Below are 141,513 nucleotides of genomic sequence, written 5' to 3'. Positions count from 1 at the left end.
CAGCGGGCGGCAGCTCCGGTGACTGTTCCGGCAGCTCCGGCAGCGAGCGGCGTCTCCGGCAGCGCTCAGCAGCGGCGCCAAGCAGCAGCAGCGGCTGAGCCAACAGGCGGCCGCGGAGGCACGCCCCCCCCCCGGCCCCCCCTTTGCACATTGTTCGTCCATGGAGATGTCTGCAAGCACGACCATTGTTGAGAAGGCACGTGCATCCATGGCTGAGCACTGAGCAGGCACGTGCGACCCCTTTGCACATTGTTCATCCATACATATCAATATAATTTACCTTATTGATTAGTGTGAGTCTTGCAAAATCTTAAACTCAGAAATACCACAAGGCAGGCTGCCTGGGTGAGTTGCTAATATGAACATAATGAACATTATACATTAGTGCAGTACCTATAAGTATCCATGCTGTGTGAAGGACTTGGCCCTCGCGTTCATTCGTTTGGTGATTGCACATGGTGGCAAGTGTACCAATTGTTCTCTGTAACCCTTCTTACAACTTTGACTAGCAAGTAGAAGCTGGCAAAATGCAAGGAGCTTACAAAGCATGCTTATATGTAGATAACTGAGGATGATTCTCTCAATTGAAGCATGATCCACACTCATCAGCTTCTTCTGTTCTGTTCCACAAACTAAAACTGAAATGACTCAATTTTCCTCAAAATATATTCATTTATCACTCATAAACAACAAAAATATACATTAAGTAGGTACCAGGGCAATAAAAAAACATACAAGTTACATATTTTTTCATGTACAGTCCCTTCACAGCAACAATATGTAGAAACGCACCAAGACGTTCACGGAGAGCCCACCCATAACAAACTATAGTTGAAGCCGGGGCTCTGCTGCAGCAGCAGGGGTGACGTACAGGGCACAGAGGTCATGTCACATCATGTTGTACAACCTGTTGTTCGAAAAAAACAGATCAACATTGATTTTGAAAAACTGCAGCGCTTTCTTCAGTCACTTAGGTCACTTTTAGTCACTTAGTCACTTTCTTTAGGCACTTTCTCGCAAGACGTTACATTAGATTCACCACTCTTGACAAAATAATCAGATTGAAACTTAGCTCTTGTGCCTGATGCACTTACATTTCAATTTATTGAAATAAAACACTCAAATTTACCCTTGAATATTGTTGACATTTAAATGATATTAACATCAAGATTTTGATGATCAGCAAACAAGCTATTCAAATCACACCCATATAATAACTTTGGCAATGTTGATAACTCTTGCTGTCTTATTGAAAAGCAAATCTTCAATTTGTTCATATCCAAATCCAATGCCAAGCACTGAAATCTTGTTGCAAGGCCCTAAAAACAACAGACAAAAACAAGACAGTCTTGTGGAAATCGCCAGTGCGGTGCGGCGGCCCGGTATATAGGGCCTTGCGGCGGCCTTGGCGAAATTTCCCAAGGCTGCTCTTTGTTTACATTTTAGCGATGGGCCAACTTGGCCGCCCAAGTACTTGTTTTGCGTGAGTAAGTACAATTTTGTCAATTTTGAAACGGCTATATCTCGCAAATTTTGGTACCGATTTACATTTTATGCATATCTTTAGAATCGGCAGAGTCTGGGGAGTTCATTGATTGGGAATTTATGCCGATTCCTTTCAATTTTTAAACCCTGATAATCCCTTTAATGTTCTAGCCTTACAGGTGATTGTTTGAACGCGGAAGATGCTGAATCTTGGTTAACCCCATACTTATCGTATGATAAAGAACGTCAGTGTTAGAAAGTTAATTAACAATTTTATTTAGGATAGTTTAATTCAAGTGGGTATAATCCGACTTGACAGTTTACTAGGAGGGTTTTGCAGCGCTATTAGTTCGGCATTTAATTATAAATCATTGCTAATTTCGATCCGGATATCGTTATTCAATGCTGGCCTTTGCGTCCTCAGAAAGCTGTTTATAGTCATGAAGGCTTATTTAACCATTAGCTATTGTATGTTTTTGTGTCCGATATCTTGTTGGTAACATTGATGGCAAATATACAAGGATTTCGGTTATGAAGGCTTGCATTGACCCATACTTTCCATTTTCAGCACTATCATTCGCCGTAGTTGACCAGGTGTTTTCTTCAGCTCTCCCCTGAATCCTTTGGCTTAGACCTGGCGTATCACCCGTGCATCGCAAGACGCACCTACCACACACAAGTTCATGATCCCCACGAACCCACATCAGCGTCCGTTCGCTTGGTGTGTGACCCCTTGACCTTTGGCCGCGACAACTGCCAGCCCACCGGAGCACCCCTCCCTACACGCGCTGCCCCGCCCGCTCCCCTCCCTCCCCCCCCCCCCGGGGTCGTGTCACGAAGGTTCGGGCTTACGCTACTACCGGCCGCTGCGCAGCTGTCACCTAGCGCCTGGGAATGTGTGGTCTGGTGCGGATTCAGCCAACTACCGGCTCGCGACACCAGCGCCACGTAGTGGCGACGGTACATTCTTTTTAGACACACTGTACGGTACTAGGCAACCCTAGGATAGACGTCGCCAGGTGACTGGAACATCTTCGTCAGTGGCGATGGAGATGTGGACACTTAAAAACCGAGGTCGCTGAGTCCGCGGCGTCACGGCTGACAGCCGCGCGTGCGGTCTGGCCGCCGTCCGCCCACTGACGTTCATGGGGAGAAGGAGACAGTCCGGCCCGCCTGGTGACTCCGCTGCCGCCGCCGCCGCCACTGTCCCCTCCTGCCTCGGGTGAGGCGCCGCTGGGAGGGCGCTGGCTGCCATCGTTGCCGGGGGCGGCTGGGTGGCCGTCCGCTGCCAGTAGCTGATCCGCATGTCAGGACCACACAGCGCCGCCGATGTCCACTTCGTAGGACACAGGCCCGGGCCGTGCCACCACCGTGCCCCGGATCCACTTTTGTCGGCCGCCTTATGCGCGGGCCCACACGGCCGCAGGTGTTCTGTCCTCCGCTCGCTCGGGCATTCACGTTAGCGCCGCTCGTCGGAGGCCCCACGTGATAGTCCAGGCGCAACGGTGACGGGTGTATTCGTCCTCGGCACTGTAACTGCACGCGCACAATTCCCGTCCCGGCGCCGGCGCGCGACTGCCCGCCGCAGCCCCGGCCGCCGATCACCGCGCCCCTGGCGGTGCTCACATAAACTCCAGGTGGTCAGCCTAGCCCACCGATGGCGCGACACCACAAGCAGTTCGCTGCACACCTTTCTTTGAGAACAATAGTGATAGAGGAGGGTCCCAGGTGCTTGTTATGAAGCTGGACCAGGTAGTTCTCAGCTGCCTGTTGGAGTGGTCTTTGCTTTCCTTGTTCCTCGAGGCGATGTGAACTTGTAGCGCTTTTCGCACCTGGGCAAGGAACAGCTCCTCCACAGCCTGAAAAGGAAACAAATTCACGTCATGTATAGACATTGTTGCAGAGTTTGGCTTGGTTCGGTCTCGAGTTCGGATTCGCGTTCGGTAATCAGGTTTCAATACTCGCGGTTGTCGGCTATAGCTATATTCGCTGGTGCCGGGGAGAGGATTTCAGTGTGGACACTCTCCCTGGCGACACTCGAGTGACAACCAAAACAGGGTCGGAAGCAGCGCCGGCGCACCACGGCCAGGGCCACACATGGGCCCCGCGTGGGCTGGGCCGCCGCGCCCGGCCGCACCATTCGTCCTCGACCTTGTCCGAAGAATGGGCCATGGCCGTCACAAACATGGGAGGGGGAGCCGGAGACGTACCTGCATGGAGCTTTTTGATCTCCTCCATCATGGCCTCACTTGAGGCCTTCACTGCCACTGATATGACAGATATCAGTATAGGTTGAAGGGCCGTCAGCACCTTTGTTACGATTTCTGCAGCGTCCAGCAGGCTCGCCGCGTTTGCCGCACCCTGGCTTCTTGCCATCTTGCGAGATTTGGCGAGATCGTTAAGCCTTTTTGGCATTCAGCCAGTGCATTTGCCACTGCACTTTCAATTTTTTCGCCGATGTTCTCCATCTTGAACCTTCTGGATTAATTAGATACTCAAAAAATACCTCGCAAAAATGTCGCACACGCTACCACGTGCAAGCTACTCTCCGACGCGTCCACATTTTCCGCAGGGGGAGGTAGTTTGCCGGTCGCCATGTTGCTTCGGACCGGCCACGTGGTCGCCCCGACGGCCATCTTGGCGGGTGCCGCGCCGGTTTCCGACCGGGACACGGCAGGCGGCCACGTCCGTGCCGACGCCCGACGATGTCGCATACGTCCCGTGACGCCGCCCCCTCAGCCTGACACACACGAATGGCCTCGGTGAGGCTCGGATCGGGCACCGCACACAGTTTTTTATGGTCTCGGGGTCGCGCAGCCCGACGACGACGCGGTCACGGATCAGTGACTCGCGGCACTCGTCACAAAACTGGCACGCACGGCTCAGCTCCCTGAGGTCGGTCACAAAGTCATCAAAGTTCTCATCTTCCCTCTGGCATCGGAGGTGGAACGCACGACGCTGCAGCACTAAATTCACCTACCCCACCGCATAGGCCTCGAGCCGACTCAGAATCACCGTGGCGCGCGTGCGGTCGGTCTCGGGCAGATCAAAGTTCGCGATGATCTTGATCGCGTCATCGGACAAACATGACCGCAGTACGGCCATCTGAACGGCAGATGGCTGCGTTGAAAGTCCCGACAGGAGGGCGAAATCATCCCAGCGCGTTTTCCATGCGCGGAATGCATCACCGCGGTCGGTCGTAAGGTCCAGTTTTGGGGGCGGTATCTTCGGCAGCATGGCCAGCGCTGGGGTGGGCGCCACGCTGGGTTCAGCAACTGCCGGCTGCGCCATGTTCGGGGATCCTTCGGTCCCGAACCGTCGCCGCGCACAGCGCACGTCCGCACACGCTTGCGTTCAAGGGCGAACTGCATTAGCTGGCGGCGGAACGTAAACAATCAGACGGCCGCGCCATCTACAAAAGAGCTGCCACTATGTTAAGTGGCAGACCCCGCACAATGATTGATAACTGAAAATTGATCATCTGAAAATCCACTAGCCGACAAAGTTAAACTGTTATTATTTAATTACACATTACGAAAGCTAAACCTGAGGCCTCTTGCACCAAAAATACCCACCTGGGTAAAATAATATTTTACCCAAACTGAAAGTTTACCCGTACCTATGGCTATTTTCTCTTGCACCAAACGTCCACGCCACTTGGGTAAAACCATGGATTACCTACTACCATGGTTCTACTTCATCCATGGTAAAACTGCAAATTGCCACTACCTACTCAATAAGTGATAGATAGTATCAAATACGCTCATATTTTTACTTTACAGATATTAATCATGAGGTACCAGTTAACGTCGAATAAACAGCATTATACAGCTTTATATCACAGTGTTCTTGTTTTAGTAAAGTTATCAGTAGATTATTAGAAACGAGTACCTACCTTGTAGCATGATAAAATTAAATATTTACCGTACATTGCGTCGTTGTTATGGTAACCAAATGGTCCTGTCTTATTCAAAAGAAAATAATTATTACAAACTTCATATATTTATTTACCAATCCTTAGAACATTGAAAAGAAATATGCTTCCGGCGGTAAAACACGCCATTCACCTTCTGGCCCAAGGCCATATAAGTTTTCTGGCCCGCTTCCAGTGGCTGGAGAGAGTGGGTGCCTCGGTTGTAGTATCTCGCCTGTTTAGCCTTTCGATGCAGCAATTCGCGCGACACATCTGGGGAGTTGGGTGCCGCGAAATTTGAGGGCACCTGAGGTACGAAAGTTCGAGCAGGGCGACCAAACATGAGCTGTGCCGGAGAGACACCTACCTACACCTTCCGTCGGTACGTTCCGCCAAGCGAGAAGAGCCCACTTTGGGTTCTCGCCCGACTCGAGTGCCTTTTTGAACAAGCGCTTTACCGTGCGAACAGCGTTCTCGGCTTTCCCGTTTGACTGGGGATAGCTCGGGCTCGAAGTGCAGTGAACAATGTCTAAACGGCCTGTATATGCTTTGAACTCTGCACTGGCGTAGCACGGGCCATTATCACTGACAATGATTTCTGGGATCCCATACCGCGTGAACTGTATGTATGTATTACATCAACAGACACTCCACACATGGTTGTGGCTATTCTGTGCCTTAAGTAAGAAAGATAAAACAAAGTGTCAATGAGGTGGGAGGGATGTCACGCAACATGTACACAGCATACATACACGCACACACCGCTCATGCACACACGGTCGTAAAAGCTACTGCAGTACCAGCGACTTGGCAGCGTGCTTAAAAGCAGACGGGCCCAGAGCTCGGGTCTCGATTGGTAGGCGGTTGAGAAGCGTCACAGCTCGGTAACTAAAAGATCGCTGTCCGGTCACAGTTCGTAAAGCCGGCGGCCGAAGACGCCCGTGCTGTCTAGTTGGCCGGTCACAATTGCGCGCGTCGGAAAAGCACTGGAAGAGTGAGGCCAGTTCGGACGGCTCTCCACTGACAAGTATCTTGTGAGCTGCAGTCAAGGTATACAAATCATGCATTTGCCGCGGCACCATAAAACACAACTGATTTCGCGCTCGAGAGATGTGATCAGATTTCCTAAGACCGGTCACTACACGCGCTGCAAAATTGACAACCTTGAGCATCCGAGCATCGTTCGCCGCGGATCCGTTCCCGTAAACTGTGATGCAGTAAGATACTCGCGAAAGCACCAAACTCTGAACTATTGAGAGCAGAGCCCTCTGCGGGAGGAAATGTCTCAGGTGACGGAGACCGATCAGGATGCCGATGCACTTGTGAACGATATCGGTCACGTGTGCTTGCCAAGTCAGATGTTTGTCAAAAATAACGCCGAGATTGTTAGCAGTGCGGCTCTCCTGAACGGTCTCCCCACCGATCCGTACGCTGACAGGAGGGAGGTGCCGGGTGTTCTGTCTGGTACCAAGGAGAAGGAGTTCAGTTTTGGAAGCGTTGAGTTTCAGACCATGAGCATGGAACCATTAAGACAGGGATGCAAGGATGGTCTCCATGCGTTGGATGAGGGATGGGAAATTGGATTTGACGTCGGATATTAGGATTTGGGTATTGTCAGCGTACTGGATCACATGGGCGTCCGGCGCGTGCAGACTGAGGTCATTAGCGAAGATGGTGAACAGGAGAGGACCGAGGACGGATCCCTGGAACACTCCCATGGTGTTAGGAAGGAGCTTTGAAACCACTCTACGACCGGAAGGACTGGAGATAGAGACTGACTGAGAATGACCGGAAAGGTAAGCGGAAAACCAAGTGGGATCTATGTTGTACAGTTCTAGCTTGGAAAGGAGTAGATGATGTGGGATGACATCAAAACATTTGCTAAGGTCCAGGAGACATAGGAGTGAGATATGACCATGATCCATGTTGGAAAGGATACGGTTTGTGACAGATAGTAGAGCGGTTTCAGTGGAGTGACGAGGACGGAAGCCGTGCTGGGATGAGGATAGGAGGTGATTGTGAGACATGTAGGCAAGCAGCTGGCTCTGCACCACACGCTCAACAATCTTGGCCATGACAGGTACAATGGAAATAGGACGGTAATTGGAGGTCATGGCAGGATCACCGGATTTGAAAATAGGGAACACCAGGGAGTGTTTCCAGGTTTGGGGGAAGTCACAGGAGATAAGGCATGTGTTGATAATGTGGAGAAGGATGGGACTTATGGCGTCAAAACAGAGGAGTAGGATGCGGATGCAGATGCCATCAGACCCACACGCACCGGAGCGCCTCATTGAGAACATAACCTCCCGCAAGCCGGCAAGGGTGGGCAGATATGGCTGAGCAGATATGAGCAGATATGGCTCTTATGACATTGATAGTTGACATTGAAGTCAACCGATCAACTTCGACAAAATTACTGAACCCCTCCCTTGAATCAACCCCTTTTAAGCAACCTTGTTAACCCGTCCAGGTTGTCGATGTTACACAGTTACAAACAATCAGACGTTGAACCATGTGAGTGGCAAGTTGAGGTTTCCTTTGCGCTAACATTGCAGGCATACACTTGCCTGTCTGAGTCTATTCGTAGACTGGTGGTTTGTGTTGATTCCGGTGCCAGGGTCAGCCGAGAGTCTGGCCGATGGTGCAGCAGGGACAGGCGTTCCGCTCCAGGTCGTACACCCAGCTTGAAATTACATTGGTGAAGCTGTCGATGAAGGCGAAGAAGGCGTTTGTCAGTAACCAGCGATCGATTGCGACGAAGGCGTATGATATGAAGCCGTATTTACTGTCTACGCATGATACGCCAGGTCGTTCACCAGGTGGGGCGACGTCGGGTAGATGTAGAAGCAGCGAAGCAGGATCATCCACTTCATCCAAGCGCACGCACAGGTCTGTCATGATCGCCGCCGTCACCAGCAGATCGTCTTGAAAGGCCACACGCCCGTCTATGCCATCCAGGATGTGATCGATTGCAGCCTGAAACACCGAACTGCACGCCGAGATGCCGAACGGTAGGGATTTCATTCGATACCGTCCTCGGTGCGTGATGACTGTTGTCATATCCCGCGATTCCTCCGCGAGCTCCAGCTGCAGGAAGGCGTCTTTCAGGTCCAATTTGCAGAACCGCCGTCCTCGGACGCTCGCAAAGATGTCCTAGGCGGATGGCGTAGGATGCGTCGCCATTTGCAGCTGCGGGTTTTTCGCCAGTCGATAATCACCGCACAGACGCACACCGCCATCAGCCCGTGGCACCGTCACCAGTGGTGTTCCCCAGCCGGGCCCGGGCGCGTCGTTTGGACCGACTTTTTCCGCGATCCCGGCCTGCACCCAGCGGTCGAGCTCCTGCTCGACGGCCGGTTTCAGTGCATATGGAGGCGAGCGCACCGGCCGTGACACCGGCCGTGCATCCGGTTTCAGTGTCAGGTGCGCCTTTACTCCACTGATGCGCCCCGGTGTGCCGTCAAACACAGACTCGTGCTTGTTACAGGCCGCCTCCAGGTCCGCCGTCCCTCGGTCCGGCGTGATGTCCATCACCGCCGTCGCTCCGCCGCCCGCACTTATGTCCCAGAGCCCGCAGCCAATTGCGGCCTAGCAGACGGCGATCGCCAGGCAGGTTCACCACGACCAGTCGCAGTCGATAGTCCCGACCGCGAAACCTTACCGAGACGTCTGCCTCACCCCGGAGAGGGATCCAGTGACCAGTGAATGACGACAGCTGCAGCTGAGTAGGTTTCAATCGCAGCCGCGGGATGACCGTGTCCTGCCCCACAGCAGTGACAGGGCTGCTGGTGTCCACCACCATTTTGATGGCCACCCCGTTCACCGGCAGAGTCATTTTTATCGTCTCCGTTAGGTTAACGGCGTTTATCTGCCCCAGCCCCCACATGTCCGCCGTGGCAGTCTGCTGTCGGCATTGACTGCGTAGATGTCCGATCTGCTTGCAGCGGTAGCACCGCCGCGTCTCCGGTGCCAGTCTGACCCACGAGGGTCAGATTCCCGGCGCCCCGGCCCCGTCGGCCGCCGTGGCGCTGGTGCCGCACGTGCTGACTCATCCGCGCGCCGTCGGCTCTCCTGACAGTCCCGCTGAAAATGTCCCGCCGCACCGCAGCGGTAGCAGCGGACCGTGCGCCGCTGGCGGCTCCGGTTACCGTCAGCCGTGCGCTGTGGCCGGACAGCGTTCAGCTGATCCGGTTCCGAGGTCACCACATCGACCTCTGGCCAAGGCCTCGTCTAACATGTTAACTGGGGGGGCCAAACCCCCGCAGTCATCGACCTGGCCCCCCCAGTCAGGGCAAAAAGTCCCTACTGGGGGGGGCCGGCAATAGTCAAAAGGCAAACGAATTTATATTTCGCGGCGTCAGTGCACATAAAAACAAATGCGTAAACGAAACGATGCAATGTGACCACATTGAAATACCCCATTACCTAGGGCTGTTATGTGTTTATTTTGTTTACCTGAACTTTTTTTTTTCGCTCAGCAATACGTTACATTTCATCTTTTCAGGCGACCAACTCCGTGTCCCGGATATTCTTTTTTCATTAATTTAGTCCGAACCTTTTGAATGGAAGGATTCACAAGTACAGAGCCCCCGCCAAGCAGAGCTTTGCGTTGGCCCTGCCCTCTACCCTCCGATCGCGCAATTCGTGATCTATGACAGAATTTAGAGCCCAAAGTTTAACGTATGCACATAGCCGCGCACGGCCGGTCCCCTCACTGACTTCGAATGGCTACGGCCTGCCACCAACCGTAACCATACTCGCCAGGAGGCTCATAAAGATCGTGCGATGTCGCGCTTCGAACCTGGACTGTTATAACCGGGACGCGTGCCCTCACCACGCGGAGTCCAAGGCTCTACCGGCAAAAATTTATCCTTTAGGTATCAATCTGTTGTTTCTGTCCTCGCCCCTCGGGGCGTCAATCTCTTGTTTTTGCCTATCGTCGTCCTCGCTAGCGGCGTCCAACTTCTGGCTGGACGGTCACCGGTGTGCAGCTAGAGTAGCTCCTAATCGTAATGAAGCAGGCTCCCGTTCTGAGTGGTCAAACGTAGGCGCAGATGCCAGATTGGTGGTCTGTCTGTGGGGACGGGAACTCTGACAGCTGGATTATCTTAAGAAGTCGGCATGGAGTCCTGGAGGGCAAATGCCAGCCACTTCGGGTCCCAACTCCCAACTGGCCTCAAAGCACTACTATCTTCATTTTTGTTTAGTTTATAGCCTCTGACGAGTGACGACCTTAAGGTTGTTTCGAAGATCCACGGCGATTACGGAGAATCCACCTGAGAAGACATCAGTCTCCATGTTGATACACAGGCATTACACTGGTCTGAGGGGGCCCTAGTGGGAAAATACGGTCTCCACTCAGATTGACCCTTAAAGCCTGGTATGGATCATACAAAACCAGTGTGGGCTACCATAGAGGCCGACGCACAGGGTGGGGCAGCATAATCGGGAATGCTTTTTGGGCTCTAATCATGAGTAGGCATGACATTATTTTGATAAATTATAGCATGGCAATGAAACGCCCAAAAGTTGTGCATCATCTAACATGACTACATCCATGAGCATGCAACCTCCTGGAAAAGAGCAGCAAAATAGTTCGACGGTGCTCCAAGTGCTTTGCGCGCGCCCATAGACACTAATGTTAAACGAGTAAAACAAGAACATTTTGTTGAAACCCCTGCAATTCCACGTAAAGGTTGCTGGACAGGTCAACGTGTTATCACGGACAATAAGGATTGTGTGGGAATACTTAGGACAAAAGGTTAACGAAATCGTCGTAAAATAACTCTTAGCAGAGGACATACAGATGACTCACTTGAATATAAGGAAGACGCTCTTGAGCATATTAAAAAGAAACAATGCTCAAAACTTCAGCGACCAAAAATCTCACCACCGACTGGAATACGACAAAAAAGAATGGCAAGCCATATAGGGGATTGTATCGAGAATATTCCAGCGGTCATGCAAAGTAAACATCCTGTTGGGGTGATGGACCTATGGGTGGTCTTCAAGGGAGGTGCACGTGGTGCACCCTACTTCATCGAGCCCAGATAAAATGAGCACCTCTGGTAAATACATCCGCACTGTGGCAGACTCATGTGGAGCCGTCGGAACAGAGGATCACTGACGGTCCAGATCACGTCTTACGAGGACTCTGTCTGTGCTGGTACTGCAGTGAGGACGACATGTTATTGTGTAGGGCACCTCCACCTGAGATGAACCAAAAACTTCTGGTCCTTCAACTCCGCCGATTTAAATCCGACCAAATTCTTTACATGGAGCGTTTTTTGGTAGAAGGTTAATGAACAACTTATCATCAGTAAAGACGGTCTTCAGTGCAAGGTACGATGCTGATGGGCGATCATGGACAAGCAGGAGGTTGCACGTGCATGCGCGTGCTTTTGGACCCGCCTTGAGAAGGTCATCGACGCCGAGGGCGGTCACATAGGATGAGAGATAGGTAAAAGGTGACCAATTGATGGGATGTTGCTAAAATAGTGCTTGGAGCTGTATTTTTAAATTCATGACCAAATAATCCCGTTTGATATTTATTCCCGATTATGCTGCCCCACCCTGTAGGTCCAGAAGCTGGCATTAGCCCTCAGAGATCGGCATCGAGCGCTCAGAGGGACCCATCAGAAACCGATGTGGTTCTAAAAAAATGCGTATGGGCCCTCGACATAAGGCTCGGCATGCAAATTCCTTAGACACGGCTGACGGCACTGCCACTCAAACACACGCTCAACAACGAGAAGTGTGATTATTATTGTCTGATGAGGCAATGTGAGGAGGCTATAAACTAATATACAAGCATGGGTCGAATGGCCTACTATTTTTTTTTTTTAGCTTTCAAAAAAAATATTCATGGTGTCAGGGCTGTGATGAAAAATAAGTGGTCTAAATCCGGTGAGAAAACAGGATTTGGGGGTACCCTAGGTTTGGCTCCTTCAGTCTCTGGCCCCCCCAGTGAAAATTCCTTAGACGAGGCCCTGCCTCTGGCCGCTCGTCCAATGCGGTGGTTGACCGTCCGACGCCGTCCCACACCGCCCAGCCACCGCCCGCAAACGAGCCAAGTACGTGTCGAATGACTCGCCGGCGTACATGCTCGTGCGGTAAAAAGTTACACGTTCCGCCATAAGGTTAGACGTCGGCTGCAGATACTGGCGCAGTTTAGCCACAGCCGTGTCGTATTGTGACGTTGTGTAGCGGGGCTCGGACCGGTCCTGTTGGCCTGTCGCAGCCTCCCCTCTGATTGTATTACTACTACTCTACTTGATGTCAGTGTTAGGCCACAGATTAACACAGATTGGAACCCGAGCGTCGGCGCCTTTGATGTCGGCGACCCCGCGCGCCAACGCCATCTATCGGCGGGGAAATCTTCACGTAGGAGATTCACGCACGCGGGCCGGCTCGCCCGTCACGTTAACCCGCGCCCTGCTGGGGGGGGGGGGGGTGTTTGAACACCCCCCCCCTTGTGGTTTTTTGCGAATATCTCAAAAACGGCGGCGCGGAGCGCCGCCGTTTTTGGTACACCTTATCATACATCAATTCTACACATGTTGTGAAAATTTCAGACCAAGGTCATTCAAGGTCAGGTCACCAGGTCACTTGAAGTGACCTCACCTCATAAAAACTTTCAATGTCTGTCATAGCTACACCGAGTGACCGATCGCTTTGAAACTTTCAGCGATTGCTGAGAGCAATAGCATGTACAAAATGTATATCTCAGAATTTGGATATCGATGACCTAAGGTCAGGTCAATTTTGCGACCTCCCCATTATAAGTCAATGGGAGAAAATTGAAATGCGCCTCTTTTGGATGAAAGACATTATAAACACTCCCAAACACCGAATTACAAGTGGTTTAGACACACTGAACTTGAAAATGGTGTCCGTGACCCTTGTTTATGCCCTGAGGTCATCTTAGGTCACGAATGGTATCTAACAGTTTTTCGCCAATAACTTTTGATAGAGGCATGCTAGAGCGATGAAAACGCCTTAGATGTGTTCAGCTCGACGATACGGATCGACTGATATGCAACATGACCCTTTCCGGTCAGGTCATGACCTTGACCTGAGGTCAAATTTTCAAGTTGACCTTTCAAGGTCAAGTCATAGTTCATTCGATGCGTCTTGACGAGAGGAACACGATGCCGGTAAAAGTAAGCTCGTACAAGGCTTGGGTCAAAAGTTATTGCAGAAAAACTGTTTTCGAAAAAATCGGCTATTTTTGCAGTTTTTGCCCCCTGCAGGCAAAACCGTTGACGTTAGGTCAAATCTGAGAGAATTACTCAGAAAGGGCGTTAATAGGGCTATCGAATGCGCTTTTCCGCGGCGCTGTAGCTCTATTGGTTCCCGAGTTATGCGTTGGCTTCTTGGAAATTTTCGACATTCGACCTGGAAATCGGCGAAATTTTGCCTTCAATGACCTCTGGTGACCTGACCTTTGACCTGACCAAAAAATTGACCGAAGTGATTTCGTCATTATTTTTGACGCTCTTTCGAACGCCGCCTTCCGCGTATCGCTACGTGGCCCAGGAGCCGAGTTACAAGGGGGGGGGGGGTGTTCAAACACCCCCCCCCCCAGCAGGGCGTGGAAATCCAGGACCCCCAGCAGGGCGCGGGTTAACACGGGCGAGCATGATGTCGCGGGTGACAAACGATTATTTTACGACGATGATGGCTAATGCACTTTTACAACTACACTCCGGTCACTGTATTATTATTTCCTCGCATACCTAGCCTTAAAGAGAGATGATTCTCGGCCCAATGGTAAGCTATACCTACGGGTGCACCCAATCCTCCAGCGTGAATAACGCAAACACTCGACTCGAGTTCCGTGGCCAACAGGCCGTGTATGTATTTGGACCCGGCGAGCAGCACCATCTCTCGAGCACATCACACACGCACGTATGTACAGTAGGTCTATTAAAAAAGTCCCCAGCACCAGTGGGCGCTGCCTTCGCTGAGCCGAACCCCCGTCTGCCTGTCCCATATCGCGCCGGGCTCAGGTCAGGTAGGGTCAGCGGGACCGCTCGGTCCGGCCCGCGGGCGGTGGACGGGCGGCCGGTAACGCTTTCCGCCAGCCGGGGCATTCCACGATAGATCGTACCACTTTTTTCCAATTTGACACCCTCATCTCTCGGAATTTGACGAGAATTGGTCTCAGGGGTAATCAGGAGCTCTGAATCCACCTGTAACAATTTCAGGCTTATCAGATAAGTATTTTTTTAGTTATGGTGTATAACATTTTTTGGATCTTGCTTTGCAGCGCTAAGTTTGGCGGGCTGTTACTCTAAGACGGATTATTCAAATGCCAAATGTTATATAACATTGAACTTGCAATGAAACAGAGATTAATATGTATTTTTGAAATTTCAAAAAATACGCTTTTTTTGATATATGACATATTGAGTTTTCTTTCATTTGTATTTTTTGGACTTTGGGACCAAATTTTTTTGAATTTTTATTTCTTTGAAAAAATATTTGGCTCATTGTTAAGAGATATGCAAAAAATTAGGAAGGTGTTCTTTCTATAAATGTATTTATTTTACGTCACGATAACGGTTTCGAATAGTGATTTCGGGAGGGGAGCTTACAAATGGCGTGGTAAAGCTGCCTAGTGACATCACGGGTTACTGAAATTTCAATTCAAGTCTGAGTCATCTGAAAAAAGTGAAAAGAGGGTTCATTCAACCCTCTTTCCTATAAGCGCGATGGTGAAAAAGGCTGTTTGGTTCTGACATTGTTTTGGACGCCAATGACCATAGCTGTCCGAGATGGAAGTTACAGGACGCATACATGGTGTCCTCCAGAGGTCTCACAACTTGTATATCTGGGAATTTTTCAGGGTTACATGAGGTCAGGTCGGTCACGTGACATCACTGTTATAAATCAATGGGGAAATATAAAAACTGTTATTTTGGCGCCGAGAATGATCTAAAACTATCCCACGTACATGGTATCGTGATTTCATGCACTCCTTGCAAAGTCCAATGATTTACTTTTGCATTGTTAACCTTGCGTGACGTCATTTATGACGTCACTAGGGTCGTACGAGTTTTTCGTCAATAACTCCCGATCAAATGGAGCTAGAGAGTCGGGAAAGCCACCAATGGACTCGGGAAGACCTTCCGAATCGAATGATATGCCATATGATACCCTTTGCCCAGCTTCGTGACCTGAGGGGCTCTGACCTGACCTTGACCCGAGGTCAACTACTTAAGTTGACCTCACCCTAGCAAAAAGTATACCATTCGATGCACCTGAGCTAGGCGAACACAATGATGCCAAAATCGCGGCTCTGCGGCCATTTTTTGCGAAGTTATTTACTAAAAACCGAACCCGTAACTTCAGTCACGTGACCTGACCTCAGACGCTACCGGTTAACCTGAGACCTTAAAATCGGGTACCAATCGCTGCGACTTGTAACGGCACACACGCTCGTCTTTTCCGCGAGGCTCTAGCTCTATTAGAAGCGAAACGGCGTGCTGGGGTCGTATCAACCCCTCCGAAACCCATTTTGTTTGCGGGAAAATGAGGAACTTATAGAAAGAACACCTTTCTAATTTTTTGCATGTCGATTTGCAATGACATGAAGATTATTTTGAAAAAATAAAAATGTGAAAAATTTTGGTCCCAAAAGTCATTAGAGGCAAATGAAAAAAGATTAAGGTTTTTGCTCAACAATGAAATTTTTTCTTTGGAATTTTTAAATAGTAATATTAATTTTTGATTCATCGCAAGCTTAGTGTTGTTTACTTTTTGTTGGTTGCTTAACCCGTTCTTGAGTTATAGGCCATCAAACTCATCGTTACATACCGAAGTTAAAAAAATGTAATGCAATATAACTCAAAAAGTTTTGATCTGAGAAGTCTGATATTTTGCCAGGCGTCTTTGGGGCCTATGATTACCCCTAAGACCGATTTTCATTAAAATCTGAGAGATGAGGGTGACGGGCCTGGTACGATCTATCGTGGAATGCCCCAGCCAGCTGTAGGATCCAACAAACGAGACGGCCACCGCTCAGCGCAGCGAAACCGTTGTTAAAGAATGACAGTAGATGTTCATGGCCACAATGATTAATAGTCATTGTTAGCCCGTGCCCCACAGGAATGCCTAGACTCTCACGCCCTGTTGGAGGGGAAATGGGGATTGAGCATCATTCTTATAACTCAGCTTTGGGCACTTAGTTTTTCTCACAGACAATGACAATACAAAAACAATGTAATAAGACCAGACGTTTCGACAACAAAGTGCCTTCGTCAGTGGAAAACAAGATATAGGCTTTACATCGATAAAAAATATATATTTTTTATATTTTTTTTATCTTCTATATCTTTTATCGATGTAAAGCCTATATCTTGTTTTCCACTGACGAAGGCACTTTGTTGTCGAAACGTCTGGTCTTATTACATTGTTTTTGTATTGTCATTGTCTGTGAGAAAAACTAAGTGCCCAAAGCTGAGTTATAAGAATGATGCTCAATCCCCATTTCCCCTCCAACAGGGCGTGAGAGTCTAGGCATTCCTGTGGGGCACGGGCTAACAATGACTATTAATCATTGTGGCCATGAACATCTACTGTCATTCTTTAACAACGGTTTCGCTGCGCTGAGCGGTGGCCGTCTCGTTTGTTGGATCCTACAGCTGGCTGGGGCATTCCACGATAGATCGTACCAGGCCCGTCACCCTCATCTCTCAGATTTTAATGAAAATCGGTCTTAGGGGTAATCATAGGCCCCAAAGACGCCTGGCAAAATATCAGACTTCTCAGATCAAAACTTTTTGAGTTATATTGCATTACATTTTTTTAACTTCGGTATGTAACGATGAGTTTGATGGCCTATAACTCAAGAACGGGTTAAGCAACCAACAAAAAGTAAACAACACTAAGCTTGCGATGAATCAAAAATTAATATTACTATTTAAAAATTCCAAAGAAAAAATTTCATTGTTGAGCAAAAACCTTAATCTTTTTTCATTTGCCTCTAATGACTTTTGGGACCAAAATTTTTCACATTTTTATTTTTTCAAAATAATCTTCATGTCATTGCAAATCGACATGCAAAAAATTAGAAAGGTGTTCTTTCTATAAGTTCCTCATTTTCCCGCAAACAAAATGGGTTTCGGAGGGGTTGATACGACCCCAGCACGCCGTTTCGCTTCTAATAGAGCTAGAGCCTCGCGGAAAAGACGAGCGTGTGTGCCGTTACAAGTCGCAGCGATTGGTACCCGATTTTAAGGTCTCAGGTTAACCGGTAGCGTCTGAGGTCAGGTCACGTGACTGAAGTTACGGGTTCGGTTTTTAGTAAATAACTTCGCAAAAAATGGCCGCAGAGCCGCGATTTTGGCATCATTGTGTTCGCCTAGCTCAGGTGCATCGAATGGTATACTTTTTGCTAGGGTGAGGTCAACTTAAGTAGTTGACCTCGGGTCAAGGTCAGGTCAGAGCCCCTCAGGTCACGAAGCTGGGCAAAGGGTATCATATGGCATATCATTCGATTCGGAAGGTCTTCCCGAGTCCATTGGTGGCTTTCCCGACTCTCTAGCTCCATTTGATCGGGAGTTATTGACGAAAAACTCGTACGACCCTAGTGACGTCATAAATGACGTCACGCAAGGTTAACAATGCAAAAGTAAATCATTGGACTTTGCAAGGAGTGCATGAAATCACGATACCATGTACGTGGGATAGTTTTAGATCATTCTCGGCGCCAAAATAACAGTTTTTATATTTCCCCATTGATTTATAACAGTGATGTCACGTGACCGACCTGACCTCATGTAACCCTGAAAAATTCCCAGATATACAAGTTGTGAGACCTCTGGAGGACACCATGTATGCGTCCTGTAACTTCCATCTCGGACAGCTATGGTCATTGGCGTCCAAAACAATGTCAGAACCAAACAGCCTTTTTCACCATCGCGCTTATAGGAAAGAGGGTTGAATGAACCCTCTTTTCACTTTTTTCAGATGACTCAGACTTGAATTGAAATTTCAGTAACCCGTGATGTCACTAGGCAGCTTTACCACGCCATTTGTAAGCTCCCCTCCCGAAATCACTATTCGAAACCGTTATCGTGACGTAAAATAAATACATTTATAGAAAGAACACCTTCCTAATTTTTTGCATATCTCTTAACAATGAGCCAAATATTTTTTCAAAGAAATAAAAATTCAAAAAAATTTGGTCCCAAAGTCCAAAAAATACAAATGAAAGAAAACTCAATATGTCATATATCAAAAATAGCGTATTTTTTGAAATTTCAAAAATACATATTAATCTCTGTTTCATTGCAAGTTCAATGTTATATAACATTTGGCATTTGAATAATCCGTCTTAGAGTAACAGCCCGCCAAACTTAGCGCTGCAAAGCAAGATCCAAAAAATGTTATACACCATAACTAAAAAAATACTTATCTGATAAGCCTGAAATTGTTACAGGTGGATTCAGAGCTCCTGATTACCCCTGAGACCAATTCTCGTCAAATTCCGAGAGATGAGGGTGTCAAATTGGAAAAAAGTGGTACGATCTATCGTGGAATGCCCCGGCTGGCGGAAAGCGTTACCGGCCGCCCGTCCACCGCCCGCGGGCCGGACCGAGCGGTCCCGCTGACCCTACCTGACCTGAGCCCGGCGCGATATGGGACAGGCAGACGGGGGTTCGGCTCAGCGAAGGCAGCGCCCACTGGTGCTGGGGACTTTTTTAATAGACCTACTGTACATACGTGCGTGTGTGATGTGCTCGAGAGATGGTGCTGCTCGCCGGGTCCAAATACATACACGGCCTGTTGGCCACGGAACTCGAGTCGAGTGTTTGCGTTATTCACGCTGGAGGATTGGGTGCACCCGTAGGTATAGCTTACCATTGGGCCGAGAATCATCTCTCTTTAAGGCTAGGTATGCGAGGAAATAATAATACAGTGACCGGAGTGTAGTTGTAAAAGTGCATTAGCCATCATCGTCGTAAAATAATCGTTTGTCACCCGCGACATCATGCTCGCCCGTGTTAACCCGCGCCCTGCTGGGGGTCCTGGATTTCCACGCCCTACTGGGGGGGGGGTGTTTGAACACCCCCCCCCCCTTGTAACTCGGCTCCTGGGCCACGTAGCGATACGCGGAAGGCGGCGTTCGAAAGAGCGTCAAAAATAATGACGAAATCACTTCGGTCAATTTTTTGGTCAGGTCAAAGGTCAGGTCACCAGAGGTCATTGAAGGCAAAATTTCGCCGATTTCCAGGTCGAATGTCGAAAATTTCCAAGAAGCCAACGCATAACTCGGGAACCAATAGAGCTACAGCGCCGCGGAAAAGCGCATTCGATAGCCCTATTAACGCCCTTTCTGAGTAATTCTCTCAGATTTGACCTAACGTCAACGGTTTTGCCTGCAGGGGGCAAAAACTGCAAAAATAGCCGATTTTTTCGAAAACAGTTTTTCTGCAATAACTTTTGACCCAAGCCTTGTACGAGCTTACTTTTACCGGCATCGTGTTCCTCTCGTCAAGACGCATCGAATGAACTATGACTTGACCTTGAAAGGTCAACTTGAAAATTTGACCTCAGGTCAAGGTCATGACCTGACCGGAAAGGGTCATGTTGCATATCAGTCGATCCGTATCGTCGAGCTGAACACATCTAAGGCGTTTTCATCGCTCTAGCATGCCTCTATCAAAAGTTATTGGCGAAAAACTGTTAGATACCATTCGTGACCTAAGATGACCTCAGGGCATAAACAAGGGTCACGGACACCATTTTCAAGTTCAGTGTGTCTAAACCACTTGTAATTCGGTGTTTGGGAGTGTTTATAATGTCTTTCATCCAAAAGAGGCGCATTTCAATTTTCTCCCATTGACTTATAATGGGGAGGTCGCAAAATTGACCTGACCTTAGGTCATCGATATCCAAATTCTGAGATATACATTTTGTACATGCTATTGCTCTCAGCAATCGCTGAAAGTTTCAAAGCGATCGGTCACTCGGTGTAGCTATGACAGACATTGAAAGTTTTTATGAGGTGAGGTCACTTCAAGTGACCTGGTGACCTGACCTTGAATGACCTTGGTCTGAAATTTTCACAACATGTGTAGAATTGATGTATGATAAGGTGTACCAAAAACGGCGGCGCTCCGCGCCGCCGTTTTTGAGATATTCGCAAAAAACCACAAGGGGGGGGGGTGTTCAAACACCCCCCCCCCCCAGCAGGGCGCGGGTTAACGTGACGGGCGAGCCGGCCCGCGTGCGTGAATCTCCTACGTGAAGATTTCCCCGCCGATAGATGGCGTTGGCGCGCGGGGTCGCCGACATCAAAGGCGCCGACGCTCGGGTTCCAATCTGTGTTAATCTGTGGCCTAACACTGACATCAAGTAGAGTAGTAGTAATACAATCAGAGGGGAGGCTGCGACAGGCCAACAGGACCGGTCCGAGCCCCGCTACACAACGTCACAATACGACACGGCTGTGGCTAAACTGCGCCAGTATCTGCAGCCGACGTCTAACCTTATGGCGGAACGTGTAACTTTTTACCGCACGAGCATGTACGCCGGCGAGTCATTCGACACGTACTTGGCTCGTTTGCGGGCGGTGGCTGGGCGGTGTGGGACGGCGTCGGACGGTCAACCACCGCATTGGACGAGCGGCCAGAGGCAGGGCCTCGTCTAAGGAATTTTCACTGGGGGGGCCAGAGACTGAAGGAGCCAAACCTAGGGTACCCCCAAATCCTGTTTTCTCACCGGATTTAGACCACTTATTTTTCATCACAGCCCTGACACCATGAATATTTTTTTTGAAAGCTAAAAAAAAAAAAATAGTAGGCCATTCGACCCATGCTTGTATATTAGTTTATAGCCTCCTCACATTGCCTCATCAGACAATAATAATCACACTTCTCGTTGTTGAGCGTGTGTTTGAGTGGCAGTGCCGTCAGCCGTGTCTAAGGAATTTGCATGCCGAGCCTTATGTCGAGGGCCCATACGCATTTTTTTAGAACCACATCGGTTTCTGATGGGTCCCTCTGAGCGCTCGATGCCGATCTCTGAGGGCTAATGCCAGCTTCTGGACCTACAGGGTGGGGCAGCATAATCGGGAATAAATATCAAACGGGATTATTTGGTCATGAATTTAAAAATACAGCTCCAAGCACTATTTTAGCAACATCCCATCAATTGGTCACCTTTTACCTATCTCTCATCCTATGTGACCGCCCTCGGCGTCGATGACCTTCTCAAGGCGGGTCCAAAAGCACGCGCATGCACGTGCAACCTCCTGCTTGTCCATGATCGCCCATCAGCATCGTACCTTGCACTGAAGACCGTCTTTACTGATGATAAGTTGTTCATTAACCTTCTACCAAAAAACGCTCCATGTAAAGAATTTGGTCGGATTTAAATCGGCGGAGTTGAAGGACCAGAAGTTTTTGGTTCATCTCAGGTGGAGGTGCCCTACACAATAACATGTCGTCCTCACTGCAGTACCAGCACAGACAGAGTCCTCGTAAGACGTGATCTGGACCGTCAGTGATCCTCTGTTCCGACGGCTCCACATGAGTCTGCCACAGTGCGGATGTATTTACCAGAGGTGCTCATTTTATCTGGGCTCGATGAAGTAGGGTGCACCACGTGCACCTCCCTTGAAGACCACCCATAGGTCCATCACCCCAACAGGATGTTTACTTTGCATGACCGCTGGAATATTCTCGATACAATCCCCTATATGGCTTGCCATTCTTTTTTGTCGTATTCCAGTCGGTGGTGAGATTTTTGGTCGCTGAAGTTTTGAGCATTGTTTCTTTTTAATATGCTCAAGAGCGTCTTCCTTATATTCAAGTGAGTCATCTGTATGTCCTCTGCTAAGAGTTATTTTACGACGATTTCGTTAACCTTTTGTCCTAAGTATTCCCACACAATCCTTATTGTCCGTGATAACACGTTGACCTGTCCAGCAACCTTTACGTGGAATTGCAGGGGTTTCAACAAAATGTTCTTGTTTTACTCGTTTAACATTAGTGTCTATGGGCGCGCGCAAAGCACTTGGAGCACCGTCGAACTATTTTGCTGCTCTTTTCCAGGAGGTTGCATGCTCATGGATGTAGTCATGTTAGATGATGCACAACTTTTGGGCGTTTCATTGCCATGCTATAATTTATCAAAATAATGTCATGCCTACTCATGATTAGAGCCCAAAAAGCATTCCCGATTATGCTGCCCCACCCTGTGCGTCGGCCTCTATGGTAGCCCACACTGGTTTTGTATGATCCATACCAGGCTTTAAGGGTCAATCTGAGTGGAGACCGTATTTTCCCACTAGGGCCCCCTCAGACCAGTGTAATGCCTGTGTATCAACATGGAGACTGATGTCTTCTCAGGTGGATTCTCCGTAATCGCCGTGGATCTTCGAAACAACCTTAAGGTCGTCACTCGTCAGAGGCTATAAACTAAACAAAAATGAAGATAGTAGTGCTTTGAGGCCAGTTGGGAGTTGGGACCCGAAGTGGCTGGCATTTGCCCTCCAGGACTCCATGCCGACTTCTTAAGATAATCCAGCTGTCAGAGTTCCCGTCCCCACAGACAGACCACCAATCTGGCATCTGCGCCTACGTTTGACCACTCAGAACGGGAGCCTGCTTCATTACGATTAGGAGCTACTCTAGCTGCACACCGGTGACCGTCCAGCCAGAAGTTGGACGCCGCTAGCGAGGACGACGATAGGCAAAAACAAGAGATTGACGCCCCGAGGGGCGAGGACAGAAACAACAGATTGATACCTAAAGGATAAATTTTTGCCGGTAGAGCCTTGGACTCCGCGTGGTGAGGGCACGCGTCCCGGTTATAACAGTCCAGGTTCGAAGCGCGACATCGCACGATCTTTATGAGCCTCCTGGCGAGTATGGTTACGGTTGGTGGCAGGCCGTAGCCATTCGAAGTCAGTGAGGGGACCGGCCGTGCGCGGCTATGTGCATACGTTAAACTTTGGGCTCTAAATTCTGTCATAGATCACGAATTGCGCGATCGGAGGGTAGAGGGCAGGGCCAACGCAAAGCTCTGCTTGGCGGGGGCTCTGTACTTGTGAATCCTTCCATTCAAAAGGTTCGGACTAAATTAATGAAAAAAGAATATCCGGGACACGGAGTTGGTCGCCTGAAAAGATGAAATGTAACGTATTGCTGAGCGAAAAAAAAAAGTTCAGGTAAACAAAATAAACACATAACAGCCCTAGGTAATGGGGTATTTCAATGTGGTCACATTGCATCGTTTCGTTTACGCATTTGTTTTTATGTGCACTGACGCCGCGAAATATAAATTCGTTTGCCTTTTGACTATTGCCGGCCCCCCCCAGTAGGGACTTTTTGCCCTGACTGGGGGGGCCAGGTCGATGACTGCGGGGGTTTGGCCCCCCCAGTTAACATGTTAGACGAGGCCTTGGCCAGAGGTCGATGTGGTGACCTCGGAACCGGATCAGCTGAACGCTGTCCGGCCACAGCGCACGGCTGACGGTAACCGGAGCCGCCAGCGGCGCACGGTCCGCTGCTACCGCTGCGGTGCGGCGGGACATTTTCAGCGGGACTGTCAGGAGAGCCGACGGCGCGCGGATGAGTCAGCACGTGCGGCACCAGCGCCACGGCGGCCGACGGGGCCGGGGCGCCGGGAATCTGACCCTCGTGGGTCAGACTGGCACCGGAGACGCGGCGGTGCTACCGCTGCAAGCAGATCGGACATCTACGCAGTCAATGCCGACAGCAGACTGCCACGGCGGACATGTGGGGGCTGGGGCAGATAAACGCCGTTAACCTAACGGAGACGATAAAAATGACTCTGCCGGTGAACGGGGTGGCCATCAAAATGGTGGTGGACACCAGCAGCCCTGTCACTGCTGTGGGGCAGGACACGGTCATCCCGCGGCTGCGATTGAAACCTACTCAGCTGCAGCTGTCGTCATTCACTGGTCACTGGATCCCTCTCCGGGGTGAGGCAGACGTCTCGGTAAGGTTTCGCGGTCGGGACTATCGACTGCGACTGGTCGTGGTGAACCTGCCTGGCGATCGCCGTCTGCTAGGCCGCAATTGGCTGCGGGCTCTGGGACATAAGTGCGGGCGGCGGAGCGACGGCGGTGATGGACATCACGCCGGACCGAGGGACGGCGGACCTGGAGGCGGCCTGTAACAAGCACGAGTCTGTGTTTGACGGCACACCGGGGCGCATCAGTGGAGTAAAGGCGCACCTGACACTGAAACCGGATGCACGGCCGGTGTCACGGCCGGTGCGCTCGCCTCCATATGCACTGAAACCGGCCGTCGAGCAGGAGCTCGACCGCTGGGTGCAGGCCGGGATCGCGGAAAAAGTCGGTCCAAACGACGCGCCCGGGCCCGGCTGGGGAACACCACTGGTGACGGTGCCACGGGCTGATGGCGGTGTGCGTCTGTGCGGTGATTATCGACTGGCGAAAAACCCGCAGCTGCAAATGGCGACGCATCCTACGCCATCCGCCTAGGACATCTTTGCGAGCGTCCGAGGACGGCGGTTCTGCAAATTGGACCTGAAAGACGCCTTCCTGCAGCTGGAGCTCGCGGAGGAATCGCGGGATATGACAACAGTCATCACGCACCGAGGACGGTATCGAATGAAATCCCTACCGTTCGGCATCTCGGCGTGCAGTTCGGTGTTTCAGGCTGCAATCGATCACATCCTGGATGGCATAGACGGGCGTGTGGCCTTTCAAGACGATCTGCTGGTGACGGCGGCGATCATGACAGACCTGTGCGTGCGCTTGGATGAAGTGGATGATCCTGCTTCGCTGCTTCTACATCTACCCGACGTCGCCCCACCTGGTGAACGACCTGGCGTATCATGCGTAGACAGTAAATACGGCTTCATATCATACGCCTTCGTCGCAATCGATCGCTGGTTACTGACAAACGCCTTCTTCGCCTTCATCGACAGCTTCACCAATGTAATTTCAAGCTGGGTGTACGACCTGGAGCGGAACGCCTGTCCCTGCTGCACCATCGGCCAGACTCTCGGCTGACCCTGGCACCGGAATCAACACAAACCACCAGTCTACGAATAGACTCAGACAGGCAAGTGTATGCCTGCAATGTTAGCGCAAAGGAAACCTCAACTTGCCACTCACATGGTTCAACGTCTGATTGTTTGTAACTGTGTAACATCGACAACCTGGACGGGTTAACAAGGTTGCTTAAAAGGGGTTGATTCAAGGGAGGGGTTCAGTAATTTTGTCGAAGTTGATCGGTTGACTTCAATGTCAACTATCAATGTCATAAGAGCCATATCTGCTCATATCTGCTCAGCCATATCTGCCCACCCTTGCCGGCTTGCGGGAGGTTATGTTCTCAATGAGGCGCTCCGGTGCGTGTGGGTCTGATGGCATCTGCATCCGCATCCTACTCCTCTGTTTTGACGCCATAAGTCCCATCCTTCTCCACATTATCAACACATGCCTTATCTCCTGTGACTTCCCCCAAACCTGGAAACACTCCCTGGTGTTCCCTATTTTCAAATCCGGTGATCCTGCCATGACCTCCAATTACCGTCCTATTTCCATTGTACCTGTCATGGCCAAGATTGTTGAGCGTGTGGTGCAGAGCCAGCTGCTTGCCTACATGTCTCACAATCACCTCCTATCCTCATCCCAGCACGGCTTCCGTCCTCGTCACTCCACTGAAACCGCTCTACTATCTGTCACAAACCGTATCCTTTCCAACATGGATCATGGTCATATCTCACTCCTATGTCTCCTGGACCTTAGCAAATGTTTTGATGTCATCCCACATCATCTACTCCTTTCCAAGCTAGAACTGTACAACATAGATCCCACTTGGTTTTCCGCTTACCTTTCCGGTCATTCTCAGTCAGTCTCTATCTCCAGTCCTTCCGGTCGTAGAGTGGTTTCAAAGCTCCTTCCTAACACCATGGGAGTGTTCCAGGGATCCGTCCTCGGTCCTCTCCTGTTCACCATCTTCGCTAATGACCTCAGTCTGCACGCGCCGGACGCCCATGTGATCCAGTACGCTGACAATACCCAAATCCTAATATCCGACGTCAAATCCAATTTCCCATCCCTCATCCAACGCATGGAGACCATCCTTGCATCCCTGTCTTAATGGTTCCATGCTCATGGTCTGAAACTCAACGCTTCCAAAACTGAACTCCTTCTCCTTGGTACCAGACAGAACACCCGGCACCTCCCTCCTGTCAGCGTACGGATCGGTGGGGAGACCGTTCAGGAGAGCCGCACTGCTAACAATCTCGGCGTTATTTTTGACAAACATCTGACTTGGCAAGCACACGTGACCGATATCGTTCACAAGTGCATCGGCATCCTGATCGGTCTCCGTCACCTGAGACATTTCCTCCCGCAGAGGGCTCTGCTCTCAATAGTTCAGAGTTTGGTGCTTTCGCGAGTATCTTACTGCATCACAGTTTACGGGAACGGATCCGCGGCGAACGATGCTCGGATGCTCAAGGTTGTCAATTTTGCAGCGCGTGTAGTGACCGGTCTTAGGAAATCTGATCACATCTCTCGAGCGCGAAATCAGTTGTGTTTTATGGTGCCGCGGCAAATGCATGATTTGTATACCTTGACTGCAGCTCACAAGATACTTGTCAGTGGAGAGCCGTCCGAACTGGCCTCACTCTTCCAGTGCTTTTCCGACGCGCGCAATTGTGACCGGCCAACTAGACAGCACGGGCGTCTTCGGCCGCCGGCTTTACGAACTGTGACCGGACAGCGATCTTTTAGTTACCGAGCTGTGACGCTTCTCAACCGCCTACCAATCGAGACCCGAGCTCTGGGCCCGTCTGCTTTTAAGCACGCTGCCAAGTCGCTGGTACTGCAGTAGCTTTTACGACCGTGTGTGCATGAGCGGTGTGTGCGTGTATGTATGCTGTGTACATGTTGCGTGACATCCCTCCCACCTCATTGACACTTTGTTTTATCTTTCTTACTTAAGGCACAGAATAGCCACAACCATGTGTGGAGTGTCTGTTGATGTAATACATACATACAGTTCACGCGGTATGGGATCCCAGAAATCATTGTCAGTGATAATGGCCCGTGCTACGCCAGTGCAGAGTTCAAAGCATATACAGGCCGTTTAGACATTGTTCACTGCACTTCGAGCCCGAGCTATCCCCAGTCAAACGGGAAAGCCGAGAACGCTGTTCGCACGGTAAAGCGCTTGTTCAAAAAGGCACTCGAGTCGGGCGAGAACCCAAAGTGGGCTCTTCTCGCTTGGCGGAACGTACCGACGGAAGGTGTAGGTAGGTGTCTCTCCGGCACAGCTCATGTTTGGTCGCCCTGCTCGAACTTTCGTACCTCAGGTGCCCTCAAATTTCGCGGCACCCAACTCCCCAGATGTGTCGCGCGAATTGCTGCATCGAAAGGCTAAACAGGCGAGATACTACAACCGAGGCACCCACTCTCTCCAGCCACTGGAAGCGGGCCAGAAAACTTATATGGCCTTGGGCCAGAAGGTGAATGGCGTGTTTTACCGCCGGAAGCATATTTCTTTTCAATGTTCTAAGGATTGGTAAATAAATATATGAAGTTTGTAATAATTATTTTCTTTTGAATAAGACAGGACCATTTGGTTACCATAACAACGACGCAATGTACGGTAAATATTTAATTTTATCATGCTACAAGGTAGGTACTCGTTTCTAATAATCTACTGATAACTTTACTAAAACAAGAACACTGTGATATAAAGCTGTATAATGCTGTTTATTCGACGTTAACTGGTACCTCATGATTAATATCTGTAAAGTAAAAATATGAGCGTATTTGATACTATCTATCACTTATTGAGTAGGTAGTGGCAATTTGCAGTTTTACCATGGATGAAGTAGAACCATGGTAGTAGGTAATCCATGGTTTTACCCAAGTGGCGTGGACGTTTGGTGCAAGAGAAAATAGCCATAGGTACGGGTAAACTTTCAGTTTGGGTAAAATATTATTTTACCCAGGTGGGTATTTTTGGTGCAAGAGGCCTCAGGTTTAGCTTTCGTAATGTGTAATTAAATAATAACAGTTTAACTTTGTCGGCTAGTGGATTTTCAGATGATCAATTTTCAGTTATCAATCATTGTGCGGGGTCTGCCACTTAACATAGTGGCAGCTCTTTTGTAGATGGCGCGGCCGTCTGATTGTTTACGTTCCGCCGCCAGCTAATGCAGTTCGCCCTTGAACGCAAGCGTGTGCGGACGTGCGCTGTGCGCGGCGACGGTTCGGGACCGAAGGATCCCCGAACGTAAATCGAGGTCCCGAATTCCCTATTCCCCAACACAGGCGGCGGCCGCTTCCTGGTCTGCGCAACATGGCGGCACCGTTGGACACCATCTGGCGGCCGATGCGCATTCCACATTATAGAGTTCAGTGATTTTAACATTTACGAAGTAGTTTTTACGAAGTAGTTTCGTAACATGTTACGAAGCTGTCAGAGGCGGATGACAGGTATTACGAATACCAGTCGTGACCCCTACCGGTTGACCTGACCTGACCTGACCCGACCTGGTCTAAATGCTTTAAGACATCATCTCTGATCAAAACTAACACGATATTCGTGATCAGCACCTCGGAAAACCCCATAGCAGCCACACTTTACGACTTTCTAACAGGTCCCCATTTTCCCGATTTTCGGGTCATTGACCTGACCTGGAAGGTCACCCGATGACCTAGGACCTTAAAATTGGATATCATCGGCTTCCTCTCGTGACGGGCAACACGCTCGCTCGTTTTTTCCGCGAAGCTCTAGCTCAATCAGGGGCCAAGCGCGAGGGGGGTCGTGCCACCCCCCTTGTGCCGTCGAAGGATGCAAAATAGCCTGTGCCGGCGAGGGTTAAAGATCAACTTTTGATTCATTCGAAGCGTTTTGATAAGAGGAACACGAGGCTGGTAAAATTAATTTCATGCAAGTTTAGCTTAAAACTTTTAGTGTTTGTGGAAAAGCAATTGGTTTTCTCATAATACCGATGGTGGCAGTTGCTGTTATTTACGTGCTAAGTCGTTGACCTTAATTAAATCTGACAATACCTATTATTCAGACATAGCGGTAAACTAGCTGCTTGTTGTGTTAGGTTAGGCTCTTTCGGTCGATTTCAGAGTGGGAAGGATGACAGGAATTAGGGGGAGACAGGGGGCCTGGGCGGGAGTCCTGAGCCTCATGCTCCGCTGGGGCCGAGCCCATCACGTGGGTTGGATTGCCCTGACACATGGATAGCCCTGGGCGGTGTTTCATGGTCCCGCGCTGCAGCACGCTGCGCTGCGCTGCCATGCATTGTAGCGGCGGTTGATATGAATTCGGCTCCACGCTAGCGTTACGAGCTTCCGAGTCTGTTTGATGTTTCCATGGAAATCGGAAACCCAATGCATCGGTGCGCACAACGCACCCTGTCACCAGAGGTCATCGATGGTAAAATTTTGCTTGGACAGGGTGCGTTGTGCGCACCGATGCATTGGGTTTCCGATTTCCATGGAAACATCAAACAGACTCGGAAGCTCGTAACGCTAGCGTGGAGCCGAATTCATATCAACCGCCGCTACAATGCATGGCAGCGCAGCGCAGCGTGCTGCAGCGCGGGACCATGAAACACCGCCCAGGGCTATCCATGTGTCAGGGCAATCCAACCCACGTGATGGGCTCGGCCCCAGCGGAGCATGAGGCTCAGGACTCCCGCCCAGGCCCCCTGTCTCCCCCTAATTCCTGTCATCCTTCCCACTCTGAAATCGACCGAAAGAGCCTAACCTAACACAACAAGCAGCTCGTTTACCGCTATGTCTGAATAATATTGTCAGATTTAATTAAGGTCAACGACTTAGCACGTAAATAACAGCAACTGCCACCATCGGTATTATGAGAAAACCAATTGCTTTTCCACAAACACTAAAAGTTTTAAGCTAAACTTGCATGAAATTAATTTTACCAGCCTCGTGTTCCTCTTATCAAAACGCTTCGAATGAATCAAAAGTTGATCTTTAACCCTCGCCGGCACAGGCTATTTTGCATCCTTCGACGGCACAAGGGGCTATCCAGGGCTATCCAAGCACGACCCCCCTCGCGCTTGGCCCCTGATTGAGCTAGAGCTTCGCGGAAAAAACGAGCGAGCGTGTTGCCCGTCACGAGAGGAAGCCGATGATATCCAATTTTAAGGTCCTAGGTCATCGGGTGACCTTCCAGGTCAGGTCAATGACCCGAAAATCGGGAAAATGGGGACCTGTTAGAAAGTCGTAAAGTGTGGCTGCTATGGGGTTTTCCGAGGTGCTGATCACGAATATCGTGTTAGTTTTGATCAGAGATGATGTCTTAAAGCATTTAGACCAGGTCGGGTCAGGTCAGGTCAGGTCAACCGGTAGGGGTCACGACTGGTATTCGTAATACCTGTCATCCGCCTCTGACAGCTTCGTAACATGTTACGAAACTACTTCGTAAAAACTACTTCGTAAATGTTAAAATCACTGAACTCTATAATGTGGAATGCGCATCGGCCGCCAGATGGTGTCCAACGGTGCCGCCATGTTGCGCAGACCAGGAAGCGGCCGCCGCCTGTGTTGGGGAATAGGGAATTCGGGACCTCGATTTACGTTTGCGGTCGCTGCATCCGTTACGTTCAAGCTATGTGGACACGGAACCCGGCATCTTACGCAGAATTGAGTGGAGAATAAGATCAAATCCTAAAAAATTCTCAGATAAAAGAAACAAATACGTTAAGCCCTTTATAAGTCAATGGGGAAATATGAAAATTGCTATTTTGGCGTCGAGAATGATCTGAAACTATCTCAAGCATATAAAATCATGATTTCATGCACTCCTTGCAAGGTTTTATGCTTCACATTTGCATTGTTGCCCTTGCGTGACGTCATTTGTGACGTCACAAGGGTCACAGTTTTTCTTCAATAACTCCCGATCAAATTGAGCTAGCGAGTCGGGAAAGCCACCAATGGACTCAGGAAGACCTGCCGAATCGAATGATATGCGACATGACCTCTTTCGACCAACTTCGTGACCCGGGGGTGCTGACCTGACCTTGACCTGAGGTCAACACCCTAAGTTGACCTGACCCGAACAAAAAGTATATCACTCGATGCGCCTGAGCTAGCTGAACACGATGATGCCAAAATCGCGTCTCTACGGCCATTTTTGGCGAAGTTATTTACCAAAAACCGAACCCGTGCCTTAGATCACTTGACCTGACCTCAGAGGTCACCGGTTGACCCGGGACCTTTACAGTGGGTTCCTACCAGTCACTCCGCATTATCCTTTGTCGCAAACGACCAATTTACCGCTTAATTCTAGTTTAATTAGCGGCGCATTAGCGAGGTGGGTTCAATCAACCCCCTCGGCCGGGGCAAATGTAGGTCCGGTGAGTGAATTTGAGGAATTCTGAAGATACGATCGTGTTCCCCACTCAATTCTGCGTAAGATGCCGGGTTCCGTATCTACGTAACTTGAACGTAACGGGTGCGGCGGCCGCAAACGTAAATCGAGGTCCCGAATTCTCTATTCCTCAACACAGGCGGCAGCCGTTTCTTGGTCTGCGCAATATGGCCGCCACCGTTAGACACTACGGCCAATAGGGTTGAAGCGGCATTGCTCCCCTGTGGTTAAAATGGTTGCTAAATTCGAATTCAGCTCCAAAAACTAGCGTAGAAACATGTAAAACTCGAAAAAGTGAACCGAGGTCACCAAAGGCGAATGACTTGACCTGACCTTCAGGTGATTCAGATGGTCAAAGGTCATTTGGGTCAGGGTCATGAAATTTTCAGGGTAGGTGTAAAATTTATCAATGCGAGGGTACTGAAAGTTTCGTCGCGATAGGCCGCTTTTTACGCGAGTTATTCGCGAAAAACCTTAGGGGGGGGGGGTGCATCAACCCTCCCTCCCTTTGCCGGCGAGGGAGGTCATTTGAAGAATTTGGCCTATGTTCAAAGACATGACCTGACCAGAAATGGTCATGATGGATAACAGGATATTAGATCCGTATCGTGAAACTTTACAAAGGCACTTTAGATGATTTCATAACTTAAGCATGTCTATCAAAAATATGTTGTATTACATGGCTCATGTGTAAGCTGGGTGTGTGATCATGCTTAGGAGTATGTTGAACGCAACTGATAATGTTCTGTTGGCCACAATTTCTATATTTAATTTATCCTCCCGGATTTGATATTTTTATTAATGACACCTTGACGATGTCGAGAAAAAAAGCTTAGGAGATTTAACAGCCTGAGATACATTCAGTATAAGGAAGGGTCAAGGGTGCTATAGATTCCTTCTGTCCTCGCTATCCTCAGGAAAAACCAATCCGCATCGCCCCTAGTCTTCATGCTTCCCTCTCTGGACTGGAGGTCACCCCACCAGCCAACCTGTAGTTGATGTCGGTTCCATTCCAAGACACATAACCCTCTTCGGGTGACCGTTGGGGAGACGGCTGGACCGCCCGACAGGGCAATCGTCCCACGGGAACAGTCTTGCTTCCGCAGATCACTGTCGCTGGCTCGCACAACCAAATTTTAATTACTACACCAGAGCATAGTTATGTGAATGTCATAGCTCTGCAAGGGCCTTCTCAGACCCAAAAAGATGGCTCCCAACAAAACAAACAATTTTCTCATTCAGTATTGTATCTCATCAGGCACCGCATGTTTTAGAGTGTTTATTATGCGTTCCGTCAAAAAAGGCGCAGTTCAACTTTCTCACATTGACTTTAGCGATCTCAAAATTGACCCGACCTTTCTGTCAGCAATGTCAAACTTGCAAAGAAAACGTTTCAAATAATATACTGTTGCCCATTGAAATCGCTGAAGGTTCTAAAGCGATCGGTTAGTCGATGTATTTAGATATGATGAGCACAGGAACTTTCCTTGAAGTAAGGTCACTTGACTTGACCTGGTGTGATGACCTTGAATTGAAAGACTTGGGCGGGAAAAATGGATCATTTGAAATCTTAAAATGTTATGTTTTAACAATAATTGCAAACACTATCCCGGCCAAATAGTGAGTGAGAAGGGAGCGATTCCCCAACCCCATGTTTAGCTCATACAATTGAGCTAATTGCTAGAGCCTCGCGGAAAAAAACGAGCGCTTGCGTCGTTACGTGACGCAGCGACTGTCACCCCATTTTAAAATATCAGTGACCTCTTAGGGCAGGTCAAGGGCCCCAAGGCATTGGATCGGTTTTTGGTGAATAACTTCGCAAAAAAGGTCGCATTATCGTCATTTCGATATAATCTTGTTTTCTGTTCTCAGACGCGTCGATTTATATGCTTTTTTGCTTAGGTGAAGCAATTTAGGATGTTTAGGTCAATGGCATGTTAGGGCAACGCAGGTCACGATGCTGTTGAAAGGAGGACATGCTGCATAACATTTGATTCGACCAGTCTTGCAGAGTCCATTGATGGCTGTCCCGACTGGCTAGCTCATTTTGATCGGGAGTTATTGACGAGCACTCCTATTGACGAGCACTCCGTCACGCAAGGTGAACAATGCAAAAGTGAAGCATTAAATCTTGCCAAGAATGTATGAAGTCACGATTTCATGTGCGTGAGGTATAGTTTTAGCTCATTTCCGACGCCATATTAACAGTTTTCATATTTTCCCATTATGCTTATATGACACTAAGTGCATTACGGATTTGCATCATTTTATAACCGACAACCTTGCAGTCTGCAGAGGTTTACTTAAGACGTCATAGTTAAGTGACCTGACATGAAAACGTGGTTGATTTCAAATGATCCGGCTTGAATCAAATGTAAGGCATATGAAATGTCAGCCTTCTATCATCAGTGTGCTTTGAGCTATCGCAAAAAAAAAAATACATGGTGGCGGCACCCACCCCTTTTTCTCGGCCGGCGAGGGTTAAACCTCGCTTCGAATTATTGCAGATAATGATGCGACCGAAAACAAAGCATTTATCTGTGTCTAGAACGGCCCAGTAGCGGCGGAACACCTTCAATTAAGGGGGGCACTGACGACTTTTGGTCCCATTCTTTCCATGCAACGCCCATAGGGCTAATGTTAAAATGCCAAAATCAAAGGGGGGCACGGTGCCCCGGTGCCCTCCCCGTTCCGCCGCCTATGGAACGGCCGCTGACTTGTTGGACAAGATCCCCAATCTTAATTTGCTAGATGGGAATAAAATACTCGGCATATGATACATATACCCCTCGGTTTGCCCTCGCGCAAAGTCAATTCTAATCATCACTGTCGCTTTTTTATCCGAGATGATGTCGCCACTAAACGGGTTGTTTTGTTTACTTGCTTGCGTTGAATGGTCATTACGGATTATTGAAGGATTATGATATAATAGGAATGGGGCAAAGGAGGATATGCACTGCAGTGCAGGTGTTTAATTTAGATCACAAAGGCATCGTTTCCGGCATCGTTTCCGGCATAGTGCAGAGTCACTATCTTCCCCTCCTCTGCACTGCGGCATCTCTGCGCCCCACACACGGCGTCCTCACCCCACGGCCGGCCGCCGCCAACTGACCCACTCGCCGGGCGCCGCGACCTGACCCGTGTCACTGCCGCGGCCTGCGCAATAGAGTCGGGGCTGGAATCCGGGGGTTCGGCCGGCTGGCCGCCTCTGGAGCGGGAACTTTTTTAGTAGACCTACTGTACGTACTTACACGCACACATAAGTACATACTCATCTACATACAAGCACACACGTAAGCATACACGCACACGGGCGCGCGCGCGCGCGGACCCGGCGACCACCACCATCTCTCGAGCACATCACACACGCACGTATGTACGTACTTACACGCACACACGTAAGTACATACTAACCCACATACACGTACGCACACACAGGCGCGCGCGCGCACGCACGTCAGCGCTCTATACACGGGAACTCACGACCACGTGTTTGCGACTCTTGCTGTTCTCGCCCGTCTTCACGTTCGTCATCCTCGCACAGATCCCGTGTAGCTGCATTCGCAAGAACACAGATACGGCCCCATCGACGGCCTTCTGGCAGCACACATTGCTCACCAGATCCTGGTACACTGAAAAAAAAATAATGACACCTAAAAGGGGTGTTTTTTGAAGCGTACCAAAAACGCGCAGTTTTCTGGAGTCCGATTACACCCGGAATCAGACACTTTCTAGGGTATTATGACACTGGTTGAGGATGTATTTTTATACCGTACGGCGTCAAATGATTCCCGGAATCATACACCTTATGGAATAAAAATACACCCCAAATCAGAGTCATACTACTCTAGGAAGTGTCTGATTCCGGGTGTAATCTGACTCCTGGAAACTGCGCGTTTTTGGTACGCTTCAAAAAACACCCCTTTTAGGTGTCACTTCAGGGAGTAATCTGATCTTGAGGGTGTATTTTGATCCCACACGGTGTATGATTCCGGGAATCATTTGACGACATGTGGTATAAAATACACCCCAAATCAGAGTCATAATACTCTAGGAAGTGTCTGATTCCGGGTGTAATCTGACTCATGGAAACTGCGCGTTTTTGGTACGCTTCAAAAAAACACCCCTCGTAGGTGTCAACTCGACGGTGTCAAATGACTCTTGGGATGGTTTTTCTATACCGGTGCAGAGCCTGTTCCTGTTATATATATATATATATATATATATATATATATATATATATATATATATATATATATATATATATATATATATATATATATATATATATTACCCGTACTATTGGTCTCCTATATGAGAAATACCGGTAATATTCGAGTGTCCGGAACTGGTCATCCACACCATCACGCAAAATTAAAGACGTCAGTGAACGACTCGAATGTATTGTGGAACACAACTGAGCGCTTCAAACAGCGTTTGTAGCAACGTTCTTATCGTTTCCACGCAAAAGCTATGCCAAACAGTTCCCCGTGAACTTATGAAGTCAACAAACCAGCCGCCATCTTGCGACCCTTCAAAACGCTCGCTTTCACTCGCCGGCGGCGGAACGAGGCAGCACTCCCATCAGGCCCAGCGCCTTGAATGCTTTTTTGACTGCTAGAGGGGTGCTCACACTGGCCTCGAGGTACCCCAGAACATACTTCCCGAGGAAGAGGACCCCTTTGCGCGTCGCCGCAACGTATTTGTCGTAGAAAATATGGTGCCCCCACACCAGAAGAAGCAGAGCCTCCTCCAGGCTTCCAGTTTCCGCCACTTCCTTCCCCTCGACGACCACGGCGTAGAGCTGTCCTTTGGCCTTCAGGTGAGGGTAGCACACACCTTCTGTGATGTAGCAGTCAATATCATCTCCGAGCGCCATAAGGAGGTTGAAGAGCTCTTCGCCTGCAGGAGACAAGAATATAATTTACGTAAAAAGAGCAGGGGTGTCTGTGCAGGATGATCAACAGGGACATGATGGCGCAGGACCCAGGTAGCTGTCTTATAAGATCTTTCAGAAATATGCAGACCATTTTTCGATCAGGCCATCGCAGAGTTTACCACCGATTTTGACAACTGGGGCGTTCCACGACAAATCGACAAGTGCCCTGCACCCTCATATCTTATTTTTTGCTTAGAATTGGTCTAATGGGTTGTGATGGGCGGGGAAGCCAGCTGTGGCAAGGATTTTTTTTCTTCGAACAACGGTTTCCGAGATATAGCCTCGGGCAATTCTTGGAGTTCGCGCTGCAGCCCTATGTTTGGCGGCCTATAACTCAGAAACTATTGGCTTTTTACGATAAAAACTTTATATGGTTCAATTTTTGGTTTTTGGTTTTTGGTATGGTTTTCAATTTTTGAAAGTTTTGATCACGTGACCTTTTGTCCTATTTCTCGAAGAGTGACCTTGATATTTTCCCCACTGAAAGTTGCAATTTTGTCTGATGACGATTAAAGCCTTATCAATTGTCATTCATATGCGATAATAAAAAAGTGGTTATCGCCCTGCGTTGACCTCAGGTAAGGTCATTTTTATGACCTGTCCATTATTACGAGCGGGAGCGACAGCGAGATCTCGAGAATAAAGCAAGATAGTGACAAGCGGTAAACGGTAAAGGGTACACACGGATAAGGTCTATAATTTTTACTGAGGTCATTTTTAGGTCAGGTCAAAGATGACGTTACAGGAGCTAAAAGGAAGTCAAAATAGCGGCACTATACATATATATGAAGTTTTTCTCGAATAACTTTCAAGGTATCCCAGCTAGGAACAAACTAATAGCACCATCGTGATCCTCTCGTCGATCCGCATCGAAACATATGTTTGTTGACCTCGAAAGGTCGAAAGGTCAAAAGTTGACCTTAGGTCACGTGATCTAAGGTCAACTTTTGACCTTTCGACCTTTCGAGGTCAGCATACATATTTTTCGATGCGGATCGACGAGAGGATCACGATGGTGCTATTAGTTTGTTCCTAGCTGGGATACCTTGAAAGTTATTCGAGAAAAACTTCATATATATGTATAGTGCCGCATTTTGACTTCCTTTTAGCTCCTGTGACGTCATCTTTGACCTGACCTGAAAATGACCTCAGTAAAAATTATAGACCTTATCCGTGTGTACCCTTTACCGTTTACCGCTTGTCGCTATCTTGCTTTATTCTCGAGATCTCGCTGTCGCTCCCGCTCGTAATAATGGACAGGTCATAAAAATGACCTGACCTGAGGTCAACGCAGGGCGATAACCACTTTTTTTATTATCGCATATGAATGACAATCGATAAGGCTTTAATCGTCATCAGACAAAATTGCAACTTTCAGTGGGGAAAGTATCAAGGTCACTCTTCGAAAAATAGGACAAAAGGTCACGTGATCAAAATTTTCAAAAATTGAAAATCCGAGATAGCCAAAATGTTCGTTGGTTGATTGTGAGTTGAACCATATAAAGTTTTTATCATAAAAGCCAATAGTTTCTGAGTTATAGGCCGCCAAACATAGGGCTGCAGCGCGAAATCCAGGAATTGCCCGAGGCTATATCTCGGAAACCGTTGTTCGAAGAAAAAAATCCTTGCCACAGCTGGCTTCCCCGCCCATCACAACCCCTTACACCAGTTTTCAACGAAGAATAAAATATGAGGGTGCAAATTTAATTTTTTATTTGTCGATTTGTCGTGGAACGCCCCAACTGTTCACAAATCGGCACATAAGTCGGGAACCGATAGAGCAATAGCACCGCGGAAAAGCGCATTAGATAGCTCTTTCAAAGGCTTTGCTGAGATCTCAGATTTGACCTGAGGTCAACGGTTGCGGTAAAACGTTTTTTTATTATTTTTTGACAAACTTGTATTGCGTTGATTTTACAGGCATCGCGTTTCTCTTGTCGAGACGCGTTGAATGAACTAAAAGTTGACATCGAAGGTCAATTAAAAAAAAAATTGAACTCAGTCAAGGTCACCGAAAAGGTCATGCTGCAATGAATTCGTATCGGTGAGCTGAACGCATCCAGTGTTTTCAGCGCTCTAGCATATTTCCATCTGAACCCTCGCCCGTATTGGTGTTTTTCCAGCCGCGAACGTATAAGGGGGTGGGGGGGGGGGTCCGTTGGACCCCCTCTTGCCGTTTCGCCCCTGATCGAGCTAGAGCTTCGCGGAAAAAACGAGTGTGTTGCCCGTGACGAGAGGAAGCCGATGATACCTAATTTTAAGGTTCTAGGTCATTGGTTGACCTTGCAGGTCAGGTCAATGACCCAAAAGTCGGGAAAATCGGGACCTGTTAGAACGTCGTAAAGTGTGGCTGCTATGGGGTTTTTCGGGGCGCTGATCACGAATATCATGTTAGTTTTGATCACAGATGATGTCTTTATGCATTTAGTCCAGGTCAAGTCAGGTCAACCAGTAGGGGTCCTGCCGGGTATTCCTAGTAGGTGTCAACCGCCTCTGACAGCCCTATAGGGCTGCGTCGCCTCGACACAGGCTCGCAGGCTGCTCAGCACGCCGTGTCCGCACAGCGCACTGGCCGCTTGCGTCTCGGGTTGTTTGGATAGAACTGTGACACCTCGAAGTGCCTTGAACACAGCTTCACATTCTCAGACAGGTATTCTGGAGACTTCCCGATGAGGTCCTGACGCCTGCACATTTGCACCCACTTCTTTGATCTGAAAGGCAACCAAAGTTTGTGTCATTGCAGAAGTTCCCCAGCCAATAAATGTGGATATTTCTGTTGTGGACAATATAGGTAACTGGGTAGTATGATATAACACTTACAAGACACAGAAGGCCTGACTGGCCATATCACATTCTCTGATCATTACAAAACAGCACCTTAATTACCTACACCATAAATTGTAAAATTGATTAGGAGACTTATAGAGCATACATTACTGTTCTGATGTTATGCTGTTTGTCTAAAATCCTTTCATACGTAAGGAGTTTTTGTGGGAAACATTATCTCAGGGTGTAAATATTGACGTATGGATTGTGGTTTTAGGGCGGTCGACTGCCAGGGTCATATGTGAAATATTGACGTAAAATGTCATGATTCACATGTTTGCAGAAAAGTCTAAAGACATGCATGATTAAAATTCATTCAGCATCAAGCTAAGTACCTTTCTGGTTGTGGAGGAAACCTGAAGAAGCTCAGTTCAGGATGCTGAGCCTTTGACGCTTTGCAGTTTATCGCTCCGCACCATTGGCTGATGTCTCTCTTCATCTTCATGCCCTCTGAAACAAAATGGCACAATATTATTATCACTAGCATATGGCTGTTTTATGAGGTAAGACATTAACAGTTGAAGTTGTGAAAATTAATGGTCTGCCACAAGAAACTCAGGGTTACCGTACGTTGTTATGATTAGGATCAGGATGCAATCATGCACATCCACGGTGTCAAACATGTAATTACAATTTGTCTGCAATGTAAGTTTGTTGAATGCTCAAATTCATTTTTTCTGTCCTGATGAGGGAGGACCGAGTACATCCATGACCATGATATCACCCAAAATCAGAGTATATAATGATCCAAGGCCAACGAGGAAGGCCGTAAATGGGATCCAAGGTCAATGTTATTGCTAATGACAACTTTTAGTTTGTAAGCATTTTGAACTAATATAATATGCATCAAGCTGCATATATGGCTTGAAAATTGTAATTGAAAATTGCCATCAAAAGAAAATATTTAATATTAAATCATAAAAATATCGTCAAGCTAAAATGATTCTATCACGCCTGCCCAAACTGAAGCCGCCATTGCTGTCATATTTCAGGACTGAATATCGCTTCACACACAGCTTGTTCGGGTTATATTTTCATGCCAGATTAATCTTACCTGATTTTCAAGTAGCTTGAGTCACTTTTTTAGTCAGCTAACTCAGTAATAACGAAAATATAGCAATATTTCGACTAGAAACCGCGCACCTCCGATCCGTCAGCACGACGCCACGCTCGATTCTCCTACGAGAAATGCGAGAAATGTTGCCGTTGGCCGCCGCCAGAGGGATATACGGGGGTCGCTAAAATCATGGTAAAATGCTGCAGGGTTCCAATCTGTGTGTTAATCTGTGGTTAGGCCGAGACGTCTCCCAGCCTGTTACCCGACTGCCATCCGGGCCACTTTCATCCCAATTTCTACTGCTACTATTGTACGTTAAGTTACGATGCATCGTGGTACACTCGGGGGCAGATTGATGTTCCACCACTCCCTACCCATCGGGCTCCCATGGATCAGCAGTGGCTGCTGCCAGTGTTGCCTGCCCTCAGCACTGCTCAGCACTGCCTGCCAATGCCAGTGCTGCCAGTCCTGCCACTGACAGCAGCCAGTGCTGAGCCATGGGAGCCCGATGGGTAGGGAGTGGTGGAACATCAATCTGCCCCCGAGTGTACCAGTGAGAATCACTCCGCCATTTTGAGGCACACGCGGTTTGGTAGCGTGCCCTCGTGGGTTTAGTAGTGAAGCTCCTGGCCATTGATGACTTTACTAATGTATCGATAGTTAGACTCCGCTCAATCTCCGTTCTCCTCAGACTCATCCCGTTACCAAAAGCATCTGGTCAATTCAACCCCCATGTATTGCTCGTAATTTGACTCAACGTGTTGACATGCGTGTACATCACTAATATGGCGTGTAGAAACACGCCACACGCCAAACCGCAGCGATCCTCCACTGCGGTCTGGCGAGTGGTCTGCTCTTCGATAACTGCCTGCTCCAGGCGGACCACCGCACCGTGAAGTGCGGCGTTCTCCCCCTGGACTTTGGCCACCACTTTGCTCAGTGCGGCCGGTTCCTTCCGACGGTTCCTTTCGCGACGGCACCGCGACGGTTCCTTTCACCGCAGTGGCATCAGCTTCCACCTTCTTCGTGCCGTGGCCACATCGACCTCTTCATCCGTCAGCACGACTTCTTTCGCGACGGTACCGCGACGGTTCCTCTCACCGCAGTGGCATCATCTTCCACCTCTTCATCCATCGTCATGACTTCCTCTCGCGACGGCACCGCGACGGTTCCTCTCACTGCAGCGGCATCAGCTGCCATCTTGCTTCCTGCCGCGGCCACATCGATCTCTTCATCTACGGCACGACTTCTTTCGCGACGGTGCCGCGACGGTTCCTTTCGCGACGGCACCGCGACGGTCCCTCTCACCGCAGTGGCATCAGCTTCCACCTTCTTCGTGCCGTGGTCACATCGACGTCATCCATCAGCACGACTTCTTTCGCGACGGTTCCTCTCACCGCAGTGGCATCAGCTTCCACATTTCAGAGTGCATGTTTTTACAGCTACTTATGCTTTCGGGTGCTGCAGCTGGTCGGCGGCGCCGCAGCTGGGGCCTAATGCGATCGCGGAGCCTCTGGGGCGGGCGTGGCGTCGTCGGCTTGGTTGCTTGGGCGCAGGGCGTCATTTGGCGAATTTACCTTCTGAAAGGTAGCGGGAATCGAGGACAGGTCGAAGCAGCGCCTCGTGTAGCGTCTGAGGCCATCATAGGTCATGAATGCTGTCAAGTTCCTCGACTCCTCGTGAAGCATGAGTTGGTTGAATGCAGCCTTCATGTCTAAGCTCGAGATCATGACAGATCCCCTCAGCTTACGCAGGGTTTCCTCCATATCAGGAAGTGGATGCTTGCTTGGGATAATACCCTTGTTCGCTTCTTTTAAGTCCAAACACAATCTAATGTCACCTGACCTTCGACGGTTGGCCACCATGGGCGAGACCCAGGGCGAGAAGTCTACACGCTCAATGACCCCCTTCTCCTCCAGCTCCTGGAGATGCGCCTTCACCTCCTCTCTGACCGCCAGGGGAAGTGGCCTCATCTTCTGCTGGACTGGAGTGACATCACTCCTGGTGCTCACCCGGTGCACAATGCCTTTGATCGGAGGAAGTACTGCCGGCGAGAGGTTAGACACTGCACACACTACAGTACAGATCCATTCTTAACGGTCATCTGTAGCTCCAGCTGAAGATCCCTGCCCAGCAGCGGAACAGTACCAGCTCTGGTGACATACAGCCTCACCTCTGCCTCCTTACCCTCCTTGGTGGAGACCTTGACCAGGACCTTGCCCTCCACGTTCAGGGTTTGTCCGCCATAGCCACACAGCTGGACATCACACTGCTGTAGAGGAACATGAGACAACACAGCTTGGTACAGGTGCAGCGGAATGAGACTCACTGGAGACCCTAGTCAACCATCATATTCAGCCGAAAATCACCAACTTCTACTTCCACCATAGGACACGGCACACTCTCTGCCAGCTGCACAGGAGAGACCTCAACAGAAGAGATGGTCCCCTTACGAGCATTCTTGCTGACCTTTACGACCACAAGAGAAGCATTTGCTCACCTCTCACGGTTCGTCGGAAGGTCATCTCAGGCTCAAAAGAAACGGTATATACGATTCGAAAGCTGACGGTGAGCTGAATCCAAAAATGTATTTTTTATCAAAATCGATCGATGGCCTTTTTTGAAAATTGCGTTTTTGTAAAAACTTAATAATCTTTTATTCAACGGGCTGTCCCGGACATTCTTGAAAACATAAACACGTATTTTTGAGTTCCAGTGAAAGCTGAACGCCAAAAGAACAATATTTAGCGAAGCAATATTTACGAACATGCATATGCGTCTCCCACAGCCGACAATAAGGCGCAATCACACAGCTCAGTGTCACGATGGACCAAAGTCAGCCACACAGAAGCGTGAAATAACCCTTATCGACTCGCAGACCCGGCGCTCTCGGCCCGCCTGACCGACCACGGAAAGAACGTTCGGCTCTCGTTCTACTAAACAAATGTCATATTTGCCACTTTAACTGTCCACATCGCTATTAAAGATATTTAGGATACCTGTGAAGAAAATTCATTGTTCTGCTTGATTTACAACATGCTTTAATTTACATTTTTCTTATACATGTTTTGTTCCATCCAGCTGCGATCAGTGCCCGCGCAGGGGAAGTGAGCGGGGTTTCACTGTCAGAGGCTGTACTGGTGACAGCTGCTCGGCTGTGCGACCGGTCAAAGGTTACCCTGCCCCGCCGGGCGCTACCCCCACTCCACCCGAGCTGAGGCCGGTGCAACCTCTGACATTTCAGCGCGGCCAATTTTCCTTATATGGGCATGATACCAAGCTCAATTGAGCAAAGTAGACATGAACAAATGCAAATTAATGCATGATGTGAAGATGACAGAACAATAAATTTTCTTCACAGGTATCCTGAATAACTTTAATAGCGATGTGGACAGTTAAACTGACAAATATGACATTTGTTTAGTAGAACGAGAGCCGAACGTTCTTTCCGTGGCTGGTCAGGCGGGCCGAGAGCGCCGGGTCTGCGAGTCGATAAGGGTCATTTCACGCTTCTGTGTGGCTGACTTTGGTCCATCGTGACACTGAACTGTGTGATTGCGCCTTATTGTCGGCTGTGGGAGACGCATATTAATGTTTGGAAATATTGCTTCGCTAAATATTGTTCTTTTGGCGTTCAGCTTTCACTGGAACTCAAAAATACATGTTTATGTTTTCAAGAATGTCCGGGACAGCCCGTTGAATAAAAGATTATTAAGTTTTTACAAAAACGCAATTTTCAAAAAAGGCCATCGATCGATTTTGATAAAAATTACATTTTTGGATTCAGCTCACCGTCAGCTTTCGAATGGTATATATCGTTTCTTTTGAGCCTGAGATGACCTTCCGACGAACCGTGCTCTTGCTTACTTGTACCGTGGATGCGTGTCCTCTTGCCTGAAGTGTCCTCTTGAAATGAGCTGCAGCAACCTCCCTGCAGGCTCCCGGCTGAGCGTCGTGCGACTGGCTGCCACCGACCACCTGCTGTCTCTCCGCTGTCAACTCTGCGGCAAGGGCCAGTTGCTCCAAACGAGCCAGGGTCAGATCCTCCTCTGCACACAACATCTCCCTCAAACGACCCGATGAGCAGCCCTCCAAAAACTGGTCGCGAATCATGTCATCCTCAAGGACTCCAAACCCACACCTTTGGCTTCTTTCCCTTAAAGTTGCCAGGTAAGTCCTCACTGAAGTGCCGCTGTCTTGGACGCAGCGTCTAAAATCAACCCGCTCAGCAATGAAGTCAGTCTTGGGTACGAACAGCTTTTCTAACGCATCACATGTTTTCTTTATCAAAGATATGGCATGAACTTCAACTCCCTCCACGACTTCTGGCTTTGGGTCTGACTGGATCCCCTTTGGATACTCCGCTCTGAAGAGCCTATGAGCCTCCTGCCCGACACAGTGCAAGAGAAGGGCCTGCTGCCTCTGCTCACTCCAGTCACACCACCCGGCCAATAGCTAAGCCATAAATCTCTAACTCAGAGTACCATGCCCTCCAAGGCAGCTGAGGTTTCCCAGGAGTTGAAAGAAATGCAGCTGGGGGGTCTGATTCCATCCATCATGCACGTACCTACCTTGAAACTTGTTTCACGCGGAGCTCACTCTTCGTCGCCACAAAATGTAGTGTCTTCCGGCTTAGAGCACTTAACACAAGTTCCAAACCCGTACTCCAGTTGAGCAAACCAGACGCTATATTAACGGTCCCGAGCGAGGAGAAAAGTGGAGAGAGAATAACACCAAAAAAACGACAACCCCCGGCGTCACCTCGCACCACAAACAGCCACTAAATAACTGCCACAACACTACAGGCATCAGCTCCAAATCTTGAATGATAAAAGCAGAATCAGGCGCTGTGAGCCCTGCTTCTGGACTGAGACCTTGTACGGCTCCCCCGCAGGGGCTGACTGTGGTCAGAGCTGTTGCGTGCCGGGGTCTTCTGACCCTGGCCTTGCGGCGGCTGTGACTTCGGTCAGTAAGGGGTTTGACGCCCCCTCGGCCCCAGCTGGACGTGCGTTTGACCTGGACTTGATTTGATCACTGGATGGATTGTCTGCAGGATTGGCTCCGCAGGGGGTTGGCAGTTGCCTGAGTCGCTTTTGGACTGGGCTCCTTGGGCCCTCGCCCCGCGGCGGCCCTGGCCTCGGCCAGCAAGGGGAGTAGCGCCCCTCGGCCCCAGCTTGACCCGTGCTTGTTTACGACTTGTTCTGATCAGTGGATAGACAGATGATACGGCCCGACTTCTCTTGATTTCCTTGGTTTTCGTTTTCTGCTGAGCGGTCTTTGTGTGCTCTTGCTTTGTTTTCTTACCGGATGTCCGCGTTTTGTTTGGTTACTGCTTTTTCATTTCTTTTCACCTTTTTTCGTTCTCGTTGCACCCACAGGAACGCAGACGAGTTCGGCTAGTGTAAGGGACTGGCTTCCCCACGGGTACCAACAATTAGGCTAGGCGAGCCGACCCGTTACTAGGTTAGGGGAGCGTTGTGACGTCACGAGAGGTCGGTCGACTGAAACCAGCAACTCTGGTCGCTGCAGCACGCAGCACTTGGGCGTCCTCGGTGAACTGGAGCTCAGCCATCAGCGCAGGGGATAGATTGACTTACCTCCGGTTTGGGTGAGGCGTTTGTGCTGTTTCCGCCTTTCCCTTTCGCTCGTAGAGCCGATCGGCTATCGCAGCGATACGATGATCAGTACCAACAATCCTCTCCGCATCAATCACGCATTTCTCCAACCGCCAATAACATATCAATAAGTCTCCTCTGTGGCGCTGGATTGACCACGTTTACCCGCAGCAACCCCATCAGATCCAGTCCCATGATCGGTGTATTTTTTTGGCACTACATGCACTGACACATGTCTGCCGAGTTGTGACATGCATCTGTCATGCCCAGCACGTTCAGCTCTGTGTCCTGACTCAGCACACTGCGGGGCATAAGCGTGACTGGTGAGCCTGTGTCTAAGGAACTCCACGCATGTTCCAACCAGCTTTACCTCCTTGGTCAGGCCCGTGCTCTTAGGGAGCTTTGAGTTTACAGACATTATTGACACTGTCCTGACTGATATAAATAGGACCTTTACAGTTTACATGCACTGGCTAGATTATCTTTCTTGCCACACTTGGGATTTGGAGGAATCTCTCAGCCTTTCATTGATAGTTGCCTCCATCACTTGATCACGGATCATCTCATCTGCCATGTCTCGAAACGCACAATTGGCAGAGAGACTCCTGAGGTCTGCTACAAAATCTGCCGTGTTCTCTCCCTCTCTCTGGCGCCTTTGTCGGAACCTGAATCTTTCTGCAATCGGATCTGCTTGAAGTTCAAAGTGCCCTTCCAGTTTACGCATGGTGTAGTCAAGTTCTGATTCACCGTCAAGTCTTTCCTTGTCTGTGACTGGGATAGTTTGATATATCCTTTGCCCTTCTTGGCCGAGACAGTGCAGCGACACTGCTATTTGGCGTTTAGCGGGGAACTCTCTGCCTCCGATCGCCAGCAGATAGGTGTCGAAGGCGAATCGCCATTGCCTAAGCGCCACGGGAGGACGATCCTGGTGCGCCAGGAACGCCGCAGATGCTGATATACCTTCCGTGAACTGGATATGGTCGATACTCATGTAAAATTAGCACTCAAATTGTAGCAAAAACAATTCGGATACCGGATTGTGTGCTTCGTAAGTGACTCTGACATCCTCGTCGCCATGTTCTGTGGCGTCGGAGCTGAGAGCCACAGGTGTCAGGTACACGCTACAGATGTATTCCCGGAAGAAGAAGTTCTTAGAGTAGTTCAATCCTAATCTTGCTTACAGCCGCCTTGCCATGTACAGAAATACTAATTTACAAATCGAAGTGACCACTAAATTACAAACTACATAGCACGACACAGCAGTTGGTCGGGTTTGATTTTACGGACAACAACCGAAGCAGGAACTATTTAACGGGATATGATGACCTTTCGAACGCCGTTTGCCGCTAAGTGCTTCATTGCTTAGGAGCTGAGGGTACCAGACTGCTCAATGTGCATTGTGCAGTGTGAGTGATGGGGCTTTCATGGCCTAGCTTTCATATAACAATCTTGGAGATGTATGGTGCGTAGCCCTTAGACATGTCAACTTGAACTGACATGAAACTAATGTGCGGTACTTTTATCTGCTACAGATATGAGATGAGATGGGATTTGTCTTAGGGATTTATTTACAATATATTAGTACCTAGCTGTTTATAGGAGAAGTCGTGCCGGGGTCCGCGGAAGACAGAGAAATGTTGTTCAGCTGCTTTGATTGTCATGAACCAGTCCCATGTGCAATTGACATTGGTTGTTTGTGTTCGATGCGGTGTGGCTGATGCGGACTTGTCGCAAAGCCTGAAGAATTGTCCCGTAACACTTTGTCGGAATGTCGGCAGCAGGTGCGACACTTTGATCAGTTGTTCACCGTTGGGTGCTGGAGTCAGTGATTCTTTTCGCTACTGGCGTGTCAGTTTTTACAGTCACGGCCCACGGGTGCTAAAATTGTCTAGCGTTTCTTCTCGCCTAACGTTAATTGTTTGTTGTTAAACGGTATACGAAGTCAAATATATGTTATGGTGTACCGGTTTTTTATTTTGACTGCTGGCGTTCTTCAACGGTCTTTCCCCAAAACATCGATACAACATAAGGCGCGCGAAAGACGTCACCTCCGATACTAAGCATCCGCGAGCTGCAACATGCTGTACTTCATCACATACCCATCAATGAGACGTTGTGACATTTTATAACATAGGACTCGGGTCTGTGGAAGGACGGCAGCACCGTTTACCACTCCTGTGTCACCTGCCGCCGACGTCTGTAGGCTCTTGGCACAGCGAGGTGAGCATCGCTCGGACGGCGCGCTGGCGCACCGGCACCGCGGCGTGGTTCACGTCCCGGCACTGGCCGCGGCGGCCCTGCAGCTGCTCGCCAGTGCCCGGCGCCAGGCACGTGCTGTGGTAGAAGTGGAGCGTGTCCGGCAGACTGGACGTCCACATCCGGGCCGTGCCACCCGCCTGAAGACCGGGGGGGGGGGGAGGGAGGTCAGCCAGCGACACGCACACGAATCCGATAAAGTACTTTGACGTCTCGTGATTTGTGGAAACGCTGTTAGGATGTTGATGATGAGTCGATAAGCGAGGATAGCATGATCACTACAAATATCAACAGAGCTTCCCCGACCTCGTAAATCACTTCCTCGTTACGTTTGAACCGCTCATGTGAAGCATGCGTATCGGGGATGTTATGCGTGAGAGCCGGGTGCCCCTGCCTCCCGTGAGTGGTGGCCTGTTTTCCTCTCGTCACCCACCTGGCTAACGATGTCGAACATCAGTGCGTTGATGGCGGCTATGACGCCCCCAACGCGGGACCGGTAGCCGAGGCCCTCTGTCATCTCGGGCCCGTCGAGCCGGTACAGCAGTCTGGTGTGCGCCGCCAGCCGCCGTACCCGGGCCGCCAGCGGGGCGGCGTCTCTGCGCAGCTCCAGCACCCGCTCCGGCAGCGGCACGTGGTCCGCGCGCTCCATGAACGGCTTGGCGTACCACATGCCGGCCGTGAACACCACCATGTGCGGGCGGTCGGCTCCGGCGCGGCGCTCGCAGTCGTCCGCCAGCGCCGCCAGCCGCGCCTCCAGATCACCGTCCGCCAGCGGGTGCCAGTAGAACCGGGCGGCCAGCAGCTCGCTCGCGGCGGCCACGTCGCAGGCCAGGAGCAGTGTCATGTCCTCGGGCGTGACGCCGATCGTGTGACCGGCCACGCAGCGCTCCGGGGAGCCCAGCACCTCAGCGCGCAGACCGGGCAGCTGCAGCTCCACCGGGAACACCTCCGGCAGAGGGCGGCCCAGCCAGTCCAGCGACAGCTCGGCCAGCACCTGCTCAAAGTGGATCCGCGCCCGGGAGTCGCCGATGAAGACGAGCTGTGCGCGCTGACCGGTGCGCGCCGCTCGGCGCTGCAGACAGTGTGCTAGACGGGCACCGTGGAGCGCCGGCGGCGGGCAGGTGTGGAGCACGGCGTCCGCCGGTTCCCAGTGCTGGCGCCAGTCGGAGAGAGTGAACGGCCGGCTGCAGCGGCGCCGAGAAGCCTCCGCCATCGCCAGCTCGGACGGCAGCGCCACGCCTGATGGACACAGTAGTGGGAAACGATGGGATGAAACATCCTAATTTTAGTTTGACTTGACGTCGGATTTCTAAGTATCTCTAACATTGTTAGGTGCAGTGTATTCGCTCGACAAAGTGCAAGTTATTCAATGATACAAGTTTCAAGTCATAGGTATTGGCGTGAGCAAAGCAGGTAAGTAGGTAAGTACGGGCTGTTGCATGCTCGGTATGCGCCGGGTCAACCAACAAAAAAAAAAGTCAATATTAGTGGGTAGCCCGTTACACACTGAAAAAGGTGATGCAATCGGTATGCTTTCGTATCGGGCTTACCTTCGTACATCCACCATCGACTGAGAAGCAGCAAGATGAAAATGGGCATCCCGATCTTTAATAATCGGTCTCTTAGCTTAGCCCAGCGTTGATGAGCCTGCGTCATGTTGCTTGATTGTTAATGAAAGTAGAATCTGCGAACGAAGAAAAGGGGAGACGATGGTTTCGCAGCGTAATGAAGCATTTGCTGCAATGGTCAGGGTGAACGTTAGACGCCATTCGTCATTTGGTTATCTCGATCTCGATTGCGTCAGAAATCATGAAGCATGAGTGCAACGGCCGCTCAGCAGGCTGCCGCCGTGCTCGGCGCTGAGGCGGGCGCCACCGCCCACCCCGTTCATACCAACAGTAGCCCAAGTGTGGAATGGATGGCCGGCAGCAGACCAAGATGTGCCCGCCAGTGCCAGCAGCAGCAGCAGTGATCCGACCCGACGCAGCAGCGTTAATCAGTCGCGCACTGCTGCACAGCCGGCCGGCGCTGACCACTGTTGTCTCTCACCGGTCAATGCTGGCCGAGAGATGTAACGATGACCGTCTTCTGTGTCCTATTGGGAACACTCGTGTATACCGCCTTACGCTGATGTACTTTTCACAGTGTAATAACGTCTATAGACAGAATTGATTGTGTTAGACTCGAACAGAATGATCCTCGAGCATCAGCACTCACCAGCCGGACGAGGACAGTGATTTACCTGACCTGGCTGGCATTAACCGAACACCGAGCTGAGCTTGTCGCCGACAGATACCAGCTACCTGATCTGTCGCAGCCGGTCGGGTGAATTGAGCTGACCACTGAAATGCTCAGTGTCACAGACGGTCACCGTGTGCCAGCCTTACTTCTGCCGCGGTTGTGAAGACGATCCGTGACATCCGGTGACCTGAACCAACCTCTGCCGACCTGGTAACCTGAGCCGACCGCTGCCGACTGTGGTCGCAACACTACGAGTACGTCTCCTCACTCGGCAGTCTGCGCCACTCGCCACTCGCTGCAGCTACGAACGGTTCACCGGCGCGCCCACCCGTCCACTGACCTCCGTTGCAGGCGGCGGGCTGCCGAGCTGGAGGCCGGCGGACTGAGTGCACTGCACCGCACCAAAGCCGCGGGGCACAGCAGAGCCGGCCGGCCACTGCGGCCAGTGGCCAATGAACGGCGGTGTGTGGTGAGACTTGGCCTTTCTCTGCAAGGGCAAGGGCAATGACGGAAGAGCGACTGTGTGAATACTGGCGCCGATGGGATAACAAAGCCTTGAATGATCGGAATCAATGATCGTGATAATGAAATGTGTCAGTAGACCGATGAGACGGCAAACAGACAAGACCTTGAGAGAGATCAGAGCACCGGCAGCTTAGAAGCCGTGAAAGGAGCGTGTCGTTATTTCACAGTTCGATGCGAGAATTACGACGGCAAAATCAAATGCATTGATTGACGTACACACCTTACAGCGATGCATGGCGGCATTTTCGTGCAGTTTTAAAGACCGTTCTATTGGATGTAAGCAGGGTAGGAAAAGGATTGTTTGATAAAGTAGTGAGCCATGTTTTAAGCTAGAAGTAACCGCGGTTTTTAATTAGTGCACTATGATTAACATAGGCTTTTTTTAATCGGCAGCAATTCTTGGGGACTCTAAGAGCCGAGGTTCACCAGCAGCACACGAAAATTCCTTTTTAGCCTGCTGATTAAAGTACCGTCCAATGTAGGTATATGTCAATACCCGTCTCGATGCAGGACGAGACGGAAGACAAGGCTGCTGCTTTAGCCCGAGATCCCTCGCCGTCCAATGTTCCGTGCCCGGGTTGTCCCTTCCGCGGTGCCTTGGGACTGTCTCCGCCCTGCCCCTCCGCGGTGCCCGGGACGGACTCCTTCCCTGCCCCTGCCGCTTTGCTCGGGGGATGATTCCAGCCCTGCCCGGTGGCTGCGCCCGCCGCTGGGGCATTCCACGTCAAATCAAACACCGAAATCCGTCATCCCCTTCGATTTTTCTGAAAATTTGTAGGCAGACTGGGCATGGTTCAAAACTGAGTTACGTATAATATTTTCGAAATTTGATAACGTATCGCTGAGATATAGGTCATCGAATATAGCGAAAAATGCCACACATCAATTTTTTAAATGGCTATAACTCTGGTTCCTTTTCTGGTATCAAAATGATATTAACAGGGTCTTATAGGCAATTGATAAGGCTTTGATTTTTAATTATCAAATTAAATTGAAGTGACCTTGAAATGCATTTGACCTTGAATTAAAACAAAAAAATTTAAATAGCAAAAAACACGTCACCTTCGATTTGGGTAATTTTTACATATTATGTTCGTCACAATGTTCCTAACCATCTGTGAAAAAATTGGAGTGGGCCATTCATAACTTTCGCGGCAAACGCCGTTTTCCTGCATCAACATCACGCAACCGCGCGTGACCTTGAAAGACAGAGTCAAGACATGCTTGCTTGTGTGTGTACACTTTCTGAAATGAATGATTGCTGATTAGTGATATTCCAAACTCTGTGAGAATGGAAATGCATAGTCATCGTAGTGAAGCATTCACGTTCCATAGTAAAAGTGTCTCAGGCAAACGGTATTTTGCGGTGAATTTTGAGCCGTGTGGAAATGCATCATGAAGTAAATTCAACGAAAACAACATTATCACGCAACGATATCTTCACGTCTTTTGATCTTCACTATACGAAAAAACATACATTTTTTAGTATGTATGGGGAATTTCTAGTTAATCCAATAATAAATATGGCAGTTAGAGGCCTGCTAAGAGTAACATGTCGCCGGCTGAGGCGGGCTCGGCCGATGCGGGAAACGCAGCAATCACAATTTTGTGTTTACACGTTCATATTTTAATTGTTAACCAACCCATTTTCAAAATTCTTTCACCATAAGATTGCCTGTACATTTCTTAGTCTTCTCACAAAATTTGACGCGAATCGAACGTAATCAGCGGTAGGGAGCGCGATGTAAAGACGGAACCGTTCCGTTCCGTCCCGGCACAGTCTACAATTCAGGCGGCGCGTAGCGGTCGGCGCCGGCTGCCGAGTCGCCGCGTTGCAGCGGCGACAGGATGTTCACTTTACACCGCTATTACTAGAACAGTTGTGAACCGATTTTCTTATTGCTTGCACGATGAGATGTCCAATTCAATTCTTGACAGGTAGCCATAATTAATTTTGCATTAATCTTATGAGATATTGGCGAAAAACAGGAGGGGTGGGCGAAATTCGTTCTTCCCCCTCCACTGCGCGTGCTATTATACGTTTGCATATGTGCAATTTTCTTCAAAACTTATGAATGGCCCACTCTAATTTTTTCACAGGTTGTTAAGAATATGGTAGGCAATAAAATATATGAAAATCAGCCAAATCGAAGGTGACGTGTTTTTTGCTATTTCAATATTTGTGCTTAAGAACAGAGTTAAGCAAATTTCAAGGTCATATATTTAAGTAGGTGCAATTCTAAACAAATGCTTAAGAAATTACCTAAACAGTAAGGATTATTTCATTCAAATCAAACAAGTACAACCAAAGTTATGGTCGTTCAAAAATATAAAGATGCAACATTTTGCAAAAATTTGATGCCCTATATTTAGAAGACCTGTGGTCAGAATGTGCAAAAAACATCAATGTAATGTCCGGGGCCACACAGGAACTCGCTCACAAATTTATAATGAAATCGCTGATGGTAAGGTGCAAAACAGCCGATTTTTGTTCGATTTGACGTGGAATGCCCCCGGCGCTACCCTCGCAGCAGCGCCCGGGGGCTTACTCCGCCCCTGCCCCTCCGTCACTGCCCGGGGCTGTCTCCGCCCCTGCCCTCGCCGTGGTGCCGGAGGGCGCCATCTGGCGGCTCCGGCGCGATGACGTCAGCGCTGCCTATCGGCACACCGCTCGGCGTCGCGTCGGTTGGGGCACTGCTGCCGACAGTGTCTGTAGTGGTCGGCCTAGGTCCGTCTGGAACGATGGCCGCCGGGACGGTCCACCGGCCGGTGCTGGTGCTGCTGCTAGGGCTGGTGCTGGTGAGCGGTGGTGCAGAGGCGCTGGGCCACGAAGCGTACGGCTCGCTCTACCAGATGGGCAAGGAGGCCTACCTGGAGGAGGATTACCGTTCGTGTGTGAACCTGCTGCTGCAGGCGCTGCAGGGCCGGCGCGAGTTCGAGCAGCTGCTGGTCGAGTGCCGTGACCGGTGTCGGCAGCAGGCCGCCGGTGAGCCGCTGCTGATCACCGACGCCGCCGACGGAGAGCTAGCCACCTTCGAGCGGCTGACTCGTGAGACGCGCTGTCTGGTGCAGTGCCACCGGGAGCGGCTCGGCCAGCACGTGCAGCAGTTCTACGACTCGGCCTGGGCTGATGACGAGTTCAGGGAGAGGAAGCCGTACGAGTACCTCCAGCTATGCTACTACAAGGTGAGCGGGACGCCGCGGCTGGGCCGTCCTCTTCGGTGTCCTCTAAACCCTCCCCAAAGCTGCTCCTTGGACGTTCGTTCCCCTCCGGCATCCCCAGTCTTCCCTTCCCTACTCTCGCTCCCCTCCCGGTGTTTCCAGTTCGGGAATGACCACATACATCCCTACTCAGTCACGAACCCCAACATTCCCAGATTCGAGTCGACCTTCGAACCTTCCCCTCCCCTCCCAGTTCTCGAGTTCCAGAATTGTCCCTTGGACCCTCTCCAATCTCCCCTCCCCTCGAGTTTCCTAGCTCCCCAGTACCAACCCTCCCCTCCTTTGCCTCCAGCAGTCTCAGCTCCGGGTGACCCGAGTGACCAGTGACCACATGCTCCCCGCCCCCGCTCCGGTTTGCAGCCGGCGCCTCGTGGCACGTCGTGGGCGAGACGCCGCGCCAGCTGTGCCCGGTCTGTTTATATTGCGGTGCGGCGCCGAGTCGGTGGGCGGGGGAGGGGGAGATTGTGGGGCGGGAGCAGGGTGAGACGGTGGACGGGGAGGGGAGTTGTGGTAGGAGGCGTGAGCTGGCTGAGACGGTAGGTGGGGAGGGTTTGTAAAACGATGAGCAATGAGGGTAAGATAGTGGGCGAGGAGAGTTTGTTAGACGATTGACGGGAGGGTTTGTAAGGCGGTGGGCGGATAGAGTGAAACGGTGGATGGGGAGGGTAAAATGGTGAAACGGTGGACGGGAAGGGGAAGTGAGGTGAGGTGGGGAGCTGAGTGAAACGGTGGACGGAAAGTGTAAGGAAGGGTTTGTCAGACGTTGGGCGCATAGTTTGAGAAGGTGGGCGAGAGGGGAAAGACGGTGCCCGGTGGCTCACTCCGTACCTCACTGTCAATCTGTCCCGTTTCGCAGACTGGTGAGATACAGAAAGCGGCCAACGCGGCCTTCACGGTGCTGCTGCAGCAGCCCAACAATGAGGTGATGCGCGAAAACTTCAAATATTACACCACGATGGAGGAGGTCAACAACGCCGACATCGTCAGCCTGGAGCCGCAGGTGGGGACTGGAGCCGGGGCGACGCTCGCCCGCTGAGGCACTGTCGTACCATGTGTTGTGTATCGTATACGATACACACGATATCGTAAACGATATGAGGTATATCGTATCGTACCTCATATCGTACCTTTATACAACAGCCAGCACTATCCCACTTGCGTGTGTGTGCGCATGTGTCCTGTGCAGCGAGCGTCCACTCATTACACTGTAAGCGAAGTCTTTTCCCGCTGGCAGTTTCCTTGCCCCCTCTCCATACCACCATCTGATAATTTCTGCATCTACACTCTTACCAGGGTACCGGGAGCACACTGAGCTGTACGTGCGCGGTAACGCGGGAATTTCTGCATCCGCCAGGAGCACACTAAGCTGTACGTGCGCGGTAACGCGGGAATTTCTGTACCCGCCAGGAGCACACTGAGCTGTACTTGCGCGGTAACGCGGGAATTCCTGTATCCGTCAGGAGCACACTGAGCTGTACGTTCGCGGTAACGCGGGAATTTCTGTACCCGCCAGGAGCACACTGAGCTGTACTTGCGCGGTAACGCGGGAATTCCTGTATCCGTCAGGAGCACACTGAGCTGTACGTTCGCGGTAACGCGGGAATTTCTGCATCCGCCAGGAGCACACTAAGCTGTACGTGCGCGGTAACGCGGGAATTTCTGTACCCGCCAGGAGCACACTGAGCTGTACGTTCGCGGTAACGCGGGAATTTCTGTATCCGCCAGGAGCACACTGAGCTGTACGTGCGCGGTAACGCGGGAATTTCTGTATCCGCCAGGAGCACACTGAGCTGTACGTGCGCGGTAACGCCGCCTACGAGTCGGAGCGGTGGCCCCAGGTGAGCCGCCTGATGGAGGAGGCGCTGGACGGCTTCCTGGAGGCCGAGCGGCGCTGTCGTACTCTCTGCGAGCGCTTCTTCCCGCAGGGGTTCAACCCGGACTTTGTGTCCAACGTGGCCAGTGAGTTGGGCGGGCGTCCGCTAGTCACCACCCGTCTGTGCGCATACTATGATGAGATTACTGACGGCGGTACGATATATTACGTTTTAATTTATTATAATCATGAAAATGGGTTATTTTTCCTAATCATCAGTCAGCACCGATGTCGCGCTGGCTTATAGGGGATGGTGGGGTAATTTGGCCGCTTTTTTTTAGAAAACGATATAACTTAAAATTGACGACTCATTTCTGCATTTTCTCAACGCTGGCAGGTGTCGCATTCATTTTACTTTATTGGACAGTGAACTTGAAATGATAGAGTAATTACTTATATTGAAATTGTGACGTATTACAAAGGTCTGCAAGGCGGCCAAATTGCCCCACTAGCAGGGTTATTTGGCGGGGGGTGTGGGGCAATTTGGCCGGTGTTAGTTTGCGGTCGGGATTTTCTGTTATATTGCGAGTCAGCTTCAGCTTCAGCAATGACGTGTGTCCTATGACGCATTTGCCGCATTTTGGAGGTTGGCTCAGGTGTCACAGGGGTCAAAATAGCCAAATTAGCGGCTCTAGATGCGATCACAGTTTTTTTACGAATAACTTTTGAAGTAATGAAGCTGGGCCAAAACTTCGAGTACCATCGTAATTCTCTCGTCAGTCCGCATCGAAAGATATATGTGTTGACCTTGAGAAGTCAAGGTCAAAGGTTGACCTCAGGTCACGTTGCATCAGGTCGCTTGACCTCAAGGTCACGTGATTTCAAGGTCATCATGCATATCATTCGATGCGCCTTGGCGAGCTGAACAGAATGAGACCATTTGTGCGGCTGTACCATTTTTATGTAAGGATTTATTAGCAGAAAACGTTTGGTAACCTTTGATGACGTCACATGCTCTTACAGTTGACCAATCGGAAGTAAGGCATCAAAGCAGTCAAAGTTGGTCATTAATCATGTCATTTATGGTACAATTGACCATGAAAACTCGGCCGTCCCAGCGTAGTGACCATGAGCGCACCGGCCAAGTTGCCCCGCTAGTCCCGGCCAAATTACCCCATATTGCCATTCTGAAAAATTTTGTCTATAAAGTCATCACGGCTTTACGGAATTAGATAAAATTGCTCTTGGAACCGCTGAACACCCCCAAGAATGGCGCTATAATGTCTGAATTCGTTTTTAGCCCAAATACTACATGTTATACAACTTTGTAAACAGAAGTAAAAGTTACCATTTTCTAATAAAAGTAACGTTTTATTAATTTTGAATAAAACTACGAGGGGCAAAGTTTTGACATTTGTCCTCCAGTTATTTCTACCCATGACAAATGAATAGAGATTCGAGTTATTTCACTAACTTTTATTAGACATCGTACAGGTGGGGGCGGCCAATTTACACCACCGGCCAAATTACCCCACTCTCCCCTACCCCTTCGTATGGTAGTGACAACTGTTTTCAGATCATTTTGCGTACGTGTTGCGCTGCAAGCTGCGCTGTCCCGAGCAGCTGTCGACGGTGGCGGGAAACTACCTCTCCGACTACCTGGAGTCGCACTTTCACTATCTCCAGTTCGCCTACTTTAAACGTGAGAAACGACTGGGTAAACCTAACCTCAACGGCTGGGTCACTCGAATGGCCTTCCGGCAATGAATGATTTTCCAGTTTCATCGCGAATTACCCGGGTGATGATACCTTGGTCAATGTTATAATCACTACGTTTCCATGGCACAAGTTAATCCGTTTTTGCAAAATGGATGATCTCGATCATGTCATGCAGAGTACATGATATCAAACTGTAAATATAGGATTAAGTGACAGCTAAAGCCATAAATACGCTCATTTTTTGCATAAGGTGAATAGTGTCCGAGAAAAGTGCCCGCGAAATTTCATTAAATCGATTTTGTCGTGGAAACGTAGTAAATGTAACGTAAGGTCTGAATCACTGCATATATAGAATCTGAGCTCGTCGTACCGCCTGCTGCCGTACAGTCATTTTTTAATCACAGTCCTCAGATCATTTTATGGATTATTCCACCGTCTCGTCATTACAATTATAGGCATACGATTGCAACCGCAGGCTGATGCAGTCCATGTATGGTCAACTTACGTTTGTTGTTGATTTGCCATAACGGCCGTTTTGTCCTTTTGCAGAAAACATGCTTCGAGAGGCGTGCAGTAATGTGGCCAACTACCTGTTGTTCAAGCCCAACGACCAGGACATGCTGGGAAATAAACAGCTCTACTTGAAAGAAGAGGACGTTGACGAGAGTTTCTTCACCCCTAGAGCGGTAAGACGCGGGCTTCTGTGAGCCGACCGGCTGGATGTGTTTGTCGCTGGCCACTTAAATTTGACGACACCTGTAATTTGTAAACGAGTCTAAAGCTTTCACTCAAGTGGTAATGACTCTAAATAATGTATGGGGCCGTGGCTACCAGACATGTGCATGGATCCGAGAAAATGGATCTGGGATCTGATCCCACGGATCCTGATCTCGGATCCGACGGGATCATAGATCCAGCTCTGTAATTTATCGAGAGATCCGTATGGATCACAGATCCGAGTCTCATTTTTTGCTTGAGATCCAGTGAGATCATAGATCCTCACTTATCTTCTGTTAACACATGTATCCCAAAAAAGCACTTGTTTCAACTCAAAAACGTTCTGTTTTAGTGATTTTATGTGATCGCACGTCATGATCCATAGTTTTGTGTCACTTATTGGCATTAGAAACCCTTTAAAACATGGTTTCAAATGTGGTGCCTGGTGGGATCCACCCAGATCATAGATCCATGTTCTTAATATATCGTCAGATCATATGAGATCATAGATCCAAGATGTATTTTTCACGCCGGATCCGGTGGGATCATAGATCCCAACCTGTACTTTGCTTCGAGATCCACTGAGATCATAGATCCATTACTCGGATCCATGCACATATCTGGTGGCTACTGAAATTTGTTCAATCGTTCAAATGACCTCCATTTACACAGGACTGAAGTCAGCTACAGATACCGACTCAATTATTTCAATGCCATATGGTGTTTGCGTGGACCAACATCACGGCACAGGGAGAATGTAATCAGCAAATGCATTCCCTGGAAATATTAATCAGTCGCAAGTAGTCGAGCACCGCTCTCTGATTAGTTTGATGGCTTTGACAGCCATGCTACGAATACCTACATGACATAGCTTCACAGACGATCGTACTTTCAAAATCGTCCACGGAGGTTAAATTGTACGTATGTATAACGCAGTACGCATTTACTTCCGTGTTTGCTAATGTCGAACGTTCTTTGGCAGGATATTCTGGAGATTTCCCGACGAATTGAAAAGGAAAGGAAGCTGGATAACTACATATTGGAATATTTCCGCTTCAGCGACGATGATGCACGGAAGAAAGGGGTAAGTTTCCATATTCTCCTCCATGGGCTCAAAATCATCAGCGCGTCTTGCTTGTGCTAGTGGTCGTTTGCAAGTGGCTTTAAATGATGAACTTCCCTATACATGGCCTGCTTGTTGCATTGACGCTATTTTTCTCCTTGTCTTTATAACGAACGTTGGTTACGAATGTATTCTTAGCGTGCATTGTAGCAGGCGCCTTTTGGTATGTTCATCTGGGACGGGACCGAAGGGCGAGAACGGTGGGCCGTTTGAGAGGATATTGTAACTCGCCTATGCATTCAGAGGCGCGCCACCGGCCACTCCAGGCTTGCTGCTGGCTGTTGCTAGGACAGAGAGTAATCTTGGCTGGGACTGCCTGGTCAACTGTAACCCTGGGGTGCTCGGCCGCTTGGCTTGCAGGCCCCTACTAACGGGCAGCGGACGGCCGTTTCAGGACACGGCGGAAGCGTGACTAATGCGGCTCAACGTGAGGATCTCATACGGGGCGTAGTGCGCGCTACCAGCTTCCAGTCGCTGCTGCACTGCCTTTGGGACGTTCGAACGTTTGACTGGCTACTGGGACGGGCCAGTCCGCCCACCGGTGCTGCCTGACCGCCGAGACGGACGCTCACTAACAGACTCAACCGGCGGCGGTCGGCTGCAGGGCGCGGCAGGGGTGTGAGTGCGGTCGCAGCTCTCAAAACGGCCGGAACGCAGCTGTGGCTTATAACTCGGAAGTGCTTGCCAAATGTGTGAATGTTCATGGATAGCAATCGTACCAGTGTAACGTTTCTCAAGTGTCCCAAGTGACATGCGCGTTCCCGTTCGCTCATGAATTTGATTTGATGGTCACTTTACGTTACTCGTTGCAGGCTAGCCTACCATTCACTGGCAGTGCTTAGCCATATTTGTTCGTGTTGGTGATACGCATATACATTTGCTTGTGTAGACTGTTGCTGATTTGTCTTGAAACACAATATTTTGAATTCGTTAGAATTTAGAAATAAAATACTCCGTCTGTGCATTTCCAAAAGGCTGATTGTATGGCAAGATTGTATGGCGGTCATCGTGCCGTACAGGTACTGTCTATTGAATGTTTTTTGTTGTGAAAACTTATGCACGTGCTAGGTACCTAGTATGCCACTCATTTTGAATTGTCTCCTATAGTTTTTGTTGTTGTTGTACTATTGGATTGCTCGATACCCTAGTCCAGTACGCTCAACGTTTCAAAACTGAATACATATGTAAACCTCCTGTCTGTGTGTATTGAATTGTTTTTCACTATGTGTTTACTGTTTCTGGCCTATTGTCAGCCAAAAAAGTTGGTAAGTCGATAAGTCGCACAAATCCAAACAGTATTGTGCAACATCTATGCTTCTCAGCATGAAGACGGCGGGAGGGACGTGGATATCCCACCAGAAGGAAGCGCTCGAACGGGAGCGGGTACTCTCACAGCCAGCTCCGGCTCAGCCGAGGTGTGGGTCGAGGGTTGGCGGGCGGCCGGGTTCAGAACCGCAGAGGAAAGTCGGGAGGAGCAGGGGGTTTCCGACGCTCTGCTGGAGCTGCACAGCAGGCTGACGGCGGGCAGCACTGCCCCGGACGTCTCGGGGCCGCGGCTGGACAGAGTCGTCCTCACCAGCGGGGAGGCGGAGCTCGGCGGCCCGCGGAGACTCGTGGCCGACCACCTGCTGACGGCCGGCGAGTGTCAGCGGCTGTCGGATCTGCTAAAGGTCAGTGAGCAGTGACACAAGCTGTCGGATCTGCTGCAAGTCAGTGTCAGAGTCAGTCGGATATAATGGAGGTCATTGTCAGGTCAGTGTCAGCGGCTGTCTGATCTGCTGGGGGTCAGTGTTGAGGCTGTCTGATCTACTGCAGTTCAGGTCAGAGGCTCTCGAATCTACTGGAGGTCAGTGTGAGTGACTGAATTACTGCAGATCAGCATCAGAGACCGTTGGATCTACTGTGCCAGACACTGGTCTTTAGGTTAGGCTGTCGGATCCGGTAGGCACTTGAGGTCAAACCGTTTACGATTCAGTCATTGTGCGGAGTGGTTCATTGTCGTCTGTCTCCATTGAGTATCGCGCGATGGGGCGGGAGGCGGCACTGGTCGCCGGTCAGCGCTGACAGGCGAGGAGAGACCTCGACCCACACCTCGGCTGAGCCGGAGCTGGCTGTGAGAGTACCCGCTCCCGTTCGAGCGCTTCCTTCTGGTGGGATATCCACGTCCCTCCCGCCGTCTTCATGCTGAGAAGCATAGATGTTGCACAATACTGTTTGGATTTGTGCGACTTATCGACTTACCAACTTTTTTGGCTGACAATAGGCCAGAAACAGTAAACACATAGTGAAAAACAATTCAATACACACAGACAGGAGGTTTACATATGTATTCAGTTTTGAAACGTTGAGCGTACTGGACTAGGGTATCGAGCAATCCAATAGTACAACAACAACAAAAACTATAGGAGACAATTCAAAATGAGTGGCATACTAGGTACCTAGCTCTGCCGTGCAAAGGAAAAAAAGGGTATCTCAGAAAACTCAACTTTTCAGGAGAGCTAAAAAACGATTTCTGGCCGTTTATGTCTTTTCCTTCACATCTAGGTTAATGCTGAGGTTATTGTTTACCATCATTCGATCACTTACGGTTTGATGCGTACCACGGTACCTTTTTTATTTTCATGATATGTATATGGGATAAGTTATGATGGATAATGTTTATTGCCTTTGCATCTGAGAGCCATAAGACAGCCATAGTGCAAGGGAAAAAAGGGGCAAGTCGCCGACGACTGAGATGCCGCTTTTTTCCTTTGTAAAGTGACGCTGATTTTCACACATGTACAACTCTTGTAAAAGAATGAATGGCTGAATGAATGACTGGAAGATACCATTGGCCCCCGGATGACGAGAGCCTCCGGTGACCGAGACGCCGGCCCCATCCGTTCCCTGGGGAATCACGAGCCCCCCCCCCCCCCCCGGAGTCCTCGGCGGCCAAGTTTGGAGCCTGGCCAGCGCCTCTTCACTCCTCTTGGAACCCGGAGGGCCTCGTGATTCCTCAGGGAAGGGACGGGGTCGGCGTCTATTCACCGAAGGCTCCAAACCGCCGGTCTCTTGATTCCCAAGGGAAGGGACGGGGCCGGCGTCTCGTCAGCCTAAGCATCAAAGTCTACCGGGAACTCGGAGGGGCTTGTGATTCCCCAGGGAAGAGACGGGACTGGCGTATCGTCACTGGTGACTGGAGGCTCGAAACTCGGCCGGGAACCCGGAGGGGCTCGTGATTCCCTAGGGAAGGAACGGGTCCGGTGTCTCGTCAGCGAAGGCTCCGAAGCCTTCCGGGAACCCGGAGGGGATCATGATTCCCCAGAGAAGCGACGAGACCGGCGTCTCGTCTTTGAAGGCTCCAAACTGTTGTTGTTCTTGTTGTCCCTCCGCTCAGTCAAGCGTAGCCGAACGGCTCTGGAGATACCTGGTAGCGGTCGCCAGGGCCGCCACCACGTCGTCGTCCCGCAGGTCCTTTAGGTGTGGGTGTATAGACCCCAGCACTCGCTTACGGGTTCCCATCAGAGCCGCGCAGCGCGCCAGGACGTGCCTCCTCTTTGCAGATGGGGCACCGCGCCGCCGGGCACATGTGGTTGTTGCATTGTTCCGTGCGCCCGCCAGGGTTCCGTCCAATCCTGTGTAGGTATTGTGCCGACGCCGATCAGTGACTGGCTCGTAACTGATGGACGTCGGCCGCCCTCGTTCGATCCAGGACGGTCACCGGCGGAGGGGGGTTGTTCATGGGCTGGCCGGTGTTCTGCACCGGCGAGCCCATGAGGTCCCGGTACCAGCCCTTGGGCCACCTCGCCGTCACTCGCGCCCGCGCCGATCTGGTCGCGGCTCGGTGAACCGTTTGCACGTCCAGCGGTGCTCTTTGGCCAGGGTGTCCGCTCGTTCGTGTCCCACCAGCCCGCAGTGAGATGGGACCCACTGCAGATGGGCCCGGCGGCCCCGCTCCGCCAGCGTAAGCAGGCGGGCCGATAGGGCCGACTGGCTGTCGGTGCACAGCATCACCGGGCCGCCCGGGTCCTCCTCTGGGTGGTCCAGCAGCCAGCTCAGCGCCATGGCCAGGGCCACCATCTCGGCCCGGTAGCTGGAGCACAGCCGGCCCGCTGGGGCTCGCAGTTCCTGCTCTTCTCCTCCCGGACGAACCACCAGCGCGCCAGCGCCTCATTGTCCACTCCGCCCTCCGCCGAGCCGCCCGTCTTCTGTCCGCTGCCGACGCGCCCAGCGGCAGCTCGCCGACATCCAGGGCCAGCGAGACACCAGCCGTGCCCATCCACGGCGGGGGGCGGCGGGAGATCATCGGTTCGACGGGGCCCGTCACACCGGCTGCCGTCCAGACTTCCCGGCCCAGAGAGCGCTATCCCCCGGTACTCCTCAGGCGTACGGTGGGACAGGCCTCCGCTACTCTTCTAAGAGGGTACTCCCGGGGTAGAGCCAGTGCTTTGGCCAGAAATATCGCCGCTAGGGACTCTCTTCTTGCTGCGACTGGCACTAGGCCCGCTTCCGCCATCACCGCGTGGGCTGGGGTGGAGAGGGGGTACGCAGCGATGATGCGCACCACCGGCCACCGCCCTCATCTCTCTCTCTCTCTCTCTCTCTCTCTCTCTCTCTCTCTCTCTCTCTCTCTCTCTCTCTCTCTCTCTCTCTCTCTCTCTCTCTCTCTCTCTCTCGCTCTCGCTCTCGCTCTCGCTCTCTCTCTCTCTCCAACAGCTCCACGTGGGAGGGGGTGTCGCCGGGAGCCACGCTGATACCGCGTGCTCCATAACCCCACGGATGTAGCCCTGGGCCACCGCCCACCACGCGGAGCTGGCGTTCTTCTAAGCCCCAGCTGCGGCCAGACAGCTTTTTGAGTTGGCGGATCCTTGGTCGGGTTCGCACCTTCAGGCTCCAAACTCCGACGTGGACCCGGAGGGGCTCGTGATTCCCTAGAGGAGGGACGGGGCCAGCCTCTCGTCAGCGAAGGCTCCGAAGTATATCGGAAACCCTGAGGGGCTCGTGATTCCCCAGGGAAGGAACGGGGTCGGCGTCTATTCGCCGAAAACACCAAAGTCCGCCGGTGATTCGGAGGGTCTCGTGATTTCTCAGGGAGGTGGCGTCTCGTCACCGAAGGCTACGAAGTATTCAGAGAGCTTGGAGGAGCTCGCTATTCTCAAAGGAAGGGACGGGGCTGGCGTCTCGTCTCGTCAGCTTAAGCATCAAAGTCTAACGGGAACTCGGAGGGGCTTGTGATTCCCCAGGGAAGGGAGGTGGCCGGCGTCTCGTCATTGGAGGCTCGAAACTCGGCCGTGGGCCCGGAGAGTCTCGTGATTCCCCAGGGAATGGAGGGGGCCGGCGTGTCGTCAGCGATGACTCTTCAGTCTTCTGGGAACCCGAAGGGGCTAGTGATTCCCCAGAGAAGCGACGGGACCGGCGTCTCGTCACTGAAGGCTCTAAACTCGGACGGGCACCCCGGAACCCGGAGGGGCTCGTGATTCCCCAGGGAAGGGTCTCGTCACCGGAAGCTCCAAAGTCAGCCGGGAACTCGTGCGTGTATATGGGGGGGGGGGGAGGGGTACTGAGAATAGGATGCTATCGCTAACCGACGGCGATCACTATGGCGCCAAGATCATAGGGGTGGCGCACCCTTTGGATGTTGGAAATGTTTGCGTTCTTAATTTAGCGACCATTATAGTAGGCGACGCCAAACAACAAAAGCAGATGGATATATGTAAAATTAAGGTGAGTCACTTGTACCAAAAAACTGTTTAATAAAAAAAAATTGTCGGTATACTCGTACTGACCCAACGCTAAAATAAGATCCATTCAAGCACCGCCATTTATACCAATGATTTACAATACGAACGGGTCATGGAGCACCTCTCTCTTGGAGATTCATTCACTCTGGCCGAGTTGCCACTTTTTTCCCTTGCAACGCCTTGTAGATCACGATGAAAGGTCAAGGGAAAAAAGCGGCATGTGGTCAAATCGAACTTACCCCTTTTTTCCTTTGCATATCTGATGTCTTTTGGGCACTCTTTACAAAATAATAGCTTTTGCCAAAATTAAAATGCTTATATCTCAAAATTTTACATATATAACCTAACAAGATATTAGTATCAGACTATTTGTCTCGTAGAGATCTACCTAGTGATATCAATATCTTAAAATCACCAAAAATTGAGTTACCCTTTTTTTCCTTTGCACGGCAGCAGTACGCTCAACGTTTCAAAACTGAATACATATGTAAACCTCCTGTCTGTGTGTATTGAATTGTTTTTCACTATGTGTTTACTGTTTCTGGCCTATTGTCAGCCAAAAAAGTTGGTAAGTCGATAAGTCGCACAAATCCAAACAGTATTGTGCAACATCTATGCTTCTCAGCATGAAGACGGCGGGAGGGACGTGGATATCCCACCAGAAGGAAGCGCTCGAACGGGAGCGGGTACTCTCACAGCCAGCTCCGGCTCAGCCGAGGTGTGGGTCGAGGGTTGGCGGGCGGCCGGGTTCAGAACCGCAGAGGAAAGTCGGGAGGAGCAGGGGGTTTCCGACGCTCTGCTGGAGCTGCACAGCAGGCTGACGGCGGGCAGCACTGCCCCGGACGTCTCGGGGCCGCGGCTGGACAGAGTCGTCCTCACCAGCGGGGAGGCGGAGCTCGGCGGCCCGCGGAGACTCGTGGCCGACCACCTGCTGACGGCCGGCGAGTGTCAGCGGCTGTCGGATCTGCTAAAGGTCAGTGAGCAGTGACACAAGCTGTCGGATCTGCTGCAAGTCAGTGTCAGAGTCAGTCGGATATAATGGAGGTCATTGTCAGGTCAGTGTCAGCGGCTGTCTGATCTGCTGGGGGTCAGTGTTGAGGCTGTCTGATCTACTGCAGTTCAGGTCAGAGGCTCTCGAATCTACTGGAGGTCAGTGTGAGTGACTGAATTACTGCAGATCAGCATCAGAGACCGTTGGATCTACTGTGCCAGACACTGGTCTTTAGGTTAGGCTGTCGGATCCGGTAGGCACTTGAGGTCAAACCGTTTACGATTCAGTCATTGTGCGGAGTGGTTCATTGTCGTCTGTCTCCATTGAGTATCGCGCGTCCGTTCCAGACGGTCGGCGCTGTGGGTGACGGGTACCGCCGCAAGAACCCGCTCTCCAAGCAGGAGCAGCTGGTGGGCCTGTCGCTCGGGCGGCTCGTCGCGGTAAGAGGCGCGGTCGCACCGGCGCACCGGCGATAGATACCGCAGATCCATCCACATCCCGCTGGGTTGTTAGAGCATATCCGCCGTGATCGTCAACCATCCATTGATACCGAAATTCAATTTTAGGCTCTTTGAATCACTGAATTACGGTCGAAGCGAAAATGTGATAAGCAGACCCTGTTGGCCCGTTCGACCCACAGAGCGTAGACAGGGGCGCTGCGTCTCGTGAGGATCTGCAGCTTCTGATGGAAGTCTCCGACGCCGCCCGACTGTATGTGTCACGACGGTGGGGTGTGGAACCCCTCTACTCGTCCTTCACACACCTCGTATCGCGAACACCCGTCCCAGGTCAGTTTGGGTGGCTACTCTTCTATCCCCACGTCCATTAGGTTTAAGTGAACCTTACCGCACACCCGTCCCAGGTCAGTTGGGATGGCTCGTCTTATGTCAGTTGCAGTTGACAAATATTATGTCGGTTTGATATCCGGGATGACCGCAGGCTTCCTACACCGCTCGCACCCACATGCCCCACCCACTGCTGCCCCTCAGTCTTGCAGTGCGGACGTTGTCTCACGAAGCCCTGTGCCTGCAGGGCTCAACTCGAGCCGGCCGCTGGAGTTCAGTCACCCCATCCACGTGGACAACTGCCGCCTGTTCAACAACGGCACCTGCTGGCCGGGCGGCGGCGCCTTCATCCACCGGCACTTCAGCGCCATCCTCTACCTCAACAGCGACTTTGACGGCGGAGAGTTCGTATTTGCCGACATCGTCAGCCGAAAACCAACCGTGAGTAGTGTAGTAGCATCTGTTCCTACATGGGACAGTAGTGGTATCTCAGTATGTAACATTGCTCTCAGATTACGCACTTCATCCGGTGGACCTCAGACCAACCAGATCTCTCAGCGTTCTCAACGTAAGCTACAAAAAATGCCACGTGCTTTGCCCAGGATGAAATTCGCTCGACTGGTTAACAGCGCAAGGAGACCAGACAGACCAGAGGTCCTGCTGCTCTCCACCGTGGATGCAGGGACGTGCACATTTGCCGCGTCCCGTGGACCCCTCTGCGGCCGCCCGTCAGAGCTGTATGTCCGCCCCCGGTGTGACGTCCGCGGCCCCGGTGTGTCAGGTGCGGGTACAGCCGCGCTGCGGCCGGCTAGTGGCCTTTTCGGCCGGCCCGGAGAACCCGCACGGCGTGCTGGCTGTGAGGCGTGGCACGCGCCGCGCGCTGGCCATGTGGTTCACACGCACCGGCCGTCAGCGAGAGGAGGAGCGCTTACTGGCCGATATCTACCTGCGCGACAGCAGCGCGCTTGGTGAGTGAGAGCGTCCTTTGGCGGACCCCGGGGAGCGGCATCGCGCGACCGGTTAGAACAGGACTCAACGAGGCCAGCACGGGGCAGCGCTCTCGTCAGGGAATGATACGTCCAGGTCAAACGGAGGAAACCCATGCTCAACATTCATGATAGAATCGTACTTCACGTCACCCTGACTTTCCTCTGTAAATACATAACGTACTTGCACATCGCTTTATATCACTTTATTTGTACTTTTTCGTACCGTTTTCGCACTGTCCACACAATCATTTTCAGAGCCTTGAACACTAACGCACAACGTTGTCATTTTACTCCAGAAGTTCGTCGGATGGTCTCTTTACTGGAGAGGAATTTCGAGCGGGCCGACAAGCTGGTGTAGAGGTGATCTACCCGCGGAAGGCAGCAGTAGCCGCACGAGGGCGCTCCGAGCAAGGATATCGTAAAGTAACCGAGACGCCGGCAGAAAGGCGACGAGGCGTCTTCACATCCGGAGGGGCGTCAAGCGGGTGTGTTTCCGAGGCTGCTCAGCCCCGGCAGCCTACATACGGCTTCAGTGAAGCTACTGGTGTACAGGGTGTCTCAAAAGTTCGCTTACACATTTCCCATGTCAATAAAGCATATAAGAACCGGCCAAAAATCTAAGGTTTTGGTGTCCGTGTGTACACTAGACAAATATGCATGCTTTGACAACTGATTCGGAAGGTTTGAAACCAAACCCTTTGGTGTATCTCCAAAAATATTTGCCCATACCGATTTTCGTCACTCCGTCAGCTGCCGGAGGCTGATAAAAGGTTACCAGCTTTCAAGCTCTTGTTGGGGAATCCCCCGCAGTTTCTGCGTCGGATTTAGGTTTGACGAGCTCCCCGGCAACATCCGCTTCTCCCTGAAAGCCGATAGCTTGCATCGACACCATCCGTGAGTATTTTGTAGGTCTTCTCTGGCGCTAACTCCTTCATGAATGACTGGCGCCGACCTCCCAAGCACCATTTTCCTTTTCAAAACAACCCCATTCCTGAACAAATGGGAAGTGCCAGGGGCAAATTTTTCGCAGCATATCGTAGCAGAATGTGTCGGCCGTCTGTTTTTTAGACACATTTTGCAAAATTTGCAAATCCCGAACGCTCGTCATTCCCAATGCCAAGACCTTCGCTGGGTTCCGGAGTGTTTTCCTCAGGAGAGGTTCTGCTTCGTAAACGGCCAAAACCTGTCCATCGTGCGGTTTTGTCCGGATTTTGTGTGTAAAAGAAAGCTATTTGCTCCAGATCTGCCTCTTGAAACTTCGTTAGATAAAACTTTACATTAATTGACACTTTTGGAGGGTCACTTGTCCTCGGCATTGACGATTTTCGCATTATTTTCCCTCAAAATTTAGCGTTATAGATATTATAAACAATTTTAAATGATATTTTGTCTTTACTTTATGATGACCTGCAATTTTTGAAACTGGGTAACCTCTGTCTGTGAGCTTCTAGTCAGTTTTCAATAGTTAGGACTGCATTTTCAGCTGCTTTCCGGAGCACGAGTCTGCTGCGGTACAAGGGTCGTTCAAAGCGCTGTTAGTCTCGCATGGTTTTGTCCTTCAAAAATTTTAGCCACCGTTTTTATTAGATGACCATCATGTTGTACTCAACCTCGCCGACATTTTGCCATGTGTCATTTCCGACCTAACCATTCCCATTACTCGTGAAGCAGAGAGTTTCTCAGCCGACCCGAGTATGCGACCTCCATTTTCATGCCTGATCCATGGTCAGAGGTGAACCCTTTTTGTGTGCTCATGAAGGGTCGAATGCGCTTGAATACAATGAAGCTGCTTGAGGAAGGTTGTTACCAATGCCCATGCAAAATTTCGACTGTTAATTTCATGTTGATTCAGAATTATTGACAAAAAAGCATGGCTGGTACCTGTAAGCGAACTTTTGAGACACCCTGTACATATCACATATGTTCAATATACGTTGAGAGGTAAGTGGACATATGGGTTCATAATATAAATTAATACATTCGTTGCGTTCGCAAGTAGAAAAATCGCGATCACATACCAGTAATTGCATTGATAACAGACAGGCCTCCCAGAGGCCGGGCCCAGTCCCACTACTGCTCACCGGTCAGGACCGGGACCGTTTGGACGGTGGCCAGCTGAAGTCCAGGTCCAGGTCACAGAGGGCGTCATCGGCCGACTCGAACTGCGACTGACCGCCGGCGCAGACCGGCGCGGCTGTCTCGGAGGGCGCCGGTAGGGTGGTCCGGTCCGCGGCAGGCGTCCGCTCGCCGCCGCCACACGCCGCGCCGGGACCCTGGGCGGGCGGTGCGGCGGCGGGGGCGGCGCTGAACCGCGCCAGCTTGCTCAGCGTGGCGGCGGACAGGGTGCGTCGGCTCGGCTCGGCAGAGGAAGCCGTCCCGCTGCCGGCGGTACCGGAGGGCGGGGACGTCTGGTCTGGTGCGGTCCGAGTCTGAGCCGGCCGGCTGGAGCGCGCACCGCGGCCGCGAGCCACACTGACTGAACTGGGACGGCCGCCGCCTGCACCTTCTGAGCTGACTCGGCCGCCAGCATCGCCATCTGCGATCAGTCTGTCACATACACCCTCTGAAACAAGCCGAGCGCCCCCGCTCTCCGCCCCTCCCGGCGGGCCACTGGGCCGGTCCGAGAGACTAAAGTCATCCAGGTCATCTGACTCCATAGGTGCGATGCGGTTAGACGAATCAGTCGTCTTATCGCCGTGCAGCGCGGCGGCCCGATAACAAGTCTTCTTGACTGGCGAGCGGGACCCAGCGGACACAGCACGCCTCTCCGTCGACGGCCTGGCACGGACGAATTTGAACCTGTCCAGCTGGAGGGCTGGCCGCCGATCGTCCACTGGCTCTGGAGGTGTGCGATCGGTGGCAGGACGTAGCCGAGTCAGCGAGTCGGCGGGTTCAGTAGCGCGATTTTGAGAGTCTGCGGGTTCAGTCCGACGAGGCTGAGAGTCAGCGGGTTCCGCAGGACGGATCCGTCTCACAGAGTCCGTGGGCTCAGCGTTCGCGGGTGCGGAGTCGGGGTTTGTCACGCATGCTGCCGCGCGTGCCTTCAGACTGGCGAATCGACTCCGGGAGTTGGTAACCCCAGCCGCGTCGGCCCGTGGAGTCGTATCAGCCGCTGGTTCCTGGCCCAATCGCCGGGACTGCGATCGGTCGGGGGACGACCTGCCCTCAGGGCACCGAATTTCACCGTTCTGCGGAGCACCCTGCCGCGTTTGCTGCTGTTGTTGATGCCGCTGCCTCTGATGCTGCTGTTGTTGGCCGCCCGGCTCGTCCGCCGGGACTTCCTCGGCCGCGTCCGACCAGCGCTTCTCGTCCAGCGCCGCCAGCTCAGCCGACAGCAGCTCGTCCAGGCCGAGCCGACCCAGAATCAGCTCACCTGACGGACACGGCGACAGTCAGACAGATCGGTAAGCCACCACAGACAGATGGATACAGCATAGCTAGATGGGTGCGGCACGGACGGCTAGATACATCGCGAAAGGACGAAAGACCGACCGACAGACACAATAGTAGGAATTTGTGCTGGTAGATGGGCACCGCGCATACACAACTAAGAGACGGACATAGGCAGACGGACAGCTCTAAAACGGAGCCAACAGGAAAACAATCTCATAAGAGAGATGCTCTGGGTTACCTGGCTATTGTCCCCCGCACCGTATCGCCCTGTCAGCCGGGGTTGATCGTGTTCACGTCTAGTGTTACTCCGACTCGACAGTCGTACTCACACTGCGCGCGGTACTCGTCGGCCGGACTGTCCGGGAAGCCGGTGTGTAGGATCGAGCCCACGCCGTCGGCTCCGAGCAGTCCGCCGCCCAGACCGCCCAGTGACGCCTCCATCAGCGTGACGGCCACCACGGCATCACAGAGCCGCGCTCCGTCCGTCGAGCAGCGGAGCCGCGCGTGCGCCTGTGTCAGCCGCAGCAGCGACTCCAGCAGCCGGACCGTGGTGCGGGAGCGGCCCACCGCCTGCTGACTGCGCAGTCGCTGGTGGCGGGACGAGAATAAGAGTCACTGGGAGAGATCGGTCACTGGCCGGTGAGGGGGGGGGGGAGGAGAAGACAGCAGTCACTGGAAGGGACACCGCTCACTGAGAGCGGGACACAGGTCACTGGGAGAACAAGCAGTGATCACTGCGATGAACAACGGTCGACAAAAGAACACACAGTGGTAAGTGGGACCACGCACGCACTGCGTACCAACTACGAAGACCGAACGCCGTGATATGTATGAAGGGCGACAGGCTGCGGGTCTGTATGAGGGCCAAACCCGGCAGTAGGTCTGTATGAGGGTCACACGTAAAAGGTTTGTATGGACTGGCCGTGTCCGTACCTGGTAGTAGGTCTGCAGCACGGTGACGGCGTCGCTGTCCGGCTGCGGCTGCAGGGTTCTCACGTGGGCCAGGTACGCCTGCAGCGTCTCCAGACTCCAGTCGGCCGTCTCTGAGCTCGGATCGCCGGTGTCCGCGGCGCCGCCGCTCAGCGGATCCAGGCCGGATAGGATGTATCCGGATACCAGCCTGTCGGGATCGGGAGCAAGTATACGGTTAGATGCAGGACAAGAAGGACACCGATACCAGCCTGGGGCTCCTGGACGTCGTCGATAGTAGGACACCGCTTCGCTTTATACTGGCCGGTCTGGCCTGCCGCCGTTCGGCGATTTCGGCCGAGAGGACACCGAAATAATAGAATATGGTGAGGTTAGCAAGCGCAGTAACTTTATTGATACTTTTTAATAATTCTGTTAGCTGGTTTAGGACAATCACTGGTCAGCGGCTGCCGTCTTTGCAACTGATGAGGCGACTTTCAGACGGAGAGCAGCATACGCGGCTAAGCAGCCCGTCAAATGAGAGCAGCGGCAGCGCCAGCGCCCGACGTCAACTTACTTGTCCCAGCCGGGGCTGCGCCCGTCCTTGAGCACCAGGATCAGGTCGAACCGGGAGAGAAGTGGCGAGCCGAGCCCCAGTCGCGAGAGCACGTCTCCGTCCGCCCCCCAATCGACCGGCTGGCGCGGGTTGGCCGCCGCCACAATGGAACAGCGCGTATTGAGCTTACACACCATCCCCGCCTGACGGAGGAAGGGACCGGAACGTCAATATCACGGCAGGACTGTCATGAGAATGTGAATCATTCACGACAGAAACATCACGAGAACATAGAGTCGGCAAAACAGCGCCAGATGAGCAAGACAGGATTGGAAAGTGAGCATCGAGCAACCAGTGAACTGTATCACAAACACGACAAGCCGAGCGCCGGCTAGGTACAGATTTAACTCAGCCATCCGACTGCACAACGGCGCACAGTGGCCGGTCGCCCGTCCGCCGACGCGCGCTCACCTTGGCCACACTGATAGTCTGCTGCTCCATGGCCTCGTGGATGCTAGTCTTGTCGGCCTCGCGGACCGAGTTGAACTCGTCTATACAGCAGACGCCGCCGTCGGCCAGCACCAGCGCGCCGGCCTCCAGCTGCCACTCGGGACCCTCCTGGGCGGACACACGGTGGACAGTCAGAATAAAAGACCATTACATCACCTGCTGGACAGGACAAACACATGGGTGCAAACTGAGAACTAAGTTAGTTACATACTGACCCTGAAAATGCTACATACCGAGGGGATCCTGCCTAGGACGGAAATACAGACCGCTGACCTGACGTATAGTGTTCGACTACTCCAGTAGAAAGAGGCATGAAAGGCTGAAGAAGGCGACTTAAGAACCTGGCGGCGATCACACTTATGTACTAACTTTGACGGCGGCGCAGGTGGGGGACTATATCAAACCTTGACGGCGGCGCAGGTTGGGACTCTCTAACCTTGACGGCGGCGCAGGTCAGTCCGGCCGAGGTGGAGCCGATGCCGGTGGTCAGCACGGAGCGCGGCACCAGTCGGGCGGCGTACTGCAGCAGCTGAGACTTACCAGTTCCTGACGGCGGACGACAGGGAAGGGGGCCGTCGGCGGGTCTGGTGGCAGCTGGTGTGACAGCCAGAGGCAGGAATGACGGCCAACGGGGCAGGAACAGCGGCTAACGGGGATTGGGAACGGCCAATAGGGCGGGAGCAATAGCCGAATATCGGCGCCACGCGGCCGGGACACGGAGACCGAATATGCGTGAGCCAATCATTAAAAAGCAAATCATACGAGTTGTTTTCAGATGGCCATAAAACCTATGCTATTTTAATTAATTTTTTTATGAAAACTAGAAAAAACGGCATAAGGAATCTACGATAAAAGAAACAACTAACAAGGGAGTAGGGACCATAGACGGTAGATCAGTCAATAAAACGACAAATTACGACATTTCACAATGGTAACAAGTGAGCCCCTAACGTAATCCTTCCACAGAGCTCGCCGTGCGCTGACTTGGGCCCGGCGTGTGTCCTGCCCTGACCTGGGTCACCCACGAGCAGCAGGTGCGGCTCGCCGCGCGTGGCCGTGGTGCCGTCACCGCGCCGCACGCCTCCCACCAGCGTCAGCGCCACCGCCAGCTTCACCACGTACATGCCGTATATCTGCGGAGGGACCGGAGACGCCGGTTAGACTGCACCCGTAACAATATCAGTACCTATGGGCATGGATTACTATGGATTACTAGCAGTGAAACATCTCACGGAACAAATCTTCCAAGCTAAAAAAAAAAAAAAAAAAAAATGAGAAACAGGCCACTTTTCTGACACTAATGGGCATTGACCTCTCAGACAGACCACGTGATCAGCAGAGTTTGACCGCTTGGTCACGCTACGTCGGACTGCTATGTCGGAACATTTCCCAGCCACCCGACCACCGACAACTCTAACCGCGCCACACCAGGATGCTTCACGGATACGGGACTGTTGGAGCCCGCGGCTCACCTGCGAGCAGAAGCGCTGCAGGATGCGGTTTCTCCCGGCCAGCGGGTCGTGCCGGTGCCGCCGCCAGAACTCGTCGAACTGAAGACGCCGCTGGTCGGTGAGCAGCAGGCTGCCGCGCTGCTCGCTGTTGACGAACACGCGGTTGGCGTGCAGCGTGAGCTCGATGTCGGGCGGCGCGCCGCGCACCACTGAACGCCACCGCTGGCGCACTGTGCCCCTGTGGAGGCCGCCGGTCAGAGGATGGAGCGGGGAGGGGACGGAGGTCTGGTGTGGGTGGCGGGACGATAGAGGCTCCGGACAGCGGCCCAATTAGACTAAAACGTAAGCATGCATTAATATTGATAAAGAGATAACTACTTACAAACTTCAATCAATAACAAAACAATGTGCATAAGTGAACGCACGACGACTACAGTTTAGTTAAGTCAAGTTTCGTTTGTCTGTAGTTAGTTTCGGATTAACGGTAGCTCGTGAATTAACGACACATATATGCATCCGCTAGTAAGCAGAAAACGAAGAGCCAGACGACAGACCTCAGTAACCAACACCCAGCAGCTCTATCACGGAAGCCTTGCCAGGTGCTGTACTACTCACGTAATCAGCACGTCATCGCCAGCCTTGCACGAATCGACCAGATCATCCTCGAGCACGACGCAAAGGCCGCGAGGCACCTTTCCGACGTCTAGCTTCTGAACCTGCTCCTGCAGCCGAATCTCCTGGTAGTCTCGAGCCTGGCCGTCCCGCGGCGCGGCGTCCGGCGCGGCGCTCGGTGAGAAGCCGGCTCCGGCGCGGCACGGCTGGGGGTTGGGACAGCGCACCGGCCGCTCCGTCTGGTAACTCTGCTCGTACTCGGCCTGGTGAGCACAAACAGACACGGTCAGCTTTCAGCAGGCTTACAGATCCATATAATTCATATGCATGAGCGAATCATTATCTGTGTAGGCACCAGCTGTGTAGACTGTAGGCAGGGAGGAATACGATGATATGATGCACACAAGTCAAGCTAGCAGCGATTCATAGGACGCTTCATTACGGCATGTTCCTGCATGTTTTTAGGGAAGGAATGGCGAATGTCACTGCAAGGTTCGCGAAAAAAATCCACTGCGCGAGAACACATTGGAGAGCACACTGCACACTGGAGAGGGAGACTGTTCACGTGCACCTGCCAGACGCCGGCGGCAGTACGGCTAGGCGGCAGGTGGACCACCTACCCAGACGATGAACTGGTGTTTGCACTTGTTGCAAGTGTAGTGGGCGCGCGAGTCGAGCAGGTGCGGCAGGCCAGCGCGCACCACCGTGCCAGAGACGCACAGCAGGCGGCCCTCGTCTTCGATCCGCGGCACGCAGGTGCGTTGCAGCTCGGCGCACACGGGCAGCTCTGCGGTCCGGCCCGGCACGGTCACAATGCGGCGGAGATCGGCACATACCAGTGACCAACCAGACACAATGAGCCCCGGAATGTGTCCGACAGAGCCGAAACACTGGCAAACGATGCAGCCAGCATATAAGCAGAAGGTAGGTAGCTGACACGCCCGGCACAAAACGAGCGGAGACCTAATAAGAATGAACCGAGGCTGTATGTCGATGCGATTTATTACCGTTTTCGGTAAACACTACGCGGTGCTTACATTCAACTGGTAAGTCCTGATAATGTACATACCTGTATATAAAGGTGTCATCTGTATCGAGGTGTTTCATAAACGTTGAGAGCTATCAGGATTATGTGAAAGGTCACGGAAACGCTACGTCAACCGTTTAGTCTCACAAATCACGCTGTCTGACGATCTAACGTGGAGTTCGTCTATCCGTCACACTATGTTGCCGTTAGCCGGCACCTAACAGCTGTCCGAACGAAAAACACGGCGGCGGCGGCCTCACCGGTCAGCCTCGCGTGCAGCCGCGTCTTGAGCGTGAGTCCGGTGACACCGTCGTCCGTGAGCCGGCCGTACAGGTGGCGGGCGGCGCGGGTCAGCGCCAGGTCGAGCGCTGGCAGCACCTGACTGCCACTGGTGCGCAGCAGTGATGTCAGCACCGCGCAGCTCTCACTCAGGGTCAGAAAACTGCCGGCACAGGAAGCTGCGGTAATGACAAAAAAAAAAATGTGAAGAGGCACCCAAACATGAAAGTTGAACTGGAATGACAGATAAAATGGAAGCCAACAAAAGTTAATTGACTGAAAGATGGGTTTTTATACAGCTTAACTACATAGTTTTGTCCCTGTCTTCATACAATATGCATTCCTGTAATGTTACTATCCCCATACACAACAAGTAGGTAACCTGAATCAAGACATCATATTAACATAAGTAAATGCTCTGCTTCAAGCCAAGAGTGTGCATTCCTACTTGACATAGATGGGGATATGACAGGCTGGATCACCCCTGTCTTCCAGAGCAGCTCTGATGTCCGTCTCATGCTCATTGAGGGCATAATGGTAGAACTGGTCTCGGACTTCTTTCAAATTCACTTTTCGCTCCATTTATAAGTAGATCTGTAAAACAAGAGAAGGGTTCTGATTAGGCTATATTCTGAAGCACCTCGACTATATGCATATTAACCATCGTCAACTATGTATGAGGTTATCCATTCAATTGAACCAACCCCGGACCGAGCGCTCAGCTACGATTCACAAGCCATATGCCTCATAGATAATTGACAAATTTCAACACAATACGGTGTTGTCACTACAAGTGCACATTACCCACACATAAATCAATATGCACGACTGAGCATTTGTACATTTTTCCGTAAAAACGTACTGAAAGTCGTTGAAAGTCTGCGTGTGCGTCACGTACGTCACGTACGCGTGTTGAAAGGGGTGAGACTAAATGCTTACTTCGAAATCTAAGCTGCGTTGCGGCATTGGCGGTTATGTGCGGCGTGTATGCCGCATGATTAGTAAGCGGCGACCACTAAATTAAAAATTCAATAGCTTCGACCTGTTTTCAATGGATAACACTGCATACCAAAAATGTCCATCGCTCTCGTCATAGGATATTTAGATTTAAATAACTAACTTATCTACATCATTGTTTTGAACCAAATTAATACTCAGCCGCGAACGTATAAGGTATAACCCCTTGCCGTTTCGCTCCTGATCAAGCTAGAGCTTCGCGGAAAAAACGAGCGTGTTGCCCGTGACGAGAGAAAGCCGATGATACCCAATTTTAAGGTCCTAGGTTATCGGTTGACCTTCCAGGTCAGGTCAATGACCCAAAAGGCGGGAAAATTGGGACCTGTTAGAACGTCGTAGTGTGGCTGCTATGGGGTTTTTCGGGGTGCTGATCACGAATATCATGCTAGTTTTGATCACAGATGATGTCTTCATTCATTTAGGCCAGGTCGGGTTAGGTCAGGTCAGGTCAACCAGTAGAGGTCCTGCCAGGTATTTGTAGTAGGTGTCAACCGCCTCTGACAGCCTCGTAACATGTTACGAAGGCACCAAAACTACTTTGTAAACGTTCATGTGGTTGCTTAAAGGAAGGGTGCCACCTTCCGAAATTTTTGTTCTATGAATCTATTTTACTTATTTGAATTTTTAGACGTGGTTAGCGCGTCCACAATATACAAAAAACCGAAACATTGCATTTAATACATTGGCCAAAAAAAAAGATCGTTGTTTATATCACCACTACAACTCAAGGTCGTTTGATGTGGCAGCTAGGACGGCTGGCATATCCTGTTGTCATGGCAACATATCATTCTGCCATTTGCATTGATGGCGCAACTGAGACAAAAAGATGAACAAATAAAAAGAAAGAAGATAACATGATTTGAACTAAAGGTTTCATCAAAAGAACATCAGAAAGAACATGAGAAAAGAACATCAAATAAGTCGAGTAAAGGTTTTTCCTTTACAATGCTTAAGAGATCTATGGAACCCTTCACCCTTCATGCAACTTACTAGAAAAACTACCCAATTAAAATTTTAAAACTTAAGTGTATACCATAAAGAAAAAATATACCCTTTCAAAATGATAAAACATGCTTCAAAAGTATGTGCTGAAGATTTTTGCCTGCCCAAATGCTGGCAGCAAAACTGGCAAATGATAACTTCACGTGCGGATTCAATGCTGACCGTCTCGAGCATAGGTAAGTGAAGCCGGTTTTTAGGTTCATGTGAGGCTAATCTTGTAAAAACTGCGTTGTGTCCAAAAGGTGGCACCCTTCCTTTAATTCGAATTCAGCTCGAAAAAACTGACCTAGAAACATGTCAAACTCGAAAAAGTGAACCGAGGTCACCAAAGGTCAATGACCTGACCTGACCTTCACGTGACCTTGACAACCACCCTAATGCATGGGGGCAACATCATATCACATGTTTGAACGCTTGAAACCACGAAAAGACTGCAAACGCGCTGCTAATGCGAGCCGACATACGCTGAATCGCGGTTCCGGCCAAACATGGTCTCGAAAAGTAGGTCACAGGTCAAAGGTCATTTGGGTCAGGGTCATGAAATTTTCAGGATGGGTGTTAAATTGATCAATGCGAGGGTACTGAAAGTTTCGTCGCGATCAGCCGCTTTTTAAGCGAGTTATTCGCGAAAAACCTTAGGGGGGTTGCATCAACCCCCCCCCCTGTGCGGGCGAGGTCATGTTTTGATAGCAAGACTGAAACAGACTTTTTTGGGTAGCCAGGAAATCACATGCCAGAGCCTATTCAAATTCTTTTATCGGCCTTTATATGCACCAGTCGCATACAGGTACGGGATTTAGCATACGATTTCCAGACAATCGAACGACTGTTTGGAGACAACAAAGCAAGGAATGAGTGAGTTAAGTTGAAAGTATTAATTTGGTTCAAAATGATGATGTAGATAACCTAGTTATTTAAAGCTGAATATCTTATGACGAGAGCGGTTGGCATTTTTGGTATGCAGTGTTATTCATTGAGAACCGGTCGGAGCGTTTCAGTCTTTAATTTAGTGGTCGCCTCTTACTAATCATGCGGCATACACGCCGCACATAACCGCCAATGCCGCAACGTAGCTTAGATTTCGAAGTAAGCATTTAGTCCCACCCGTTGAAAGTTGCGCGCTGTGTATAAGGGGCGGTTCATGCGGACAACACTATTCGACCGCCACCCTTGCAGCCATTCTATAACTCAGGAACTACTGCACCGATCGGAACGAACGAAACACCATTCGAATCAAGGGGTACGATTTTATCAGCCGTTTCGAAGCTCGTGACCCCAGGTGACCTCGGTGACCTCAAGAGGTCAACTCGGCATTGACGCCTATTGCAGCCATTCTATAACTCAGGAACTACTGGGCCGATCGCGACGAAAACACCACCAGTCGAATCAGCGTATGCGATTTCATCAGCCGTTTTGAATATGGTGACCTCAGGTGACCTCAGTGACCTTGGGAGGTCACATGACCGTTATGGCCTATGGCAGCCATTCTATAACTCAGGAACTACTGGGCCGATCGCGACGAAAATACCACCAGTCGAATCAGCGTATTCGATTTCATCAGCCGTTTTGAATATGGTGACCTCAGGTGACCTCGGTGACCTCAAAAGGTCAACTTAACGTTTTCGCCTATTGCAGCCATTCTATAACTCAGGAACTACTGGGCCGATCGTGACGAAAACACCACCAGTCGATTCAGCGTATGTGATTTCATCAGCCGTTTCGAATATGGTGACCTTAGGTGACCTCGGTGACCTTGGGAGGTCACATGACCATTGTGGCCTATGGCAGCCATTCTATAACTCAGGAACTACTGGGCCGATCGTGACGAAAACACCACCAGTCGATTCAGCGTATACGATTTCATCAGCCGTTTTGAATATGGTGACCTCAGGTGACCTCGGTGACCTTGGGAGGTCACATGACCAATGTGGCCTATTGCAGCCATTCTATAACTCAGGAACTACTGGGCCGATCGTGACGAAAACACCACCAGTCGAATCAGCGTATGCGATTTCATGTGCCGTTTTGAATATGGTGACCTCAGGTGACCTCGGTGACCTTGGGAGGTCACATGACCAATGTGGCCTATGGCAGCCATTCTACAACTCAGGAACTACTGGGCCGATCGTGACGAAAACACCACCAGTCGATTCAGCGTATGCGATTTCATCAGCCATTTCGAATATGGTGACCTCAGGTGACCTCAGTGACCTTGGGAGGTCACATGACCGATGTGGCCTATGGCAGCCATTCTATAACTCAGGAACTACTGGGCCCATCGCGACGAAAACACCACCAGTCGATTCAGCGTATGCGATTTCATCAGCCGTTTTGAATATGGTGACCTCAGGTGACATCGGTGACCTTGGGAGGTCACATGACCGTTGTGGCCTAAGGCAGCCATTCTATAACTCAGGAACTACTGGGCCGATCGTGACGAAAACACCACCAATCGAATCAGCGTATGCGATTTCATCAGCCGTTTCGAATATGGTGACCTCAGGTGACCTTGGTGACCTCAAAAGGTCAACTTAACGTTTTCGCCTATTGCAGCCATTCTATAACTCAGGAACTACTTGGCCGATCGTGACGAAAACACCACCAGTCGATTCAGCGTATGCGATTACATCAGCCGTTTCGAATATGGTGACCTCAGGTGACCTCAGTGACCTTGGGAGGTCACATGACCGTTGTGGCCTATGGCAGCCATTCTATAACTCAGGAACTACTTGGCCGATCGCGACGAAAACACCACCAGTCGAATCAGCGTATGCGATTTCATCAGCTGTTTCGAATATGGTGACCTCAGGTGACCTCGGTGACCTCAAAAGGTCAACTTAACGTTTTTGCCTATTGCAGCCATTCTATAACTCAGGAACTACTGCGCCGATCGTGACGAAAACACCACCAGTCGATTCAGCGTATGCGATTTCATCAGCCGTTTCGAATATGGTGACCTCAGGTGACCTCAGTGACCTAGGGAGGTCACATGACCGTTGTGGCCTATGGCAGCCATTCTATAACTCAGGAACTACTGGGACGATCGCGACGAAAACACCACCAGTCGAATCAGCGTATGCGATTTCATCAGCCGTTTTGAATATGGTGACCTCAGGTGACCTCAGTGACCTTGGGAGGTCACATGACCGTTATGGCCTATGGCAGCCATTCTATAACTCAGGAACTACTGGGCCGATCGCGACGAAAACACCACCAGTCGAATCAGCGTATGCGATTTCATCAGCCGTTTTGAATATGGTGACGTCAGGTGACCTCGGTGACCTCAAAAGGTCAACTTAACGTTTTCGCCTATGGCAGCCATTCTATAACTCAGGAACTACTGGGCCGATCGTGACGAAAACACCACCAGTCGATTCAGCGTATGTGATTTCATCAGCCGTTTCGAATATGGTGATCTTAGGTGACCTGGGTGACCTTGGGAGGTCACATGACCAATGTGGCCTATGGCAGCCATTCTATAACTCAGGAACTACTGGGCCGATCGTGACGAAAACACCACCAGTCGATTCAGCGTATGCGATGTCATCAGCCGTTTTGAATATGGTGACCTCAGGTGACCTCGGTGACCTTGGGAGGTCACATTACCAATGTGGCCTATTGCAGCCATTCTATAACTCAGGAACTACTGGGCCGATCGTGACGAAAACACCACCAATCGAATCAGCGTATGCGATTTCATCAGCTGTTTCGAATATGGTGACCTCAGGTGACCTCGTTGTTCTTGGGAGGTCACATGACCAATGTGGCCTATTGCAGCCATTCTATAACTCAGGAACTGCTGGGCCGATCGTGACGAAAACACCACCAGTCGATTCAGCGTATGCGATTTCATCAGCCGTTTTGAATATGGTGACCTCAGGTGACCTCGGTGACCTTGGGAGGTCACATGACCAATGTGGCCCAGTAAACATGACGACGTCGGCCCGACGTCGGGCCGAGGCTCGGCCCGACGTCGGCCCAACGTCGGTTCAACCTCGGCCCGACATCGGCTGGACGTCGGATAGGCCCGCATGTTCCGACGTCCAGCCGAAGTCCAGCCGACGTCGAGCCGACGTCGGACCGAGATCGTTTGCCGAGGTTGACGAGATCGTTTGTCGTTCGACCGACGGGGCCGACGTCGGCATGTTTATTGGGACAACGCGCCAAAAATATCAACCGGCGGCGGGATTCGAGCCCCCCAGTCGCCGACGTCGGCATGTTTACTGGGACAACACGCCAAAAGAATCAGCCGGCGATGGGATTCGAACCCCGTGTCATTTGAACGCGAGTTTAGTGGGCTAGCCACTACACCACGCAGCCAGCTAACGAATCCGGTTTGTTTTGTTGGGTTATGCCCTCTCGGTCTGACAAGACCATTTCAGAGCCGGAAGGATCATAGGATGGAGACATTGGTCTTCTTGGCGAGCACCCTGGGTCCAGTTCATATAGAGTCCCTGGTCCCATTGCGGTTACGTGACACTTATTGGAAAGGGCGACCCCACAATGGATTCATATAGCCACTCTTACACACCTGCACCAACGTTTCCCAAAGTGTCCCTTTGATAAGTGGCACTTCAACTTTGGCAAAGTGACACTTGCCGACTGGCCTTTCTATATGAGCTGGGCCCGGCCCTGGTGAGTTGCCGGGGCTGGAGCCTGACCAAAGGATAGGCCGAGCAGCCCCCAAGCACTCACCGCACCCGGCTACGGGCGAGCTCGGCTTACGGGCAATCCCAATTAAAGTTCCCCGTCCAGTCCGGATCAGGGGGTTGCGGCGTGGAGGAAGATTTGAGTTTCCTGATGATATTTTGAATACAGAAGCTCTTTATGAAACATGAAACATGTATTTTATATTATTTTAACGGTCAAAACAGCGGCCGATGTCGGTCCGACGTCGGCCCGACGTCGGCCCGACGTCGGCTGGACCTCAGCAATTGATCTCGGTCCGACGTCGGTTCGACGTCGGCTGGACCTCGGCTGGACGTCGGAACATGCGGGCATATCCGACATCCAGCCGACGTCGTGCCGAGGTTGGACCGACGTCGGGCCGACGTCAGCATGCCGATGCCGAGTTGCCGACGTCACCCCGACGTCGGCCGACGTCGGGCCGACGTCGGCATGTTTACTGGGGGCCTATTGCAGCCATTCTATAACTCAGGAACTACTGGGCCGATCGTGACGAAAACACCACCTGTCGATTCAGCGTATGCGATTTCATCAGCCGTTTCGAATATGGTGACCTCAGGTGACCTCAGGTCCTGAGTGATAGAATGGCTGCCATAGGCCACAACGGTCATGTGACCTCCCAATGTCACTGAGGTCACCTGAGGTCACCATATTCAAAACGGCTGATGAAATCGCATACGCTGAATCGACTGTTGGTGTTTTCGTCACGATCGGCCCAGTAGTTCCTGAGTTATAGAATGGCTGCCATAGGCCACATTGGTCATGTGACCTCCCAAGGTCACCGAGGTCACCTAAGGTCACCATATTCGAAACGGCTGATGAAATCACATACGCTGAATCGACTGGTGGTGTTTTCGTCACGATCGGCCCAGTAGTTCCTGAGTTATAGAATGGCTGCAATAGGCGAAAACGTTAAGTTGACCTTTTGAGGTCACCGAGGTCACCTGAGGTCACCATATTCAAAACGGCTGATGAAATCGCATACGCTGATTCGACTGGTGGTGTTTTCGTCGCGATCGGCCCAGTAGTTCCTGAGTTATAGAATGGCTGCCATAGGCCATAACGGTCATGTGACCTCCCAAGGTCACTGAGGTCACCTGAGGTCACCATATTCAAAACGGCTGATGAAATCGCATACGCTGATTCGACTGGTGGTGATTCGTCGCGATCGGCCCAGTAGTTCCTGAGTTATAGAATGGCTGCCATAGGCCACAACGGTCATGTGACCTCCCAAGGTCACTGAGGTCACCTGAGGTCACCATATTCAAAACGGCTGATGAAATCGCATACGCTGAATCGACTGGTGGTGTTTTCGTCACGATCGGCCCAGTAGTTCCTGAGTTATAGAATGGCTGCAATAGGCGAAAACGTTAAGTTGACCTTTTGAGGTCACCGAGGTCACCTGAGGTCACCATATTCGAAACAGCTGATGAAATCGCATACGCTGATTCGACTGGTGGTGTTTTGGTCGCGATCGGCCCAGTAGTTCCTGAGTTATAGAATGGCTGCAATAGGCGTCAATGCCGAGTTGACCTCTTGAGGTCACCGCGGTCACCTGGGGTCACGAGCTTCGAAAGGGCTGATAAAATCGTACCTCCTGATTCGAATGGTGTTTCGTTCGTTCCGATCGGTCCAGTAGTTCCTGAGTTATAGAATGGCTGCAAGGGTGGCGGTCGAATAGTGTTGTCCGGTTCATGCGACGTCACGTCTCTTTCAAACTGACGTCACAGTCGTTACAAACTGTACTTATAATATTTTAAAAGTCGAGACAAACTTTCAATTCAGCATGCACTAAGGATTCAAATATATCCTGTAGTCGTTTGGGATAACATTTATTTAAAAAAGAGGCCAGTAATATTGATTAATAATGTTATTTGGCACAATGATTTGGTAGCTAAGGGCTGAAGTATTTGTTGTGTGATTACTGCTTCATTGTAACAAAAATGGCGCTGCTGCGGCATACTGCAGAGGTAAACAAAAGTGGGCGGCAGATGATGCCTGTGGGTTTTATTATTTTTTATCTACACATTTGGATTGTGATCATAATAATTGCGATACTTATGATATTAGAAGGTGGAATTTATTGAATTGCCTTTCAAGCCAACTTGAACTGGCTGCCCATACCGTTTGGCCGTCTGACAGCAAAATCTAGCCAACTCAAACTGGATGAAATGGCGATGTGGCACAAAATTGTGATATTTTTATATTTGCTTTCAATCAGAATGACTGTGATGGCTACTGGCCAAGCTAAGAAGAACATACTCTTCCTCATAGGTGAGTTGAAAGGTGTCTTTCATCTGGATATCATCCATCATCATCACTTATATCTTGATCTTATTTCACCATCATTTCAATTTGCACCATTTTTGATTGCTTTCATTTCATCTCATTGCAGCTGACGATGCAGGCTTTGAGACTCCCGTGTATGGCAACACAGTGTGCCAGACACCAAACCTGGATCGTCTGGCAGCCCAGAGTGTAGTCTTCGACAATGCCTTTACTTCAGTCAGCAGCTGCTCACCAAGGTGAGTCCTGCTGCAAAGGTACCACCCCTTCCTTGGACCCTGATATATGCTCATGCTGGCAGAATGGGCAGTTCTGCTGTACCCATCTAATTTGCTGTTTTTTTTTCTTCCAGTCGTGAAGATGCTTGTGCCAAGACGTGTATGTGTCCTGAATAATAGTTGCTTGCATACCATACCTACCTGCCTGTTTTTAGATGTCAGATAATTTGGTAGGCTGTACTGACTGCTGTGTGCTGGTCAAAGCATTGCCAAGATTTGTATGTAGCAGAGGACCGTCTTTATCTGGTGCGGCAATTCTTAGATTCTTAGAGGTCTGCTCTGTGCTCTGGCAGCCGGGCAGCCCTGCTGACTGGCCTGCCATCCCACCAGAATGGAATGTATGGCCTTCACCACTCAGTACACCACTTCAACTCATTTGACGGTGTGGTCTCTTTGCCGGCCTTGGTCCGGCAGCACGGAGTCCGAACAGGTGGGTAGCCAAGGTGGAAAGATATGGCCAGACCGCAGATATGGATGGACACAGGACACCACAGACAGATATCACAGATGGAAACCACATATGATTGATATGAAGGGATGCCACGGATGGGTGAGTGGATAACACGGACGGATGTCACAAACGGACACCACAGGTGAATATCTGCACAGACGGACAGATAAGACAGACGGATACCGCAGGCGAACGGATACCACACTCCATAGACGGACGTACGGAAACCACAGACGGACGGAAATACCGATATCACAGAAAGACCGATACCATAGACGGACGAACGGATCGATACCACAGACTGACCGATACCACAGACTGAAGGACGGACTGATCACCGATACCGTAGACGGAAGGACAGACCGATACCATAGACGGGCGAACATCACGGACGGACAAACACTACAGACGAATGGTCAGACTACACCAGCCGCACGGTCAAACTACTCTAGTCATATTTGAAAGCTGTAGCTAGCGCAACTGTATAGTTGACTTTGCTCCCATTATGTGTTACATCGTTTCAGAATGTGTCATAAAGATAAAACTTGCTAAAATTATAAATTGTGTAATGTGTTATGTGTATGTAGGTAGTCAACCATTATTACTCCAGTAACCTGCAATATCGGTCACCCAAGCCCCCTCCAGTCCTCACAGATTATCATATCGTGTTCGATCCTTCCCAACAATTCAAGATGTGGCTGACGGTGTCAACTGACAGGTATAATCGGGAAGAAGCACGTCGGCCCGTCCAGCGTGTACCCATTCGACTTCTCCTATACGGAGGAGGACGGCCACTCGATCCTGCAGGTCGGCCGCAACATCACTCACATCAAGGAGCTGGTCGGCCGGTTCCTAGCCACCACGCCGCGCAGGTGGGTGCAGTACTGTGGGCACGGGCGACCAGGGAGTCTGACGAATACCTATCTCCACGGTCTGGGTCGGGATCACGATCTGTTGGTGTGAAGGCACGGCCATTACCAGTGTTGCGGGCTGTCTGAGATGTGGTCGGTACCAGCTCCCTCCCTCATATTTGGCTGTGCGGTCCCGCCGACACGTCGCCCGCTTGACCCACCTGTCCCGCCGTCCGGTCACCCATCTGACCATTCTGACCCGCCTGTTCCGCCGTACGGTCACCCATCTGACCCGCCTGTCCCGCCACCCGCTCACCCATCTGACCCGCCTGTCCCGTCGTCCGGTCACCCATCTGACCCGCCTGTCTCTCTCAGCTGACCCACCCGTCGCCCCGCCCGCAGCCAGCCGTGGTTCCTGTACGTCGGTTTCCACGACCCACACCGGTGCGGCCACACCCACCCCGAGCTGGGCCAGTTCTGTGAGAGGTTCGGCGCTGACGGCGGCATCCCCGACTGGACGCCCGTCTGGTACAGGTTAGTGCTCACGGTGCCCCGCCCGTCTGGTACAGGTTAGTGCACGTCACTGTGTGCTGTGCCTCGCGAGTCTGGTTCAGACCGTTGCTCACACCTGACATCACCGTCGCGGCTGTAATTAATCTACTACTCATAATCTCAGACATATTTTACATCGGGCGAATTTTTCGTCGATGTTCATTATTGGCTTCGATACTGAATGTTTTTTCTTCGTCGTTTCATTGCCATGCAATGCTTTTCGAGCCACTTTCTGTTGGTCACATAGCTGAAAGTTTTTTTTTTTTGCAATAACAAGCTGTATTGAGTGCATACTGAAGGCTGATTGCCAAGTCAGAATGGTCGTTTGTCTGACTTGGGGCTGGCGTTGATTTCAGTCCGGACTCCGTGGAGGTACCGTACAACGTCCAAGACACGCCGGCCGCGCGGGCTGACATAGCCGCTCAGTACACCACTGTGTCGCGGCTGGACCAGGGTACGTACTTCTTCCTACTCGGTACAGTAGAACCGCCCGGTACGTACCACCGTAGCATGGCTGGACAGGGGTACGTATACATGATACGCACTACTCGGTACAGTAGAACCGCCCGGTACGTACCACCACCTTGTTACGGCTGGACCAGTTACATGCTACGAACTGCTCACTGTTCGGTACCGTAGAACCGCCCAGTACGTACACCGCCGTGTCACGACTGCACCTGGGTACGCTCCAACGGATAACGTAGAATCTGCTCATCGCAAAAATGAGTAACGCTTGTGCCACGGTACGCTCTTCCCAATATCTTCCTAACGGATACTGTTGAGGTCGCCCAGTATGGCTGCATATAGCAGCTAGACTTGACAAGGGTACCTTAGAGCCTGCCCGGTACACGGACGTAGAAGACTGGACCAGGATTGTAGAAAACGCAAAGATCATATCAACCCGTCACAGTTTAACTTACTGGGAAGGCCTCAGTGGTCCACAGGCTTCAGTGCAGTGAGATTGAGCCGTTCTTGGTGCTAGCCAGGTCGGCCTGGCGCTGTCTCTGTGTTGACAGGAGTCGGTCTGGCAAAATTGAGCCGTTGACTGTGACTTTGTCGACGGGCGTCGGTCTGCCATTGAGCCGTTGTCTCTGCATTGACGGGCGTCTCACGTCTGTCTGACATTAAGCCATTGTCTATATTGTGTTGATAGGCGTCGGTCTGCCATTGAGCCGTTGTCTCTGCATTGACGGGCGTCTGTCTGACATTAAGCCGTTGTCTAATTGTATGTGTTGATAGGAGTCGGGCTGGTGCTGGCGCAGCTGGAGAGATTTGGTCTGACCGACAGCACCCTGGTGGTATACACGTCTGACAATGGAGCGCCCTTTCCCGGCGGACGTACCAACCTCTACGAGCCAGGTAGCTAACCCCTCCATACGGCCAACTCCTAACACCACGTTTTCCACAGCTTACTCCCCAATTCTGGCAAACCACTCCAGTAGACTTACTGGCTGTGAGAGCTTCATCAAATATGCATGACCCCGATCTGGTCATATATATATATATATATATATATATATATATATATATATATATATATATATATATATATATATATATATATATATATATATATATATATATATATATATATATATATATATATATATATATATATATATATATATAATATATTTGTCGAAATGCCATCATATACCAACAAGGGTTCAATCATGTTGTTTAGTTGCTGAAACACGCGCTGCTCCCAAGTAAACGGAGTGCCGTGTCATGATTCGTGTGCCAATCCTTGATCAGTTTTATGTGGCTGCGTTCTAGGCTCACCCTCGAGTCACGGCACACGCGCCTGTGCTGTCGCTGTGCTTGCTGTAGCTATGTCGTGGCAGATCTGGTCTGGTCTGGTCATGTCCTGTCTAACCCCCGCCCTGCCGCACTGTCCCAGGCGTGGCCGAGCCGCTGCTGCTGTCCGTGCCGGGCGTGGGCGGCCGTCGCCAGGCCTCGCCCGTCTCCCTGCTGGACCTGGTGCCCACGGCGCTCGACTGGCTCGGCATCTCCTACCCGCACTACCACCTCAACAACAGGACGGCGGCCGTCACACTGACCGGACGCAGTCTGCTCTCGCTGGCGCAAAAAGGTACGGAACTGCTCTGCTGGGGCCAAAAGGTACGGAGCTGGCGTCTCAATGGCGCAAAAAAGGTGCAGAAATGGTGCGCTGCTGTTCAGGTGCGGAGATGGTGCTTCACTGACCCAAGGAGGCACGTAGCTGCCCCATGACGCAAACCAAAATGCTTAGTCAACAAAAATTTTCCTCCACCGATGGTGTAGAGGGGTAAGGAGACGAGATCCTCCCTCACTGATCTAGGAAGGTGCGGAGTCCTGTCACTAGCGCCAAAAGTCTGTCACATATTCTCACTGGTGGAGAAAGATCCGCAGTCTCCATATCAACAGAAACTGCAAACAACAGACATGGTAAACAACAGAAAGCAGTGGTATAGAGCTTTGTTAACAACAACATGTGAACATGTATGTGAACAATGAACATGTGAGGTCCATCGGGTAAAGCCTGGGCGGAACCTCAGATCAGACGCATCGGCCTTGAAAGAGCAGCTGAGGAATGCTATGTGACATGTCATCTTTGACGGGGAACTATTTTGCATACCTACGCCTCTACGGATTTCCGGACGGGACACTGCTTTCCACATTTGTTATATTTGAAATATTTCACTTCACCATTTCCATGGACCATGTGTCCACAATCTACGTATCAACAATCTACAATCTACAATACAATATACAGACAATCGACAATCTACGTAATTATAATCGTTATGAACGGTTAAAATGCACTGCACTGTGCAGTATGTTTTACAACGAATGCGAAAATATCACTCTAGTTTCATTTTGCCTACGTTGCTGCGTTTACATTATTTTGCGTTTCGTATGTCCGAGGGTTCGATAAATTGATCGATCAAACTATCACAGTGATGAATAGCAAATTGATTGAGTTATACTATGGTGGATAAACATGCCAGTGTCAACCGCTTGAAAAATAACTCCTCAGTGGCTTGCAGTAGACTTAACGCACCTCGGTGGGTAGTGTGATCTGACAGAGGAAATGGTACGGGCCGCCGTCACAGATGACGTCGTGCCACTGCCCCAGTCTGGCGTCGTGGCGGCTCCGGGGGCCCTGCAGCTCCAGGCACAGCTCGTTGCCCGCGGTCGACTGTCCGGCGGCCCAGTTGGTGAAGTCGAACGGCGTGCCATCCTGCCAACCCCAGTCCCGGCCTCCCTTCCGCAGCCTCATCCCGCCCACCCACACGAAGGTGGCGTCGCTGGTGGCCACCAGCTCCTCGACAAACTGGTGGTTGTCGTTGTGCACCGAGGCGAGCCGGGCCCGGCGGTCCATGGCCGGACACAGCGCGCTGGCGCCGAACCAGGTGGCCGTCACGGCCGGCATCAGGTAGCAGCTGTGCCGGTGGCGGCTCCAGCCGGCCGGACACTGGCCGCCGCTCGACTGGGCGGCCGTCAGCTGCTGCTGCAGAGCCTCCACGGCCCGGCCGAGCTCGGCGCAGGGCGCGCTGTCGGCCGGCGCGGTCAGGTTGCGGACGATGTCGCCGAGCGTCACGTCTGGGCGGCCGAGTGCTGTCGGAGCGGCGGCCAGCAGCAGCAGGGCGCCGCACAGGGAGACGGCGTGCAGCGGCATGGTGGACGGGGCGCCGGCCGACCGCGGGCGCTGTGTAGGTACTCGGGGTGGAGCGGCGCCCTTAAATACCCGGCCCACCGCAGAGCTACTGGCGGACATCCCACCCAGGCCAGTCCAGTGTCAGGCAGAGAAAGGTAAACGCGACACCGCTGGCCACATTTTCGGACAACAGGCGAAACAAGAAGCCCGAGATTCGTGGATTTCAGACTGACCATCCCGAACGCTAACTGGAAGCCTGGATTTTCCAGCTTCCAATATTGATGACGTGGCGCAATCGGAAGCGTTTACGAGGCGTCGTTGCCTGGGAATTTTACAGCATGTGTTGACATTAGCTGGGTGTATGTATTTGAGCGGATAATTCGTCCCAGCTCGGGCGTCCGAGCTCCGATCTTCTGACGAGTTCCGATGGAGGCAGAACTTATCGAGGATGAAATATGATTTTAAAAAAGCTTTGAGAGCGAAAATTTTCTAACGAATTTACGGGCTTTTAGCTTTGCAATGGATCTTAATAGTTCCTGATATTGATTGGTTCCCCCTCCCCCAAAAAGCAAAGAAAAGGAAGCTATCATAAATCAATGTGAAGCTGGCAAATCAAGTTATTAGATTTTGAGAATAAAATGGGACTTATATCACATTTTAACAATCACGATGATTGAAATACAGTCCATAGGACCTCATCAAGTTTATGGACGAGCACATGCAAAAGTTATATGACACCACTGATAGTTGATGGACGCCATGGGATGTGACCGCCAAGGAATGTGACCGGTGTTTATAATATCTGTGCCAGTAGCTCTGCGGCGGGCTGGGTATTTAAGGGCGCCGCTCCGCCCCGAGCACACAGCGCCCGCGGTCGGCCGGCGCCCCGTCACTCCACCATGCCGCTGCGCGCCGTCTCCCTGTGCGGCGCCCTGCTGCTGCTGGCCGCCGCTCCGACAGCACTCGGCCGCCCAGATGTGACGCTCGGCGACATCGTCCGCAACCTGACCGCGCCGGCCGACAGCGTGCCCTGCGCCGAGCTCGGCCGGGCCGTGGAGCAGTTGACGGCCGCCCAGTCGAGCGGCGGCCAGTGTCCGGCCGGCTGGAGCCGCCACCGGCACAGCTGCTACCTGATGCCGGCCGTGACGGCCACCTGGTTCGGCGCCAGCGCGCTGTGTCCGGCCATGGACCGCAGGGCCCGGCTCGCCTCGGTGCACAACGACAACCACCAGTTTGTCGAGGAACTGGTGGCCTCCAGCGACGCCACGTACGCGTGGCTGGGTGGAGCGCGGCTGAAGTCGGGTGGCACCGACTGGGCCTGGCAGGACGGCACTCCGTTCGACTACGTCAACTGGGCCGCCGGACAGCCGAACAACTCGGGAGAGGACTGCACCTGTCTCCAGGGCCCTAAGAGTACCTACGGCGCCGCCCAACCCGGCCAGCTTCACGATGGTCCGTGCAGCATCCCAGATTTTCACGCCCACCTTATTTGTCAAATAACGTTATCTTAATCGCGCCTCCGATATATGTTAACTTATGATAATCATTTGCACTAACACACACTTATAGTCTTATGATATGATGATTGCTGGTTAATCTCTGGGTGACGTTATATACTGATACTGAAATAAACTGATCAAGGCCTCGTAATTTGGATCTACTTTCGACTTGGAAATAAAATCCGCAAACTATCCATTGCAGCCTCAAGCATCGCTGCCTCTCCATCCATACCCAATATAATGAGATGACCGACCGCAAAAATCGGTGAAATTCTCACCCGAGGGTTTGAGAATGTTTCATCGGCTGTTGACGATATCGATTGATATCGTTCGGGTTAGTCAGCGATATCAGCCTGGCCGAGCTAATGTCGCTTATTTTATCGCGTCCATTCGTCTCATTTGATTTAGACTGAAATTAGATCGTACCGATTACGATGCTAGGCGATTGAGCTGAAACCTTGCTCGAACAGCATGGTTCCAGACGTGGGGTGTCGTCACTCATAACTGAATCAGCTGATGGTAAGATTGTCGTTTATCGTGCCCTTAGTCGTCAAATAATAAACGCAGCGTAGCTGCTGGCTGCTGACGGATAAACAGCGAGTGCTGCTGATGTGATCAACTTTGATATCCACGACACTCAGCGTCGGGGTCTCGTGACGTCCAGGGCATATGACGTTTGCCTGCGAGCAGTAGACGAGCGCTGCATTTCTTCTGCTGCATTGCGTTGCTGATTTTGATTTGCTTTTACTTAGCTTCCCCCGAGAACAAGTTACTTTCAAGATATTGTTCGGCGTTGGTAGTGGACAGAAAACTGTACGAGCTAATATCAGGTGATATCTTCAATTCATATATGCTGTTCATGCATACATTATTTATCGATTATGTCGGCTGTGGTGCATCGATTCTCGTGTATGATGCTCGTTAAGTTTTAAAACTTTAACCGCGTTCGCACCAAACCGGCGCCATATTTTAGTGCATCGTGATATACGTCGGTGCTCAGTGCATTTGATGGTGTATTTATGGGGATATATGGGTCGGCTGAGTTCGTTACGCGGCCGTTCGGCGTCCATTGGCCCAGTTATCGAGTCGAGAGACCATTAGATTACAGCGCCGGTGGACGGTATCGGTCGCCGCGCGGCCATTGGACGGTGGGCCGCGCCCGGCGGTCGTCCATCACGCTAATGTGGCCGTCAGCAGCTCCGCGGCCGGCCGACCCGCCACCTCGGTACGGCACCGGAGCGGGCATCTCCCAGTCGGAGCTCCCCCCCCCCCCCCACGGGACTGAAGTCGGGCTGCCGCGACGCCCGCACTAACTTGTGGTGGCAGCCCGCGGTATTGAATCTGGGACGTGTCGGCCCGCTGCCGCCAGAGAATGGCAATCAGTTCAGGCGGCCGCGGCACGCCTCTCTACACAGAGCGCGGAAACTTCCCACCTCAATATCGGCGAGGAAAAATACGGAACTGGCTCAGAGCAGAGTGGAAGTTGGCGTTTCTTCGCAGCAGAAGTCGTGCTTTGCTGTGGTTCCGAGCTGCATAAAATTCATAGGACGGAACTTTGAGCGTAACTATGTTCGTAGGGAGCGCGCTTGCATTGGTATGATTTCCACACACCCAGTTTATATGGCCCGTGTGGAGTGCTCCGCACTTTCGAACGCTAAAACGATCTAGTGTTACTACTACTACAATCTCGTAAACATAAAATAGGTGTTAAAGGAACTCATCCGCCCACAAAGGAGCATGATTCCTCCTCGTTAATATAAATAAATACACAGCGTACCTATAGGCGCCAACCGATATTTGGAAGCGGCTGCGACCACTTTTGTTTAAGCTCTCCTGCAATGTTTTTTTTTTCGTTATGGACGGCCACACGACCACGTGCACCGTTTATAAACTATAATATTTACATCTGGTAATAATCATATTCCTTCCTTGTATTGCATTAAAATTTATAGAAGTAGGTACTTTTTCTAATATTGATTGTCTTGCCGCCGCATGCGGCATTACTCTGTTTTCTGATGTGTTTATTTCTGTTTCATGCTCAGATCACGCAGTGTCTCGGAGCGTGTTCGCCAGCCAGGCGTTCCACGAGGTTACCATGACGTACCCGATGCGGGCCGTTCGCGGCACGCGCTACAAGCTCATCCACAACATCAACTATCGGCTGCCGTTCCCGATCGACCAGGACTTTTACTTGTCGCCCACATTCCAGGCAAGTCGCCCTGGCCGCCCCATTGTTCATTTTTGCTCTCCTTACTTGAATGCAACATAACATCTTCAGGTTAAATGCGTACGGTTTTTTTCCCCTTACTGCGTACTCTCGTCTGGTCCGTCCCGTCTCCCAAATATGTTGCCACAAACTATATATTTGCTGCATTCCATCATCCTGATATGCTGTGCAGTGTGCCGGTCTCTTCTATTTGATGCATTCAATCGTCTCCGTTTGAATAACCCTATCTCAACTTGGATGCGCTCATTTTTGTTTATTGCGTCCAACCTAAGCGACTGCTGCGTTCCATCTGGCACGTTTGATGCGTCTCACATGTCCCGTTTGATGCATCTCATATTCCGTCACATCTCCCCCTCCCCGTGTGCCGCCTGTCTATGGCGTCACAGGACCTGCTGAATCGCACTGTGTCCGGAGAGCCGGTGCCCTGGTACAAAACGCTGCACGGCTACTACCACCGGCCCGAATGGGAGCTGTTCGACCTGAAACGGGACCCGCGCGAGCTACACAACCTGGCCAGCAAGGCCTCCCACCAGGTCAGAGGGGGCCGGGCGGCGACACTGTCCGAATGAAAAACGTCATTTAGCTAGATGTCGTGGCAGTCATAAGTTGATTTAGAAAACGAAACAGATGTAGACACCTATGTTTCATGTCCGTTAGTGTGGCATTTCGCCACTTTAGGCTATGAGAACCTAAAACGGAATAAATTTCAAATTCAATGTGGTATATGGTATTTTAAAAAAATGAAGCAGCGTACTACAGAAGATCAAGTCCAGTATGTAGTTTTGTTTAGTGTTGATGTAAGTACCTCTGCGTTTGTTTTGTATTTTGGTGATGCTGGACACAGTTCTAACGGCGCTGTTTGACTCACAGGAGCGGCTGGCGCGGCTGCGGCGGCGACTGGAGAGCTGGCAGTGGCTCAGTGACGACCCGTGGGTGTGTGCCCCGCACGGTGTGCTGCAGAACGCCGGCGCGCACCGCCACCGGCCGCTCTGCATGCCGCTGCACGACGAGCTGTGAGTGGCCAAAGGAGGTCTGTCGCTGTTGGAAATCTGACTGCGCCGTCGGGAAGCGCATCATGGCACTGTCGGACCGTGCTGTTGGATAGAAGCGGGCTGGGCTGTCGAACCTGGCTGCCTTTTGGCGGCCAACTCACCGTCTAAAAGCGAGACCCACTTTTGGATAGCTAGTCGTTCTAGTGAAGTCAAGTCAGACAGCCCATCCATGCCTATCGGGGACCAAATATCGCACGGATGACACCAATTGCCTCGATTATGTCGATACTCGATGCTCGATGCTTCTGCGATCATTCCATTGATTGGGTTAACGGCTAACGCAATACCGCTGAGATGCATTCATCCCCGGACCCCGCCATCCTGCGGACAAGCACATCCGCATCCCCTCACACTTTCATTTCCTGGCTGGCGGTCACCCCCCACCAGACAACCGGTGGTGAGGACAGGCCCACACCAGGGCACTTCCTCTTCGGGGTGGCGTTTGAGCGGCAGGGCGGGCTGTGTATGAACTATATGCTCTATCATCCCACAGCTCTGCAATGGCTTTTTCAGGCCGAAAGAGCTTGTTTCCAACAAAATAAAAACAAACTAAACCGCTAAGATATTAATGTGATGCGTGGCACAATGCAGATATTGTCACTGATCCTCTGCTATAATTTGAAATGGCATATACTCTGCGATATATTTAGGTATAGCTGTCTGCAATTTTATATGACTTGTATTGTTGTATATACAACCGTAATATGTTAATCAGATTGTAAATTTTTATACTATCAACAATATGTATTTGTACCAATTATTACATAGATGTGTATCCAGTGATATATTTTTATCCATTGTCACATTGAAGTGTATCCAGTGATATGTAGCGGTCGACCATGTGAATTGTGATTGCGGGATTAACCGTATCGGTGCATAGTATCGGTACGCGACTGGAGGCTAGGCCTAAGGTATCGTCATGTGTACCACGTGGAACAGTGTGATTGTTAATGACAACCAATGGAAGGAAATTAAAATAAACGGACATTTTACTTTCTTTATTAATTTTTCTTTAGACTTTTTAGTCATTAAATCAAACATTTTCTCAATTTTCAAAAACTCCTGAATTCATGTTGGAGAGCTATACATGTCCATCATGTGTATCAAGTTTTAGCTTTCTATCATGGCTGTTTGACCCCAAAATGGTAAAACATAGTTCCAGCATTGATATTTTATAGTACCATAGTACAATGACATCAGCTGTATTTTCGTAAGGATAAACATCGGAAGAGTCACAGTTTGGGAGTTATAAGTATGAGCATCGGATCTGGTGTGAAAAATAACCCGTAGGTCATGTCGCATACCCACGTAGCATAAGGTGACCTCCCGTGACCTGACCTGACCTGGCTTGAGTTTAACCTGGAATTAATGATTCTACAATCAAGAGCAGGATGCAGAATAACCACTACTATCAAAATAAGCGCAAAAAATATCCCTTAAGAGGTATCGCAACTCTTGTCGATTGTTGTCTCAAAGTAACCTTGTGTGTCTTGACCGCGACCTTGGCCCGTGCTTAGTATGACAATTATGCCCCCAATGTATCTTCACAAAGCCGTCGAGGTCGCTTTGGGTGAGTACTTTCGTGCATCACACAAGCGGCACTTTGCCTACTGGCGGAATGCCAGCAAATGTCTGTCCCGTAACTCAGGTAGTAGACCATTTGTTGTTTTAATCCCGTTGGTGAGGATTATGCCTTGTGGGAGCAGCTGAAGTGAGTTAGATTCAATGAGTGATGATGGCTACGCCTGGCTTTTCTAACACTTTGGCGTTCAAACTCTCTAGCAAATATGTATTTCTAAACACTATTTAAAACCATTGCGCACGTGTTCATTGTATACCGCGGCTCTTTTCCGTACCGTTTATCGTAGCACAACGCTGGTTTATTGCCTTTACATTGGGCATAGGTCATTACTCACGTTTTGAGCTTTATCACAAAGCAATATTCATCACATGTCTCCCACCAGGCTCCCTCCCGTTTGGAGGGAGCCTTAAGCTAAATTAAGAGTTATAACAGCTAACATGCTGTAACTGAAATATATATTTTACAACTTATCACACAGTGTGTCACCGCTCGGCGCGCCGTTGTCCAACGACAGGCTGTGGCGATGCCGGGCGGGCTGCCCACTCGGCCGGTCCACCTCCGCCTCCTTCTCTGTCGCCACGGGGCCGCTGGGACGCCGCCGATCCGGCCCCTTGAAGTGTTCCGTGATCTCCTCCAGTGTCTTGCCCTTGGTCTCGAGCACGCAGAACAGCGTGAAGAAGACGCCGAGCACGGTGATCGCCGAGTAGAGCCAGAACACGCCGGCCTGCGTGATGGCGCCGGCCAGGCCGGTGAAGCTGACCGTGATCAGCGTCGTGACGAGCGAGGTGAGGGTGGTGCCGACACTGGCGCCCCAGCCGCGCATCTCCGGCGCGAACATCTCGCCTGCAACACGGAGCGCTCGGTGATACGGCATGAAGACGTGGGGGCGTAACAAACTGATACATTATATGTTTGACATGACCTAGAATTAAAGCTTACGAGGATGTACGAAGTGTGCACTGTGCACTGTGCAGACAACGCACTGTGGAATATGAAAAAACTCGAAATACTGTTAAGCACTGATTTCAGTGTTTCAGTAACCTCCGACGATCCAGGAAGTCATACTCATCCGAAGCTTAACAGCGAAATCACCCTAACTCAACCAAAGCCGTCCGTATCATACGTCCACACTCCATGCCCATCACACACCCAGCCGCCGTCAGCGGGGCCGCGGGAGGCTCACCTATGATGATCCAGGGCACCATGCCGAGTCCGACGGCGAACGCAGGGTTGAAGGTGATGAGCGCGGCCAGCGGCAGCCAGCTGTAGCCGCTCACGTCGTGACCGGCGTCGCGCAGGTAGAAGAACGCGCCGAGCGCGGCCGTGCAGGCAGCAGTCAGGCCCGAGGAGACCATCAGTAGCGGCCGCCGGCCGGCCCGGTCGGCCAGCAGCGCCGCCACCAGCGTGGCGGGGATCCACATGGCTGAGGCCAGGATGCTGGCCGTGTGCGGCTCCAGCGCCGAATCGGCCGCATCCAGAATGTCCACCGTGAAATACGTGAGCGCGTCGTTGCCGGATGCGGGTTGGAAAAAGAAGAGCCCGGCCACGATCAGGATGGGCCCGATGTAGGGCGGTCGGAGCGCCTCGCGCGGCCGCACGCGTCGTCGCAGCACGTCTCGCGCAAAGTGCTCCAGCTCGGCCAGCTCGGCCTTGCAGTCATGTTGCGGCGCGCGCAGTCGCTGGAGCGCGTCCAGCGCCGCCCGCGGCCTCCGGCGCATCACCAGCCACAGCGGCGACTCTGTGATGACGGCCAGACAGGGCAGCCAGACGGCCGCCACGGCCGCCGACAGCAGCGCCAGCCACCGCCACGACACGTACTTGCCGACGACGAACTCGAGCAGCGTGCCGCAGCAGAAGCCCAGCTGCATGAAGATGCTGAGGGTGCCGCGCACGTGTGGCTCCGCCACCTCGCCGATGTAGTTTGGCAGCACGATGAAGGAGCCGCCGCAGCCGACGCCCTGGACGGCGCGGCCAGCCATAAGCGTTTCCGCGGAGCCGGCGTAGGTGACCAGCAGCCAGCCGGTGAAGTAGTACACGGCCAAGGCCACGAACACGGCCTTCCTGCCGACCCGGTCTAGCACCAGCGCCGCCAGCGGGCTGCCGAGCGCGCTGCCGAGCGGCATGAGCGCGGTGATGAGCGACTCCTGACTGACGGAGAGCTGCAGCTCGGCGCGCAGCTCTGGCAGCGCCGGGCTGGTGAAGCCGCTCGACATGCCGCACAGCATCTGGGCGCCGCACGCTGGCCGGCACCGACGGGGGTGAGGACGGGTGACACGTCAGGACCAGACACACGCATCCAGGAAACTGAAGGTTCCATGCCTACATTTTATATCCTACAAGAATGTGATGGTCTTTCGAAGTTCGAACTCTTCCCCACCAAGGGATTGGTGAAGCAACGGGGCTTTAAAAAATGGAGGGCAAGAAGGTTGTTTTGGGAAAAAATCCAAGGAAACGTGTCCAGATGACCTCAAAATGCAGTACGGCACGATAGCACCTCGCAATAACGACCACATTTTGGGTTTGAGGACGAGTTTTTCAGGGCCAGTCGAGCGCACTCCATTTCTCAGTTACTGACCTGGTAGCTGCTGGACATCAGCCCACAATGATCCTAATTCCTAGTGGTAATTAAGCGCTTCCGCTTGGCTGTTCCCTTACATGTGATCTGATATGTGATTATGCCAGATGACCTCCAATCAACGATATGTCACGGTTGTCACGGAGATGTTCTGTGACCTCAAGGAACTCACCTGTCACGGCCGATACGACCTGTGGTGTCACCGTCATCTCGTCTGACGTTCAGCCGCTGGTGACAGGTGGCAGACGACTGATGAATGGTGACAGCTGCTCACTCCCGTCACCTCGCCGTTCATCGGCCGCTGTCCGCTGGATGACGGCCGAACGCTTACCGCTGATCACTGACATCGGCTGCCGACCAGCTGTTGATCGTCGGCGACTGATGGCTGATATTCCTCCTGATAAATCCCCAGAGATACCCCACACTTCTGTCGTTTTGGCTCGCTGGCCAGCGACTGTCTCAACTCTGAACTGCAGCTCACCGAGTGGTCAATGGTCATTAGATCTTATAAAAGATAGGTACGACTCTATGCCGACTCCATGTATGACTCTGTCGATAGCCGACCACTAATGACTGATGACCGCTGATCCTGAGGGCTGCTGACCACCGATAAACAGCTGACTGCCGATAAGCGACCAATGCTGACAGCTGACTGCTGACTATGAGACCACCTGCCAGCCACCGATTGTCGGCCACATCTACTGTAAGCTGGCCGTCGATTATCTGACTCCGCGCACTAGCTACTGATTGCGTGCGCCACCCACCGATTGCGTGCGCCAGCGCCGACCTTGGAGGTCGGTCTGGGGTCGGAGCGGCACTCGCAGGACTGAAAACCGTTCATTGTTCTCCGATAAGAGCCCAGTGGGGGGGGGGGGGGGGGTGGCGTGGTCAGTCGTCAGGAGAGCGCGGGTGAGCTGAGTAGCTCTGCTCGAGATCTCATGCCATATCTGACAGAAAGGAACGAGTCACGAGGTCGTTTCGGCACCCGGTACTTCTTAGTCCGGTGATGTGCCATATGAGATGTGCAATGTGCATTGTGCATTTCGGTGCCCATATGCGTTGCTGAAATCTTTTCATGATAAACGTTCAGTTTTGTAGATTTGTTGCATTGTTGGCGTTACGACATTGCGGTCTGCAGTGGCATATCAACTTGTTCGCATTAAAGCAAATGCCTAGAACTTAATCGTATGTCGGGGTCGTAAAAACGTCCCCCAGGCACTTAACCCTCGCCGGCACAGGGCAACCCTTGCATCGACAGCATCAACAGCATCAGGGTTGCATCAACCCTCGCCGGTTGATGCAACCCCCCCCCCCTAAGGTTTTCGCGAATAACTCGCGTAAAAAGCGGCCGATCGCGACGAAACTTTCAGTACCCTCGCATTGATCAATTTTACACCTACCCTGAAAATTTCATGACCCTGACCCCAATGACCTTTGACCTGTGACCTCTTTTTCGAGACCATGTTTGGCCGGAATCGCGATTCGGCGTATGTCGGCTAACATTACCCGCGCGTTTGCAAGCTTTTTGTGGTTTCAAACGTTCAAACATGTGATTTGATGTCGCTCCCATACATTAGGGTGGGTGTCAAGGTCACCTGAAGGTCAGGTCAGGTCAATGACCTTTGGTGACCTCGGGTGACCTCGGTTCACTTTTTCGAGTTTTACATGTTTCTAGGCTAGTTTTTGGAGCTGAATTCGAATATGGCAACCATTTGAACATTTACGAAGTAGTTTTGGTGCCTTCGTAACATGTTACGAAGCTGTCAGAGGCGGTTGACACGTATTACGAATACCCGTCACAACCCCTACCGGTTGACCTGACCTGACCTGACCCGACTTGGTCTAAATGCTTAAAGACATCATCTCTGATCAAAACTAACACGATATTCGTGATCAGCACCCTGGAAAACCACACAGCAGCCACAATTTACGACTTTCTAACAGGTCCCGATTTTCCCGGTTTTCGGGTCATTGACCTGACCTGGAAGGTCACCCGATGACCTAGGACCTTAAAATTGGGTATCATCGGCTTCGTCTCGTGACGGGCAACACGCTCGTTTTTTCCGCGAAGCTCTAGCTCGATCAGGGGCCAAACGCGAGGGGGGGTCGTACCAACCCCCCCTTGTGCCGTCGAAGGACGCAAAATGGCCTGTGCCGGCGAGGGTTAATGCGCAACCCAGCGAAGGGCATAAGTGGATACTTGCAACTTTCGTCTTTCTGGCAATGCTCATCACCGATGCTGTGCACTGGAATTATTATACCTACCCACTTGTCTACAGACTCAGAAAAAACATGCGTCTGATATCTTTATTATGCGTATAGACAACCATTTACTTTGGCACTGACATTTCATTGGGTATCATTGCTTGCTCATAATGTTCCATGTTCTAGCCTGAAGCCGCTTATCTGCTCTAGTGTTTTTCAATACCTACAGATTGTTGGGTCTTCAGCAAAATGTTTCTCTCGTTACACCAATGCCTAACAAACTTTTGGTCCCGTAACCACATCAAGATATAATTAGACATATCAAAATAATAATATTGCATGCGTCTATAAAGCTGCATAGCTCCAGATTAAAAACACCAAGACGTAGAATGTGCGCTTGCTTCGCCTTGTGGTCGGTGGTCCCAGTGGATTCCTGAGCAGGCGAGCTTCTAGCGACAGTTTGTCAGCCAGGTCGACTTTGGTTCATTTAGTTCTTCTTTAATTCGGTGACGAACTTGAGATCGGTGCCCGCAAGTTCCCTTTCTATCCAGGCGTCCATCTCATCCGAGGTCTTCTGACTGAAGTGGTTTCTCCAGTCTCCCGTCTCGCCTTTCCGCATAAACTCCAGTTTTGACGCGGCGTTTTCTGCCGCCAGCTCCTCGGCCGTTAGCGCCGAGTAGGCGTACGTCATGTTCTTGTTCACCCAGGGATTCTTTTTCATACTGCTAAAATGGAGGTGGGACTCGAGCCCGTCCAGCTGCTTTTCCGTCAGGGGTTTCTCCAGAAAGTCCGCCACCCGCTGGATTGCTCCTCTGAGGTCGCGTTTCATATCCTCGAAGAACAGGAACAGCATGTTGGGATTATTTCTCTCCTTCCATGCCTCCAGGACGTGCGGAAAGAAGGGGAGCAGGCTGACCTCTCCGTCCATGAACATCTGGGCGAACTCGTCCATGTTCATGTCGGGTCGGCGCTCCTTGAACATCAGCAGGTGGTTGAAGTAGGAGACACACACGTCCTTCGGGTTCCGTGCCACGTAAATAACCTGAAACGGAGTGTGCTGTTAATAGAAAAGCTGCAATCTTGCGGCACGCATGGGAACAGGCGCCGACAAGGGACGATGGCCAGGGGGCTGATGAATGGGCGAGTAAGCGGGTTCATTCGTGTTTGAAGGAAACATTTAGCACATATGAGCATATTAGCACACACATATGATCGGTTCGGTAGCCTTTTGTAGCCTTGCCTCTCGACAGGAGAAATAAAGTTTATAATATTTTATCTCCCCGTCTACACATAGATATAAAGACTTTATTTCTATAGTCTTTATGGTATTATATATAGATATAAAGTCTTTATTTCTATGCGTCTACAGTCTACAGATCACCCTGTGACCGTCTGTAACTCCTCCCCAACGCCCTCTATTGCACTGCAGCTTCTCCCAATGCCCCCTGCAATTTCTCTAATGGCCGGGATGCTGCTCGGTATCGGCTGCTCCATAATGCACGAGGGCATCTATTGGACGACGTCGCCACTGTCACTGACGAAAACAGAAGACCTGCGGCGCTGCCGTATAGGCACCGACTTTGCCTCCTCCCGGCCCTTCCGGTCCATGACACTGACTGTCTGACATACGGACCGCAGTCGCAGCCCGGCATAATCACGGAGCCGCTAAACGATGCACCAGAGGCCAGTTTTACCAACAGAAAAATAGCCGCCTGCCGGAACATTTGCCTAAAGACCGCTTCACATACGGAGCGTTTACGCAATGGGCACATAAGCGGATGGGGCTTTACCGCTTACGCTTCGTATGTGAAGCGGTCTTTAGGCAAAAATTCCGGCAGGGGGCTATTTTTCTGTTGGTAAAACTGGCCTCTGTTGTCCACGGCTTCTCACCTGCTCTATCTTTTCACATTTTAAGACAAACAAAAACACTTATCGCTAAGCAGGGGACAGGCGCACAATTTTTGGCATCTACTACATATTCGGATCTCAGGATATGAACAAAGCTATTGTGAGCCGACTACCACGATCGTCAGCGGCTGTCAGTACCCACCTTTCCCCGTTCCAGCAGTGCCGGCGGACAGTAGTGAAGCGGCAGGTGAGTTTTGACGAACCAGGGCTTCGGTCGCTCCTCGATCGGCGAGAACATGAGTCGTTTGCTGACCGGATTTTTACCCTGACGTATCTCGTCCCGCACATGCGGCGCCATGAGAGCCGGGATCTCCAGGAAGTGGTACCGGTCGGGGCACAGCAGACACTGCGCCCCCTCGTAGTCGCAGTCGTTCTGGATCAGCCACACCATCTCCTGCGTCCATGTCGTGCCTGCAGACGAAGCACACTATTATCGGCATGCACGTAACTCGAAGTCATGTCTCAACATAAGAATGAGCGCCATCGCTACATATGGGTGGCATTTGACATTTCATTTTATCAGTACCGTCCTAAAAACCGGTATTTCTGGTTAGCGACTGGAACTCCCAGCAACAGGTGGGCGGTGATCAGCCGACGGCGGACGTGCCGACGGGGATCGTGCCGACGGGCCGACGAGGATCGTGCCGACGGGCCGACGAGGCTAACTGTACCATCGATCGGCCGCCGGCCCGTCACAGCCCGGGCCGTGATTGAGCACGGGGGCTGCCGGGGACGGCCTGGAGCGCTATCTTGGGCACGACTTGCCAGCGCCGGAGCCTGGGACACCGTTACCCTTAACCCTCGCCCTGGCAGGGCATTTTTCATAACACGGCCTGGCAGGGGGGGGGGGGGGTCGATGCGACCCCCCTCGCGATTGGCTCCTATGGCACCTAGAAACACCAAATTTGGTAGGTAGGTGGTAGAGATGTCAATCGGATACCAACTTTTTGGTATACCGATACCAAACCGATACCAACTCGGTATTTGGTATTTCAATCCTAATGTGTTTGGTATTTTGTTGGTATCATGAGCCCTCGCTAATGTTTAAGAGGCTAAGAAATCGGTAAAAGGTCGGTATTTTCCTCATGTTCCCAAGTTGGTTTGGTTTCGGTATTTCTCCACGGTTTTGGTTGGAATTTGGTTTGGTATCGGTATTCCGATTTTCCGTAATTGACATCACTAGTAGGTGGGCCCCCTGGAGTTCTCGCCCCTGTGCAAATTTGGTTGCTCTAGGTCAATATTTAGGGGGGTTTTGGGGGTATAAATATAAAAATTCCGCTAAAAACAGGTCAAACGTTTTTCGCTTATAACTTTTGATCTAATTAAGATAGAGCAAAAAGGAAAGCACCAGTGAACTCAGCACGTCAAGGCGCGTCGAATGATATACTCTTTAGCTTGCTTAAGTGTACTTAAAGTTTTTCTTAAATTTTAAGTAAACTTAAATTAATAAATTAAGTTCAAGTTAACCAGATTGCATCATATCGCATATCATTCGATTCGGCTGATCGCCAGGAACACAATGATACCATTTTTTAAGCTCTAGCGTCATTATGTGCCAAGTTATTGGCAAAAACGTCATTTGACCTCAGTTGACCTCATTTGACCTGACCCATGGATGAGTACACCAAACAAAGAAGCATCAAGTGACCTGCTGTCAAGTACTGTGGTTTCAAAGCACAAAAGTGATAGAAGAAAGCGGATATCTCCAGTATTTTCCGAATTTAGTATTTTCCCATAGGCTTACCATTACGACGTAATGACCTCTAACTGACCTCAGGTCAGTGACCTAAAAAAAAACCGAACTATATGTTATACAACTCGGTGAACTTAGCACATCCTGAAAGTTTGAAGGAAATCAGTCAAAAACTGTGAGTTGGACAGGTGCAAAAAGAAAATTGAAATTTGACCATGACCTTGTACCGGTTTTTCTGACCTGGTGACCTGACCCAAGGTCACCCGGACCTGAAATTTTTCAGGTCATATGTAAAAAGGTTGCCCCATAAGCTGTGCCAAATTTGGCGGCGCTGCGCGCCGCCGTTTTTACGCTATTTTCGAAAAACCTTAGGGGGGGGTCGCATCGACCCCCCCCCCCCCCTGCCAGGGCGAGGGTTAAACATTATATGTATACCTACGGCCTACGGGAACGGCCTTACAAGTGGATCACCATTACCCAGGGGCACTGTCAGTGTCCAGTGTCCACTGGGATGGCTTTTTTATATTTCTTTTCTTTGTTAAGCGCCGTTAGCACTGTTCCCCTGGGACGAAGGACAAATAGATAAGTTGTATTTCATTCATTATGATCAGACCGGTTTCGGTGTATTAACACCATCATCAGTGAGTAAAAATACAAAAAACATACAAATACATCGCAATCATTCAGTCGTTCGTAATATATGCATTCGAGACACTAATGCAAGAAACAAGTACACTAATTCGTGCTACACAATGCGTATTGTGTAGCACGAATTAGTGTACTTGTTTCTTGTATTAGTGTCTCGAATGCATATATTACGAACGACTGAATGATTGCGATGTATTTGTATGTTTTTTGTATTTTTACTCACTGATGATGGTGTTAATACACCGAAACCGGTCTGATCATAATGAATTCGATAAAGTTGTATTTCATTCGACGCGTGTCGACAAGAGAAGCACGATTCGGTCAATATCAATGAAGTGCAAACTTCGTTTTAAAAGTCATTGCAGAAAAAAAAAATCCGCTAAAACATTTATGGACGGTTTTGCGCTCCGAAGACCAATCAAACCATTGAACTCACGTTAAACCTGAGGGCACACTAGCAAATGATTGTCTAACGTCGTCTTCTGATGTTGTCTTGGTTACGCTTGTCGCTATGTGGCTCAAGGTCCGAGAGCAGGGCTACCTCCCTCTCCGTCTCGGTGTTTTAGGATCGGACCATCCTGCCAGGATGTCCCGCCAGGTCCGGGATATTGTACAAGCGTCAGTGACGACTACCTAATGCGTAATCTCCATTGAAACTTTTAAAGACCGAGGTGCTTATACAGCCACACATTTGAACCAGCTGACGCAAACATGATGTTTCAAAATTAACCGATCAGAATATTAGGTATAAGACGTTCCAACCTACAACCATTACCCACCTTCCATCGGCTCCTACCATAGTCACATCACACATGGTTGTACGTCAAGCGACACTTTCCGGTCTTTCCATCGCTGCGGTTTGGCGATAAGCTGACAGTATGGTGACTGTTGGAAGCCCCACGGCCCGCCGGCACGGCACCGGTGCCGCTGTGGGCGAAGGAGCACTGTTGCAGACCGTCGGCCGCGGGGACGGCAGTCGCGATCAATAGCGAGTCGGTCCGGGCGGCGGGCTGGCTGCTCAGCTCAGCCTGCTGCGGCCAACTGTCGGACCACGGACAGACCGACAGGCTAACAGACAAATAGACTGAAAAGCAAACAGACGGCAGGCGACAGGACAGGCAGAGCGGGCAGGCGGACCGGCAGCTGAAGAGACTGACTGAGTGTTAGTCGTTCTGCCCGTTCGTCTGTACTCTGTATATCTGTCTGTATGTCTGTTTATGCCTCTCTGTTCGTTTATTAGACCGGGCGGACGTAGAGGCCTGCTGAACAGACATACAGACATATAGACCGACGGACGGACAGGGCAACTACCTAATACGGACATTCAGATATTCACTTACAATATGTGCACACCCCTACGTTCAAAACTCAAGCAGTCATGCATGCATGCTTTCAGACCGATAGACCGATATACAGACGGGAGTCAAGTACCGAGTGCGACCGACGAAAAAGCAAAAAAGAACGACTCACCACTGACGGAGAGTTTAGATTTTAGAATAACAAAAGACAAACAAGGGCCGACGAACAGGCCGGAAACGAAACAACAATGCGAATAAAGAGTGCCGGGCAACCGGGATGCAGCCGTGTTTTTTTTTTTAATACCTGTATAACCGGTGAAATTCATACAAACCGGTTCAAGAGATGATTTCGATGTTCAAAACCGCCAGTTCTCGATTACTAAGACCGAAACTAGCTCGCGACAGACATACCTAATAAGCATGCAATCAGGGCGGCGGGGGCGGCGGAGTGCATCCTTCACATGGAATGCGTTGCCTAGGACGTCTGTTTTGGCAGCGCATGATAAGATGTCGCACTGAGACTGAGCTAATGATTAGGTCTCTCAGACTCTCACGCCTCATTACCCAGTGCAATGTGGCATATGAGCCACGACAATTATTTCGTCGTAGGAGCCTAATTAGGTAGGATAACGGCCAACGGGGAATTCGGCTACGGATGTGGAGTGCAGAAACGGTGCGTGCGGGCCAGCAACCGAACACGGGCGGTCGCGGACGTATGCGATCAGCTCACCGCACTTGGGCAGGGTGACGATCCACAGGTCTCCCGGCTCCACGGGCGTGCTGTAGTAGCGCTCCAGAAAGGGGCCGGCGTCGGAGGGCAGCAGCACGCCCGACGGGCCGAACGGCGACAGACCGACCGACGCGTACACGGGGAACGCGTCGGCCAGCCTGCGGCGGGTCTCCTCGTCCACCGACCGCGCACCCAGCGACGCCGGCAGCGGCGGTGCGTCCACGGCGGCAGAGACGCACTTCTCAGCCTCGGCGGACATTGGCGGAGTGACGGCTGACTGGGTATTGGGGAACTGGTGACGAGCCGTCGAATGACCAACAGCAGCCTGTTGAGCAGTCTGACCGATCGCCGGGAGACTGCTGATTGGACGCTGACTGAGATCCGAGACTTCAGACTAACCGAGACCCACAGCAGAGTAGACGGTTTTTTAGTACTAAGAAACCGACGGCAGCGCTTCGGGAGGTGCTGGAACAGTTAGAGCCTGTCCGGCCCCTCCAGCCGACTGAGTGGAGGGAGGCCCGAGGCGCCGGCCCGGTGCCACCGCGGGCCCGGCGGGAGGCCTCAGTGCGCCGGCGCCGCCCGGGCCGGCGGCGGTCGGCGGTCGTCTCGCCGCAGGCTGCAGCTTTCCCCACTGTTCAGTTCCCATAGGGATATGTCGAGACCGTTCGAGGACGGTGAGGATAGAGAGGAGCCATCGGGTAGGGTCTCTCTGAGTGGTAGCGCGTCCAATGTCCATTCTTGTTACCACCCACCAGTCAGCCTCCGGGCCGGCTGCCCCGTCTGGCTCGATGCCAGGAGCATGTGTCGAGCTGTGCGCCTGTACGGCTGCCGCGCGGCGCGCTGATTGTGCCGTACGCTGCTGAACAACCGGGCAAGGTCAGGCGTAAGGGGACTGAGGGGGCGAGGGTGATGGGCGTACCGTCCGCTCCCTACCACGCCACACTGCACAGTGGGGATTTTTCCGATCTAGCGCCTATTAATTAAAAAAATATTTTTTTGGGTTTTTGTTTATTTTATGTGTCAGTGGGGCTCAGAAATGTCTGAATTTTTCATATATGGCATTGTTTTATCTGTATGTCCACAGCAAGACTAGGAAAAATGCGCCCAAAGTTCACACTCATGCGTGATTACTCAATGGGCTCAGTAAGGACCGAAAGTATGGCTCAATTTCATTGTCCTGTCCTGTTGGTTTTATTCTTGCGAGTTCTTAAAGTTGCATATCTTCTGAAAGGCACTTATATTAGGAATGGAATGGCAAACAGAAAGTATGCCACAACCTTACTAAGGTCACAAAAATGCCATTTACAAAAAACCCTTACAGACACCATATTGAAGGAATGGTATTCTAGATAAATGTAGGAAATCAACAATGTTTTCCACACTTTTCCACTCCGAAACATATCCTATCGAATTCGCCACTTTCTCCTGCACAAGACAACGTCTAGTTTGGCTGCCGGAAATTGCCTGAACACGGAATATTCGCATTAGAGTATCTTAATACCCCACTCTAGGAGCGCTAGGGCAAACAGCACGATATAGGTATGTTCCAGACATAGGCGAATAATTTTACTTCCTGACTTATATGATGCATATTTTCTGAGACACATTCATGAGGAATAGGATGACAGGCGTAAATTATACATACCGCAACCTTATTAACCCTAGCACTAGTGGGGAGGGGGAGGGGGAAGGGGTCGGATAAAACCCCATGGTTTTCCGCAAATCACTCGCGCAAAAAGCAGCCGATCGCGACGAAACTTTCGTTGCCCTCGAGATCATCAATTTTACATCTAACCTAAAAATTTCATGACTCTGACCCAACTGACCTTTGACCTGTGGCATATTTCTCGAGACCATGTTTGGCCGGAATCGTGATTCGGCGTATGCCAGCTCACATTATCCGCGGTTTCCAGTCTTTTTGTGGTTTTAAACGTTCAAATATGTGAAATGATGCTGGTGCCATGCATTATGGTGGGTGTCAAGGTCACGTGAAGGTCAGGTCAAGGTCATTGACCTTTGATGACCTTGGTTCACTTTTTCGAGTTTTACTTGCTTCTAGGGTAGTTTTTGGTGTTGATTTCGAATTTAGCAACCATTTGAATATTTAGGAAGTAGTTCTGGTGCCTTCGTACCATGTTACGAAGCTGTCAGTAGTAGGTGACACCTATTATGGATGGCCGGCAGGACGTCTACTGGCTGACCTGACCTGACCCGACCTGGCTTAAATGCATGAAGACATCGTCTGTGATCAAAACTAACATGAAATTCGTGATCAGCACCCCAAAATACCCCGTAACATCCTAACTTTACGAAGTTCCAAGAGGTCTCGATTTTCCATCTTTAGTTGGGTCATTGACTTGACTTGGAAAGTCAACTAATGACCTTGGACTTTGAAATTGGATATATTCGGCCTCATCTCGTCATAGACAGCACGCTTGATTTTTCCGCGAAGCTCTAGCTTGATCAGGGGCCAAACGGCTGAGCCGGGGGTCCAATTGACCCCCCTATACTATGTTGATTATGCACATTTACAGGTAACACTCTCACCAGAACACACCAGCCAACATCTGTGCACAATCTGGCTACAATACTACCTATGGTTTGCCCTCTACGAATAAATACGTGCTAGATCTGAAAAATCCCCACTGTGCACTGGGCCGGGGGTCCGGAAAAGTGCTAGAAATTATTTGTGATTGAGTCGTTGATCTCAGTGACAAGCAAACATGCTAAAAACGAAGTGGGGCTGCTTAACCCTCGCCGGACCTATTGTCGGACCCCCCACCCCCTCGGCCGGCCGAGGGGGGAGGGTTCGTACGACCCCTTTTTGCCGTTTCGCCCCTAATGGAGCTAGAGCCTCGCGGAAAAAACAAGCGTGTGCGCCGTTTCAAGGCGGAACGATTGATACCCGATTTTAAGGTCCCAGGTCAACCGGTAACCTCTGAGGTGAAGTCAAAAAGCCCAAGGTTGGGTTTGGTTTTTGGCAAATAATTTCGCAAAAAATGGCCGCAGAGCAGCGATTTTGGCACCATCGCGTTCGCCTGGCTCAGGCGCGTCGAATGGTATGCTTTTTGTTCGGGTGAGGTCAACTTAAGGTATTGACCTCGAGTCAAGGTCAGTTCAGAGCCCATCAGGCCACGAACTTAATCGAAGGAGGTCGTATCGCATATCATTCGATTCGGGAGGTCTTCCCGAGTCCATTGGTGGCTTTCCCGAGTCGCTGGCTCAATTTGATCGTGAGTTATTGACGAGAAACTCCTATGACCGGTGTGACGTCATAAATGACGTCACGGAAGGTCAACAATGCAAAAGTAAAGCATTGGATCTTGCAAGGAGTGTACGAAATCACGATTCCGTGTGCTTGAGATAGTTTGAAATCACTCCATGCGCAAAAACAACAGTTTCCTTATTTCCCCATTCACTTTTAATGGTGAGGTCACGTGACCTCGAAGAGTAGCAGGCATTAGCAAAAATTGCGAGTAGGGCATGACAGAAAGATGATTGCTGGTTTGTATGGCATGACCATTTTTAGCGGCTCGAAATAACATTTCTCAAAAAGTCTAACTAAAGAGCAAGTTGTTGTTGATTTTCACTGACTTGTGTTTAGGGGTTAATAATGACTGAATTTTTGAGTTTGGCCCAGAAATGTTGACAGCATTGTGTGCGTTGATCAATTCGGAGCTCAGGGACATATATTTTATTTAGATTATAAGCGTTTGTTTTTCACAACTTCCAGCGTTTTAAAGAGCGCCGGGCCTTCAGTAGAGCGGCGAGGTGACAATTGCCCCTACATCATGTGGTTTACTGGCGCATACCTCGAAAAGTAGCAGGGAAAAGCAGCAAAGCACCCATATGGAACAAAAGATGAGTAATCAGAGGCTAGTATAAAATGTTCATTTTTAGCCGCTCGAAATAACGTTTTTATAGAAGTCTAATTAAAAAATTGGATATGATTTTAAATTACGTCTTGCAGCTGCTTGCAAACAGCTAGCTTATTTTGCAGAAAAGCGATGCAATATGTCAGAATGATGTTGGCACAGTGAACAACAGTGCCCTGAACTAGTCTGACAGGAAATTTCGTTCAAAACGACGATTGGTCGACTAATAAATTACCACTAAAGTTCATCATTAAAATCAGTAAATGTGGTGGCCTATAGAGAGCCTAAATTGTCTTGTGTTTGGTGACAACTGACGACCTCAATTTTGACCTTAGGGCAAAACTAGCATCGGAATCGTATTCTTCGATCAATTTGGGATTAAATGATACCTATTTTGTTCATATTGCGGACAGTCAGTTTGGGGGAATTTCTAGCGCTTTTTCAGGCTGCCGGCCTACAGTGCACGCGGCGCCTGTCGGCAGCACAAACGCGCTTTGAGTTACATAAGTGGGCCAGTCCCGCTAGCCGCCTGACTGGGTCGGCCGACACTCGCGGCTAAACTGCCAGTCATCTATTGGCACAGGGCGATAGGACTCGTGTGTTAATACAGAAGCCCCAGGGCGAACTGTGAATGGACAGTGGATTATACAGAGAGGCATTCGATGGCGTTCGTAGCCACATTTTTTTTTTAAAGATTCAGACTAAATTTAGTACCTTCCATTCGGACTGAGTTTTTATAAAACAGAAAGAACAAAGTTCACGAAGTGCACCTACAAATCGAACAAATACACGTGCTGGACAAGACACTACAATGGTAAAACACTCGATAACAGACCTGCCAGCCCGCCCCGTTCTCCCGCCGCCGGGCGGAGACGCGCCTCTGGCCGCCGGGGTCCGCCGAAGGTCACGGCAGGACCCGTCGCGGCGCGGCGGGGGGCGGGCGGCGGGCGGCGGCTGCGGCGCGACAGGACGACCGTGGTCGGGGGCGGCGACGGACGGGTGACGGCGGCTGCACTGAGGAGACACCTGCTGCGCTGAGATCCCCGTCATGGCCGAGGAGCTGTTCAGGAGGTGGCCCGTGTCGGAGGAGAAGCGGCGCCGCATGGACGCCGCCTATCCTGTGTTCGCCGGGGACGGCGGCCAGGCTCCGTTCGGCCCGTCCGGCTACATGCTGCCTGTGGACGCCGAGCCGTTCCTGCGCCAGTACGTGCAGACGCCCGTCGATCCGGGAGACGTGTGGATCGTCACGCTGCCCAAGTGTGGTAAGTGCGCCCGCTGACAATGATCCGCTCACCCCGTCAGCTCAACCCACTCATCGGCATCCTGTTTGTTTCGGATATCAATTACTCAGCGCGTCATTGACCCGTGTGATCCATATATGTGTGGGTAATTTACGTCAAATAGTGGAAAGAGATAAACTAAAAGAAGTAGACGGTCTTTTAAATGCTATTTGGATGAAAGTTTGGGAGCCCTAAAGCAAGCTTCCCCGTTTAGGTACTTATCCCTCTTTGTCCCTCCTGCGATCGCTATATGGTACCTATGCCTCGCACCTATCGTATTGCTTCTCCATGCGACAGCAAAATGACACAGGACAATGGAAATCGTTTCATTTAATTTATTCATTGGGACACTCGACGACTAGTCACACAAGTGCCTCCCCGTGCAATCGCATAAACTCGCGGCGCTGAAATTTATGTTAAATATTGCCTAACTATTGAATCAGAATAATGAATGCCGTTTCTGATTTTTGCTTCGTTTCGACCCATACCTTGATAATGATCGGCAAGACGTAATTGTTCAGCATTTCCAAACAAGTGTTTAATGCTATGCGCTTGAGTTGTTGCCTCCGAATCAAAATTAGCCCATTTCAGATTTCATTCATCATTGCGTATTGCGTAAAGCGCGAAATGAAAGCAAAATAATAGTCGCGATTAAATAGAAATCTGGCGCTAGCCGGTAAGTTTCATGCTCACAGTTGACAACAAACTCCTAATGTCTAGGTGTAGGTATATAGAACGTAGGTAGGTACGTAATTTTTCGCTGATAATAGCTGTTTTCACGACGGGCTATCCGGCGAGTGCACCTATACCTATGACCAAATCTGCACCTAATCTCTTTTACAGCAAATATCTTTATTTTATGAATTTATTTCAGTGTAGGTATGTATTAATCGATGATACCTACTCTGATGATATGACAAAGCAGGCATATGAGCAATTAGTGCAACCCTAGCTGATAGCTACTAAAAGACACACTGAACCTAATTTGACCAAATCTGCACCTAATCTGCACCAGCTGTGCACCAAATGTGTACCAGATGGCCGTCGTGAAAACGGCTATTATAAAACGACGTTCGTTGTAGGCGAAGGGCTACCTACAGCTACTGAACCCGGTTTGATATTGTAAGTAGCCCGTAGGCACTATAGGCACGGCATGGCTGACGCTTACTGATGCATTTATCTTCAAATTAATTTATTCGGAATACCCTTTTAGTGACACCTTCTGATGCTTGTCGGGGGGGGGGGGGGGAGACCTTTAAGAAATACCGTTTATATCAATTACTGATGTGAGCTGAAAATTTTACTAGCACAATTTCAAATGCCTCTGATTTTCGGCACCATTCGACATCTTTGTTATACCTATAGGTAAACTGGCCTACATATTCGCTATTACCTACCTACTATCAGTCAAAGTTATCTTCACTCTAAAAATCGTGCCTTGCTCCGTAATGTAGTCTGTCTTTAAAAGTACCGCGCAAATTGACGGTGGATCCATTAAGCCTGACCGAGGAAGGGTCTGCTATGAATTGAAAGTCACCGAACCAATTGACCTGGGGAATGGACGAGGATGTAATTACTTCGGTGACTCAAATTTAGCAGGCCCTTCCTCGGTCAGGCTTGATGGATCCACCGTTACTTTGCGCGGCACTTTTAAGACAGACTTTACTTGCAGGTACTTCGGTTAACAGATCAGTCACGCAGGTTGATAGTATGGCTGCAAGTCGACATTACAGCATGCGTGTTATCTGGCTTCTATTGCTATTTGCAGGCACGACATGGACACAGGAGATGGTGTGGCTGATCCAGAACGACTGCGACTACAAGGGGGCGCAGTGCCTGCTGTGTCCCGACCGGTACCAGTTTCTTGAGATCGCCTGCATCTCAGCTCCACATCAGCGAGAAGAGGTTCGCCAGGGCAACAACCCGATCAGCAAACGAAACATGTTCTCGCGGGTCGAGGAGCGACCCAAGCCCTGGTTCGTCAAGACCCACCTGCCTCTTCACTACTGTCCGCCGGCACTGCTGGAACGGGGAAAGGTACAGCCGTACAGTTGGAATTAGCTGTAGGACTAGGATCTCATCGCTGGGGATCAATAAAATAAAGAAATCACTTCCCCGTACCCACACTCGATACCCAAAGGCCACCATTGACCCCAGGCAGCTGAACCGCTCGTTTAACGTTCGTTTGTCTGAGCGCGTTATGTCAGGCATACCCATTTCTTTATGCTCTGGTTCTCAGCTTTCTGTCTTATCTTTTCCAGGTGATATATGTGGCAAGAAACCCCAAAGACATGTGCATTTCATACTTCAACCACCTGAAGGTATTCGAAGAGAGGGATCCTGACCTGCCCCTAGATGAGTTTGCCGACCTATTCATGGCAGGCGAAGTGAACCAGCTGCCGTACTTCCCTCATGTTCTAGAAGCATGGAAGCAGCGGCATAATCCCAACCTGCTCTTCCTCTTCTTCGAAGACATGAAGCGCGATCTGAGAGGCACTATCCAGAAGGTGGCTGACTTCTTGGGCAAGTCGCTCACGAAGGAGCAACTGGATGGGCTTGAGTTTAACCTCCACTTCGACAGCATGAAGAAGAACCCATGGGTCAACAAGAGCATGGCTTATGCCTACTCCCCACTGACAGCTGAAGAGCTCGAGGCAATGGCGGCCAAAGAGCCGCCACCGCAGTTTATGCGGAAAGGACAAACGGGAGACTGGAGAAATCACATGAGCCAGCAGACATCGGACAAAATGGACGCCTGGATTCAGAGGGAACTCGCCGGCTCCGACCTGAAGTTCATCACCGGCTAACATGCTCATACAAGGGTGATCAGGGAGAGTGTCGAGCTTTTATACACCTACATACCGATTCGTGTTGACGCATTGTAGTCCGAACTTAGAATACACCTGTGCCTGTTCTTAGAATAGGTGCAAATGTACTAGTAGATACTAAGCCTGCCGATGAAGCATGCTTCTAAAGTTAAATGCTGTTTAACTATGGTGCGATACCGTAGGTACATGTTTCTATAAACGCACACATTGAACGATAGGAAACAATATAATGCCTCGATATTCGACGCATGGTCAATTGCCGTAGCACTCAGTAATGGGTAGTTAAGTGGTGTTTCCTAGCCGTCGCGGGTGATGTTTATGGCGATTTAAAAATGCAGAATATGTAAGCTACTTGTGCGCTGACAAATGCAGAATAATTGTTGGGTTTCGGAAAGAGACACATACCCTCGTCTTCTTGTTTAATTAAGATTGTAAACTTGTTGAACTTAAAGTGAGAGTTTGCTAACTGATTGTTAAGTCGGTCGATATAGATCATGATATGTTATAGGTGCTTCACCTGTTGAATAAATAATATATGCGTAATCATTAGCTTAATTCTTTTTCTGTATGTTGCGATGCATTTTACGCTTTTTTTTTGCACAATCAGTACACGACCGAACAGATAAATAGGTCTGCCATATTCAGTCGTTTCGGTGGGAAATTCTTTAGTTAGTTAGTGCGCAGTATCAGACAGGCAGTGTATGCGGATAAATAAATTGTCAATCTTCTCGATATTTTCTGGTCATGCCATGTTGATGCTCTTGCTCTTGACCGCTAAATTTCCAAATTTTAAGGTCAAGTTCGTTCGATGCGTATAAACGAAAGGAATACCATGCCGGTAAAATCCATGTCTTGCAAGTTTTGAGTCAAAAGAGAATATTTTATGAAAACGTCCATTTTTAGAGTTTTTCCATATGCACTGCACTTACCTTCACCGTTCCCTTGACCGTTACCTACACTCAGGTCAAATCTGAGTACGTTGCTTAGAAAGGACAGAATGTTAGCGGTTTATATTGTTTTTCCTACAATGTAGACTTTATGACTTAATGCCCAGACTTACTTTTGGAGATTTAAATATTCGAATGCCTACATATTGCTTTGATCGGCGAATCATGAAGTAACTATATAGGTATCGTTTTTAGATCGATGGTATTGGCTTGCTGTATCAGTAGGATAGGTATCGTTTTAAGATCAATGCTATTTGCCTCTTGCTCTTGCTCTGCACTGCAGGCACGACATGGACGCAGGAGATGGTGTGGCTGATCCAGAACGACTGCGACTACGAGGGGGCGCGGTGTCTGCTGTGCCCCGACCGGTACCATTTCCTGGAGGCCGCTGGTATGACCACCAGTATGAAACGGGAGAAAATTCGCCTCGGTCGAAACCCAGTTAGCAAGAAGCTTTTCTTTGGGTCCATTCAGGAGCGGACCAGGCCGCGGTTTGTCAAGACTCACCTTCCGCTGCACTTCTGTCCTCCGGCACTCATCGATACTGCCAAGGTTGGTAAATTATAGGTAACTTGCTAAAGGGCCTTAAAGGGACCCTCCCACCTTAACATTAGTTTTGAGTTGAGATAGCCAAGTTTGCGGCCAGGCTCAGAAACCACCATTTATCCTGGTCGCAACCCCCGCAGCTTTATGGTGTTCAAGAAATTTCTTCCCTTTACTTGCAGGGTGGGACCAGCGTGGTCCCTATCTCTTAACCATTACGGGAATCTGATGACGTCATCAGGCTTTCGAACGTCCGTTAAATGTTTGACTAAAACGTTTCGTAGCACGCGGTGGTATATGCTGCTTTGCGCGCAACAAATGCCGCACTTTCAAATAAAGTCGCTAGGAACAGCGGAGATCCCAAAAAGTAAACAAAAGTAAAAGTCTAATATCTTGAAAACCGGTGAATATTTTTCGATGAAATTTGGTAGATATTCGTTTTTGCTCTTTCTGAACCGAGCGACATCACTTTCATGCTAATTCATTAACTTTTTTGAAGGTGGGAGGGTCCCTTTAATCCTAAGTAACTATATCAGACAAAAATACGTCATCCTAAGTTTTCCGTGTCGTAGGGGAGAACGGGGTCAATTGTAACATTTTTTGCATTTTATCATCTGGTGCAAACACGTTTGCAGTTATAAAGCTCTTTCTTTTATTTTCAGAAACTATGATGTTTTGTCTTTAAAATGCAGTTAAAACATTTCCGAAATAGCTTCTTTTTCGGGTCAAAATGGTTGTTCGAAAAAGTCAATTCAGCTGTTACAATTCGCCCCAGATACGGGGTCAAAAGTAACACCATCCGGGGACAATTGTAACATGTTCATTTACAGGCTACAGCAACACAATTTTTTCCAAAACTTTGATTTAACAAAAGTATTGAACACTTGTTTATCTTCCCAGACTTGGTAGGGACGGTTCTTCTCAGGAAGAAGGCAATAAAACCTCGCACTTATACAGGGGTTGGATGGACCTCCTCTCCCTTGGTTTTTCGTAAATAAATCGCGTAAAAAGCTGCCGATTGCGACAAAACTCACAGTTCTCTTAATTCTAGCAATGTTTCATCTCCCTTGAAAATTTGACGACTTTGACATAATGGCCACTGACCTATAACCTGTTACATTTGACCCCTGCAAAAATGTTACAATTGTACCCGTCGCGCCTTGACATATTTTAGACGAAACTGGCGCAAAAAGATGTTGCATGTAGGCAGCATTTAATGCTTTCAATTTATCGACAACAAGCCTGCCAACGCTTACACAAAGTCTGAAGTCGATATCTTTTCAATGGCGGGAATGAGCTCATCAAATATAACGGCATAAAAATCTACAAAATGCTATCAAAAACACATTACTGTGCACAGCCATCGACATACCCGGCACTTTCGCTTCAAACTCCGTTGGGAAAGGCAGTATAGAATTACGCATTTTCGGTCTGAACATCAGCTCATTCTATTGGTAAGTTTATGAATTATTAACACTGTTACAATTGCCCCGTGTTACATTTGACCCCGCTCTCCCCTACGATAGGAAAACATGTCACTTACCTACATACAATTTACAATATGTGTCTGCACATAGGTAGGGTGAATAGGTCAAAAACGCCCCCCCCCCCTTAAGCGCGAAACCTGACACTCAACCCAACACAGATTACTCAAACCTTTGGGCACCATCATGTAGCTCATTCTTTTTACTACGCTTTGAGACCAAGAAAAGACGCCTGCGTGTGGTATTTAACCCCCCAAAAAGGTTTTCGCATACCCTTACAAAAGGGCGTTTTGCCCCATACCCTGGGTAATACGCCCACACCCATGTGCAAAGCGCCCCCACCCCATCCATCAACAGAACATGATGAACATGGCAGAACTTGACGTCATTCTGACGTCATTTGTGGTCAACCTATCATAGCCTTTGGAATAAAATTTTGTTACAATGTGTAAAATGGATGCCCGGAGGAGTCCTGAAAGTTTGGTGACGATATCTGCAGTCGTTTAGGATATATCAGCAAAAAAGGACAGGGAGAGGCCTTTTCAGCCCCGACCTACAGGGCGCTACCCTGCACTCTCACCACCGTGCAAAACGCCCCCCTTTCAGAAAACTGGGGGCGTCTTGCCCCATGCATCGAGTAGGCGTCTTTCCCCATCCACTCCATTTCCGGTCAACAAAATATTGACAAAAAACGCGCCACTAACGCCGCAGCATAATAAATTCAACAGAATGACAATAATGTAAATAGAGTGAATAACCTTATGCTCATGTTATATGTTGCAAATTGATATAATTAAAACTAAATTGATATATTTCGATATTGCACCGTCATCAGAATAAGAATAGCAATTAAGCAGCGAAACAAAGCCGATTCAAACGGAATACAAAACGTGCATCTTTTGATATGGTTCTCGTTGGATAAGGTCGATCAGTACGTACAATCATTCAAGTGCGTGTCAACATTTGCACATTATACATGGTAATGCTTTCAAATATACATAATGCCAAAAATACATATACGTTTACAATATACATACTTTACATAATAGTAGGATACATGGATGGATACATACTTTACATAATAGATGGATACATACATATGCACATACAATATACAATATGCATAATAGATACATACATAACATGTATATACAATATACATAATACACCTAATATATAGTTGTCTATTGTTACTCATACATCCACAAACACATGACATATGACAATGTTAAACAATAGGTATTCTACAATATTGTATGCTACACTGGAGCTACCGGAGCCACTGGGGGTGTGTATGACGGGGGATTGAGGAGAGGCCATGATGAGGTTTGTGTGTTGAGGTGGGGTCGCTGGTTTCTGATTTCGATTGATTCGGCTATTTTGAGGTTTGGTACATCTTTACAAACTTTTTCGATCGACACGCTAAACGACTCGGGCCCTACTATGCTGGTTGGGTGTGTCCTAGCTACATGATCTCCGAGTGGAGTGTCCTTAGTTTGGTTTTTTGCGTCCCTCAAATGCTCGTGAAACCGCTCCCGGATGCGTCTTTTAGTTTCTCCTATGTAAATACTAGTTTTGTCTTGGCACATGTTACACACGATTTTGTACACAACGTTTTTGGTGTGGCAGCGACCAGGCAGCCCCGCCTCACAAGTGTGACATTTCCTTGTACCTGCCGGGCAGGGAGGACTTTGCATGGCTGACCTGGTGAGGTGTTGCGCTAGCGCCATTGGCTGTATATCAAGCCAATGGCGGCACCGATCATAGTGCACTACAGCTCAGCTCATCCCATGCAGTGTAAGCGATCCGTCCTGTATTCACAGCTTCTACGCGCTAAACGTCTGGGATCTGACAAGGCGGCACAAAAGCGGGGTATGGCTAAGATCGAAACGCTGTTCCGGCATAACGGGTACCCGAACAAACTCATTCAGAGAACTAAGCATCGGGTTCTATTTAGTAGTGAGCAAAACGGCAGAAACAGAGCAAAAAACAGAACAAAAAACGAACCTACATATATCACACTCCCATACATCGACGAAACCCTAGCACGACGGGTGGATGGAGTCTTCAGGGGCTCGGGTTTGAATGCGCGGGTCGCTTGGACCAGTGGAAAAACACTAGCGCAACACCTCACCAGGTCAGCCATGCAAAGTCCTCCCTGCCCGGCAGGTACAAGGAAATGTCACACTTGTGAGGCGGGGCTGCCTGGTCGCTGCCACACCAAAAACGTTGTGTACAAAATCGTGTGTAACATGTGCCAAGACAAAACTAGTATTTACATAGGAGAAACTAAAAGACGCATCCGGGAGCGGTTTCACGAGCATTTGAGGGACGCAAAAAACCAAACTAAGGACACTCCACTCGGAGATCATGTAGCTAGGACACACCCAACCAGCATAGTAGGGCCCGAGTCGTTTAGCGTGTCGATCGAAAAAGTTTGTAAAGATGTACCAAACCTCAAAATAGCCGAATCAATCGAAATCAGAAACCAGCGACCCCACCTCAACACACAAACCTCATCATGGCCTCTCCTCAATCCCCCGTCATACACACCCCCAGTGGCTCCGGTAGCTCCAGTGTAGCATACAATATTGTAGAATACCTATTGTTTAACATTGTCATATGTCATGTGTTTGTGGATGTATGAGTAACAATAGACAACTATATATTAGGTGTATTATGTATATTGTATATACATGTTATGTATGTATCTATTATGCATATTGTATATTGTATGTGCATATGTATGTATCCATCTATTATGTAAAGTATGTATCCATCCATGTATCCTACTATTATGTAAAGTATGTATATTGTAAACGTATATGTATTTTTGGCATTATGTATATTTGAAAGCATTACCATGTATAATGTGCAAATGTTGACACGCACTTGAATGATTGTACGTACTGATCGACCTTATCCAACGAGAACCATATCAAAAGATGCACGTTTTGTATTCCGTTTGAATCGGCTTTGTTTCGCTGCTTAATTGCTATTCTTATTCTGATGACGGTGCAATATCGAAATATATCAATTTAGTTTTAATTATATCAATTTGCAACATATAACATGAGCATAAGGTTATTCACTCTATTTACATTATTAATCATGCTCAGAAATACCATAGCTTACCTCCAAGGAGAATGACAATAAAACGCAGTTTTGAGTGATGTCAGTGGCGGATCCGGGGGGGGGGGGCAAAATGGATGGGCATTTGCCCCCCCCCCAAACGGCATGATTTTAACATTACGCCTATGGACGATGCATGGAAAGAATCGATAAATTTTTATGGTTTGCCCCCCCCCCCAAACTCTGAGCTGGATCCGCCTCTGAGTGATGTGCACAATACCTAACAAGTTTTGTGATATAAAGAGGGCTTCAAAATATTAGGAATCTTCTGTAAAAACAACAAAAACAACACCCAAAACCAACATCAGCACCTACCCACGCTGCTCCTCAAGACACAGAACCGGAAATAGAGACCTACGTAAACAAGCAGCTGACTGTTCTGAAAGACAGGATAAAACACCTATCCGTCGATAAGAAATACGATTTTTTTTAGGGGAGGCTTTCCCCACAGTTAGGTACCCTACCTAGTACCTATAGCCACTGAGAAAAAAAATTGTATTTGGCTGTTTCATTTTTAAACGTTGATTTCATGACCGTGGTTGATTTTACACCCAACATCAAAATCGAAACGTTTCAATTCTTGGCTCGATATTTAGCAGGCTGCTGAGTACCTCCTACCTACAAAAGAAAAAACGGAATATGTACAAGCAGATTCCTCTGCGTTCTTGAAAATGGCTATCGATAATTCTTTGAAAAATGGAGCATTTCATAAATAAGAGGGGTGGGCGTTTGACCGTCCCCGGGCGCTTGGCCCGACTCTACACTACGTGATTTTACTTTGTCTCTCAAATGTTTTTTTTTACGTTTTTTAACTGTTTTATTTTGATCTCATTGCCTTTGTCTTCCTTCATACCAATGGTCACCTTGAATTCATGGGGCCGGGATGCATAGAATTTGAGTTATTGAGAAAAATGTTTTTCGTCAAACGGATCTAATATAAGAGGTCTAAGGGTGATTCGGTTTCGGCGCCTTTCTTGAGTTGTATGATTAGTTTTTATTTGCTCTTTACTGTAAAGAACAATGTAATAGTCAAACTTTAGAACAGGCAAGGTTTCGCAATGTTGGGCTATTTAACGTCATGAGCATGGCAGAATTTAGATTTGGTGCAAGACGGACCACTGTGATCCATCTGTGGTGGTCCATTTTACCCCGCATCCCGCGAGTTGCTTGGGGGGGGCGGCGGGCGCCCCCACTTTTTCGCCGCACTATAGCATAAAAACGGCGCGCCGCAGGCGCGCCAAAATTTGGTTACCTGTAGGGAATTGATTGAAGTTTATTGTGACAAAGTTTTAAAACAAAATCGGTCGGCAATTTTTTAGATATCGAGGCTTTAGTGACGTCATGATTTCTGAAATTTCGACTAAACACGGCATATGTTCAAAAAATCATATAAAATCACAGAATTAAGATACATACATGCCGTAAGCGACAAATAGACTGCCAATACCATAAGCAAACAAATAGCTATCTTCGATTTTTTTATTATCGTTCCGCATTTTCCAAAATCTTGAACTAGGTAATTATTGGCAATTTCTCGTGACTACTTCACGAGCACGACCATTTAAATTGAACTTTTTGAACCAAACACGTACACATATGATAAAATGAATGTCACCATCATCGTGTTCTACGCCCAAAATTACCCATAAACATTTGTCACAGGGTGCGAATATCAGTTTTGATTTTCAGGGATATTAACCTACCTGGTTGACCTGACCTTGACCCTGACCTACGCTTGACTGACCCCTTCATGGATCTGACACCCTTGTAGGCCTTATATGATGGCTTGTGCACCGTTTTGACAAAGTTTATGACGAGAGACGCCCATTGCGAGGTTCTGAACAAGTCCATGCTACTGAAAGCCCGATTTCAGGTGTTTGACCTGATCTTGACCCGACCTGTGACCTCAAATTTCAACTTTAAAGTGCTCATCTGAAGCGTTTCGTCGCTTTCTTTCGTTTGCCGCCTCGTGCGTTTCGCTGCGCCTATTGGTTCTCGAGTTATCGGCTGGGAGCGTTTAACGCCCCCCCCCCCCCCCCCCAGCAAACGGCGGGTGGCGAAATACCTCAGCAGCTGCCGGGTATATGGAAAATGTTGCTAAAACATTGTCAGTGAGTTTTAGTAAGGTATTTTTTTCACGAAGGAATTTTTGTTGCAGGGGAACCATGATGCATGCAAGTGCTCAACTAGCATGCATTCATGCCAAACGACAATAGTTGCACTTGCATCGCATATGAGTATAGAATAAAGACTCATTTCGTTATTTTACCACTCTGGTCATTTCTACTTACAAGAGTACAGAGCAGAAGTGTAACAGACCTGAATGGTAGCAGGCACTGCTGGGTGGTCCGTCTTACCCCGCGTTTTTGCTTGTCGTTGATTTTGGCATGTCTCCCTTTACGAGCAGCCACCATCTATATTTCTTGAATTTGAAATTGAGTCTTCGCACATATCAAAAGAGTAAGGATTTAACATTCAGAAGATCATAAACAGTATGAGTTACGAGAGCAGTGTAGCGAGATATTCGGTCTTAGACCTTAGCTGGTCCGTCTGACACCCCACCTTCCCCTACGGTCCTGCATACCTATCACAATTGAGTATCGGTACACATTTAGTTTTATGAGTAAAATGACTCATAAAATAGGTGTCGCACCTAGGTGTCCTATTCAATAATTCGTTTTTCGTGATCTGACCTGGACAGTGAACTTGACCTTGAGGCTTGACCTTGACCATTGCATTTTCTTTTATGCAAATCATCTAGTCTTGGTAGCCTAAAAGCGCGTTTTGGGAGTGGGCTATATCAATCTCGAGTCCATCATCCGCCAACTGGGCTCCAAAGGCAGTAAAGTAGAAACTTGCAGTTTTATACTTGACCTGACCTTGGCCTGACCTGTGATGACCCAGTTAGGAAAAATGTTGCGCTCTACAGATACGTCTTGTTGAGAGCTTACCATTGACGTTTTCGCCGTCTTTCTACGACCATCCGTCTGGAAGTAAGACGGGGGGGGGGGGGGCAAAATATCCCACTACCCCCAGCAGGGCGCGTTTGGCTGAATAGCCCAATGGCCAGTGGGGCACGTTTTTTTTTCTTCTCGAAGCATTTAAAAAGCCTACGCAACGAACACGTCTATTAATTATACGTGCTGGCGTGATGAGCTCTTCATCAGAACACAAAATAAAAAAGCTGCTGCGGTTTTGGCACAATTTATGAATAGGCGAATTCAGGTGCTACCGACACTTTTTGTTTCGGATATGTGGGATGCTCGTAACAATTCACAAGCATCATTAATAACTCCATGCATTGTTGTTTCTTTTTTCAGGTTATTTACGTCGCGAGGAACCCGAAGGACATGTGTGTTTCGTACTTCCACCATACTGCCGTATTCAAAGAGAGAAGCTTAGCGCTCACTCTGGATGACTTTGCTGCCTTGTTCATGGATGGAGAAGTAAGCCAGCTGCCATACTTCCCGCATGTTCTAGAAGCGTGGAAGCAGCGGCATAATCCCAACTTGCTCTTCCTCTTCTTCGAAGACATGAAACGCGATCTGAGAGGCACTATCCAGAAGGTGGCTGACTTCTTGGGCAAGTCGCTCACGAAGGAGCAACTGGATGGGCTTGAGTTTAACCTCCACTTCGACAACATGAAGAAGAACCCATGGGTTAACAAGAGCATGGCTTATGCCTACTCCCCGCTGACAGCTGAAGAGCTCGAGGCAATGGCGGCCAAAGAGCCGCCACCGCAGTTTATGCGGAAAGGACAGACGGGAGACTGGAGAAATCACATGAGCCAGCAGACATCGGACAAAATGGACGCCTGGATTCAGAGGGAACTCGCCGGCTCCGACCTGAAGTTCATCACCGGCTAACATACTCATACAAGGGTGATCAGGGAGAGTGTCGAGCTTTTATACACCTATATACCGATTCGTGTTGACGCATTGTAGCCCGAACGAACGGAACATTCGATGTGGAATAGGCACAAATCTGCTGAACCTACCGATTAGGCAGGTAGGTACAGGTCTCGCGAGATTAAGCGGTAGGTTTTGCACTTTTACATTTCCGGTTAGGTATATCTCAGAAACTATACGATCAACGATGAAGTCATTTTACACGATCATGGCCGGCTTGTTACCCAACAAGTCGATCGCATCTTCAACACTTAAAAGCTTAAGACGACGAAGATATAGCCTGAAGTACACTAAATTTTCTAGGTGCAAAACCTACCGCTAAAACCCGCGAGACCTGTCTATATGTTATGTGTCCATTGCTGTAAGAGTGTAGAGTGCATCGATATTCGATGCATGGTTAATTGTCATAGGGGAAGGTGCCCATATTGCGCTACCTTAAAGGTAGTGTGCCACCTTTGAAAGATTTCCCATTTTATTTTTCCTAGGATAAGAAGCTTCTGTTTTTACCTAATATCGCAAAAAAATCAAAAATGGGCCTGGAATAGTGCCTTTTTCGCCTAAAAGTTTTTCGGTTTTTAGATATGTATAACAACTGTAGTGGGCTCACCTGCAAACAGGCGTCGGGCAACAATCGCGAATGCGGCGCACTTGTGACAATAAGCAAAGGTCATTATAGTGTTACGACCATACGACGTACGGGAATGAGTTATCAGCTGTCTAATCGTAGACAACAATGAGCATATCGGTAATAGCGATTTCAGTGTGTGCATTTATTGTTCATAGTGGTGTGAAATGTGGTTGGGGTACGACCGACAACCCGTCGGGGCGAATTTCGCACTGGGGTACTCAAAATTTGAAGAATTTAAGACGTTTCCATGAGTTTTGAAGGTATGGATAAGTTCTAAAAATCCGGTTCTCCTTATCTGGGCCATTAACTCCATACGGTCCAAGAAAGCTGGCACACTACCTTTAATGATGTAATAACACGAAAGGTGGGTTCCTACCATACTACGTCGTTGCTAAACGAGGCTCATGTCTAGGACACGCCTGCAACTCTAATAATAGTGTGTGCCGCACCGTCTGCCACCCAGTGCAGTGCACAACAATCGATCGGTTCTGGTTCCAGTGGGATGCTGCGCCTTTTGAACCACTCGGTGGGTAGCGGTCCCCTCGGGCTGGTGTCAGTTCTCAGGCTCTTTAACAGCTAATTCCGGTTAAGCCAAATATAAACGGTGAACCGTGCGAGATTTAGCGTCTCCGTCAAATACTTCCATACTCCCGGCTCTCCGTATGTAGTACCTAAAAGATGTACAAGATTTAGAAGACGTTATTATTCAAAACAACATAGGGCCAAAACAACAAACAGACTGCAATAGTTAAAGGATAGTCGCGCAACTAAAATTTAGACAAGAATTACCCGATGTGAGGGAATTCAACCCTCAAGCCAAACAACAGGAGCAGTCACCTACCTCGGACGCTGCCAGCCACGAAGCGCCCCGATAGACGGCGAGCGCTACGTTTTAAAGGTAGTGTGCCAGCTTTCTTGGACCGTATGGAGTTAATGGCCCAGATAAGGAGAACCGGATTTTTAGAACTTATCCATACCTTCAAAACTCATGGAAACGTCTTAAATTCTTCAAATTTTGAGTACCCCAGTGCGAAATTCGCCCCGACGGGTTGTCGGTCGTACCCCAACCACATTTCACACCACTATGAACAATAAATGCACACACTGAAATCGCTATTACCGATATGCTCATCCAATCAAGTTTCGATAAACCCGTTCATCATCATCTCCTGCGGTTTCGAACACGCCTGTTAGGTGGCTTCTGATGCTCGTCGAGGTCGGAATTTCCAAATACGCGTGGTGCGTCGGGCCGCGCGCTCTGACTTCGGCCAAGAAAAATGCGTCAGCTGATCATTGTCATTTCTGCCACTTGCGTGTGGTGAAATGGGGTCATAACTTATAAGACGGCTTTTTCATATCAATTATTTTACATAAAATCATATTTCAAACCATAAATAATGTTCGACAGCCAAATAAAAGAAACAATACCAATACGGGCTTACAGTTTAAGGCTCGACATTGTGTTGTCTACGATTAGACAGCTGATAACTCATTCCCGTACGTCGTATGGTCGTAACACTATAATGACCTTTGCTTATTGTCACAAGTGCGCCGCATTCGCGATTGTTGCCCGACGCCTGTTTGCAGGTGAGCCCACTACAGTTGTTATACATATCTAAAAACCGATAAACTTTTAGGCGAAAAAGGCACTATTCCAGGCCCATTTTTGATTTTTTTTTGCGATATTAGGTAAAAACAGAAGCTTCTTATCCTAGGAAAAATAAAATGGGAAATCTTTCAAAGGTGGCACACTACCTTTAAGCGGTCCGAGGCGAAAGCATGTGACGTGGCCGGCCCGGGGTAGCGGCCGGCTCCGTCCCATGACGGCGGCTGCACCTGAGTCCTACCCAGGCGTCGCTGACATTACACCTTGTGGTACACTCATATGCCACCAGTGTTCATTCACCGCGGATTTGCTTTGTCTGCACCAAATTGTCCACAGAGAAAAATCGTGCTGAGCTTCTGACATTGAGTTTGGGGTAAGACGAGCAACTTTGAATCCAATGGGTCTGTAATGGTGAAAATATTTTTGTTGCTGTAGGAAAAAAAGAAGCATTTCTAATAAGAATATGTTCGATTCCGATACTCACAGACATGTTAGCAATACTCCTTCGGCGCAGATTATTCTCGAACAATGAATGTGAAAAACGGTTCGACATGGCTTCTGAACTAGGGCCTATACGAGCATACGCCTTCTGTACGAATCTCGTATACTGCCATTTCCGAAGCACTTGAGACCAACGAGCGACTGTATCAATGCGGCTAATCTCGGGCATTTGTTGCGAACTGTGCTGGTAGGTGAAAGAAGCTGGCCGTCTTGCCCTATACCCATGTGACCGTATTACCCCATGGGGTGGGGTAAGACGGGTTTTTGCAAGGTTTTACAAAAATAGCTGCAGTTTATTTGTTGAATCAGGTCTAAGTCTCATCTTCTGGCAAATGGAAGTAAAATGTCTAAAAAGAGGTTTTCACTCAGTTTCCCGTTTCTATGATGTTTCTAACCGGCCGAAAAGTGGCTCCAAAGTTAAGGTGCCCGTCTTACCCCCACTTTCCCCCACATTGTGACACCTAACCCAGGAGTGGCGCATTTCAAATAAAGAAAGATCGTTGTTGCTGTTTTCTTTTTAACCCTATTCCTGGCGGGGGGGGCCTTTAAGGCCCCCCTTCAGGTTTTTCTTGTGCCATTGCCAAACGCCGCAAGACTGAAAGCTCATGCTCGGTGACTTTTTCTAAACATTCATTGCGCACATTTTGACAAAAAAAAAATTGCCGGGTCAGGTCAGGTCAGGTCAGGTCACAGAGGCGGTTTGGTGACCCTACCTCAGAAAAGTTTGCAATCACGCCAGAGCTAGAGTTTTTGACCGATCAATTTCTTCTCTTCAGGCTTTAGTTAGGGTACCAGTATGTGCAATTTGTATCTATATCTCAGAATTTTCATATCTGTGACCTGAGGTTAGGCCAGACTCGTGACCTTTGCATTGCAAGCCTATGGGAAAATATTGAAACGCCTCCTGCTTCGTGTAAACGAGTCCAAACCACCCAATTCTTTCAGTATTATGGACAATTATCTCATCGGTGATGATCCTGGTGCCGCTAATTGACAGGGGCACCGACAAAGGTCATCTGAGGTCATGTGACGTCATAAATAGTTTTTCTGTCAATAAATCACGACATGATGGTGCTAAAGACTTGTTAGTGGTACCAAACTGCTCGCCTGGTCAAGGCGCGTCGTTTGGTATGCAGCATGACCATACCCCACAACCTCATTGATGAATGACCTGACCTTGACCTCAGGTCAAATTTCAAATTGACCTGTGAAGGTCATCACATACTTATTTCGCATCGCCTCGGCGAGAGCAACAAAAAATGTATTGGTTTATGTCTCTGTGTTTCTTAGTTTAAAAGTTATATAGGTAACTAATTCCAAAACATTTTATCGTTGATGACCTCTGGTGACCTCAATATTGACCTGACCTGAAAATGTTTTATGTAAAAGTTGTAGATCTTTAAACGACCTATCAAACGCCGTTCGCCGTTTGTCGCTGCGATGTGTAGTTTTTGAGATCTGAAGGGGGGGGGGGCCGAATCGGCCCCCCCCCCGCCAGTTTCTTGTCCCGGCGGAGCCCGCCAGGAACAGGGTTAAAAGATAATGAAAAATTTCGAAAAAATGCAATTCTGAGACTTTAAGTCGTCATAGTTATACAAATGAGTATTACAGTGTAGGTACCGTTGTACATTGTATTACATTGTGCATACTAAAATCGTTTCCACTGTATTTAATAAATATACTAAGACGCCTCGAAATTTACGATAAGAAGATCAACTTAATAGTCCAGCAATCTCCAAATTTCGTTGCTTGCTGAGCTCGGGCGGTGTTACCCAACGGTCGGTGTTACTCCGAAAAATGTATAGACATTTACTAAATGTGAAATAATGCAATTATGAACGACACTACATGAAAACAATTGGTTGATATTTGTGTAAAATTGATGCGACAATCCAATGAAACTGAGAGATTGATCATTTGGCCAAAAATTAAGTGACTAGACCCTAAAAGGCTAAGGGGGTCGGTGTTCCCAGGGTATATAGAACAACGGTGTTCCTCCGTGGTCCCCTAACTTGGCCAAAAAAGACGTATCGATCTGAAATTTGATATGTGAATAGAAGTCTGTAGTGGCTATCACAATTATTCTGTTTTTCGAAAATCGATGTTTTTTATTTACTGGCTATTACATAAAAAATGTGACTTTTGGGGGTCAAAGTTAAAAAATATCCAAAATTTCGAGATAGCAGTTTGGCAGCCCTGGTAATTCTACACATGTTATTTCTTGAATATCTTTCTGTATCATCAAAAACTATAGGCCTGGCCCATTAGCGTCGCTACGGGGGGGCAAGCGGGGCAGCTTGCCCCCCCCAACCTCGGACCGGGCACCCCCTGAGATCGATACAGATCCGATGAGATTTTGGAGTCGGGAAAAAATGGGGGTACCTTTTTGAGAATGCCTGTGAGGTCAGACTCGGTTGGAGCGTGCAGTTCAAACCAGAGTCAGAGTCGCAGTCCCCAAAATCTTCATGGATCTGACTCCAGACTCGGAAATGTCAATGCTGTGATTCATTCCATGTTCCTAGTTGGTTCTTTATTATAGTTCGTTTTTTTTTTTAAGTTCGACCCTCACTGTAAACATCTTTTTGGAAACAGCACGAGAATGGCTAGCTGAATTACTGAGAAAACTGGTTAGCGCACTTTGTATTGGAGATATGAACTAATATTTTCAAAATAAGTTTCTATCACCGATGATACACTGTTACGTTAAGCGCCGTGCGATTCATTAATTAGTTTAGTTACACTTCCTGACAAGACCTCAATCCTTGTGAGGCTGCAAATACCGAGCTGCGAGTGGGGGAAAAAGGAGCCAGGTAGAAATAATTTTGATACAATTGATCGTCTGCGAAATCATTGTGCGCCAACGAGTTTTCTCAGTAATTTAGCTTCCAATTCTCGTGCTGTGTTCAAAGAGACGTTTACAGTGAGGGTCGAACTTAGAAAAAACGAACTATACATGTTATAGCTGATTTTCATAAGTTTTGGATTGCTGACGCATAATTTTCGTTCAAAGCGTGACACGAAATCTTCGGGGCCTTTCTCGACTCTTGTCAAATGTCTGCGACGGGGTCAAGCACCGTTCAAGTGCCGCAGGGCTCATGAGCTTGCTTATCACACAGGCTCCCAAGGAGCTCCATGGAGCTCTAAGAGGTATTCAGAGGGCCCAAACCGGCCTCTGAAAGTCCCACTGGTGTCCATGTTCTCTGAGAGCCCATGCAGTGATTTTTGAGGACCTTATACATGCGTAGACCTCTGAAGGGCCACACGAATCTTTGAGGATGCCTTCGAAAATGTCTGAGAACCTTAACTGGCCTCTGATAGTTCAGCTGAACTTTTGAGGAGATAGACTTTGCTAACCCCAAGCCGGCATCTGAGGGGTCACAACTCACGTGTCCCTCTGAGGGCCGCAACAAATGTTTCTTATGTCCCTACATAGGGTCCTTAGAGATTTGACACAGACCCCGATGGTGCATACGTTATCCGAGGGCTCCAGGCTCACCCTGGACCTAGTCTCCAAGCGCCCGCCGCCCACACTGGCTTCTTAGGGCTCCACCTTGGGCTCGGAAAGCCCTAAAGCACCACATACACGTAAATATTTGGGGTAACCCACGCCGATCTCCGGGATCCTAAGCAGGCTTTTGAGAATCCACATTCCACACTGACCATGAGTGGCCTGAAATGGCCTGGAGGTCCCAAGCCTATTTCTAAGGGATCCCTTGCCGCTATGCCGTGCGTAACTTTTAGTTCCGTTAAACATTTTTGTTCCCGTTTACAGCGCTTCCCTTCACGCGAATAACGAGAAACTTTTTGTTCACACTCGAGTGAACAAAACACTTCCTCTCATTGGAGCAAAAATGGATCATTTCTGATTCACACTTCCGACATTCACTCTCAGTCTCCGCCGAAAGCCCAACATAGCTACAATCGGCGGCAGGGATAAGCCCTATGCATTTCACGTAAAACCTCTGCATGCATGCGTGAATGGAGGTTTTAGCAGGGTGATGCGATTAAATGGAGCGTTTTTCACCTTTTTGTGGGTAATGATCATGAGCGACGAGTATGCACAGGGGCCCTCTGCATTGCGTCGGCAATCACAGCCACTGTAATTCGACCGGTCGTTTTTTGTCGAGAAATTTCAAAATTTCAATTTTTTTTCCTGTAAAAAATGACATGTCATAGAATTTTGTCACGATCGGATTCCTCGCACCATTGCGCGTCGAATGATATGTAAAACGAGTGAGTAACGACTGGGGAAAGGCAAGATTTAACACAAAAGTTAATTTTGCCCCCCCCCCAACCGAAAATCTCTGGCGACGCCTATGGCCTGACCACTGACATCTCTTCCCGTGAAACCTTTTTGGGTCGAAAATGGCAGAAATGATCTCATTCCGACGTCATTAGCGGCCAACCTTTGCATTTTTTTGTCATGATGTGAAAAAGGGTAGGGTAGGTAGTAGGTACTGAAAGCTTGGAGACAATCGGCCCAGCAGTTATTGAGTTAGGTAATAGAATATATAGAATGACTGCAATCGGCGAAAATGTCAAGGTGACCTTTCTGGTTCACCGAGGTCACCTGCAGTCACCATATTCAAAACGGCTTGTAAAATAAAACCCTATCGCGTGATCCGAATGATGTTTCGTTCGTTCCGATCGGCCTAGGGCCTAGTGGTTCCTGAGTTTTCGAGTTGCAAGTGTGGGGGTCGAGTGGTGCTGTTGGTGTTGTGATTATTCTTCGGTTAAAGGAAATAGTTCACATTTTAACATGGGTTTTGAACTGGAATAGCAGTTCCGTAGCTTGGGCTGAGACGAGCATAAATCAGGAGCTTTTACAGCCCAACGATCACCCTAGGCAAAGATATTCTATTTCTCGTCCCGAAAAAGGTGCCTTGCGTTGAGGATGTGTGCCTTGCATATATTTGCATCCAGTATGAAACGAGCATGGGTCCCGAAAATTCTTCAGAAACTAGAGAAATTATCTACGAGAACTCTAGAGAAATTCTCGTACTGATCAATAAGGACATTCAGGGGAACATTATCGCCCTTGCCAGTAAAACTAGTAAAAGGGCTAACTTTGCATGGTTCTTTAATCTTTAATGCATTATTTCACGCACTGGCGGATCCAGGGTTTCAGCGCGGGGGGGGGGGCATACCAGGTCACGGAGCCAAACCTTCTCCTAGGGTACCCCCAAATCCTGTCTTCTCATCAGATTTAGGCCACTTATTTTTCGTCATAGCCCTGATACCATGTTTTTTTTCTTAAAAAAAAAACAAATGGTAGGCCACCTGGGCCCTGTTTCACCGGTGATAGCAACACGCTGCTATTACACGTGGGGCGTTCCACGACAAATCGACAAATAAAAAATTAAATTTGCACCCTCATATTTTATTTTTCGTTGAAAACTGATGTAAGGGGTTGTGATGGGCGGGGAAGCCAGCTGTAACAAGGATTTTTTCTTCGAACAACGGTTTCCGAGATATAGCCTCGGGCAATTCCAGCAGGTCGCGCTGCAGCCCTATGTTTGGCGGCCTATAACTCAGAAACTATTGGTTTTCTACGATAAAAACTTTATACGGTTCAACTCACAATCAGCCAACAAACATTTTGGCTATCTCGCATTTTCAATTTTTGAAAATTTTGATCACGTGACCTTTTGACCTATTTTTCGAAGAGTGACCTTGATATTTTCCCCACTGAAAGTTGTAATTTTGTCTGATGACGATTAAAGCCTTATCAATTGTCATTCATATACAAAAATAAAAAAGTGGATATCGCCCTGTGTTGACCTCAGGTCAGGTAATTTTTATGACCTGTCCATTATTACGAGCGGGAGCGACAGCGAGATCTCGAGAATAAAGCAAGATAGCGACAAGCGGTAAACGGTGCAGGGTACAAATGGATAAGGTCTATAATTTTTACTCAGGTCATTTTCAGGTCAGGTCAAAGATGACGTCACACTTGCCGGCCTATCTTGCCGGCCCTCACTTGCCGGCCTATCTTCAGGAGCCCTGTGGAGTCCTTATAGATCGGCATGGGGAGGACTCCCTGGGAGCCCTCAGAGTCACCAGTGTGGGGCCCACAGAGTTGCAGGTAGGTAACCGTCAGATGCGCTTGTGTAAGACCTTCAGAGGCGCCAGTGTGGGGCCCTCAGAGCCGCCGCCGATGTAGGCCCTTAAGAAACATTGGTGTTAGTCCCTCAGATTGGTGGTATTGGGCTCTCAGAGGCGCCGGTGTGAGGCCCTCACAGGCGCCGTTATGGACCCTCAGAGACACTGGTGTGAAGCCGTTCCATGCGGGTATGGGTCAGGACCCTAATTAGAGCTGAGCTGACGCTTAATGGGTCAGCAAGAGCACTCAGAGGCCAGCACAGGGCTATCAGAAGTCGGAGTGGGGCCGTTATGGAGATGTGTGATGTGTGGCGACTCAGGAGCCCGTGTCTCCGTGAGGTGCTCTCACGAGTCCTGCGGGTCTTATATCAGTCGAAATGAGGCTCGCTTGGACCCTGAGCGGCCACTAATTGGCACTGCAGGGCCTCTCGGGCCCATAGGGCACCATGCATCTAATGAGGCGGCACGCGCCCCTTGTGCCCCCCCCCCCCCGCTTACGCTGCGCTGGCTGCGGCCATACAGGCAAATCGTATTCTAACCGTCCCTATTCCCAAGCATAGGCGGCGGCCGCTTCCTGGCTTGCGCAATATGACTGCCGTCGTTACGCAATACGGTCAATAGGGTTGAAGCGGCATTGCTCCCTTGTGGTAAGAAGCAACATATTTTTAGACAAAATAAAGGCAATGACAACTAAATTGAGGTTACTAAAACGACTCTGATCACAAAAGTATCTAGTTACTAGGAAGGCTTTCTAATCAATTTTTATTTAGTTCCTCGTTAAAGGCGTAAGAAGTGTAAGTCTGAATGGGGGGGGGGCATACTTGTACTGAATGCCCCTCAGGCTCCTGTCCGGGGGGCATATGCTCCTAACCTATTAATTTGAGGACTCGTTTTAGGGCCTTGGGCGGGCGGGCGGGCGGATGGGGTCTGGGGAGACAGATAGACGGACGGACGAACATACGGAGAGACGGATGGACGGACGGATGGATGGACGGACTGAGAGACGGAAGGGCGGACGGACGGACGGAGAGACGGACAAAGAGATGGACAGACGGACGGGTAGAGAGAGAGAGAGAGAGAGAGAGAGAGAGAGAGAGAGAGAGAGAGAGAGAGAGAGAGAGAGAGAGAGAGAGAGAGAGAGAGAGAGAGAGAGAGAGAGAGAGAGAGAGAGAGAGAGAGAGAGAGAGAGAGAGAGAGAGAGAGAGAGAGAGAGAGAGAGAGAGAGAGAGAGAGAGAGAGAGGGGTGGTGAGAGAAAGGAGGATAAGACTAATGAAGGAAAAGGAAAAGACTAACAGAGATTTCAGGGAGGACGGCAAGGAGACTGATACCTACAGAGATGAACAGTAGCGGCGGAACACCTTCAATTAAGGGGGGGGGGGGGCACTGCCAACTTTTGGTCCCATTCTTTCCATGCAACGCCCATAGGGCTAATGTTAAAATGCCAAAATCAAAGGGGGGGAGGGACGGTGCCCCGATGCCCTCCCCGTTCCGCCGCCTATGGAGAGGAAAGATGAGTGAGCAAGGGATTTGAGAGATAGGTAAAGAGACAGGGGAGAAATGAGATTTTTTTGCTCCGTTCCTAGTAACACTTCCTAAAATAAAATATAATTGGCCGTAATTATCGAATAAGAATCGGAAATTGTCAATTGAACGTCTGATTCGCTTACATTAATCGACAATCCGCCCTATACCATGTTTAACATGTTTGCAGTTTGTACCAAAGCCAGCTTGCAGGCTATAGCCTATACATCGAGGCAGTGGTATATACTATACATCATGGGTGTAACTTTGTATACTTTCGAGGTCCCATGTGGGACCCCAATGCGAACATTTGGGACCCCAATTGTCATTTTGGGACCCCAATAGTGGAGGCCCCCGAGACGCATCAGCTACTTTGCAAACGGAGGTCCGATATTCATATAAAAGGTTCTCTGTTTAAATAGGAGGCCCCTTGGACAAATCGGAGGCCCTGTTGGACAAATAGGAGGCCCCCTGAACAAGTAGGAGGCCCCCTGAACAAGTAGGAGGCCCCCGGAAAACAGGAAGTCCCCTGGAGAAATAGGAGACTCTCTGGACAAGTAGGAGGCCTCCTGGACAAATAGGAGGCCCTAGACAAATAAGAGGCCCCTAGACAAATAGTAACCCCATGGACAAGTAGGAGGCCCTCTGTACAAATAGGAGGCCCCCTGCAAAAATAGGAGGCCCCCTGGACAAATAGGAGGTCCTAGACCTAGACAAACAGGAGGCCCCTTTCACAAAAGGAGGCCCCTGGACAAATAGGAGGCCCCATGGACAAGTAGGAGGCCCTCTGTACAAATAGGAGGCCCCTGCAAAAATAGGAGGCCCCCTGGACAAATAGAAGGTCCTAGACCTAGACAAAAAGGAGGCCCCTTTCACAAAAGGAGGCCCCCTGGACAAATAGGAGGCCCCTGGACAATTAAGAGGCCCCCTGAACAAGGAGGCCCCCTGGATAAAGAGGAGGCCCCCTAAAAATAGGAGCCTTCTGGATAAATAGGAGGCCGCTTGGAAAATAAGAGGCTACTTTAACCAATAGGAGGCCCCTTGGACAAATAGGAGGCCCCCTGAACATGTAGGAGGCACGCTGGACAAATAGGAGGCCTCTTGGGCAAAGAGGCCCCCTAGAAAAATAACAGGTCCCTTGGACAAATAGGAGGCCCCCTGGACAAATAGGGGACCTCTTGAACAAATAGGAGGCTCCATGGACAAGTAGGAGCTAGAGGCTCTCTGTACGAATAGGAGGCCCCCTGGACAAATAGAAGGCTCCCTTAACAAAAAGGAGTCCCTTCAAAAAAAGGAGGCCCCGGGACAAGTAGGAGACCCTTGGACAAATAGGAGGCCCCTGCACAAATATTAGACTTCTAGTCGAATAAAAGACCCCTGGATAAATAGGAGGCCCCTGGACAAATAGGAGGCCTCTGAACACGTAGGAGGCCCCCTAGATAAAGAGGAGGCCCCCTGGAAAATAGAAGCCCCCTGGATAAATAGGGGACCTTCTGGAGAAACAGGAGGCCTCCTGGACAAATAGGAGGTCCCATAGACGAATAGGAGGCCGCTTGGACAAATAGGAGGCGCCGTTAACCAATAGGAGGCCCCCTAGACAAACAGGAGGCCCTCTGTAACAGTAGGAGGCTCTCTGTACGTACAAGAGACCGGCGCTCGACCTGTAGAAGCTTAGCCGTATGTACGCTAGGAGGCTCTCTGTGCAAGTAGTCGAAGTAGGAGGCTCTCTGTACTGTACCTACAATTACAAATAAGAGGCCCCCTGGGTAACTTAGATGCAACACAAATCGGAGGTCACCTATAAAAAAGCGGGACTCTGTTGGAATACCTGATTTAATAAATTATTTTCCTGATATTCAAATTACTTGTAATCCTCGTCCGCACATGGGGGGGGGGGGCAGTGGTTGCCACACCCCCCACCCCGACCTAGGTAGTTTTTTTCTGCTCTGCACTAAACATTTTGATTGCTAGAAGTCGGATATTTCGTATAGCTGCTGCTCTATCCTTTTTTAGCGTCCACTGAAAATTTCAAGTTTCTGTGGTTTTTGGTTTCGGAGATATGACCTTATTCTTCAGGTAATGTCATAACCCAAATGACAAATACCCAATATCTTGCGTTGGCGTTGGGTCTTGTGAGCTTTTGACACCTTGATTTCGGCCTTTTTTGTCAGTCTTACCTCCCACCTATCATGGAACATGTTGTTCAATGATGTAGAGATGCCAGGGTCAGGGTCAAGGTCAACCTAGGTCGTCTAAAAATATTGCGTTTTAGGCAAGCTGAATTTACTTTCGTGAAGTTTCTTTGACTGTATTTTTGGCAAAAGCTTCTCAGTTCATGATCTCATGTAATATGGACACATTCACAGTCGGTGCACACATCAGTATACTCGTACACACAGACACACACAGACATACAAACACATGTCATTGACCTTGAGCTAACTTGACCTGAAATGACCACAGCCAGCAAAAACCTAGTCGGATAGTGTGACAAAGAGGTTCTAGCTGGCTTGGCACCACAATACGGCAGCGTCATCGGTACATGATGAGCAGCGCACGTGATATTCCAACGGGCAACGGTGACCCCAAACAGCAACATTCTTTAGTTTGACCTGACCTGGAAGGTCAATGACTGACCTGATGAGGTAAAATTGGTATCATTGGATTCGTCACTTCCCAAAGAATCTGTTGCTCTTGACCGCAAGGCTTAAAATCTTGTAAGAAAAAATTGTGGTGATGTCGAATAAGATACCTACACAAGCAGCGGGCCAACCCATCATATACCGATGACGCTGCCGTATTAGTGCCAAGCGAGCTAGAACAGCTCTTTGTCACACTATCCGACTAATTTGCTGGCTGTGGTCATTTCACGTCAAGTTAGGTCAAGGTCAATGATATGTGTTTGTATGTCTGTGTATGTCTGTGTATGTACTGATGTGTGCACAGATCGGTTTGTGTGTCCCTATTACACTTGATCATGAACTGAGAAGCTTTTACTAAACATACAGTCAAAGAAACTTCACGAAAAGTAAATTCAGCTTGCCTAAAGCGCAATAATTTTAGATGACCTAGGTTGACCTTGACCCTGACTCTGACATCTGTACATCGCAGAACAACATGTTCAATGATAGGTGGGAGGTAAGACTGGCAAAAAAAGCCGAAATCAGCGTGTCAAAAGCTCACAAGGCCCATAGCCATCGCAAGATATTGGGTATTCGTCATTTAGGACATGACATGACCTGAAGAACAAGGTCATATCTCCAAACCCAAATGCCGCAGAAGCTTGAAATTTTCAATGGACGCTGAGAAAAGATAGAAAAGCAGCTATACAAAGAAAATCAGGTTTCTAGCTTTAAAAATGTTAAGTGTAGAGCAGAAAAACTAACTTGGGGGTGGCGACCCTCCCCCCAGGTGCCGGCGAAGGTTAACCCTCACACTTTCTGGGGTCGGCTTACGGCTAGATTCCTTGCGCAATGCTGTGCCGTTAATTTTTTTTCTATTATAAAGGCATTGTGTTTTATTGTCAAAAGTGAAAAAGCCAGAAATTTTCGTCGATTTCGGATGCCGCGGGGGATATTTACATACAATGTCACCCTGCTGGCCTGGATCCACCAGTAGGGTCAGGTGACCTACCATTTCTTTATCGATATTAAAAAAAAATCATGGCATTAGAGCTGTGACGAAAAATAAGTGGCCTAAATCCGATGAGAAAACTGGATTTGGGGGTACCCCATGTTTGGCTTCTGAGCCTCTGGTCCCCCAATGAAAATTTCTTAGAGGAGGCCCTGGCGTGGCTCATAAATTACCGCTTCCGCAATTGGAGGCCCCTAATTGCTTGGAGGCCCCCACTAAATGGAGGCCCCCTTGGACGTTTGGGACCCCAATGGTGATGTCAAAGTTTCACCCATGCTATA

General features: G+C 49.8%; 10 protein-coding genes and 1 long non-coding RNA gene across 11 annotated transcripts; 5 read left to right on the top strand and 6 right to left on the bottom strand.

Annotated features, from left to right (window-relative positions):
- The first annotated feature begins 24,509 nt into the window (after nt 1-24,509).
- On the top strand, nt 24,510-25,421 carry LOC122386391. Its single transcript, XM_043375559.1, has 2 exons — nt 24,510-24,817; nt 25,337-25,421. Exons 1-2 carry the CDS (start codon nt 24,510-24,512, stop codon nt 25,419-25,421), a joined length of 393 nt encoding a protein of 130 aa, XP_043231494.1.
- Nucleotides 25,422-39,307: 13,886 nt separating this feature from the next.
- On the bottom strand, nt 39,308-40,736 carry LOC122386382. Its single transcript, XR_006257369.1, has 3 exons — nt 40,608-40,736; nt 39,889-40,003; nt 39,308-39,438 (listed from the first exon to the last, which is right to left on the bottom strand). It is a non-coding gene; the product is annotated as an uncharacterized LOC122386382 (long non-coding RNA).
- A 7,445-nt stretch (nt 40,737-48,181) lies between these two features.
- LOC122386381 lies at nt 48,182-50,306 on the bottom strand. The gene is made up of 3 exons (XM_043375542.1): nt 50,032-50,306; nt 48,915-49,720; nt 48,182-48,621 (listed from the first exon to the last, which is right to left on the bottom strand). Exons 1-3 carry the CDS (start codon nt 50,135-50,137, stop codon nt 48,406-48,408), a joined length of 1,128 nt encoding a protein of 375 aa, XP_043231477.1. The 5' UTR covers nt 50,138-50,306; the 3' UTR covers nt 48,182-48,405.
- A 3,421-nt stretch (nt 50,307-53,727) lies between these two features.
- LOC122386390 (prolyl 3-hydroxylase 2-like) lies at nt 53,728-70,274 on the top strand. The gene is made up of 13 exons (XM_043375558.1): nt 53,728-54,433; nt 55,326-55,469; nt 56,248-56,428; nt 57,859-57,984; nt 58,551-58,687; nt 59,701-59,802; nt 61,164-61,511; nt 66,187-66,534; nt 66,900-66,992; nt 67,193-67,340; nt 67,585-67,778; nt 68,119-68,305; nt 68,623-70,274. The coding sequence occupies exons 1-13, from the start codon at nt 53,888-53,890 to the stop codon at nt 68,682-68,684; spliced, it is 2,616 nt and encodes an 871-aa protein (XP_043231493.1). The 5' UTR covers nt 53,728-53,887; the 3' UTR covers nt 68,685-70,274.
- LOC122386380 (DNA helicase MCM9-like) lies at nt 68,505-77,992 on the bottom strand. Its single transcript, XM_043375541.1, has 13 exons — nt 77,926-77,992; nt 77,512-77,657; nt 77,045-77,226; nt 76,378-76,544; nt 75,761-76,020; nt 75,167-75,383; nt 74,707-74,827; nt 74,131-74,240; nt 73,656-73,802; nt 73,206-73,387; nt 72,653-72,839; nt 72,049-72,307; nt 68,505-71,699 (listed from the first exon to the last, which is right to left on the bottom strand). Exons 2-13 carry the CDS (start codon nt 77,643-77,645, stop codon nt 70,411-70,413), a joined length of 3,255 nt encoding a protein of 1,084 aa, XP_043231476.1. The 5' UTR covers nt 77,646-77,657; nt 77,926-77,992; the 3' UTR covers nt 68,505-70,410.
- A 7,723-nt stretch (nt 77,993-85,715) lies between these two features.
- Nucleotides 85,716-97,595, top strand: LOC122386375 (N-sulphoglucosamine sulphohydrolase-like). Its single transcript, XM_043375535.1, has 11 exons — nt 85,716-86,042; nt 86,164-86,293; nt 86,626-86,762; nt 87,502-87,655; nt 88,037-88,168; nt 88,543-88,640; nt 89,426-89,545; nt 90,087-90,278; nt 95,368-95,534; nt 95,939-96,085; nt 96,423-97,595. The coding sequence occupies exons 1-11, from the start codon at nt 85,940-85,942 to the stop codon at nt 96,567-96,569; spliced, it is 1,527 nt and encodes a 508-aa protein (XP_043231470.1). The 5' UTR covers nt 85,716-85,939; the 3' UTR covers nt 96,570-97,595.
- On the bottom strand, nt 91,221-91,847 carry LOC122386389 (lactose-binding lectin l-2-like). Its single transcript, XM_043375557.1, has one exon. It carries the CDS (start codon nt 91,845-91,847, stop codon nt 91,221-91,223), a length of 627 nt encoding a protein of 208 aa, XP_043231492.1.
- LOC122386379 (sulfotransferase family cytosolic 1B member 1-like) lies at nt 96,456-127,397 on the top strand. Its single transcript, XM_043375540.1, has 3 exons — nt 96,456-96,565; nt 118,457-118,725; nt 126,653-127,397. Exons 2-3 carry the CDS (start codon nt 118,477-118,479, stop codon nt 127,196-127,198), a joined length of 795 nt encoding a protein of 264 aa, XP_043231475.1. The 5' UTR covers nt 96,456-96,565; nt 118,457-118,476; the 3' UTR covers nt 127,199-127,397.
- LOC122386376 (facilitated trehalose transporter Tret1-like) lies at nt 98,610-101,563 on the bottom strand. Its single transcript, XM_043375536.1, has 3 exons — nt 100,934-101,563; nt 99,370-100,425; nt 98,610-99,029 (listed from the first exon to the last, which is right to left on the bottom strand). Exons 1-3 carry the CDS (start codon nt 100,968-100,970, stop codon nt 98,647-98,649), a joined length of 1,476 nt encoding a protein of 491 aa, XP_043231471.1. The 5' UTR covers nt 100,971-101,563; the 3' UTR covers nt 98,610-98,646.
- On the bottom strand, nt 103,061-109,710 carry LOC122386377 (sulfotransferase 1C4-like). Its single transcript, XM_043375538.1, has 3 exons — nt 109,244-109,710; nt 105,017-105,285; nt 103,061-104,008 (listed from the first exon to the last, which is right to left on the bottom strand). The coding sequence occupies exons 1-3, from the start codon at nt 109,500-109,502 to the stop codon at nt 103,454-103,456; spliced, it is 1,083 nt and encodes a 360-aa protein (XP_043231473.1). The 5' UTR covers nt 109,503-109,710; the 3' UTR covers nt 103,061-103,453.
- LOC122386378 (sulfotransferase 1C4-like) lies at nt 114,025-117,775 on the top strand. Its single transcript, XM_043375539.1, has 3 exons — nt 114,025-114,380; nt 116,167-116,435; nt 116,660-117,775. Exons 1-3 carry the CDS (start codon nt 114,167-114,169, stop codon nt 117,203-117,205), a joined length of 1,029 nt encoding a protein of 342 aa, XP_043231474.1. The 5' UTR covers nt 114,025-114,166; the 3' UTR covers nt 117,206-117,775.
- Nucleotides 127,398-141,513: the final 14,116 nt, after the last annotated feature.

The sequence above is a fragment of the Amphibalanus amphitrite genome, unplaced genomic scaffold (genome assembly GCF_019059575.1).
Source record: "Amphibalanus amphitrite isolate SeventyFive unplaced genomic scaffold, NRLGWU_Aamphi_draft 000248F_arrow, whole genome shotgun sequence".
Taxonomy (NCBI): domain Eukaryota; kingdom Metazoa; phylum Arthropoda; class Thecostraca; order Balanomorpha; family Balanidae; genus Amphibalanus; species Amphibalanus amphitrite.
The sequence above is the reverse complement of the archived record's forward strand: the minus strand, read 5'-3'. Positions and strand labels throughout refer to the sequence as shown.

Excerpts from the sequence above, each read along its gene's own strand:
- LOC122386391 (XM_043375559.1), top strand. The coding sequence starts at position 24,510 with ATGGACATCACGCCGGACCGAGGGACGGCGGACCTGGAGGCGGCCTGT. Across the intron at positions 24,818-25,336 it reads GCTGATGGCGGTGTGCGTCT|CTTCACCAATGTAATTTCAA; the intron begins GTGCGGTGATTA and ends CTTCATCGACAG.
- LOC122386381 (XM_043375542.1), bottom strand. The coding sequence starts at position 50,137 with ATGACGCAGGCTCATCAACGCTGGGCTAAGCTAAGAGACCGATTATTA. Across the intron at positions 49,721-50,031 it reads TCGATGGTGGATGTACGAAG|GCGTGGCGCTGCCGTCCGAG; the intron begins GTAAGCCCGATA and ends TGTGTCCATCAG. Across the intron at positions 48,622-48,914 it reads TGTTCGACATCGTTAGCCAG|GCGGGTGGCACGGCCCGGAT; the intron begins GTGGGTGACGAG and ends CCCGGTCTTCAG.
- LOC122386390 (XM_043375558.1), top strand. The coding sequence starts at position 53,888 with ATGACGTCAGCGCTGCCTATCGGCACACCGCTCGGCGTCGCGTCGGTT. Across the intron at positions 66,535-66,899 it reads GGCTGTCGGATCTGCTAAAG|ACGGTCGGCGCTGTGGGTGA; the intron begins GTCAGTGAGCAG and ends CGTCCGTTCCAG. Across the intron at positions 68,306-68,622 it reads GCGCGACAGCAGCGCGCTTG|AAGTTCGTCGGATGGTCTCT; the intron begins GTGAGTGAGAGC and ends ATTTTACTCCAG.
- LOC122386380 (XM_043375541.1), bottom strand. The coding sequence starts at position 77,645 with ATGGAGCGAAAAGTGAATTTGAAAGAAGTCCGAGACCAGTTCTACCAT. Across the intron at positions 77,227-77,511 it reads CATATCCCCATCTATGTCAA|TTTTCTGACCCTGAGTGAGA; the intron begins GTAGGAATGCAC and ends CTGTGCCGGCAG. Across the intron at positions 72,308-72,652 it reads TGCTGCAGACCTACTACCAG|CGACTGCGCAGTCAGCAGGC; the intron begins GTACGGACACGG and ends TCCCGCCACCAG.
- LOC122386375 (XM_043375535.1), top strand. The coding sequence starts at position 85,940 with ATGGCGATGTGGCACAAAATTGTGATATTTTTATATTTGCTTTCAATC. Across the intron at positions 86,294-86,625 it reads GTCAGCAGCTGCTCACCAAG|CCGGGCAGCCCTGCTGACTG; the intron begins GTGAGTCCTGCT and ends GTGCTCTGGCAG. Across the intron at positions 95,535-95,938 it reads ACTTGTCGCCCACATTCCAG|GACCTGCTGAATCGCACTGT; the intron begins GCAAGTCGCCCT and ends ATGGCGTCACAG.
- LOC122386389 (XM_043375557.1), bottom strand. The coding sequence starts at position 91,847 with ATGCCGCTGCACGCCGTCTCCCTGTGCGGCGCCCTGCTGCTGCTGGCC.
- LOC122386376 (XM_043375536.1), bottom strand. The coding sequence starts at position 100,970 with ATGACGGTGACACCACAGGTCGTATCGGCCGTGACAG. Across the intron at positions 100,426-100,933 it reads GGTCGTATCGGCCGTGACAG|CGTGCGGCGCCCAGATGCTG; the intron begins GTGAGTTCCTTG and ends GGTGCCGGCCAG. Across the intron at positions 99,030-99,369 it reads GGTGCCCTGGATCATCATAG|GCGAGATGTTCGCGCCGGAG; the intron begins GTGAGCCTCCCG and ends TCCGTGTTGCAG.
- LOC122386377 (XM_043375538.1), bottom strand. The coding sequence starts at position 109,502 with ATGTCCGCCGAGGCTGAGAAGTGCGTCTCTGCCGCCGTGGACGCACCG. Across the intron at positions 105,286-109,243 it reads CGTCACCCTGCCCAAGTGCG|GCACGACATGGACGCAGGAG; the intron begins GTGAGCTGATCG and ends CTTCGTCTGCAG. Across the intron at positions 104,009-105,016 it reads CACTGCTGGAACGGGGAAAG|GTTATTTACGTGGCACGGAA; the intron begins GTGGGTACTGAC and ends ACTCCGTTTCAG.
- LOC122386378 (XM_043375539.1), top strand. The coding sequence starts at position 114,167 with ATGGCCGAGGAGCTGTTCAGGAGGTGGCCCGTGTCGGAGGAGAAGCGG. Across the intron at positions 114,381-116,166 it reads CGTCACGCTGCCCAAGTGTG|GCACGACATGGACACAGGAG; the intron begins GTAAGTGCGCCC and ends TGCTATTTGCAG. Across the intron at positions 116,436-116,659 it reads CACTGCTGGAACGGGGAAAG|GTGATATATGTGGCAAGAAA; the intron begins GTACAGCCGTAC and ends TATCTTTTCCAG.
- LOC122386379 (XM_043375540.1), top strand. The coding sequence starts at position 118,477 with ATGGTGTGGCTGATCCAGAACGACTGCGACTACGAGGGGGCGCGGTGT. Across the intron at positions 118,726-126,652 it reads CACTCATCGATACTGCCAAG|GTTATTTACGTCGCGAGGAA; the intron begins GTTGGTAAATTA and ends TTCTTTTTTCAG.